The sequence below is a fragment of the Triticum aestivum genome, chromosome 7B, assembly GCF_018294505.1.
Source record: "Triticum aestivum cultivar Chinese Spring chromosome 7B, IWGSC CS RefSeq v2.1, whole genome shotgun sequence".
NCBI lineage: Eukaryota > Viridiplantae > Streptophyta > Magnoliopsida > Poales > Poaceae > Triticum > Triticum aestivum.
Genome location: NC_057813.1, coordinates 361,005,879 through 361,150,057, shown reverse-complemented (window position 1 = coordinate 361,150,057; position 144,179 = coordinate 361,005,879). Strand labels below are relative to the sequence as shown.

The 144,179-nt window shown below is 45.9% G+C and overlaps 1 pseudogene; it reads right to left on the bottom strand.

The window, feature by feature from the left end:
- Nucleotides 1–35,997: 35,997 nt before the first annotated feature.
- Nucleotides 35,998–136,788, bottom strand: LOC123157960 (uncharacterized; annotated as a pseudogene).
- Nucleotides 136,789–144,179: the final 7,391 nt, after the last annotated feature.

Below are 144,179 nucleotides of genomic sequence, written 5' to 3'. Positions count from 1 at the left end.
TAGTCAGAGTCTTCAAGAGATGGAGTTCTTCGTAGGACAGCATTCCGTGGAGGAGTGGAGTCAAACTTGAATCTTTCAGTGAAGCCATCATCTTGAAGATCAGCTTCAGCACTGAGTAGGGTCAAACTCTTCCATGAACGCCGACAAGTTTCGTGAGTGACAAATGCATTCTTGGTGGCAAGGTTTCGAATGCGATTTACATCCACCAAGAGGCTTTGCATCTGACGCTTCAGCCAAAAATGATGCTTATCTTGCTTCTGATGTAGGGCCACAAGAAGTTCTCGGTCATTGAGGACCCAAGAGCGCTTCCGAGGCCTTTGAGAAATTGTGCTCTCAGTAGCTTTAGTTGGTGCACGATGAGGCAAACGAGTATCCCCAGCCATCGGATAGACACGCATGACAGCTTGGACTCCTTCCATAGGCTGAGTGAAGCTTTGGTGTTCAACATTCTGAAGACAAAGAGGCTTCTTGGCAGGTTCAGGGTATATGGCTTCAACTGACATATCAACCTCTGGTAGGAAGATCACATGATTGCGAGCAGATGGTTGATAGTTGACAGGAGAGTGTTGCTTGATGAGGCACGTGACCCATGGAGCATAGAACTTCAGTCCGAAAAGGTCAGATCCAGATGCAGCCAGTTGCCTGATGAAGAAATCATGTGCATTGAAGCTGATGCCATTGAGGATGTAAAAGACCAATGTCTTCATGGCTCCTTCAAGTTTTGCAGCTGATGAATGTCCTTTGATCGGCCATAGAGTCCGCCTGATGATATGATATATAGTGCGCGGCAGATACTCAAGGTCATCAACAAAGAACTCCTTTGGATATTCAGCATCACGTGGCAAAGGCTTCATCATGCTCAACATCTGGCTCATATTGGGTTCAGGCTTATGGAAGATGCTTTCCAGTGCATTGCGGTGTTTTTGACAACTAGGTTCATATAGATCTCCGGGAGTGTATAGGCCTGTAAGCTCAATGATGTCAAGAGCTTTGGCTTCATGATGAACATTTCCTGTCATCCACTCGAGAACCCAGGTCTTGATATCTCTGTTGTAGCCGCGAATGTGGAGGGTAGCATAGAATTGAAGCAATAGCTCTTCATTCCAATGTTCTTTGTCTGTGAAAAAGCTAAGCAGACCAGCATCACGAAAACAATCAAGTGCTTCTTCTAAGCATGGCAGTCCAGCAATGGCTTCAGTGTCGAGGCGCATATGAGGGAAAATGCGCCCTTGATCATACAGAACACAGGAGTAATAGCTTCGCTGCTGATGACTTCAGAACCGATCTGATGATATTCTTGGCTTTGTGTAGGGGTTCTTTGAGCTGTCAAAGAATGTGTTGTGGCTTTTGAAGCCATTTGCATTGAAAGACCCGACAGATGTGGTAGTACCTGGAAATCTTGGCAGTCTTGGCTTTGGCTTCTGGACCTGAGGCCTATGCTCAACGTGATAGTCAAACTGAGGACCAGAGACAGTAGGCGGAGGGACCAGAACGGGCCATCTTACTGTGATTAGCTCGCCATGGTTGTATGCTTGCTCGATTGTATAGGGCCTTGGTGGCGGAACAGGAGCAGTGGCAGCAGCTGAGGCTTCAGGCTGCACAACAGGTGCTTCAGGAGCAGTTGCCTCATTGGTTTCAGGCACACTGTTTGGTTCAAGCTCCACATTAGCTTCAGTCATGACAACGTCATGAGCTTCACTTGCGTTGGTAGTGGCAGCTTCAGGATTTTCAACCTCCACTTGCTGAGCTGGAGGGTCAGGCACAGACACGTTCACTTCATGAACAGTTTCTTCAGGAATGGGGGGAGTATGGACATGTTCTTCTTGACGTTCTTCATCGGCTAATGCAGCCGGATTGTCTTCGGCAGCTGGGGCTTCAGACTCGGAGACATTCACAGCATGAGTGGCTTCTGAAAACACTTGACGTGCAATAGGTTGATGATGCACTTCTCCTTCTGGAACGCTCGGAAGAGGGACTTGAGGCCTTGGTCCTTTGCGAAGCCTTTGTAGTACAGGCGACGCCTTTGAAGATGGAGTGGGCAGGTCCTCATCCTCTTCAACTTGCACGGATGGTGTGGCTTGTTGTTGTTGGGGAGTACTGGGGGAGTCTTGGTGTTGCGGGCGATCAGCCCATGAAGCATCCTGAGCAATTGGCGTCAGAGGACGACCAATGCTGATGAGTTCGTTGTTCGTGAGAACAGGCAATGATACCACATTGTATTCAATTTGAGGAAGAACTTCATCATTTTCAACATTGTCATCTTGACCAATGTCTTCAGCAGCGGTGGGTTCAGCTGCTGGAACATCTTCAGCTTCCGGAGCCTCTGTGGAAGCAGGCTCATGAACAGTCATGCGAAGTTCTTGGGATGCAGATGCAGGACGAACCACTTAGATGGGTTCAACAACAAGGGGCTCTGTGGGAGCATCCCGACTCTTCTTGATCTTGCGCTTCTTCATGGAGGGAGCAGCTTCAGAGGCTTCAGTATTCTTTCTCTTTCTAGCTTCAGCCTCGGCAGCCCTCGTCCTCTTCTGTTCTGAAGCGGTAGTAGTGACCTTTGGCTTCGAGCCAGTCATGCTGCTTGGGAAGATAATGCGAGGTGCTTCTTGAATTGAAGGTGCAGGTTGGGCAGTGGAGAGCTTCTTCTTCTTTGCTGCCATCCTGGGGTCAATGCCAGGACGGCCAAGAGACTTGCGCTTCTCAGCCTCATTGTAGGCAAGCACACACTTGTCAGCCAGAATCTTCATACGCTCTCTGGAGCCTCGAGCTTCTTCACGCTTCTTGTGAAAGGCTTCTTTGAGCTCGTGCAGCATGATCTTGAAGTTCTTGACATCTTGCACGCTGAGCTTTGCCACATGCTTCTTGAACTGAGCCATTTCATAGTCAATTTTGTTTTTCAGCTCAACGATGCGCTGAGCAATAGCTAGCTCAGAAGCAATGGCGCCATTGAAGGCGACGCTGAGGCCAATTGGAAGTTGCAGATCATCAAAGCTGAGATTTGGTGTGTCAAACCACTCATCAATGAAGTTATGAATGACTGCCACGTCAAAGAGAGGCAAGTTGTTGAAGACCTCTGCTTCTTCCTTGCTCTTGATCAGTTGCTCAAGAGCATCATATGCAAGATCGTCATCGCTGGACAGATCAATGTGCTCTTCACGCAGAATAGCAGCTGGAGTCAAAGCCTGATCAGTACTCTTGACGATTTTCTTTTTCTTCTCCGTCTTCTTGGAGATGTGTGAAAGATCTTCAGATTGCACACTGGCTTCAGGAGGTGCAGTGGCCAGTGGCTTCACACGAGAAGCTTTTGGAGGTGCAGCTGATGTTGAAGCCTTAGTTTTCTTTGGCTTCTGTGGCCTTGGAGGAGGAGCTGGGGCTTCATCAGAATCTGCATCGTCATCAGAATGATCTACTTCAGCACCATGGACCATGATGTAAGTGATGAGGCCATCAAGGTTGGAGAAGGGGCCGATGACATTGGGTTCTGCATCACGTGAGCCATCAGCACGGGGAGCAGAGGGACCAGGATTGAAGTCCAATCCCAATGACTTCTTGTTTTCTTTGTCCGATGCCTTTGCGTGCTGGAAGTTGCGCTTGAAGAGATTGTCGTCACGACACCAGAGCAATGATGTTGGGTCGGCATTTGTAGGCTGAGGTCCACGGACCATGCAGGGATAGAAACCCTGAGCAATAGCTTCAGCTCTGTTCTTGGGTTGAAGGCCTCGATAGAGAATATCACCCCAAGGACTTTTGATGGCATTCTTCTCAGCATATTCCTGGGTCACGAACTTGTACTTGAACCATTGTTCAGCCCAATAGCGTCGAATCCATTGGATTCGGGTCTTGCGCTGATTATAATCTTCTTCAGGATTTGTTTTGTAGATTTCTGCAAGATCATCAGGAAAATCCCTTGATGTTCCTCCTCGACGCTGTCTGCCACCCTTCCTTACTGATTTCTCTGTAGCCATGAAGTTCAAACTGAATGACTTCAATATGTTCAAAGGCTTCAAAGGCTTTCGCTTGCTGGTCAGACAGGAATTGGCTTCGGGAGATTCAATGTGTTGCTGTAAGAACTCTACAAATGAATGCGGACTATGAGAACCTAGGGATTCTCCCACGGACATGTACCTGTGACAGCATTAGAGATGCGAGGGAAGGGGAAGAGGTCATATGCATTCTCAGAAGATTTTAAAGATAAATCAGTTTGAAGACATTGACCTCATGTTGCGAAGACATTCACTTATATGTCGAGAGTCGGTTCCAGATTTGTACGAATCCGTGAATAAGTACAAGTGAGGAATCTAGCTAGATGTGAATCTTAAGTGAATATACTAAGCAGTATGAGATGCAGACAGAATAGAGCTAACTTTGTATAGACAGAAACCAATTTTGGTAAATTGGATGAATCACTGAGGATCAAAAAGCTGGTAAAAATAGAGTTATATTTACCACACGAAGAACTGCTAGATGGGAAGAATTTGGAGACCGAGTAGTTCAGTCCACCGTGCCTTAACTTGGCGACGGAGGACACCTACGGCGGCGGCGGGGAGGACGATGCTCGCGGCCGGCGTGAGGACGGCGTCGGAGAAGTCGCGGCAGCTAAGCGCTTCGTCGCCGGCGTCGTCGAGAGCTAGCGGTGGTGCTAGGGTTTTGACGAGGTGGAGAGGTGGAAGAAGGTTTTCTTGACCGCAGGGGGCACGTATTTATAAGTAGGTGTGCAGCACAGCGCAATTACGCAGGTGCCCCTGTCTGTTCACATCCATGGGACACATGGCAAACATGCAACATATTTAGAGTTGTCCCACGTTCCCACGCCCGCCAAGTTTGTCGGATGGTTGTTCCGGCTTCTCCGGATATCGACAATAAAGATGAATCATTTAAAAAGGACTTGATGGTTGCCTCTGTGTCTTCTGCTGACAAGGATGCAGAGAAGACATTCGACAGTTTCAACAGAATGCATATGATTTGGACAGATAGAGTTTGAGATAGTAAGCATAGAGAGGTTAGGGTCCGATCACATCCACTTAGTTCAAAAGATTCAACAGTGAAGACATAGCCATAAGTGAATGCTGTAGAGGACAAAATACTAGTATATATATATGAGAAGGCAATCAACTCAACATAGTGAAGTAAATCATGAAGATAAGTTGAAAGTTGAAGACAAATCAATATGCGAAGATATTCAACAATAACGCCATGAGTGAAACACTTCAAACCAAGAAATTTTGGTGGTGGCGTTACCCACCGTATAGGAAGTATTAGACCCAGACATGGCGCACAATTATCGTGGCGCTCCGAAGTCAAATTCCATGTTAATGTATTCACACTCAGAATGTAAGTCTTCATTGATTGAAGATATACTTTACTTCGTGTGTTGCACATCTAAGTCATCAACATGCATAAGTGTTAGGATGTGTGCCTAATCACAAGACATTTGAGGATTCCAAGATATTTAGCTCACATCGTAACTTGCAAAACCTTTTCTCATCCAATGGATTTGTGAAGATATCTGCCAGTTGCTCTTCAGTGTTGACGTGAATAATGTCAATATCTTTCTTCATGACATGATCTCTGAGAAAATGATGACGAATTTCAATGTGCTTTGTCTTTGAGTGCTGGACTGGATTGTTGGCGATCTTGATGGCGCTTTCATTGTCGCGGAAGAGAGGGACTTGCTTCAGATTGATGCCATAGTCCTTGAGAGTTTGCTTCATCCACAGAAGCTAAGCACAACAAGATCCAGCTGCAATGTATTCAGATTCAGCAGTTGAGAGTGATACACAGTTTTGCTTCTTTGAAGACCAACAGACAAGTGATCGTCCCAGAAAGTGACATGTTCCTGATGTTGACTTGCGATCCAACTTGTCACCAGCATAATCAGCATCCGAGAATCCAACCAGATCAAACCTTGAGCCCTTTGGATACCATAATCCGAGTGTTGGGGTGTAAGCCAAATATCTAAGAATTCGCTTCATAGCTAAGTGATGCGATTCCTTTGGTGCCGCTTGGAATCGAGCACACATGCAAACACTAAGCATAATATCTGGCCTAGATGCACATAGGTAAAGTAAAGAACCAATCATGGAGCGGTATACCTTTTGATTGAACTCTTTACCATTGTCGTCGGGACCAAGATGATGTTTGGCTGGCATTGGCGTCGTGTAACCTTTGCAATCTTGCATGCCGAACTTCTTCAGGCAGTCTTTGAGATATTTTTCTTGAGATATGAACATGCCATTCCTTTGCTGACGAATTTGAAGACCAAGAAAGAACTTCAGCTCACCCATCATTGCTCTTGCATCATGTATCCAAACTCATCACTGTACTTCTGGTTGGTGCAGCCGAAGATTATGTCATCCACATATATTTGGCACACAAACAGTTCACCATCATATGTCTTCGTGAAGAGTGTGGGATCTAGGGATCCTGGTTTGAAGCCTTTGCTCTTCAGGAGGTCTTTGATTGTATCATACCAAGCGCGAGGAGCTTGTTTGAGGCCATACAGTGCTTTGTTTAGTTTGTACACCATATCAGGATATTTTGGATCTTCAAAGCCAGGTGGTTGAGCAACATACACTTCTTCTTAAATTTTGCCATTGAGGAAAGCTCTTTTCACATCCATTTGATATAGCAAGATGTTGTGGTGATCCACATAGGCTTGCAGTATGCGAATAGCTTCAAGCCTAGCCACAGGAGCAAATGTTTCATCAAAGTCAATTCCTTCAACTTGAGTATATCCTTGTGCCACTAGACATGCTTTGTTTCTAATGACTTGACCATGCTCATCTTGCTTGTTCCGATATATCCATTTATTTCCAATAATGTTATGCTTGCGAGGGTCAGGGCGCTTGACAAGTTCCCAAACATTATTCAGCTTGAACTGTTGAAGTTCTTCTTGCATAGCTTGAATCCATTCAGGTTCCATAAAGGCTTCAGCAACTTTCTTGGGTTCAGATATTGATACAAATGAAAAATGCCCACATAAATTTGCTAACGGTGTTGCTCTTGAGCGAGTAAGCGGACCAAGTGCGTTGATGCTATCAATTATCTTCTCAATTTGTACTTCATTTGCAACACGAGGATGAACTGGACGAAGCCCTTGCTCATGTTGATCATTGTCATCATTGGGAGGATTGTCTTCGGTCTGAGCATTGTCTTCAGGTTGGTTTGGTGCAGAAATGATAAGTTCCTCTTCAGGCTGTGCTTCAAAAGGCATGATTTCACCAGTTCCCATCAGCTTGATAGATTCACTGGAAGGAGCTTCATCTAGTGTGCTTGGCAGGAGCTCTCATTGTGAACCATTGGTTTCATCAAATCGCACATCCACTGTTTCAACGATTTTGTAGTGGAAGAGGTTGAAGACTCTGTAAGAGTGTGAATCCTTTCCATAGCCGAGCATGAAGCCTTCGTGAGCTTTGGGTTCAAATTTTGACTTGTGATGGGGATCCTTGATCCAGCACCTAGCACCAAAGACTCTGAAGTAGCTGACATTTGGCTTCTTGCTAGTAAGGAGCTCATAGGATGTTTTGCCCAGAAGCTTGTGGATGTAAACACGGTTGATGATGTGACATGCAGTATCAATAGCTTCAGGCCAGTATTTTCTTGGTGTCTTGTACTCGTCGAGCATTGTTCGAGCCATCTCAATGAGGGTTCTGTTCTTGCGCTCAACAATGCCATTTTGCTGAGGTGTGTATGGAGCAGAAAATTCATGAGTGATTCCCATTGTATCCAGATAAAGATCAAGCCCGGTGTTCTTGAATTCAGTGTCGTTATCACTTCTGATATGCTTGATCTTGACGCCATAATTGTTCATTGCTCGATTGGCGAATCGTCTGAAAACATCTTGTACTTCAGTCTTGTAGAGAATTATGTGCACCCATGTGTATCTTGAGTAGTCATCAACAATAACGAAGCCATAGAGACACGCCACTGTTGTGAGGGTGGAGTAGTGAGTAGGACCAAATAAGTCCATGTGCAACAGCTCGAAGGGTTGAGATGTTGTCATGATAGTCTTCGAGGGGTGCTTGGCCCTCGTCATCTTTCCAGCTTTGCAGGCACCACACAAATGATCTTTCTTGAACTTGACACCTTTGATGCCTATGACATGCTTCTTCTTGACGAGAGTGTTTAAGTTCCTCATGCCAGCATGCCCCAGCCTTCGATGCCAGAGCCAGCATTCTGAAGCTTTTGCAAGAAGACATACGGCAAGTTGTGGACCTGCTGAGAAATCTACCATGTATAGATCACCTTTCCTATACCCTTCAAAGACTAGAGACTTGTCAGATTCCATTAGTACAAGGCAACGATATTTTCCGAATATCACAATCATGTTTAAGTCACAAAGCATTGAGACAGACATTAAGTTGAATCCAAGGGATTCAACAAGCATAACTTTATCCATGTGTTGATCCTTTGAGATTGCAACTCTACCTAGAACCAATACCTTGCCTTTACCAGTGTCAGCAAATGTGATTTGACTCTTGTCGGATGGACGTAAGGTTGAGTCCATGAGAAGACTTCGATCACCAGTCATATGATTAGTGCATCCGCTGTCCATAATCCATTCTGAAGCACGAGGTGTCATACCCTACAGTGCAGTTAGGAGGATAGGCTTCACAAGGTATGTTGTGAAGCATAAGCATTTGATGCACACTTGGATTATCACAGCATAGATAAAAGTTAGCACAAAGTATGACAGGTAAGCGATTCATATGTGGAATACATAGTAAGTCATTTTATCATGCGTCCCTTTGTGTTTTAGGTCCCAGGCAATTATATCGGACGCCTTTGATTGCTGGCTGGAGACCATGTTCTGCAAAAGAGAGTTAGTTCTTCTTCACCACCCACATTTTCAGGGGTGGCTTAGAAGCAATGAGTCTAAGTGCAGCATCAGAGAATTTCGTCTTTGAAGCCCTAGCAAATAGCCTTGCAGGAGATGAATGATACTCATATGAATAAGCAGAAAAGTTCTTAGTCCTATGAACATGGCGGTTTGAGGACACACGTTCATATTCATAAGTTTGAGCACGATTTCCCTGCAAAACATTGGCGTTAGGGTGACTCAAGTGAGTCATGTATTCATATGAAGCCGTTGGACCATATGATGCCTTTGGTCTGGAGTTTGTCTTCTTCCCTGGTGGTGTCATGATGACATTCACAGGAAGATTTTCAAGACAGCTTTTGGGAACCCAGATCTTCTTCATTGGGGGTCCATTCTTACAGTTAGTGCCAATATACCTGGCAAACACTTCACCGTTCTGATTTTTGAACAGTTTATAGTTTGCATCAAAGGATTCATCAATGATAATAGGATTAGCACAGGTAAAACCAGATAAAGTGGATGGATCCACTAAAGGTTCCTTTGCAGCAACCCATGTGGTTTTGGGATACTGCTCAGGCTTCCAGTAGGAACCATCGGCATTCATTTTCCTCTCGAACCCAACACCCTCTTTCCTAGGGTTTCGGTTCAGAATCTGCTTTTTGAGGACATCGCAAAGTGTCTGATGCCCTTTCAGACTTTTGTACATCCCTATTTCAAGCAATGTCTTCAACCTAGCATTTTCATCAGCAGTGGTATCCTTAGCAGAGGGGTTAGTTACCACATCAGTAGTTGAAGACAGAGCAACATTAGCAGCAGTGGAACATTCAGCAACAGAGGCAGCGTTATCACGCTCAATGCATTTTAAACATGGTGGTTCAAATTCATCCTGAGCGGAACTGATCTATTGAGCGCGAAATGACTCATTCTCTTTTTGAAGATCTTCATGAGTCGCTTTCAATTTCTCAAGCTCTTGCTTCCTTTGAAGATAATCATAGGAGAGCTTTTCATAAGTGGTTGAGAGCGTCTCATGAAGACTTTCAAGTTCTTGATACTTAGCATGAAGATTTTTTATGTCTTCAACTAAGGACTGCGAACGTGTCATTTCCGCGTCCAACAGGTCATCGCTTTTGTCTAACAGTTTTTGAGTATGTTCCATAGCCCTTTGTTATTCAGTAGCAATTTTAGCAAGTGTTTTGTAGCTGGGTTTAGATTCACAATCAGAGTCATCTTCACTTGATGTTTGAAAGTAAGCATCGCGTGATTTTACCTTGGCACCTCGTGCCATGAAGCAGTAGGTGGGAGCAGGATCGTCCATGTCATCAGCTTCTGCGTTGGTGTAGAAGTTGGTGTCTTAAGTGTTGAAGATAGACTTAGCAACATAGGCCGTGGCTAGAGCCAGACTTGCAACGCCAGGGTCGGACTCTTCTCCAGACTCCACCTCCACCTCCTCAGAAGCAGACTCCTCCTCTGAATCCATTTCCTTGCCAACAAAAGCGCGTGCCTTGCCAGATGAGCTCTTCTTATGTGATGAAGACTTGGAAGAAGACTTCCAGGAAGATTTTGAGGATTTCTTCTTCTTCTTGTCATCAGAATCATATTCCTTGCTCTTCTTCTTCTTCTTCTTCTCATTCTCCCACTGTGGACACTCAGATATGTAGTGACTAGGTTTCTTGCACTTGTGGCAGGTTCTCTTCTTGTTGTCATGAGTGGAAGCTTCATCATTTCTTGAGCTGGATCGTGAAGACTTTCTGAAGCTCTTCTTCTTGGTGAACCTCTGGAACTTCTTCACAAGCATGGCAAGTTCTTTTCCAATGTCTTCATCATCAGAACTGCAGTCAGATTCTTCTTCAGATGAGGAAACCACTTTTGCCTTCAAAGCGCGAGTTCGGCCATAGTTGGGACCATATATATCTCTTTTCTCAGAAAGCTGGAACTCATGTGTGTTGAGCCTCTCAAGTATATCAGACAGATCGAGTGTCTTGAAGTCAGGACGTTCTTGTATCATGAGGGGAAGGGTGTCAAAGGAGCTGTCAAGTGATCTCAGTAGTGTCTTGACGACTTCATGCTTGGTGATCTTAGTGGCGCCAAGAGCCTGAAGCTCATTTGTGATGTCAGTGAGGCGATCAAACGTGAGCTGGAAATTTTCATTGTCGTTTCTCTTGAAGCGGTTGAAGATATTGCGAAGAACACTGATTCTCTGGTCTCTTTGGGTTGAGACGCCTTCATTGACCTTGGATAGCCAGTCCTAGACCAGCTTTGACGTTTCCAGAGCACTCACATGACCATATTGTCCTTTGGTCAGATGACCATAGATGATGTTCTTTGCAGTGGAGTCCAGTTGAATGAACTTCTTGACATCAGTAGGGGTGACACCTTCACCAGTTTTGGGAACGCCGTTCTTGACGACATACCAGAGGTCGACATCAATGGCTTCAAGATGCATGCGCATCTTATTCTTCCAGTAGGGATATTCAGTTCCATCGAACACAGGGCAAGCAGCGGAGACTTTGATTATCCCTGCAGTCGACATAGCTAAACTCCAGGTGGTTAAACCGAATCACACAGAACAAGGGAGTACCTTGCTCTGATACTAATTGAAAGTGCTAGTTATCGACTAGAGGGGGGGTGAATAGGCGATTTTTATCAAAGTCTTCAAAACGTGGAAGTTTCGAAGACAAACAATAGAAATGACCTAATTGATATGCAGCGGAAGATAAACTACAACGAGCAAGCCATAGTCAAGTATGCAATAGTGTTAACATACGAAGACTAATAGCAGCTAGGTAGTAAGGATCAGGATGGAAGATAGTATGAAGCCAATCAACAATAGTAGTCAAACATTGAAGTCAAATAGATAAGACAGATGAGCAATGACTTCACGAAGACAAACTCAAAGTAAAGGAGGGAAGGGATAGAACCAGTCACTTGTTGAAGACACAGGATTTGTTGGACCAGTTCCAGTTGCTGTGACAACTGTACATCTGGTTAGGGAGGCTGAGATTCAACTCAGAAGACCGTGTATTCACCTTATTCCCCTTGAGCTAAGGACACCTAGTCCTCGCCCAATCACTCTGGTAAGTCTTCAAGGTAGACTTCTGAACCTTCACAGACTTCGTTCACCCGGCAATCCACAATGACTCTTGGATGCTCACAACGCGACGCCTAACCGGCTGGAGGATACACAGTCCTCAAGTGTAATAAGTCTTCAGGTCACACAGACAGAAAGACTTCAGTGATGCCTAACACTCTTTGGCTCTGGGTGTTTGGGCTTTGTCCTCGCAAGGATTTCTCTCTCAAAGGCTTCGAGGTGGGTTGCTCTCAAAACGACAAAAGCCGTAAACTAACTCTGAGCAGCCACCAATTTATGGTGTAGGGGGTGGGCTATTTATAGCCACAAGGCAACCCGACCTGATATGTCCGAAATGACCCTGGGTCACTAAGGAACTAACACGTGTTCCAACGGTCAGATTTCAAACACACACGGTAACTTTACTTGGGCTACAAGCAAAGCTGACTCATCCAGCTCTGGATAAGATTTGCTCTCATTGTCTTCGCTCGAAGACATAGGATTTGGGTTGAGCATCACTTCAGTCACTCTGACTTAGTTCACTTGGACCCCACTTAACAGTACGGTGGTTCCTATGACTCAACACAGAAGAAAAGGAAACAACGAAACAACTCAGTCTTCGCGCTCCATAGTCTTCACTCAATGTCTTCTCATGTCATAGTCTTCAATGCGAACCTCTTCACACACCACCATTGTCTTCAATGTCTTCATACATTTTTAGGGGTCATCTCCGGTAGGTAAACCGAATCAATGAGGGACACTACCTGCATTATCCTGCAATTCTCACAAACGCATTAGTCCCTCAACCAACTTTGTCTTCAATACTCCAAAACCAACTAGGGGTGGCACTAGATGCACTTACAATTACCTTTTGTGCAGTTGTTTATCAAATTCTGAAAGTAGGCCAGTCGTCGGCTTCAGCTCCCGTGTAACTAGTACTGGGGTGTTCGTGGAAAACCCGGACACTCTTTATCCAAATGTTTGGTCCCTTAAGGAGGTGTCCCGCGCAGCGAACAAGGCAATCAGACTATATGGCTTTATAACCTTCACTTAGCCATAGAAGTCTACAATTTTAAATTTCAGCGAAGCCCCTAGAATCCGGAAGGCCGAATTGGGGCGCTAAACACGCCTATATCGGACAAAGCCGAATTATCGCCTAAAGCAGAAAAATCTTTAAGGATTTTAAGACCTCTCGAATAGCGACCAGCTCTTGCCTCGTCATGCCGGTCAGTTTTGTGCTTTCTCTACTAAGGTGCTCGTCCGGAAGAACCAGGGCACAATTGCAGTAGTTCTCCATGCACTACCTTAGCCGAATTAACGGAACGTAAGTCACCAAAACAAGGGAGCCGGGCTATCCCAACTGTAGACCCAAGACATGATTCGGAGCTGATGCATATAATGCTATAAGTTCGGGGTGCCGCACTAATGAAAGTGTTCGGACTTGTCTTGCCGTATTATGGGGCGTCATAAGAAGCCCCTGGCAAACTAAGCGTACCAAAGTGTACGGATGCAAAGTCAAATAGACATTTGTAAAAAAATGCTCAAATAAGAATAATAAGCTGACGCTATATATGGTCTCCCATTGAGGAATAATACATTTAAGCGTATGTTTACAGAGAATGCATTAAGCGGAGATAAATAGGATTATTTGACATATCCTATCCTGGGGCAGACTACGTACAGATAGATAAAGCAGAAACAACGATCGTAAATAGATTCCACCTGGGTGTTTCCTGCTGTGCCCAAAGCCTGTTGCCTCCTGGGTTTCCTCTCCTATGTAAGTCTGACAATCCGGCTCTTTTGGAGAAGCTGCACTAAAGCAATGTCCTTAAGGGTAAATGGAAAGGTTACAAAGCGATACCGTACTGTTGACTGAGCCACTGCTACGCCTCCGCCTGTGCCCATGGTATTTTGAGTGCGTAATTGTGTATGCGTGGCACGAATGCAGCTTTGATGGGATTTGAGCGGAGGCCGGACTGCTAGTCGTGCTCTTGGCGTGCCTGCTGATCCTGTTGCGGGGTGTTCCATCCTCGCTTGACGGAGCTTGAGGTTGTCGTCACCGGATTGGTGGTTTGCCGGAGGAGGCCGCATTGTACTTCTGCCGCAAGGGTTGCAGTGTGCTCTTCTGTACGGAGAGAGCGGTCCATATTTCCGTTGACTGTTATGACCCCGCGTGGGCCTGGCATCTTGAGCTTGAGGTATGCATAGTGTGGTACCGCATTGAATCTAGCGAATGCGGTTCGTCCGAGCAGTGCGTGGTAGCCACTGCGGAAAGGAACGATATCAAAGATTAGCTCTTCACTTCGGAAGTTATCCGGAGATCCGAAGACCACTTCCAATGTTATAGAGCCTGTACAGTGGGCCTCTACTCCAGGAATGACACCTTTAAAGGTGGTTTGGTGGGCTTAATCCTTGAAGGATCGATGCCCATTTTGCGCAATGTGTCCTGATAAAGCAGGTTCAGGCTGCTGCCTCCGTCCATAAGGACTCTTGTGAGGTGAAATCCGTCTATGATTGGGTCTAGAACTAATGCGGCTGAGCCGCCGTGACGGATGCTAGTAGGATGATCCCTACGATCAAAGGTGATCGGACAAGCTGACCATGGGTTGAATTTGGGGACGACTGGCTCCATTGCGTAGATGTCCTGTAGTGCTCGCTTCTGTTCCTGCTTTGGGATGTGGGTGGCGTAGATCACGTTGACGGTTTTCACCTCGGGGGGGGGGGGGGGGGTTCTTCTGTCCCCCCATGTTTGGACGCTGGGGCTCCTCGTCATCGTCGCTGTGCAGCCTCTTGTCCTTGTTTTTAGCGTTTATTTTGCCGGCCTGTTTAAATACCTACCAGTCTCTATTGGTGTGGTTGGCTGGCTTGTCCGGGGTGCCATGAATTTGGCACGAGCGCTCCAGTATACGGTCTAGACTGGACGGTCCCTGATTGTTGCGTTTGAATGGCTTCTTCCGCTGACCGGATTTGGATCCGCTGAATCCGGCATTGACCGTCGTGTCTTCGGTGTTGTCGCAGTTGTTCCGTCGCTTGTGTCTGTTGCACCGTAGCTTGCCATTGTTGTCATGGACGTCTGACATGCCAGAATGTGGCGTAGTGCTGCTGCGAGCCAACCAACTGTCCTCGCCCGCGCAAAAGCAGGTCATTAGTGTCGTGAGAGCTGCCATAGACTTGGGTTTCTCCTGGCCGAGGTGTCGGGCGAGCCACTCGTCACGGATATTATGCTTGAAGGATGCCAGGGCTTCAGCGTCCGGACAGTGGACTATTTGGTTCTTTTTAGTTAGGAACCGAGTCCAGAATTTCCTGGCTGATTCTCCGGGCTGTTGAGTAATGTGGCTCAAGTCATCGGCATCCGGAGGTCGCACATATGTGCCTTGGAAGTTGTCAAGAAATATGTCTTCCGGATTTTCCCAACTACCAATGGAATTTGCGGGCAGGCTGTTTAGCTAGTGTCGGGCGGGTCCTTTGAGCTTAAGGGGAAGATACTTGATGGCATGTAGATCGTCTCCGCGGGCCATGTGAATGTGGAGAAGGAAATCTTCGATCCATACCGCGGGGTCTATTGTGCCATCGTATGATTCGATGTTTACAGGTTTGAACCCTTCTGGGAATTCATGATCCATCACTTCATCGGTGAAGCAGAGGGGGTGTGTGGCACCTCTGTGCCGGGCTATGTCGCGACGCAGTCCGGCTGTGTCTGACTGGTTATATTCGGCCCGGCCAGGTTTGCTAGTAGTGTATCCGGTATGACGGTCATCATCATGTGCTGCGGTGCCCCCCCGTGATCCGTAGATCGATCTTGGTTGTCCTGCAGCGTTATCTAGTTTATCGCGCAGGTCCTGAGTATTGCCCCGTGCCGTGGTAAACCGGCACGGGGGTGGGGTTGGTATTCGGGCTGATATGCCGATTTATCCTGACCTCGAGGCGGCCGGTCAGCCGTGTGGCGCTCGAGTCCATATTCCTCGGCTGCCAGGACTTCTGTCCATCTATCTGTGAGCAGATCTTGATCAGCTTGAAGCTGCTGCTTCTTCTTCTTCAGGCTTCTCGCAGTGGCAATAAGCCGGCACTTGAAACGCTCCTGCTCTGCGGGGTCTTCGGGTACGCCGAACTCGTCGTCGCCGAGGCTAATCTCGTCTTCGGAGAGGGGCATGTAGTTGTCCTCCTCTAGATACCCGTCTGTCGCCTGTTCATCTAGGCTGTCATGCCCATCTTCCAGTTCGGCCTGCTCGAAGGCGGGCTGTTCGGGGTTGTATTCATCGTCAGCACCGTCCGGATTATTATCGTCTCTGGTGCTGGTATTTCCTTGGCGGGTCTTGGAGCGATGCTGGCGACGCCCATGCTTTGCTTTCTTCTTGGAGGGGTTATCCTCCGTTGCCTCATCGCCATTGGTTTCTTTCGGAGTGTCCACCATATATATATATATATCATATGAAAAGGTGGTTGTCCACCGCCCTGTGAGCGGTGGCTCCTGTATGTCTCCTACATCGTCGTCCATACCGTCGATGTCTTAGAAGTCGAAGTCGAGCATGTTGGTTAAATCATCGATCGTGGCGACAAAGTGGGTGGTGGGTGGGCAACTCAAGCCGGACATAGTTCGGCTCAGAGCCTCCTGACGGAGAGAGAGACTTTAATGAGTTCAGCATGTCACCAAAAAGCGAGTGCTGAAAGATGTCGCAGCGGTAAACTCTATTACCGGAGCCCAACCTGGCTCGGTTGGCTCGAGAGTGAGCGGACCAGGACCAACAGCCGGATATGAGTCTGGGGGCCCAGGGTTACATGCCTCCACGGAGGTGAGACCTGTGTTCGGCTCCACCGCCGATGAGTGTGTGACCAGTGGGGTGGGGTCCAGCCCTCCGTCCATAGGCAACGCAACCTGCCTTGGATTTAGATCCAGGGCTGCTACGGGGATGATGTCCCGAGCATTGTCTGACAGCAGGCCTAGACTGTGCTCGTCGCGACTGTCCGACGCTCCTGGCACAGGCTCGAATCCATCGAAGATCAAGTCTCCACGGATATCCGCCATGTAGTTCAAGTTTTCGAACCTGATCTGGTGGCCAGGGGCGTAGCTGTCGATCTGCTCCAAGTGGCCAAGCAAATTGGCCCGCAGTGTGAAGCCGCCGAACACGAAGATCTTTTCGGGGAGAAAAGTCTCACCCTGGATCGTGTTGTTAACATTGAAGACCCCATCAAGCCTCAAAGCGACGACACAGAGGAAGTCTCAATGAAAGCACCAATGTCGGTGTCAAAACCGGCGGATCTCGGGTAGGGGGTCCCGATCTATGCATCTTAGGCTGATGGTAACAGGAAGCAAGGGACACAATGTTTACCCAGGTTCGGGCCCTCTCGATGGAGGTAAAACCCTAGTTCCTACTTGATTAATATTGAAGATATGAGTAGTACAAGAGTAGATCTACCACGAGATCGTAAAGGCTAAACCCTAAGAGCTAGCCTATGATGGTATGATTGTAATTGTGATCGGCCTTCTAAGGACCATCCTCTCTGGTTTATATAGACACCGGAGAGCTAGGGTTTACATGGAGTCGGTTACAAGGAAGGAAATATAATATCCGGATCGCCAAGCTTGTCTTCCATGCAAAGGAGAGTCCCATCCGGACACGAGCCGAAGTCTTGAGTCTTGTATCTTGACGCTTCAATAGTCCGGACGATGTGTACTGTCCGGCTGTCCGGATACCCCCTTATCCAGGACTCCTTCACCTACTTCCTACTTGATTGATCTTGATGATATGAGTATTACTAGAGTTGATCTAGCACGAGATCGTAGAGGCTAAACACTAGAAGCTAGCCTATGATTATGATTGTTCTCCTCCTAGGGACTAAACCCTCCAGTTTATATAGACACCGGAGGAGGCTAGGGTTACACAGAGTCGGTTACAAAGAAGGAGATCTAACATCCGAATCGCCAAGCTTGTCTTCCACGCAAAGGAGAGTCCCATCCGGACACGGGACGAAGTCTTGAGTCTTGTATCTTCATAGTCCAACAGTCCGACCAATGTATATAGTCCGGTTGTCCGAATACCCCCTTATCCAGGACTCCCTCAAACGTCTTACCATGGGCTTCTCACCATGGGCTTCTTAACGTCTTGGGATTCTTAGCGTCTTGGGCTTCTTAACGTAAGTCGGTTTACAATCCGGCTTACAATCTGGCTTACAATCTGGATTAACTGTCTGGCTTAACTATCTGGCTTAACTGTCTGGTTTACATGATTGTGTCTGCCGGCTTACATGACTGTGTCTGCCCGCTTACATGACTGTGTCTGCCGGCTTACATGATTGTGTCCACCGGCTTAACCTGCTTAACTGTTCCCGCCGGCTTATAGTCTTCCAGGTCACCAATGAAACATCAAGTCCCAGTCGGGTCATATCTCCAGTCGGGTCACACCGCGGGGTATATCCCCGACATTAGCCCCCAGTTTAATTTGCATTCATCCATGTTAAGCTGATCCTATAAAACAAACACAAGAACAATTTTGACAGATTATGCTCTGGGTTAAGAACTTTTTTAAGCCGGCACCTGGTCATCCTTAAGCCCTTGTCATTTCCTTCTTGTGGGAAGTCCGGGTCAATATACTAGCTTCATAATCAATTTTCTGACATTGGTTTCTCACAGAAAAATATTGTGAAGAATATTGGCCTTGAAATACTCATCTGATTTTCAGCCGACTTGAAGATGTAGATCTCCATTATATTCATATCACTTGTAGCCCCCAGGGGCCGGGTCATTATGCAATAGTGAGCAGGGACTTTGTAAATATGATCCTGTAGACTTGAGCAGCAACGTGTAGCCCCCAAAGGCCGGCTCAGTAAGATAATACTAAGCTGGGACTTTGTATATAATTCATTGATAATAACATCATATGATGTAATCTCTACCATGGGGCTTGAACCCATGTCCATAAGGTTAAGAGCTTTGTACTCTACCAATTGAGTAGTGGATCTTTCAATATAATGGACTGGGGTTTGTGTACCTTGAATTTTTGACAGGAGCAATTGGTAGCCCCCAAGGGTCGGCTCATTGCAATGGGATGAGTCGGGTCTTCAATAAGTTGATCAAAAAATGACTTTACATTAGCCCCCAAGTGCCATGGTGCACGCTGGCAGTGACATGGGACTTGCGTATTTGATGTAATCTCAATTTGAATAATGTAGCCCCCAAGTGCCGGGTTGTAAGCCTACAGTGACTCGGGACTATTCCCTCCATTGTAAAAATAAATCATGTCCATTAATAAAATAATAACCATTGTGCTGTAGCGACTTTGAAGACCTCCATCATAATATTGGCTATTGATAACCATAATAAAAATCTAGCCATGTTGGCTATTAAAGATTTGAATAATATAATCTGGTTTGGAAAACCGGTTCCTGTGATATTGAATCATACTGCCGGTTTAGGATACCTGTGCAGTAAGGGTGATAACCCAATCTTTAGAAGCCAAAACTTCCAAATGTTTATGATTGTCATATGATGGCGACAAAGTCAAGCCGGGTTAATCGAAACCATATATATGCTTCAGATATGAACAAAAAGTCTCAAGACAAACCCAAAAGACTGTTTAAAAAAATTAAGTCAAACAGAGAGAAAAAAGCGAGGCTTCTGATTCGAATACGATCAGTAAGCCGGACCAAAAGGGGTTAAGCTAGGATTCGAATACGATCAGTAAGCCCCCTAGTGGTTTTGGCGTTGCGCCGATCAAGAGGGTACCGACAGCTATGTTCTCTTTGGTTCAAATACGACCTATGTTTGAACAGGAAGCCCCCAAATGACCTTGAGAGTTTTTTAACGACTCTGATTCGAACACGATCAAAGTCGAACCCAAAAGGGGTTAAGCTATGATTCGAATACGATCAAGAAGCCCCCTAGTGGGTTTGGCATTGTGCCGATCAAGAGGGTACTGACAACTATGTTCTCTTTGGTTCGAATATGACCTATGTTTGAACAGGAAGCCCCCAAGTGACCATTTGAAGCAGGGTACCTATGTTTGAGTTGTGCTTTGCAATAGACTCTCTTTGGTCCCTTTATTTTTCCTGAGAACTCAAACTTTGCGAGAGAGAAATTCTTCTTGAGCCGGAATTTTTCTGGACGGCCTTTAAACTGGCAACATTTATTGAGCTATGTCCATGTAGCCCTCGAGTCTTTAAGACGACTCAATGAGTTGGCTTGAGATTCCCCATAGTTGACCGTGATATAGACCGGTTTGAGTCCTGCATGGGACAACTTGCAAGCCAAAGTAATTGCTCTTTTAAAGAAAAACATATGTAATATAAAATATACTGGATGGATTTCACCTGATATTCAGGCCCATAATTATCCACCGCAGAGTTGATGATCACCATGGTGAAGCTGGAATCAATCACAGGTGAGCCAGTCGCGGCGTTGTAAGCCGGTGCGGACGGGTGAGTCAATTGCAGGTGCGGACAGATGATTTGGCCGCAGATGGGCGAGTCAGCCGCGATGCGAACAGGCGTGTTAACCCCATCATGTCAACGTAGATTGGGCCGCAGAGACGGCGGCTTGCGCACACCCATTCAATAGCAAGCGGGCGTAGACGCTAGTGCATGATGATGCTAATGCACACTCCATAGGCGCGGCATGGCACCATCCTTATAGTGAATAATTGTCCTGCACATAAAAATATACATACCAAATGAATTGTTCTTTAATTAAACAATATGTAGTAGAAGTAGATAGAGCAAATAGCACCTGGTAATATCGCAGCAGTTCTCAGCTCAACTAATACTATTGCTTCTGTAGCAACAGTAGTAGCACTAGGAACCAAAGTGTACAGTATCCTTGCTCTCACGTCGAGTAAGTAGCACCAGTGGTTGATGTGATTTCTCTTGATCAATGTGGAAGCGGCAGTGGCCACAACAAAAACCAGAGCAAAGAAGAAACGAAACAACGACTCTCCTTCCCTTACCTCATGCAAGTAGTTTTCCTTGTGCACACAATTAATCTGGGACTTGCTGGACACTTTCAAGTTCTTCCTTCAGAGATTTAGCTTCACCCATCACAGAGCTAAATTTTACTTCCTGCCATCATGTGAAATTTCTGCCAAGGGAGTACCCACATTACCGCGACCTGCTGGGTTACTGCAAGTTCAGTTCATCTGAAACGTCAGTCATATTCTCATCTCCAGACGGTGAGGCCGCAGAGGCGGGCTGAGGCGGCCAATGGCTCAACGAGGCTTGCAGCATGGCAGCCAACTCGAGATATAGTGGAGGCAGCAACAGATGGGGAGCAACGAGGCGGGCCACTGCAATGGCAAGCCACAGCGGTGATGAGTCCGTAGCAACAGAGGTTGGCTCAATTGAAGCAAAGACGGGTTGAGTCTATGGGGCGGCATGGCGCCTTAGGCGGCTCACGCTGCTGCTGGAAGCGAGGACCGTGAATGCGCGGAGGAACGACATACCTGGAGTGAGACGAGTCGGCCACGGCGGGGCCGGCTTATAACAGCGTGATGCAAGAGACGGCGCCGCGAAAGCGGAACGAGACTGGGCTGACGAGGCGGCGATTCAACACTTGTCTGTGATGGAAGACCATGGGGATGATTCAAAGCGGATGCAAGGGAGCGTCGGCGACTTGGCGCAATAGCGACTCGAGGCCGTGCCCGCGGTGGCGGCTTGACACACGGGCGCGGTGACCCGGCAAGTGGTTCACGGCAGCTTGGAAGAAACAGAGATGACGCAGCGGGGCGAGGCCGGCGGCTCAGAATCGCGGCAGATGCGGACAACCCGAACAAGCAATGGCGGGTCTCGGTGGCAGCGGCGACTCAGCCATGGCCGGCTTGATGAGGCGATGGCGGCTCACGAGGCCACGGCGACCCACCAGGCGACAACGGTGGCGGCTCTCCGGTGACAACTGATTCCAATTGCAGCCGAAATGGGTCGATGCCGCTCGAAGTGAAACCAGTGGGACAAACGAAACAGAGGCGAGCCTGTGGTGACCCGGAGCAACTTGAGGCTACAGAAGACTCGTTGGCGGCTTACGACAGCAGCAGTTCATGGCAGAGGGGCGCCGGTGGCTCAGCGGCAAGATCGCGGTGGCTCACGGGGCGACGGCGGAAGTGGCTCAACCGCGGTGGAAACCTTGCGACCCTCATGGCCGGTTTTGAGAGCAATTCAGCAGAGTCCAATCAAAGGCCGACTCAGCGCCGGCTTGGAGCTAAACAGTAGAGGTGGAGGGGCTCGAATCCAGCTTGTAATCGTAGATACAAAGAAAAAAAATCCAATGAGTGGGTCAACAAAATGCGTCCACGATAGCGGGGGGTTGGAGAGGCGAGACTTGGCTGGTTCAATGCAGTCACACGAAGGCAGGCCCGCGCGGTGAGGATGGTCAATCATGACGGCGGCTCAGGGAACCACTGTGGGTGAGACCCAGCCACAGCGAGACCCGGCGCGGAAGAGCGACAGGCGGGTCACAAGGAGGCGGCACGTCCTCGGCGAGTTCAAGCAGGCGAAGGAAGCAATGCGGTGTCAACGACAGTAGAGTCGCTGGGGTAGCAAGACGACTCAAGCACGGCTGCGGCCATACTGCGGCTCAGAGGTGAGATGAGACACAAGGGGTTGTGGCCTTGGCAAAGGCAGATGCAGAGTACCGGAAGCCCACTTCGCGTTGACTTGGTCTTGGCAGATTCGGAGTTGTGTTTGGTGTTACATGTTGATCTATGATGAAACCTCCTGTTGTCTTGAGACAGGAAAACAATCGGATGAATCGTCCATGACAGCACGCAATACAAACGCAACCCCAATTTTTCTCTGAAACTTGAATCGGTAGTGGTGATGACTTAATTCCCTGGCGGCTCAGCGAGACACCGTAGTAGCTGCTCGGGCGGCTCACAGCACAACCCGTGGCGGGCGGAGGAGTGGAGGCCAGTAGAGGCGGAGGCGCTTCAGTGGCGGCTCGTGATAAGGAGACTCCTGAGAAGACCACAACCGCCCGTCGCGGCGAATCCGAGTCATGGCTGTTGACTCCCAGCCATGGTTGGTTTCCTCTCTGGGTTGTTGAGGCATACTGATCCGAATGTGCCTTTGAAACAGTCACAATAATGAAGTTGGGCGGCGGCTGACTTGCCCATGGCAGCTTTGGTATAATCAATCTGGGTCAGCGAATCAAGTTGCAACCCTAATCTTTCTGAACCTCGGACAGGTATTAGATCTGATTTCTCGCCTTTGCGATGATGTAAATCCTTCCGCAATGATTCTTCTTCATCCGGAAAATTACAAACTCCTCGATCCCTGAAGAAAAAATCCCTCCAAGAACACAACACCATCATGCACAGGCCCCACGGTGGCCGCCAACTGTCGTGGAATTGTCACGGCAGATGTCCTAGTGTGAGGACTTAGTCGTGAGGCCAACGCATCCTTGTGGTAGCTTGGGAGGGGTTGATTGGAATTGAGAGACGCAACACACAAGACAAGGATTTAGACAGCTTCAGGCCCCGGGAAACATCATCCGGTAAAATCCCTACATGATGTTTGTGGCTAGGTCTCATTATGCTCATGAGGGAGACGCCGCATAAGCCGGCTCCCCTTTGTTGTGTCTAGCCTTAACGATTATTTTCTGTCCTCTCTCTTGGGGTGACCCGCCCCTCCTTATATAAGTTGAAGGGGCGGGTTACATGTAGAGTCAAACTCGGATTAGGACTTAACCTATTTTGACGTCTTACCATGGGCTTCTCACCATGGGCTTCTTAACGTCTTGGGCTTCTTAGCGTCTTGGGCTCCTTAACATCTTGGGCTTCTTAACGTAAGCCGGTTTACAATCCGTTTTACAATCTGGCTTAACTGTCTGGCTTACATGACTGTGTCTGCCGGCTTACATGACTGTGTGTGCCGGCTTACATGACTGTGTCTGCCTGCTTAACCTGCTTAACTATTCTTGCCGGCTTAACCTGCTTAACTGTTCCCGCCGGCTTATAGTCTGCCAGATCACCAATGAAACATCAAGTCCCAGCTGGGTCATATCTCCGGCCGGGTCACACCGCAGGGTATATCCCCGACACATATGGTATCTAGCTCATGATACGTCTCCATATTTTGGTGATGACACTAACGAACATTGTATTTGATGTGTGCTCTGTATTTTGTTGACGACACTTACGGTCATTGTATTTTAAGCGAAAGCATGATATGGTCACTGGACTTCAGAATAAGCTCATCACGGTCACCTTATACATTTTATGGTGCTAACCAACCTGTGGTTGGATGGTTAGGAGGACAGTGGTTTCCCTAGCCCACCAGAGTTAATGTCCTAGTGCTCGCATTTATCCTGGATTAATTTTAGTATTTTCTGGCGATGTGCGTTTAGTGGGAGGAGATGTTCCCCTCGACTACGAGGCACCTACGGTGACTTCATAAATTCTCAGATCATATGCTGGCTCACTCTCTCGAAGGTGCTAATAGGGGTAGGGTCTGTGTGTGTGCGCTTATCGCGGTGAGTGTGTTGCGCGTATATATGAGCGCTTGCGTCTGTACTGTGTTAAGAAAATACACGTCATGATTATACAATCACTGGCTCACCCGTACAACTCCGTATTTTGTTGATGGCATCATCAATTGACCAGTCAAACATTCCACATGGCGCAACTAGTGTTGCACCATCAGCGCGCGTAACCATGGGGCCCACCTATCAGCGAGTATATGAAAGAAAGAAATGGTAGTTTGAGTCTGTATTGTGTTAATAAAATACATTTTATGGTGATCATACGGTCACTGGCTCACCATACAGCTCTGTAATTTGTTGATGACACGATCAATTGACCAGTCAAACAGTCCACATTCAGCAGCGCACATTACCATAGGGCCCATCCTACAGTGCGTATATGAAAGACAGAAATGGTAATAAATTAGTGATCGGTGGGGATTCAAAGGCGCGAGACCTCTGTTTGGCAGCCCGCGCCCCCTAACCACAGCGGACAAGGATTGCCTTGTGATGATATGCTGAGCCGGCCGTTTTAATTGCATGCACGCATGAGCCATTGTGGTGAATACAAACTCATCACACATGCGCACGAACACGCCCGCAACGCCCGCATGCATGCATCCAATACTCACACGTACATACACATGCATGCATGCAACACTCGCACAAACACACGCACGCATGCAGGCGTGCAACACTAACACGTACACATGCACTCATGAACACACGCACGCACGCACACATGCATGCAAAACTGAAACGTAGACATGCACGCACGCAACACTCGCACGCCTGCATGCACACAACACACGATGCAAGACACATGCTTAACCTATATGTGTATGCACCCTTTGTTAAGGACATGGATTGTTATGGGTATTAATCATATCTGTGATAAGCAGAACATTGATGTTTGTGGCGGTCTCTATGAATCACAATGTATCGAACGGGCTGTCAACGTGTATATGAAAATTTCAAAATTCTCTTACATTATATAGTAGGCTTATCTACATGAAATAGATGACGTCACACTCAATGAGCAATCATTGGTTTATGAAATGCCCGCTTCTGACCGCCCTGGCCCACCAAAAGCTCCTCTGCCATGCACTGCCTACGTTGGGTCACTGACATGCAGGCCAGGAACCCAACGATCCCACACGTCAGTGGAACAACAATGCAGTGTCGAACGTTAGAGTCGAGGGTGCAGCTTGTTGCACGCCCGGCTGAACACGCCTCCTTGCCGCATTCAAACGCCTCCATGGAACCCGTGTGGAAGCTAAGAAACCCACTCTGGACACACGTCCGTTCATGACCGGGTCGGTATTAAAAGCAACGGCGACCAAGCTCATCCCGCCCGCCGTGCATTTAATCTCCTATTTAAACGAGGCCATACCCCGACCAAGAATTGCACACCTCCGCCACTCCCCTATCTCCTCCTTCACCATTTTATCCACTCTTATAATGGCTTACGAAGAGTAGTTATCCAGCATCCAAGCCGGCTGGGTGGCCCGCTGAGCCCGCCGGATACGAGATATGCAGCTCACTGATCCACCTCCCTCCCCTCGCCCGACGGAGCCAGTTGGCGCCCCAAGCCGGCAAGCAGTTCAACAACTCGCTACTCCAGGCCAGCTCGACGAGGAGCGGCGAGCTGCTGCACGCCAGCACGGAGGGGGCACGGGCGTCGTCGCTGCCGGCCACGCCGCTGCCTCATACTGCGCCTCCCATGTCTGCAACCGGGTCTCCCGTTTCTGTGGCCGAGACTCCCGTGCCTGCGGCTGCGCCATGCAAGCAGAGACAGAAGTTGGGTGCACAGAGAGCGACGAGTCAGTGGCCAGCGCCTCCGCGTCCACCGCCATCATTGAGGAGAAGTAGAGCACGGGAGGCCACCGCCGCTTGGGTCCCATGAAGGACACCGCGGAGGCGACGCCGGCGTACACAACCAATGTCTTGCAGGATCCTTTTGTTGCAAGGACCTTCGTCAAAGTGGAGAAGCCCCCTTCAGACTCCATTTTTTTGCATCATCTGATCAGCCAACAATGTCAGTTGAGCGATGGGGATGCGAGTCCTGAAGCATATACCTCTGGGGCTCCTCGCAGTCGTGTGATCGTGCTGCCGGACATGAGGAAGAGAAATGGTCAGCGACGACCATTTAGGCTAGGTATTATTATACCTATGCTGTTCAGGACTAGCACCGCTTAGTTGCTTTGAATGTAATAAAATCCGTCATGTTTGTATGAAATTCCGGTATTTTATATGAATTCCGTCATTGTTTATATGAAATATCGCCATGTTTGCATGAATTTTGTCTGGTTGGTTGAGTTGTTGTCAGAATGTGTGCAACTACGGTTGGATGGCGTAATTTGCGGGTCACCGGTCGGTCTGCGGCCGGCTCGGGCGGCGTGGTGGGACAAAAAAAAAGCACAACTCGTGCGAGCTCGTCTCCAACGCGCGTGCTGGAGGATGCATGAGCACTCGAGCTCTTCCTCATTCATCAGTGGCAAAGGCACTGGTGGAAAAAAGGGTCGCCTATATTTTGGCTACCCCGGGCAAGATCCAAATAGCCCCTCCCAGCCCCACCCTTCCCAGCACATCCAAATCTGTTGTTCGCTGTGAAATTTTGCCATGTGTTGTTTTCATGGATATTTTGCTAAAACAAATTTAAATATGAATGAATAATAGGTGTCCGCGGTCTTCTGCCGAGAGATAGTAGGATGGCCTCATAGTAGTAGTAGTGTACAGTACTACTAGTACTACTCCTACTAGATAGTGAGTGTTTACTACCTTATCTATGTACTAATTGCGACGCATGCATGTGTTATTAGTATAATGACCACGTACGGATTTGATGGTAAGATTTGTGTAAGTTGGATGTCATATTATTGCTCGAACATGTGGTCAAAGTTAGCCTCCAAAACACATTTTATACCCTGTATGGATTGAGGGAGTACATGCATTGCTAAGGTTTCTCTTAATCCTTGCATGCAACATTTTTATATAAGCTTGAAATGTGAACATGTGAATGGGAGGGACTACTACAATCCTTCCAAAAGAATTGTAGTACGAATGGTATCGTACTCCCTCCGTTCACCATTTCACATGCTCAGAACTTTTGCGAACTATGGAAGTAACAAACTTATTCCACCACTTAGCATCTATTATGGATGCATTGTGGATTTTAAATTGAGTCATATAGACCGGAAAGTAGGCATTTAGGGCATCCACAATGTATGCTTTTTTCTTTCCTCTAACCCCTCTCTGATCTTAGAGGTAGGCCTCTATACATTGCATGAACTGCCTCTAATAAAAAATTGTCTAGCATCGTGTCTAACCTTAGAGGATGCCTCTAACAATGTAACAATCCATATGGTTCCAATTGTCAGCCTTAGGAAGCATAAGAAAGTAGGAGTACAAGAGAAATAGTACTGATTGGACAAATGTGTTGCTAATCAATATTTTTTTTAATTTCTACTAGGGCCCACCTTAGAGACTGGTTAGAGTCTATATACATTGTGGTTTTTTCATTTCATAAGAGGTAAACCATGTGGGGCCTACCTTAGAGGCAAGGCTCTATACACTGGAGATGCCCTGTACGTATTACTTTTGATGTGTCCCGTCGACTCGCAGAATGAAGAAAAGCTTGCTTAGTATACCGTCTCCCCCGCCCACGGGCGCGGTGGCTCGCTGAGTCGCAGGACGAGGAGAAGCTTGCTTATGACGCCCGCGCCCGCTTCCTCGCCCACGCGCGCGGTGGCTCGCAGGACGAGGAGAAAATTTTACTACTTCCTCTGTTACTCCTCCTCCCTACCTTGGTTAGAGAGATTATCGTACTGTTTGAAATATATGTCTTTTAGTAGTAGGAGTAGTAGTACTACAACAATGTCCTTGGAGTTCGTGGTGCAGCAAGCTACCCTAGGCTATGTTACTACTCCCTCCTTTCCGGTTTATGGCTCAATTTCAAAATCTCTCCAACCAAGGTAGACGATGAATGGTGGAATTAATTTCGTAGTTTGCACAAGTAACTAGTACCCTCGTTTTTCTCAAGAAGTTATGTTTACCGATGCATTAATTACAACGAATGCATGCATGGAACTAAATTTTCATGAACTTCTACATGCATTGGTGAGTTTTCTCTTGATACTGCTTGCATCGGGTGATTTAATGCACCTCAAAATCCAAACGATTTTTTAGATGAGCCCTATAAACAGGAAAGGAGGGAGTAGTATGTAGTACTACCTCCATAGTGGGTACGTACTCCGTAAAATCAGATTTTCCCAAAACTAAGTCACTCAACCTTTATTTGCTTGTTTCCCTTCCTGCCTCGTTGCCTCGAACAGACTATTCCAAACTCCCGTGCCTGCCACGCGTGAGAAGACCCGCCCTCGCCTTTTTCAGTCCGGGTTTGTATCGATGGATCGTGCGAAGCAGCAAAAACCAAGCCGTGTCTTGTACTCCCGCGTCGTACTAAAAGAGTAGAGATGATCGCTTTCATGAATTATGTACTTCCTCTTGCCGACATGTGGGACATACAGCAACCGGGTCGACATGTCATGCACCCAATAACAGTGCAGAACAGCAAGGGGGACGCACCCCAGTCGTAGCGCCCCAGTAGTAGTAATGAGCAATGAGACGTCAAATCACAATGTCACACCTTCCTAGACGGACGAAGCAACCATTGTTTCACACTTCGCTGAATCCGCTTCGCCATCATCTCCATCCTTCAAGAAAACCACGTATTGCTTCTGCCATTGTTCTGTCTCAAGAGGGACGCGCATCGCCTTGGTACATCATGACATGTGGGACCGCATGACAGGCCATGCTCCCCCGCACAACGCTCGGTAAAATCACCTCATGTTTACTACTTCCTCCATCTCGGTTTACAGGGCATGCACGTCGTTCTAGGTTGAGAATTTAACTAGTTATATAGTACTATGTGATGAAAAATATATGTTTAGAAACTACATCGGCTTAAGAATCCAATGATGTACTTTTTGTGACATAGTAACTCATATTTACTTAGTCAAATGGATGACCTAGAACTACATGCACGCCCTATAAACCGAGATGGAGGGAGTAGTATCTTTTTAGATCAATATAGTCGGGATTCACCAAGGAGCAAAACCAAGTCGTAGGCTGCTCCTGTCGTGTTGGCGTAGCAACTCAAGTAGGGTCAGTCCACACACGAAATGGTGACACACTTAACAGGACCCCCTTTGGCCGTCATGTGGCTCATCCACCGTCTTGTTCCACGTGTGATGCACCAAATTACAGTTCGGAGCAGCGGTTGGACTTGGAGGCACCCCGATCGTAGCACCGCAGTAGTAGTAAATAAGCAATGAGGGGTCAAATCACAAAGCCCCTCCTTTCCCGCATTAAGCTGGACGGACGAAGCAACGATCATTTCACTCTAGGGCGCAAGAGCATAAAGAAAAGAGAAATCCAATGATGTGTGCGGCAGCTACCTAGGGCACCCTAGGGTAGGAGCCTCCACTACAAATCCGCTTCTCCCTCGTCCTCTTGAAGAAAACCGATGATGCGTGTGGCGGATAGGGTTGTAGGAGTACTACGGTGTTCGGGGCCACGACTTAGTAAACGGGAGAGGGATTGAGTTCGAGTCGACGCCTTAACACGGGTGGCCCGCTTGGTTTTACAGAAACGAGGCAGCATTTTGGGTTGGGGACCAGTGGAGATATACGTTGTACAAAATATTGTGGACGTAGGTTCGACCGAAAGGCAATGACGCATGGGCCCCGCATTTTGATATACCTGCAGCCACGTGAAATTTGCTACTCAAAATAATGCATAAAAGTTCCTCCAAAAACAACTATCTCTACTCCTAATGAACGAGTAGGTTGAATAGTACCCACCATTTTAACCGTTTTTTTCGTCTCCTCCCCACCCCACCTCGGACCGAGATCCAGTGCCTTGCTGTGGCCAAGGCACAGCGTATCTTGCCCCCTCTCATCCACCGTTGGAATTGATCCAGCGGCCAGCAGCAGTTCACAGCCAATCAACAAAAACAGGGGAAAATTCTCGAGCGGGACAGGGGAAACGGCGCGCGGGCTGGGAGAAAACTGCGCGGGCAGGCCGTCCCTGCCGCTCGCTAGCCCCGCCGCCGCCACATCTCGCCCACCCCCCGCCGCCGCATATCGCCCACCCCGCCGCCGCATCTCGTCAGCCACCACCGGATCTCGCCCCCCTTACCGCCGCTCGCCAGCGGCCGCTGCATCTCGCCCACCCCGCCGCCGCCGCTGTTCGCCCGCCCCGCTGCTGGAAAGGGAGTGGATCGAGCTCCGGCGGCTGCCGCTGAAGAAAACGGCGCCGACAGGTTCCTCCTTCGCCACTACGGGCTACTCCACCCCACCCCTCCGACGGCTCCCTCCGCCCCCTGCGACCCCTACTCGAGCAGTGTCCATTAAGCAAGCTCCAGGCCGACTCCAGCAGGTAGCCACTTTGCTATTTAGCATTTTTTTAATGTGCTCAGGCAAATTGAGTGACATATGTACTGTCCTATTTATAGAATTGTTGTTGATTGGGCTTGCGGTGCTATGCAATTTGGCAAGACTTGAGTGCTGTTAGTGTTGTGCATTTGCAAGTGTTGTGCAATGGGAGAAATTGGTAAGGGAATACCTCAAGTTGGTATGAGGTTCAGAAATGCAGATGAAGCTTGGGTGTTTTGGGTTGCATATGGGGGCCGTGCAGGGTTTGATGTGAGGAAGAGAAACAAAAATGTAAGCAAGTGTGACGGTGAAGTGACTTCATGCAGATTTGTTTGTTCAAACGAGGGTATTCGAAAGAAAGGGATGACATTGGATCATGTGCCAAAGCGTATTAGAGCTGAAACAAGAACGGTTTGCAAAGCTCGGATGACTATAACATTGGATCGAGTGGCAAAAAATTATGAAGTCACCGATATTGTGCTAGAACACAATCATTACCTTCAATTGCCACAAACTTGTCACTTGATGGCATCACAAAGGAAGATTACCGAAGTACAAGCTTTTGAAATAGAAGCCGCTGATGATTCTGGAATCATGCCAAAAGTTGCACATGAGCTTGCTTGTCGTCAAGTTGGTGGACCACTTAACCTCGGTTACACTTGTGTTGACCAAAAGAATCATTTGCGAAGCAAGCGGCAGAGAGAGTTGGCTTTTGGACAGGCCGGTAGTATGTTGAAGTACTTCCATGACAAAATCATTGAGAACCCATCTTTCCAATATGCTTTTGCAGTTGGACTGTGAGGAGCATATAAGCAACATATTCTGGGCTGATGCTAAAATGGTTCTTGACTATGCACACTTTGGCGATGTTGTCACATTCGATACTACTTTTGGCTCAAACAAAGAATATAGGCCATTTGGTGTTTTTCTTGGACTCAATCAGTTTAGAGAAACAACCATTTTGGGTGCTGCATTGCTATTTGATGAAACATGTGAATCATTTACATGGCTTTTTGAGACCTTTCTAGCTGCACATAATGGGAGGCAGCCTAGAACTATTTATACGGATCAAGTTGCATCAATGGGGAAAGCTATAGGGAAAGTCTTCATAGAATCCTACCATGGATTGTGCACTTTTCATATAATGCAAAATGCTGTCAAGCATTTATCTCCATTGAAGAGTGAAGGAAAAGATGAAGGGAAAGAGAAAGGTGAACGGGCAGAAAAAGATGATGGGAAAGATGAAGATGAAGATGAGGAGTCTCATATTCTCACTGATTTTAGTGAATGTATGTATGACTATGAGGACAAAACAGAATTTCAAGAAGCATTTGACAATTTGAGGCATAAAGTGCATAAGCAAACTTGGTTAGATAGTATCTACAAGTTGAAAGAAAAATGGGCTGAATGTTATATGAGAGATGTGTTTAGTTTGGGAGTGAGAAGTACACAACTTAGTGAGAGCTTCAACAATTCATTGAAAAACCATTTGAAATCAGATTTTCATATTGTTCGGTTCTTCATGCATTTTGAGAGGACAGTGGAAGTAAAACAAAGAAAGGAATTGCAATCTGAATTTGATGCAAGGAAGAAGTTGCCAAGAATCAAGATGCACACACCTATGTTGGTGCTAGCAAGCAAAGAGTACACTCCAATTATTTTTGAAGCTTTTCAAAGCGAATATGAAAGATCGATGGCTGCATGCACTAGAGCATTGGATGGACATAACAAGTTTGCAGTTGCTATTGGGAGTTTGCATGGTGATTTAAAATTCGAGGAGGAGCGCATAGTGATTGGTGATCCTCTAACCCAAACAGTTTCATGTAGTTGTGGAATGTTCAATAGGACGGGAATATTGTGTGGACATGGTCTCAAAGTGCTTGATTTGATGAATATAAAAGTATTGCTAGCATATTATATCTTAAAGAGATGGACTAGAGAAGCACGCAATGGAAGCATACAAGATAGACAAGGAAGGAACGTGATAGAAAACCCAAAGTTGGAAGCCCAACTTCGGTACAAGGATTTGTCTCACAAACTTCACACTTTGGCATACAAAATAGCCTACTCTCTAGAATGTTGTTTGATGTTAGAAAATGCACTTGATTGCATTGGTCCACAACTAGAGGATAAACTCAATGCAACTACCAATGCGCCGAATAAGCCATGCAATGACAAAGAAAATGTTGACCCAAATATGCAACAAACAAATGAGGTTTTTAGTGCTGCAAAGCTCAAGAAAAAAGAGGTTCAATCAAAAAGATTGAGGAGAAGACAAACTTGGCTTGATAAGTTACTCAAAAGGAAGCGCAAGGCAACTAAAGTTGCTCCATCCAAAAACCAAACAGAAAAGGTATGTACCAATATGTACATGATGAGTTGTTACCGTTCATTCCTAAACTTACTAGAAGTTTATTGCAGCAACACAAGAAACATGATGGTGCAGATCCTTAAGTAGGAGTGGAGAAGGATGGGCGTGATAAAGGTGCAAATATGGAGTTTCAAGAGTGGAACAAGATAATGAGTTACATGCAGCTCTTGACAACTACCCGTTATGATGAAAATCTGTTCTAGCATGTACGAGCTTGTTAGATAGTATTTTGGGCGGTGTTGACTGTATTTTGGACAGGGTTGACTATAGTATTTTGGACTTGTGGGCTAACTATAGTCTTTTGTGGCCTGCGTGTAAAAGGGCCAACTCTACGTACTTGAATGATTATGTAAGAACAAATTTCAATGTCAAGTGCTTTAAAAATTAGTTTGTTCAGACCTGCAAAAGAATCTGTATTGTGTTCAACTTTCTGCTGTTGTGTTGTGCTAAAACTTCTAGTAAGTTTAGGAAGTTGTATCTGTATTGAAGTGTTGGGACGTACTCCTTTTTTGTATTGAAGTGTTGAGACGTACTCCTTTTTTGTTGAAATTTGCTAAACTGAACTGTACTATATTATGTTAACTGAACCAATGCTTTGCTCTATTCTCTATCTCAAGAAACTGCACTCTGTTTTCTATTGTTTTGTCCACTCATTCAGTTTTTTTTGGCTGTGAACTGCTGCTGGACGCTGGATCAATTCCAACGGTGGATGAGAGGGGGCAAGGTACGCTGTGCCTTGGCCACAGCAAGGCACTGGATCTTGAGAGAATTCCTTATTTGACCCTTTCTTAAAATTTGGTTCCCTTTTTGGCCCTAGTAAAAAAATTCTTCCTATTTTGACAATCAAACTTTATTTTGTTCCCTCTATGACATTTCCGTCAGTTTTGACAACTGACACCGTTAAATACAACATGAAAGTCCATTTTACCCCTGACCTATTTAGTGACCAAAATTATGAACCAGAAGTCAAAAGTAATGGTGACAGTAGCGCGTGGACAGAATGCGTCAGCGCAGTGGAGTTGCAACAGTACAGAGAAACTCGTATTACTAAGAACCAGTGCACAAACATATATGAGCAGTACACAGGCACAACAATCTGGCGGTTACCCTCTTCACGCACAGCACACAAAAAAGATTCATCCAATTTCTCTCTTTGCACACAACGCCCACACCAAATCACGCACACACAGCAAGCACACTCAACCATGGAAAGCACACACCCACAGAAGAGATCCAACTCAATTTCTCTCTTTGCACACAACGCGCGTCATGTGGGAAGCTGGTCAAGCACCACTTGGGCAGGGCACCACGGCCGGGGGAAGCTGGTTCGGCAAGGCGGGCGCGCACGACGTGGTCGTCCAGCCGGCAGCGGGAGAAGGCCAGCAACAGCCGCTCCTGGTCACCGCTATGCTCCTGCCACCAACGGACCTTGGGCGCTGCGACTTGCCCTGCACAACGCCGCCTCGCCCGTCCTTCACTGCTTGGCGCCCTCCGCCTCCCCACCATGGCTGCCCTCCACCGCGCCATCCGTAGCAGCGTCCGCAGTGCCCTCCTCCATGCCTCGCGCCGCTGCTGTGTGCCTCGCGTCGTGCGGTAGGGTTAGAGCTCGGATAGAAGGAAGGAGAATCGGGAGCAGTGAATCGGCAGAGGATGTCTACGGTTCGATCAAAATATTTTTTTTCAGCGTGCTAAAGCAGGGGTAAATAAGACTTTTCAAGTTACATTTGACGGTGTTAACAGCAAAAAGTGACAGAAGTGTCATGGAAGGAATAAAATGAATTTGTGGTGACAAAAAGGGAAAAATAAATTTTCTAGGGCCAAATAAGGAACCAGATTTTAAGAAAGGGCCAAATAAGGAATTCTCTCCTGGATCTCGGTCCACCCCACCTCACCCCACCCCACCCTGCAAAAAAAAAAAGCCTCTCAGGTCCCATCCCCGATCTCCAGCCTCTCTAATCCCATCCACGGGCCTGCTTTCATTGGGGCCCTGGCCGTCACCACGATCCCACCCCGTGTGACCGCCGATCTGGTGCTGATGCCGCAGAAGAAGCGCCCCCGCCGTAGGAGGTCTCCTCACGAAGGCTCCTCCCGCCGGCGCTGTGGTGAAGATGGCGCATCGTTGTCTGGATCCCTTGTCGAATCGGATGGGAGCAGCAGCAGCAGCACGACTTCCGGCGCACCGTTATCGGAATCCCTCGACCAGCCATCGGACACCCGGTCGTCTAGCAAGTACGAGTCCAGGTACCATGAGATCCTCGCCTCGTCTCTTGCCATGCTGCCTCTACCAGCCGCCACGAACGAGGAAGGCCTAGATATCCATTCTGATGAAACTGTCGAAGCCCTCGTTCATCCTTCTTTCTATGATGACCAGCTGCGGGCTGCTCTCGTAGAATACCAAGTCCACAAGTTCATGGGCGGACGAGACGTCAAAGGATGAGGTGGAGATTCTCGAGAATTTGATTCGTCCTCCTCACTGATGGATGATATCCCCGAGGAGGAATTCCAGGCAGACGATGCACGGCTCAGGTCTCACATAGTACATGAAGTTGACACCGAGGATATTAATTGGATGAAGAGGAGGCGGACAGGCTCAGTCACAAGTACGCACGATATCGCCTCAAAGCTTGGTTAGTCTCTCTCATCTTCAATTCAATCCAATGCTCCTCCTGCATGCCTGTCAATGTCAACCTAATTAATCTATCTAATGTCATATATATACCTTACTCATCTCTGTCCTTTTGTCTGTGTACGTAGTTGCTGAAAGGAGTGCCTATTGACGATGTTGCATTCGACTCCGAGTACCCTCCAGAGCTTGCCTTGGACAGCCACCGTCTTTACCAGAGAGATGAAGCCGACTTGGAATTCTCTTCAGTGGATAGGTGCTCTTTCGTTGTCGCCGCTGCTGGCCGAGGGGAGATGCCACCGCCGCCCTTGGCGCCGTATTCCATTGACGCCTTCTTCCGGAACGCCGCAGAGAAGAAGGCCGCCGGGGCGCAGCAGCAGCAGCCCTCGGTGCCGGCCACCGCGACGGTTGCCGCCGCGGACTCCCTCCTCACCAATCTGTTCGGGCGTCTTGGCCGTCAAGGCGGCCTATGCGCAGCTGCAGCTCGCGCAGTTCCCCTATGATGCGGAGGCCATTTAGTCCGTGGACGCCGCCGTGATCGCGGAGCTCACCAGGCTGTCCGACACCAAGCGGAGGTTCCTCAAGGATCCCGCAGGTGCGACCAGGAACACCGCGGCTGCGGGCAACACCGCCCTCTCCAAGCATGCCGAGGAGCAGCGGCATCTGCTCAAGACGTACCAGATCACGGCGCGCAAGCTGGAGGCGGAGCTCCGTGCGAAGGATGCGGATCTCGACCGCGCCAAGGGCTCCCTCGATGCGGATAACATAAGCTCTTTTTTTTTTCTTTTGTGTTTGAATCAGATTTTGTGGTTGATCTTGGTCTTGTTCTATATGCAGGGTACACTCAATGTTTCACGTTTGGTGAAAGAAAAGAGTCTGCTTTGTTGATTTTGGGCAAGATTGTATGATCTGCCATGTATTAGTAGATCAGTTGCTTCTCTTTGTAGGGGGCGATTAGTGATCCAATCTAATTTATTTCATCTATGCCTAACTCGGTTCGATCAAATTTTGCCATATAGTAGGCTTATGAATGTATTTTAGTTTCTTTCAGCTGAATATATATTAATCCTGTTTTCCTGGCATTTTATCTTTCAAGATGAAGGAGTGGAGGCACTCATGCGGAGCTGTTCAAGGTTCAAGGAGATACACCCGATTGAACAAGGTTAGATTAAAGTTTTTAGTGGTTGGCTATCCATTGGTAATAGTGCAACCTTGATTTTTTGTGGTTCATTTTAGCTATCTATCAGTGACAGTACACCCTTGATTTTTACAGGGACAATGATGTTTAATGAACACTTTATTTTTTACTAACAGGTTGTAGCAGAAACTTTTAGAGGCCCTGAATTGTGACCACTGGTTTAATTTAGTTGCTATACCTGCTGATGTGGGTACCCATCTGTTAACCTTGTATGCAAGTTCTACCTACAGTTTTCCTATTAATCTTCATCATTAAAATTTGTTCTCTGCTTTCTCTACTAACAGGTTGCAGCAGAAACTCAAGTCCAACAATATTCTTAGAGGCTTGTGAGTTGTTGGGCGTGAAGCGTGAAGATATTGTGCTCAGTCTAAGATGACCAATCGGTTAGAGTATTCTCACTATTTGCATGCTCAGTTGTAAATCCCAGTATGAAATCTTGCACACAACTTCTTTGTGCTTCAAATGGTCCAGTGCTCACCTCCTCCTTTTATTGGTTTGAGTATTCAAGCTATGCATCTAGCTGATTGGTGATTCGGATTTTGTTTTAAACTTTGTATGTGTTACCTACAGTAGCAGTGCATAATTAGTGACAAATCAAATGTTGAATCAGGGTCCTTTGTTGATGACTTGGGATCATCATTTATTCCGAAATGAGCTGAATATGGTTGCCTCCCTCGTCCCATGAGGAAGTTAGTTCAATGCGTTAATCCCCGTTCTTACATGTGTGGTTAGCTTTGTTCTATACTTCTATTCTTACTTGGATTTTTTGTTGTATAATTTGGTGGCTGCTTACATTTGGATGAGAAGAAGCTCTCCTCGAGGGCAAGATCAGGAACATGATGGAGACAGTAAGTGCATTGAAGTGAGTCTTGCAGTCCATAGTGGATGGCCAGTGTAGCATGCCATCCAAAGCTGTCATCTGATGAAGGTAACTGAACCCATCCAAGCTCCATGTTCTCTCGGTTAGATGACGATGGGGGCACAATTTTCTCAAATGCAAGAAGATGAAAGCAGTCTGGCACGTACAGGGGCTTACTATCACATTCTCTTTGCAGTCGGTTTGGTTATGGGAAGCATCTTTGTCAACCGCTATTCATGTGCAGAATTAATTGATTTGTTCATCATGGAGATAGTTTTACTGGAAGGCTGTTGGCTTCCCCACAGGTGCTATACCTCACAATTGTTTATCGTATCATTCTCTGAGTTATTTATCTTTATTTGCATGCTCAGTTGTAAATCCCAGTATGCAATCTTGCACACAAATTCTTTGTGCTTTAAATGGTCCACTGCTCACCTCCTTCTTTTATTGGTTTGAGTATTCAAGCTATGCATCTAGCTGATGGGTGATTCTGATTTTGTTTTAAACTTTGTATGTGTTACTTATAGTAGCAGAGCATAATTAGTGACAAATCAAATGTTGAATCAGGGACCTTTGTTGATGACTTTGGATCATCATTTATTCCGAAATGAGCTGAATATGGTTGCCTCCCTCCATTCCATGAGAAAGTTAGTTCAATGCGTTAATCCCTATTCCTTGCATGTGTGGTTAGCTTTGTTCTATTCTTACATTGATGGAGACAGTAAGTACATAGATGTTATCACTACTGCAAATCTCAAACATGTTTTGGCTTATTCAAAGATCACACGTATTTCTTTCCCCAACATCTATTCCTATTGCTCCATTGATCTGATTTTGAGTATTTCCAGGTTAGAAAGTGATGTTTCCAAACAATTTAGGATCAATGGAAGAAAATATCCAATGTGCCAGGTTATGCGCAACTCAACATTTGACCTTTGTTATTTGTAGGAGCATCTCATCTTGAATACTGGTTCTTAGAGCATTGTTCTCTAGCCCTTATTTGCTTAACTTACTACAATATGCTCCTAAGACACAAATTATTCTTGTATGTGTGTACACTTACTTAGACACACTCCCCTACCTGAACCCTCAATTCATGTTGCATCTTCTGAATTCTTGTTTCTCTATTGGTATTTTTTGAGAAGTATTTTTTCGGCAAATGTTAACGACAGCTGATATCTAAGGTAAAAGTCTAGGAAGTTTTATGTAATATGACATATATATCGACAAAATGTATAGTAGTTGTTGACACCAGATTTTGGCACGGTCAAGAACATGTTTAATATGGCCTCAAATGGAGAAGTGATCTTCATGAAAGATTTTCGTATTGTTGATATGAACATCTTTGAAGTTTGGATCATCGCCGTCCGATTTCATCTCGAAGGCCGAAACTATGCTCAAAGTACTAAGATCTTATATTCAGAGTATAGTTTGGCCGATTAAGCCCTGAAGATGACCACAAATGGAAAAATGAGCTACATGGATTGTCTTCGTCTTGTCGAAACGATCGATTTTGATATAAAAATCGTCCAAATCCGAGTTCGTATGCAAAAGTTAGAGCAATTGGAGTGCAGCCCTGTTATGGCGAAATATGGCGCGCCCCATCAGACGCCATGTCTGATTGGTAGCGGAAGTAAACAAATTTTTTGCGTGAGCTATTTGACCCTCAAGATGACCTCTGATCAAAAAACGTTCAACATGAAAGTTGTTTGTATCGTCGAAACGGTTAAGATTGCTTTTGGACTCGTTTCCATCCGATGTCGTTTACCATCGCAAAAAAGACCCGCAAGGTGCAGTCAATTTAAATCGAACAGTTTTGGAAAGTTCGGATAAGACCAATCCGAATTTAACTAGGGAACAGTTTTGAAAAGTTCGGATAAGACCAATCCGAATTTGACTAGGGTTTTGGACGTGAATTCAAGCCTTTTCCTTCCACGGGAAGTCCAGCCGCCTCTTATATACCTAAGGGATGACGGCCGATTGAACAACACACAATCGATCAAATCATATACCACTTTTTATCTTTTATCTTTTCTCCTTAACCCTAGTTCTTCTTCTTCCTCGTTCTTCGTTCGTTTTTTTTATTGCAGGGCGGCGAACCTCGAGGCTCTACGGGCGGTCAGGCCGACCTAGGGCAGCCCATAGCCGCCGCGCGCCCTGACGGGGTCCCTCCCGGGCGTGTGGGGTTTCGGGTCTTCAAAAGCGCTCGCCTGATTGCCTGCGTACCGTGCTTCCGGACGGGTCTCCTTCGATGTGAGCTGCGGTGCATCACCCTCGGCGTTGGAGGTACACGGTGACGTGTTCGTGTGTGAACACACTTTTTAGCGACTCCGCTGGGGACGAAGAACGGTCTTCGGCCTATTCTTACTACGAAAGGATCGTCATCTAGGGTTTGCAATCTACAAAGGTAATATGAATACCTAATTCCCTACTGTAGATGCAAATAATTCATATGGTGTTACTAGATTGTTCATTGAGTATACTCTATCGGCCAACCCTAGTTTTTTCAATAATGCATCTAATTACGTGCAAGGGCCGATTCAAAGTAATTTGCATGCTTTAAGTTCTTATGATACTAGTAACCTACACCATATGTATCCTAACTCTCATGCATCGGCAACCCCGCAAATTGTTATGCCGATGAACAACATGGTGAGTTCAGTTAATAAATTTGAAACACCTCATGTTAGAATCTCCAATGCCATGCAAAAAAGTGTTTCACCCTTTTATTCATCGGCAAGTAATGTGCAATATACTAATCCAACCATGCCGATAAACGAGAGAATTGGCCATGCTGCTACTAGTTATTCGGCCAGTTACTCTCAAACGTCATGTGCTACACCTCATGTTAGTAATTCCTCGTCACCATACACATCTGTAGATGCTCATAATTCAACTTCACACCTTCCTGGTTATAGCCGAATGAATGTAAATTTTACAGGAGCGGTTGTGCCTAATATTGTACAAGATGAGGTAGTGGTGGCTGCATTGAAGAGTTTAGCCCAAAATAAGAGAATTAGTGCTCTTTGCCTTGAATAACATGAAAATGGGCTATTTCCTGATTACGCCGCAATAAAAGCTAGAGTTTTGCAAGAAGATGAATCTTTGCCAATTGATAAAATTGGCAAGCAAAAGGATGGTCTTACAACAATGCATATGCCTTCACCTAGCACTACATCATATTATACACCCCCTACACAATTACAAAATTTCGGCAACACCCGTGTGTCATTGCCGAAAGAATCTAAAAGCATTGGGGGCAATCATATCCGGAGTGGGCTGAAATTGAGAAAAAGCTTAAAGCTAATTTTGCCGCTCGCCGTCAGAAACAAATAGAAAAAGAATTGGCTCAGATAAAAGAAGCATTGCCAATTGGTAGTATCAATGAAAAGAAGGATGATTCGGAACATGAAAGTGCTTCGGTTGAAAAATCGGAATCAAGTAGTATATATTCTGAATCCATCAAATCCAACGAGGCAAGCATTATTGAGAAAGGGCATGGCAAGCATAGGAAAACAACAGTGCTTGATTTTTCTGAAGTTAATGGAACCTACTTTCTGTCCTATGAGTTCCGTGCCGTAGAAATTGACAAGCTTTAAGGACAAGAACAAGTAGCCGAACAAAGTTCGGCCGACAAAAATCTTCAAAGCAATGATGCACGGATTCAAGAAAAAGATGATGACAAGGTGTTGGGGAGCCATCCAAAGACGGAGCAAGATGTTCTTCAAATGGCACCACCATCATGTTCTCCCAACATATTTGAAGAGGTATGCGTAGCGAGTAATTTACCTATTTTCAGATTTGGTCGCAACTTCATTATTGATGCATCTATAAGAAATATTCTCATAAGTAATTTTGAAAGACCAATGAAGAAGGGTAATTTACTTGTTAGCAATAAAATTGTTATGGAACATATCGGTCAAACCATTGCGCCATTTATAAAGACCGATAATGACTTATTGTTACAGCCAAAGCTTTCCCCGTTGCTTTATCTAAAGTTCATATCTAGTTGGATAGCTTTGCTTATTTCGTACTTGGCTTGCACTTGGTCTCAACTGAGACATGTATGTTCTAAATATCTTCGTTTCAGAAATTTAAAGTCAAGGTTAAATTCTATTGAGAAAACCGATGCTAATACAATATCTTATCCAAAGACATCAGAGATAGAGTGGAAAACACAATGCATAGCTGAATGGGGAGATTCCAAATCTGAACCATTCGTTTGCTTATCTCCAAAGCCGTTGAAACAGCAAGATCGGCTAGAAAACAAGAAGTATACCTTCAATTCAAGCATGTGTGATCAAATATTTGATTTGTTGCTGAAAAATAATTACATTACAATTCTCGATCACCATGTTAAGCCATCAATCCAAGGACGAATGTATTGTAAGTTGCATGATTCGTCCAAACATAATTTTGAGGATTGCAACATGTTTTGGCAAATAGTTAAATCGGCCATTGAAAAAGGACGATTGAAGTTTGTTGAAACACTAAGAGATGACCAGTCTATTCCGATTGGTCCTGATGGTAAAAAGTTTTTGCATCGGCTACTTCAAGCCGATACATTTAAAGAGAAGGTAAAAACTACAGGTGATGGGATCAAGCTTTCAAGTAAAGAAGTTGTTGAAGAGCATAATGAACATAATCTTGAGGGTGACAATTCCATCGAAGCTACAATGGAGATACCAAGTACTGGGGGGCAGCAAGCAAATCCCAAGATCAGTGCAAGCACAACCAAAGAAAACAAAGGCCGGCGTAAGCACAAAGGTAAAAAGCCGAAAGTCACTTTCGCACAACTATTGGAAAAATATCAAAAGAAGAGTGAAGAGAAAAATGCTTATCGGTCAAATCATGCAAAGAAACCAAGATCACCCCCAAGGTGCAAATATGAGGATTGGTATTGGCAAAGTGATAATTTTAATGCAACATATTCATATCCTTATTTTGGGCCGTTAATGCCAATGCCGTGGATGCCTCCCGATGCTCATATAGATACATTTACATCATGGGACATGTATGATACAAGGGCACATTCTACATCTTATTCTAGACCATCTCACCAATACTATGCAGCTCAAAGAAGATCAACATTTGAACAATCACGCGTCAAAGACCGTTTCAATCATAAGGAATCGGTCTAGAGCTCAAGGAAGAAGAAAGAGGTGGTCAAGCAGGTTTACCGCATTAAAAGAGATGGTCGTAAGAGTGCAATTTCAGATTTGATCTCAAATGAAAAAGAGCCAATTAAAGTGTTGACATTGGCTACTAAAGGCAATGAGACAAAGCAACCAATTATTGAGAGTCGAAGTGCCAAATCTGAAGAAAAGAATTTGAGAGTGCACAAGGCCCAAAAAGAGTTCCCATTGGTTGAAACAAAATCACAGTCGAGGTGCTCACTCGGCTTATCGTATTGGCAAAAGAAGGAGTTACAAAAGCTTAGTGCACAAGAACTTGAAGAAAAGGAACATGGCATGAGTTCCCAAAGGGAGTACTCAAAATAAGAATTATGTGCAAGTTTCCATTACAAGGAGTGCGGCAAAGGTGAAGAAGGAAAATAGTGAAAACTATGAAGGACCAAGCCAAAGGTTTCAACATCTTCGGTCTACACATTATCCATATTCTTCAACTATGCCATTAACGCCTATGCCATGGAATTCGTCGTCAGGTATGATTGGTAATCCTCAATGGGCTTATTTTAATCCATGGATGCAATATAATTTCTTACATCATGAAAGGGTATTACCAAATCACTATACATTTGATTAGCTACAAGTTTGTTGCTGATCCAAATGGCCGAAATACTTGATTTGTCATTTCATTCCTTTATTTCGGCTATATGTACTTTGAATAAAGTTTACATGGTAATGGCTGATATTTATCTATCGTCCTAAGATTATGTTAATGCATGGCCGGTGTAGTATCCTAACATCGTCCTCAGTTCAATAGGAGACCAAAACAAGCCTCATACCACTTAAAATATTTTTACACAATAATAAAAGCCGAATATGAAAGTTTATTCGGTTTGGAGCTTTTGGTTGCCATAGGTGCTATACATATTGAGGCTTTCGGTGATTCGTTATGAGTAGTGCAACAAATATCCAAGGGTTATGAATGTTTTGACGAATCACTTGTAGTTTATCTTGAGATATGCCTAGATGCAAAATTTACCTTGGGTTGCTTTAAAATTGTTCATATATCTAGACATGACAATTTGAAAGAGTTGGCACAGCAAGCATCCGGCTACTATGTTAACCATGGTGTATTGTATTTCTATCAATAGCCGATGCTAGGTTTTGTCAACATAGGTAAGGCCGAACCGAAGCCCACCGCTTCGGCCACTAATGAAACTTTTATGCAGGCGAAGTAAGGGTTGGAGGAAGTTCATTCTTAATTATCTGCAAAATCCTAGCGAAAGGGTGAACAATATGGTTCGGAGGATGGTTTTGATCTATGGAACCTTATCACCGGATTGTTATTGAAGTTGGGAAAGTTTCATCCAAATTTGCATCGAAATATTCACACAAGCAATGGCCGATATAAATTTATTGTCCTAAGCATATGCAAAATGGCCGATGGAGTGTTGACATCGTCCTTAGAGCAAGCTATGTGCAAGTTATTTTTGGGCACACAAGCTTTGCCGAAAATCAGGGGGGCATGTGTTGACACCAGATTTTGGCATGGTCAAGAACATGTTTAAAATGGCCTCAAATGGAGAAGTGATCTTCATGAAAGATTTCCGTATTGTTGATATGAACATTTTTGAAGTTTGGATCATCGCCGTCCGATTTCATCTCGAAGACCGAAACTATGCTCAAAGTACTAAGATCTTATATTCAGAGTACAGTTTGGCTGATTAAGCCCTGAAGATGACCACAAATGGAAAAATGAGCTACACGGATTGTCTTCGTCTCGTCGAAACGATTGATTTTGATATAAAAATCGTCCAAATCCGAGTTCATATGCAAAAGTTAGAGTAATCGGAGTGCAACCCTGTCACGAGGCGAAATATGGTGCGCCCCACCAGACGCCATGTCTGATTGGTAGCGCGAGTAAACATATTTTTTGCGCGAGCTATTTGACACTCAAGATGACCTCTGATAAAAAAACGTTCAACATGAAAGTTGTTCGTATCGTCGAAACGGTTAAGATTGCTTTTGGACTCGTTTCCATCCGAGGTCGTTTACCATCACAAAAAAGACCCACAAGGTGCAGTCAGTTTAAACCGAACAATTTTGGAAAGTTCGGATAAGACCAATCCGAATTTGACTAGGGTTTTGGACGTGAATCCAAGCCTTTTCCTTGCACGGGAAGTCCAGCCGCCTCTTATATACCTAAGGGGTGACGGCCGATTGAACAACACACAATCGATCAAATCATATACCACTTTTTATCTTTTATCTTTTCTCCTTAACCCTAGTTCTTCTTCTTCCTCGTTCTTCGTTCGTTCTTCTTGTTGCAGGGCGGCGAACCTCGAGGCCCTAGGGGCGGTCGGGCCGACCTAGGGCAGCCCATAGCCGCCGCGCGCCCTGACGGGGTCCCTCCCGGGCGTGTGGGGTTTCGGGTCTTCAAAAGCGCTCGCCGGATTGCCTGCGTACCGCGCTTCCGGACGGGTCTCCTTCGACGTGAGCTGCGGTGCATCACCCTCGGCGTTGGAGGTACACGGTGACGTGTTCGTGTGCGAACAGTAGTGAAGTGAGAATAAAGGGTGCATTTTATATAAACTAAAAATAGTAGTACTAGGATTTTTTTGAAAGAATTGGTACATTTAACAGATAGGGGTTTGCGCCCGAGCTAGGGTACTATGTAGTGTAAGTACGACTTGTTTTGGTATGAGTGTACTCTCGAGAAGGTTTGCGCAAAAACCATCTTCCTGGTCCTAAGTCAATGGTATAAGGTTATCCAGTAGTACTTGTTCTAGGAAGGCTAAGCTTGGATACAGTGACTTTTTATAAGGTACTTATATTTACTATGTGTAACCCTTACTTTTGGTGTTGAACTCTGAAAGCTTTCACATGTAGTGGTTCCAAGAACTTTGATATCGCCCTTTACCGAGAATTTGCACAGTAAACATAAACCTTCTGCAACTTACTACTCGAGGACAAAGATTGTTAGCCATTTTTCATGACTCGGCTCTAAAGCTACTTTGTTCTTTGCAGCCTTATTTATATCTTTTTGACCTGGTTATAATTATTGGTTGGTATTATTTTATTCTTTTGGATTACACATCCTCTTCTTTTGCTAAACAACAACGATTCTAGATTGTGGAATCCTTGAAAGGTTCTTTTTTATTAACACAATCTTGTTTTAGTTTAACAAAATCATGGCTGGAATGACACTAGGGCCCAGTATCATGGCAACCATTAGATGATCAAGAAGTTCAAGCTATGCATGGTGGTTGTTGGAGGGCAGCTAGAGCAGCGGCTTGTGACGAGGCATCGCCAGCGGTGGCTGGAGGCGGAGCTAGTCGTGCGGTTTATGGACGACACGGGGCTTGTTGCAGCTGAGGCCGACCACGGCGTGACAAGGCGGCTGGGATAGGCGAGACGAGAGAGAGGGAGCCGGAGGGAGGAGAGGTCAGGCGGCGGCATGGCTTGCCTCACCGGTGGCTGCATGTGGTGTGTGTGTGTTGTCTGGGTGGGGGAGGGGGAAGATAGAGGGACTACGTGGTGTTTTTTAGTTGGACATGCAAAGGTCCGAACTGCCACACAGCTCCTTCAGATTTGTTCTGGTTTGCGGGAAAACGACAGTTTGGAATTCTCCACGGACCGATAGGGGGCCTCATTGGATGACAAAAGTCGACAATTATGATCTGGACACTACAATCTGGACATATTCTGGAGCTTTGAGTGTCTTCTTTGCAGATGCCCTTATCATCTAAATAATTAACATATCAAGCAACAGGGTTTTTGCACTAGAGCTTCTATATCGCCGCCCCATCTTCCGTTACAATGTGGTCAACTTGGACGACATTGTGTTGATTGCTCATTGACCATACACACAAAGATGGTTCCCCCACGACGACTACGCGTGAAGTCCAGCAACCCACACTGGCAGTCGTGCTAGGCCGCGTGACCGTGCTTATTATCCATCGACGAGCATGCTACATAACACAGTAGCATCCCCATCCATTGTTGACATGCGACAATGCCCAAGGACACTGGGTTGCTGTATCGACAAGCATCGAGGATCGCTAAAATCATAGCCAACCCATCATCTCGCCAAACTTATTCGGGTAGCAGCGGGTATACACCAAACCTCGTCACAACATAGTTGACACCACCATTGCCGATGACTATCAGTCACACGTCACCTCTCTTTACATATTTTTTCATCCCGTAGCAACGCACGGGGATTTAGCTAGTAACTAATGGGAAGTGAATGTATGCTTAAAATGAATATGTAATACAAAGAGAAAAATTGAATTGCAGTTAAAAGAATGACATTTCTAACAAAAATGTGAATGTGAACTACATATATGTGCACGTGACCAACAAATACATTGTCAATACAAAATCTAATGCAAGAAGTAACTTATGAGTAACATGCACGAATTGATGACGTGGTGCTTGCATGCATAGAGTACAAAAACAATGTGATTTATGACTTGCATGCATGTCCATGAAAAAAGCTACTAGTGGGTTGTACTAGCTATTTAGGAATAGAGAAGATGTATACATGGAAGTTGTAGGGAAAGAGATGACATGTCTCTCAATTCCTATGAGTAGGGATTGGAAAAAGATATGTCATTTGGTTCACATCATAGGAACTTTTCTAATGAATCTAGAGATGACATGTATCTCAATTCCTATGAGGAGGGATTAGAAAACAGATGTCATTTGGTTCACATCATAGAAACTTTTGTATTGAATATACGCTAATGTTTATTTTCCTTTGAAATTGTGTGAGTATAGGAATTCATTCATATGAACCAAGTGGCTCTAAAGCTATAAAAATGATATCATGTTTATTTTCCCTTGAATTGTGGCGTATATGAATCTATTCCTATGAACCAATTGGCTCTACAGGAAAAAATCCTATAAAAATCATATCATATAGAGTTTCTATGATATTCCTCCACACCAAAGCACTACAAAAAAATACACTTCCGTGATGATACATGTTTGTCACAGTAGGTCACGTTTTCTGTCATGCGTGTACATCCATGAGGATTTTATGACAGAATCAAGATAGTCATACATGTGCTGTCGTAGAAGTGTTCCATGACATTACAAATATTATCATCACGGAAGTGTCCACTTCCATGGTGATAAATCGCGCGTCATAGTGCTTTCGTCAAGGGTGACCGACACGTGGCATCCACCATAACGGGACGCTGTTAAGCTATCGGGTCCGGTTTTGGATCCGATAACCCGCTAACAGCCACGACCAATGGAGATTTTCCACGTGTAAAATTCTCATTGGCCGGAGGAAACACATGTTGCCTCACCGTTGGGGCAGATGTCATCCACTCATTGGACAGGAGCCGCCTATGATACGTCGACATGTGGCACGGCCCAACAGAGGCCCATTCCGGTGAAAAGGCCGAGCCTGTCAAAGTAAGCGGGCCGGCCCGTTAGCGGCCTACTTGAGTCAGGCCCATTTACAAGTACATCCCATACAAGTTACAAAGAATCGACCCATTCCAGATTCTACAATTTCCAACCCATCGTCATTTTAAGCCTGTTAACGGCCCGCTACATTTTTGGGCCCAATTGCGGCCTGAGCTTCTTTTGGCCTATTAGCAGCCCATTGTCAGTTCCAGCCCATTAACGGCCCGGAACGTCTTTTGGCCTTTTTCTTGGCCTGTTCTGCAGTTGGGCCAATTCTAGCCTGCTATGACTTTAGGCCTGTCCTCGGCCCATTCGATAAATGGGCCAACTCTTAGCCCATTTTTTCCCTCGGCCTATTGACGACCCGCGCAACAGTTGGGCCTTTGACATTAGGTCCATTAGGGCCCATGTTCCATAGGGCATCATTTTAGCCCAACGCGACTTTCGGCCTGTTAAAAGCCTAGTTTGCAAATTGGGCCTCCTCTCGCCCATAATACTTTCGGCCTCTTACTGGCCCGTAAAGTAAAAGGGCCGAGACAAAATTGACATTTATTTCAGCCTGCTAAAGGCCCGCGGGCCATTTCCATTTATACGACCCTATCGAGCTTTAGGCATGTTGACGGCCTGCTAAGAGCCGTTGTTACAGTGGGCCACATTATTTGGGATCCACTTAATATTATTTTGACCAGCCCAATTAAGGCCTGCTTTGACTACACATATTTGTTCGTTTGTATGGCGTCCAGGAAATATTTGGGCCTGTTGGCCCCCATTTCAACGATATAGCATATTCATGAAATATCCTACTCTATACTATCGTCTCTAAGAAACATACACTGTACAATCAAAAGACTAAGGCATAGAAACGTAGAATAACTCTAAACTATACAATAAAGAAATTACAGCCGAATATACCCACTAGGCATTATAGTTCGGCACAAGTGATAATAAAGCGTACACAAATAGCGAATTACATACACTGGACAAATAAAGCTCATACATCATGGGCACACATCAACAGAACTTACCATTTGAACTATAATCTCTTCAGAAAATAGGATTGGTCGGATTCAGATAGCACAAATTTTAGTCTGCAAAATCTCCAATTCCTTCGTGGTTATCTCAGTGTCTTGTTTCATTTTTTGACTCCTGCATCTAATACTTGCATGTCCAGTCTCAACTTGTTGATTGTACGTTGAGAATCATGTACACGTTGTCTTGCCACCTCTAGTTGATGCTCGAGAACATCAGCACATTCCAATTCCAATCCATAATCATTTGGTAACGACCATGCCGCACTGCTCGCAGATCTTTGTGTTGATGTCACTTCATCCTGAAATGTTTCTTTAAGTACACATGACTAGGGCAAAATATAGTTAAAATAGTGAAGCGAGCAAGACATACTATTTTGTACATGGCAAAACAGGACTAACAATAATGTTACACATCATGAAGCATAAGCAGGTGATATTTAAAAAATTATAAAAAAGGTAGTCTGTGCAGCCTGCATACAGAAATCTCTCTTAGCTCACCAGAGGAGCATGATGTTGGGGCCAATCCAAAACACAAACAAGTTACAAATTTAGACAACACGTTGCATATAAGTAAGCAAGCAGTTGGCCATTCTGTAGCTCAATTGAAGTCTTAGGGAGCATAATGAATAGTAGAGGGATTCATACAAACCTACTACAGCAAGCAAAACTATGCAATCATTAGTCTAGTACAAACTAGATTGTGAGCCTCATGCAATAATAGTTGGTTAATAGACTTCAAAGCTTCAGACACACTTTGGCAGAGTAATTAAATGGTAAGGCCTTTAATTATGTCAACTAATAGTTATACAAGTACCCAACATCAGCCATCATTGTTTGGGCATCTCATTAACTGAGGACAAATAAAGCAATTGAAAAGAGCAAATTAACTATGCCTGAAACAAACAAGGAATTGAACTGTTGAGTTGGATACAGTGACTTGCCTTAACTGGTTGAAGAGGCTCAGCACAGCTCCTACTTCTCTTGCAAGGCTCCTTCCTAACATCGTGTACTTGGAAATCCTTAATCTTATCTTCATTGCACCCCCTCAACAAGGTGACACAAACTAGTTACTCGTCTCCTTGGAAGATAAAATATGCATACTTTCCATTCTGTGAACACAAAAGGATGAGATAATAACAAAACAACACCACATAATGCAACATGCCGCATCCCTTGCACTTGCACACAATGAAATGAGCATCTACTATGTCTGCACTATGTAAAAACTTGGCATACCTTCGAACTGGATCTCCAGGTACTCTTGGAGAGCCTACTTTAGTGTACAACCAAACCTTTATGTCACCTATGTCTATGAGTTAGACAAGGCCCCACTACAGCAGCCCTTAGTGTTTAAATCATTGACAAGCTTTGTTAGAGTGTTAGGTCAAAAACAGCAAGTAATCAAAGCAAACAGTCCTAGTATGGTTGACTGATGCAAACAAGAAATTGAACAGATGTGTGAGCAAATCTTACATATCAAGAAAAGAAGCAAAGAAGGAGGCTTAAAGGCCATCACTTGACTAACCAGATTTAAGGGGCATTTAAACATCATGTGCAACGTATGAACTAACATAAACATTGCATATTCCAGATTCTACAATGGAATGCACATGTATTAGGTTATGCCATGTATGATGATGCCTAAATGTACACTATAGCAGGCAAGAGTGATTCATCATTGCACACACAATTGAATTGCAGGTTAAGGGCCAGTTCGATTCCGCCTTTTCAGGGCTTATTGTCAAAATAAGCCATAAAAGATGTAAAGAAGTCATTTTTGAGTTATGGGCTTGGGCTTAACTTATTTCGCTTTGGAGGGGGGTGTTTCCGGTAGAACCTCACTAAAATTTGAAGGGAAGGGGAATAGTGAAATGACTCTGTTGTCTGCCTATGCTACACTCAAAATGCAACTGCTCACGCCCGCGTCACACCCGACCCTCAAGTAAAAACAAACACGCAAGCGTTCATTGCCTTGTCCGCTTGCATCTCCTCTCCCCTTTCCCTCTACCTCGATCCCCTGCCTGCAACACTAGGGTTCCTTCAGCGAGCCGTTGCCACTGGTCCCATCTGTCCTGGTCCTCGATGATGCTCTGTCCAGCTAGGCTACATGGTCGGCGGGTAGGGGAAAATCTCCCCGGCTGCTCCTCCCTCTGGCGCCGCCCCTCATTATCATGGTCTCCAGCAGCTGCTTCACTGTGTTCCGTTCAACGCACTACTCCGGCGGGTACCGCACAACTAAGGCTGATGCCACACTGCGGCGGAAGGCACCTTATTCCCCCTCCCCTCCTCCCAGGCTGTGGTATTGAGGTGCTGTTGAAGGATGAGCTCATCTAACAAGGTGAGGATCTCCTCTGATTTTTTGCCAAATTTTCATTCAGATCCACTATACGATGAATTGCTATGAGCTGCTCCTGCTGCTGCTATATGATGCATTGCTATGAGCTGCTCCTGCTGCTGCTATATGATGAATTGCTATGAGCTGCTGCTATATGATGAATTGCTATGAGCTGTTGCTGCTGCTGTATGATGAGTTGCTATAAGTTGCTCCTGCTGCTGTATGATGAATTGCTATGAGCTGCTCCTGCTGCTGCTATATGATGAATTGCTATGAGCTGCTCCTGCTGCTGCTATATGATGAATTGCTACGAGCTGCTCCTGCTGCTGTCATATGATGATTGCTATGAGCTGCTGCTGGTATATGATGAATTGCACACTGCTACTGCTGCTGCTGTATGATGAGTTGCTATGAGCTGCTGTTGTTGCTATATGATGCTTTCAGGTGGTGCTGCTGTATGATAATAACCAGACACTTGGACCATCAAATTTTAACAAATAATTGTTCTTCATTTAAATGTGGGTCATGCATTCTTCGTTTAAATTAGGCAATGGGATCTCTATGGAAGACATTGACCAAAGTAGATTGTGCCAAGTAGATGGTATCTTTGTATTTGCATTTTGAACAAATAGTGATGGTCTATTTTCCTATCATATTAATTACTGCACTGGGTTCAATTTGTGATGTTTGCAAGTCAAATGAATTTTCATATGGACAGCAAAATGAAAAATATAATGCAATCTAGACTTCTCACTGATCATACCAAAGATAAGCTGAAAAGGAAGGCAATGAAAAGAACTGGTTGGCTTATTACATGGAGCTTATATTCATAGGTGCTTATCCCTAAGAAACTTGGCCAATAGAACTGACATACAAATAACATGTCATGATGATTGCAATGGAGGAGTGACCTACCATAGCACATTGTATAGGCTCACCGTTGCCTCTCCTTTTTTGCGATGTTCCATGAAATTGCCACATACATCTTGTACTTTTTAATTGTCTAACCCTATCTTCAAGTTGACACAACTAATTTCAGACATCTCTACATGATAATACATTGCATATCCCTTGCGCATATTTAAACCACCAATTAATGATTGTGTGCGTAGCATAAACTAGCCATGACTCTGTGTGCTGGACTAGCAGGCACTCTAAGGGAGCCTAATGTAGTGCACTGGAATTCCTACATGCCACCTACGATTTTGTGTAATGTACTGCCTCTGTTCCTAAATATATGTCTTTGTAGAGATTCCAGTATGGACCACATACAAATGTATATAGATGCATTTTCGAGTGTAGATTCAATCATTTTTCTCTGTATGTAGCCTATATTGTAATCTCTAGAAAGAGCATATTTAGGAACGGAGGTACGAGGTAGTATTGATAATCCCCAAGTGGAGGGAATCATCATAGCAATTCCCAAAGGTGGAAGTGATAAGTATGGAGTGTCAAACCCACAAGGAGCTAAAGGTAAGATCAATATTCTCTCAAGCCCTATCTGCCACTGATACGACTCTACGTGCACCTAACGTTTGCTTCCAACTAGAAACAAGGAATAAAAATGTGTTGTGGGTATAAAGAGGATAACTTTGCATGATATCGGAGAGCTAAAATATAAAAGTAGGTGCTATTATCATAAAGTTAGAATATATTACTAAATAATATAAATAGCGAGTGTGGAATAATGATGGATCGGTGTGCGGAATTGTCCTAGGCAATTGTTAACAAGATCGATAGTCGTCATTGCAATTTCATATGAGGGAGAGGCATAAGCTAACATACTTTTCCATACTTGGATCATATGCACTTATGATTGGAACTCTAGCAAGCATCCGCAAATACTAAAGATCATTAAGGTAAAAACCCAACCATAGCATTAAAGCATCAATTCCCCTTTTATCCCATACACAACAACCCCCTTACTCGGGTTTGTGTTTTAGTCACTCACGCAACCCACTATAAGTGAATCATGCACGTATTGCAACACCCTACAGCGGGAATCCCTCACGCTTGCGCGACACGGAGGGCACCATAGGACATCATGAAAATAAAACATACAACTCGTACCAATCTAGATCATCAATCAACCCAAGGACAAAAGATATCTACTCAAAACATCATAGGATGGCAACACATCATTGGATCATAATATGTAGCATAAAGCACCATGTTCAAGTAGGGATTACAGCGGGGTGTGGGAGAGTGAACCGCGTAAAAGAGATGAGGATGGTGATGATGATGGTGATGTTGATGAAGAGGATCACCACGACGATGATTCCCCTCCCGATGGCACTCCGGTGCCACCAAGAGAGGAGGAGAGGTTCTCCCCCTTGTGCTTACTCCTCCATGGCTTTCCCCCTCTGGTCCTTGGCCTTCATGGCGATGATGGCCCCTCTGAGATCGTCCTTCATGGCCTCCGGTGATGATGGCTCCCTCCAGCAGGGTGCTAGAGAGGGCCTAGATTGATTTCTCGTGGCTACAGAGGCTTGCGGCGGTGGAACTTCCGATCTCGGTTAATTCCCGAAGGTTTCTGTATTTATAGGAATTTTTGGCATTGGTTTCACGTCAGGGGGGTCTCCGGGCTGTCCACGAGATAGGGGGCGCGCCCTGGGGGGGGGGGGGCGCCCCCCTCTCTCGTGGGCAGCCCGGGACTCTTCTGGCCCAACTCTGATGCTCCGCGGTCTTCTTTTGGTCCATAAAAAATCCTCGAAAATTGGCACGTCAATTGGACTCGGTTTGGTATCCCTTTTCTGTAAAACACAAAAACAAGGAGAAAACAGAAACTGGCACTGGGCTCTAGGTTAATAGGTTAGTCCCAAAAATCATATAAAATGACATATAAATGCATATAAAACATCATAGATGCATAATATAATAGCATGAATACTTCATAAATTATCGATACGTTGGAGACGTAGCAGCATCCCCAAGCTTAATTCCTGCTCGTCCTCGAATAGGTAAATGATAAAAGAAATAATTTATGAAGTGTGAATGCTAGCAGGTGCACAAGTTTGATAAATGATAATTCCAATCATCTTTTCTAGCATCAATATGTGTCATAATAGTAGCTTATCTCATAAAACTTTTCATGATCAAGTAACAATCTAATCATAATGTCAAGTATGGTTCAGAAACTTCATCGAGAACTAACAAACTATAATCTCAGTCATTGAAGCAATTGCAATTTATCATAACATCAGAAAGAGTCAAGAATAGAGCTTTTCAGCAAGTCCACATACTCAACTATCATATAGTCTTCTACAATTGCTAACACTCACGCAATACTTGTGGTTATGGAGTTTCAGCCGGACACTGAGAAAGATAGGGGCTTATTGTGTTGCCTCCCAACATATTCACCTTTAGGTGATGTCAACAATAATAGCCCATGCTAACTTACATCCAATTGGATATATATATATATATCATGATCATTCAAACACGAGGAGCTTGCCAAAGGATAAAATGAAAAAGGGAAAGGTGAGGATCACCTTGACTCAAGCATAAAGTAAAAGATAGGCCCTTCGTAGAGGGAAGCAGAGGTTGTCATGCGCGTTTAGGGTTGATGCACAAAATCTTAATGCAAAAGCACATCACTTTATATTGCCCCTTGTATTGGACCTTTATTATGCAGTCAGTCGCTTTTATTACTTCCACAACAAGATCGTACAAAGCTTATTTTCTCTGCACTAACAAGTCATACATATTTAGAGAGCATTTTTTATTGCTTGCACCGATGACAACTTACTTGAAGGATCTTACTCAATCCATGGATAGGTATGGTGGACTCTCATGGCAAAACTGGGTTTACGGGTATTTGGAAGCACAAGTAGTATCTCTACTTAGTGCAAGGAATTTGGCTAGCATGAGGGAGAAAGGCAAGCTCAACATGTTTGGAAGGTCAATGACAATATACTTTAACTGAGATGTCGGAAAACATAAACCATTACGATGTCTTCCTTGTCCAACATCAACTCTTTTAGCATGTCATACTTAATGAGTGCTTCACAATCATAAAAGATGTCCAAGATAATATATTTGTATGTGAACCTCTCTTTCCTTATTACTTCATATTAATTGCAACGATGACCAAAACTACGTTTGCCAACTCTCAACAATTTTTATGCCTCATACTTTCTATGTGTGAAGTCATCACTAACCATGTTATAAGCATATGAAACATATAAACATTCAGATTTATGACATTCAATACATTCCCCCATTTACTCATAGGATATACATGAAGCACATGAGTAAATGACAAACTACTCCAAAAGATATGAGTGAAGGACACTGAGTAGTCAAATAATTAACTAGCCATGGGAGGGTTCCCTTTTTTATTCAATAATTCAGATCCAATGATTTTATTCAAACAACAAGTAAAATTGAGAATACGCTCCAAGCAAAACACATATCATGTGACGAATAAAAATATAGCTCCGAGTAAGATGTACCGATAGTTTTGAAGACGAAAGAGGGGATGCCTTCTGGAGCATCCCCAAGCTTAGGCGCTTGAGTATTCCTTGGATATTACCTTGGGGTGCCTTGGGCATCCCCAAGCTTAGGGTCTTTGCACTCCTTATTCTCCTCATATCGATATCTCACCCAAAACTTGAAAACTTCAATCACACAAAACTTAATGGAACTTCGCGAGATATGTTAGTATGATAAAGAGTAAACCATGCACTTTGGTACTGTAAAAGACAAGGTTCATAATTGTTTTCACATAATGCCTACTGTACCATATAATTTCTACAGTTTATATTGAGAAAAATAAGCCATAGAAACTAGAAAACAAGCAAACTATGCAATGAAAACAGAATCTGTCAGAAACAGAACAGTCTGTAATGATCTGAACAATAGCCATAGTTCTGCTACCCCAACAATTATGAAATAAATTGGTGGACGTGAGGAATTTGTCTATTAATCTTCTGCAAAAAGAATCAACTCAAAACCACTCTTCTGTAAAAAATGACAGCTAATCTCGTGAGCGCAAAGTTTCTGTTTTTTACAGCAAGATCACATTAACTTTCACCCAAGTTTTCCCAAAGGTCTTACTTGGCACTTTATTGAAACAAAAGCTATAAAACATGATTAATACAGTAGCTTAATCATGTAGACACACAAAAACAGTAAGGATAAACATTGGGTTGTCTCCCAACAAGCGCTTTTCTTTAATGCCTTTTAGCTAGGCATGATGATTTCAATGATGCTCGCAAAAAAGAAAAGAGTTGAAACACAGAGAGCATCATGGAGATTATGACTAGCACATTTAAATCTAACTCACTTCCTATGCCTAGGGATTTTGTGAGCACACAATTTATAGGAACAAAAGTCAACTAGCATAGGAAGGCGAAACAAGTATAACTTCAAAACGTTAAGCACATAAAGAGGAAACTTGATGTTACTGCAACTCCTACAAGCACATATTCCTCCCTCATAATAATTTTCAATAGAATCATGGATAGCAACTTTGTTCTCATACTCAATTGGAACCTCTTCTGAAATAATGGAATACTAACTAAAGTTGATACTCTTCCAAATCCACTTTCATAAATATCGTACATAGATTCAACAGCCTCCAAGATAGTGGGATCACTAATTCCTAAAGTTGACACTCTTCCAAACCCACTTTAAACTATAGTATTATTCATACTCCAAAAGATATAAGTGAAGTTCCTGGATCATTCTACAATTAATATAGACTAGCCAACATACAAGCTCAAAATATATAAGTGAAACGTACGAAGCATTCTATAAAACCATACTCAAACGATTTAAGTGAAGCACAAAGAGCAATTCTATAAGATCATACTTAAAAGATATAAGTGAAGCACATGAAGTATTCTATAAATCAATGAAGAGCTATCTCATACTAGCATGACTCTTAAAAAACACAAAGGACACAAATCATGTGAACAAAACAAAAACCGAGGTATACCGATATTTGTTGAAGAAGAAAGATGGGATGCCAACCGGGGCATCCCCAAGCTTAGATGCTTGAGTATCCTTTGAAATATTTACTTGGGGTGCATTGGGCATCCCCAAGCTTGAACTCTTGTCTCTCTTTATTCTTCTCACATCGGTAACTCCTCGTCCTTCAAACACTTCATTCACAAAAACTTAAACAAAAACTTGTGAGATCCGTTAGTGTAATAAAGCAAACTACCACCTTAAGGTACTGTAATTAACTCATTCTTTGTTTATATTGGTGTTAAACCTATTGTATTCCAACTTCTCTATGGTTCATACACTTACATACTAGCCATAGATGCATCAAAATAAGCAAACAACACACGAAAAACAGAATCTGTCAAGAACAGGACAGTCTGTAGTAATCTGGAAGTTTAGTAAACTTCTGTAACTCCAAAATTATGAAATAAATTGGAAAATTTGACCAATTTGTACAGAAGTAATGTGCAAAAAATTTCAGACCCATTTGACTTTCCAGTAAAAAACGTAAATTCATTCACTACAGCCAAAGTTTCTGTTTTTGTTTTGCACATAGTAAGCAAGCAATCTTATCATACTAAAACCAAAGCTTGGCACATTATTTTTATAATACAATGGATATATACAAGGGGATAATTATTTACAGAGAAACTTCCATGAAAAATTCTACATTGTTTCTGTGAGCATGAACACAAGTGCTCAAGGTCGACCCTCACTTCTTCAATGCATAACTTTTCAATCACTTCTCTTTTTGAAAAACTTTTTTTAGGCATGAGAGGCAAGTAAATATTTTTTGGTATTTTCATTATTTTTTTTAAAAAAATTGTATGTTTCACTCACAACTAAACAGAAAAAAAGGAAAAACAAAATATACTAAGTGAAGAAAGCAAACAAGCACACACGAGAATATCAACCCCACGCTATTCCTCCCCGGCAACGACGCCAGAAAAGAGCTTGATAATCCCCAAGTGCAGGGAATCATCGTAGCAATTCCCAAAGATGGAAGTGATAAGTATGGAGTGTCGAACCCACAAGGAGCTAAAGGTAAGATCAATATTCTCTCAAGCCCTATCTGCCACTGATACGAATCTACGTGCACCTAATGTTTGCTTCCAACTAGAAACAAGGAATAAAATTGTGTTGAGGGTATAAAGAGGATAAATTTGCATGATATCGGAGAGCTAAAATATAAAAGTAGGTGTTGTTATCATAAAGTTATAATATATTACTAAATAATATAAATAGCGAGTATGGAATAATGATGGATCGGTGTGCGGAATTGTCCTAGGCAATTGTTAACAAGATCGATAGTCGTCATTGCAATTTCATATGAGGGAGATGCATAAGCTAACATACTTTTCCATACTTGGATCATATGCACTTATGATTGGAACTCTAGCAAGCATCCACAAATACTAAAGATCATTAAGGTAAAAACCCAACCATAGCATTAAAGCATCAAGTCCCCTTTTATCCCATACGCAACAACCCCCTTACTCGGGTTTGTGTTTTAGTCACTCACGCAACCCATTATAAGTGAATCATGCACGTATTGCAACACCCTACAGCGGGAATCCCTCATGCTTGCGCGACACGGAGGGAACCATAGGACAGCACCAAAAATAAAACATACAACTCGTACCAATCTAGATCACCAATCAACCCAAGGACAAAAGATATCTACTCAAAACATCATAGGATGGCAACACATCATTGGATCATAATATGTAGCATAAAGCACCATGTTCAAGTAGAGATTACAGTGGGGTGTGGGAGAGTGGACCGCGTAAAAGAGATGAGGATGGTGATGATGATGGTGATGTTGATGAAGACGATCACCACGGCGATGATTCCCCGCCCGATGGCACTCCGGTCCCACCAAGGGAGAGGAGGAGAGGTTCTACCCCTTGTGCTTCCTCCTCCATGGCTTTCCCCCTCTGGTCCTTGGCCTTCATGGCGATGATGGCCCCTCCGAGATCCTCCTCCATGGCCTCCGGTGATGATGCCCCCCTCCGACAGGGTGCCAGAGAGGGCCTAGATTGATTTCTCGTGGCTACAGAGGCTTGCGGCGGCGGAACTTCCGATCTCGATTAATTCCCGAAGGTTTCTGTATTTATAGGAATTTTTGGCATTGGTTTCACGTCAGGGGGGTCTCCGGGCTGTCCATGAGATAGGGGGCGCGCCCTAGGGGGGGGGGCGCCCCCACTCTCGTGGGAAGCCCGAGACTCTTCTGGCCCAACTCTAATGCTCCGTGGTCTTCTTTTGGTCCATAAAAAATCCTCGAAAATTGGCATGTCAATTGGACTCCGTTTGGTATCCCTTTTCTGTAAAACACAAAAACAAGGAGAAAACAGAAACTGACACTGGGCTCTAGATTAATAGGTTAGTCCCAAAAATCATATAAAATGACATATAAATGCATATAAAACATCATAGATGGATAATATAATAGCATGAATACTTCATAAATTATAGATACGTTGGAGACGTATCAAGTATCATGTATGACATCTACATATCCAATTTAGCAGCCAGTAGTAGAAATCATTGTCTGCACAAAGGGATTACTGGTCGATAATCCTAGCAAAGCACGCTGGCAGGCACAGAACAATACAAGAGAGAGAGAGAGAGAGAGAGAGAGAGAGAGAGAGAGAGAGATGCACTTACAAGATCATAGAAATGCCTCAGTCCAGGATCTTGGTTGGCCAAGCTGTTAGATCCAGAAGAAACGTCGTCCTTGTAGTTTTTGCCAGCTACATAATAGGTAACAGTGACCTGCTAGTATATTTGAAGTACATCGGGCAGGTGATGTTGGACGGGTTTAAAGGTGACAAGTACCTAGGCCGTGGCGGGTGCTTGGCATCTTGCCAGACGGTGGGAATTAGGTTAGAAACATCAAGGGTGATGACATTGCGCTGGCTGTCGGGGTCCAGTAAGGAGATCTAGAACCGTCGAGTAGGGTGTTTGTGGAGCAGCTCCCGTAGGGTGGACTACGGTGTGGGCGAAGCGGATCTGTGGCCATGGACGAGGGCGTTGGTGAAGCTGCTCCAGTGGTTGGGTTAAGGATGGTGTCGATGATGCGGATCTGCGGTCGTGGATGGGGCGTCAGAAGATGCTCCGGTAGGTTGGATGAGGGTGCGAGGAAGCAAATCTGAGGCCGTGGACTTGTGATTTGGCAAAGCGGACCGGTAGGGTTGAGAATGGTATAGGCGAAGCTACTCCGGTAGGGTTGACGTTGGTGTCGGCGAAGCGGCTCCAGTAGGGTTGAGGAAGGTGTCGGCGAAGAGGATCAGAGGCCGTCGATGGGGGCATTGGTGGGGCGGCTCTGGGAGGGTATGGATGAAGCATCTTCGGTGGGGAGTACGAATGAGCCGCTGCAGATGCGCTGCGGTGGACGAGATTACCGGTGAAGCAGATTCAGCGCCGTGGACAAGCCGACACTGAATGGGCTGTGGTACAGTGGTGGATGAGCAGTCTACTTGTTTCTCGTGGAGGTGGGAGGGGTAGATGCGGCTGCAGAAGCAGATCCGGCGAGGTGGATGCCGCTGGCAGTGAATGGGCTCTGGTACGCCGGTGGATGAGCAGTCTAGGATTTTGAGAGGGAAGGGGTAGAAAGGCCGATGAAGTACGAACGGCGTGACGTAAGATGCTCTGGTGCTGTGGAGCTAGTCATTTTTGCAGGAGGGGAAGAGGAAATGGGGGTGCCGTGTGGTGGGGGGAACCGGAAGTTAACAAGAAGCCCCAACCTATCACTACAAAAAAAGACACATCCGTGACATTTTGGGTCGAACGAATTTTTTTCTGTCCTACATATGACACTTCTATGACGATAATTGTGACAAAACCCGGTATCATCATAGATGTGGTGGGATACTACTTCTATGAAAAAAAATCATGACAGAAAATGGGCTTTTTGTCCTGGGCGGGCCGGAGACGCAGCTGCATGACATTCTTTGGGCCGTCCATGACGAAAAAAATCATGGTAGAAGCGAGGGGGGGAATTTCGGGAGTCGCCGGTTACGGTGGGAGGTCGGGGGCCGAGCGATGCGGGTTTCTCTCGTACATGTATGCGCATATGTGCGAGGCGTTGGCTCTAACTGAACCCAATCGAGGCGTTGGGCTCTAACTGAACCCGAGCGATTGCACTATAGGCTACGCGTTACTGAACCTGAGCGATCGATCGATGGCTGTTAACTGAACCCAATCGAGCGATTCCTTCGCTACTGCTACTAACTAAAACCGGTCGATTGGATGAACAGTGAGCGTTGTGGGGGGGTTTGGATGAATAGTGAGCGGTGGCATTGCCTCTGGATGAACAGGACCCCGTGGTGTGGAGGGTTGGATGAATAGTAGACGGTGAAGGGGTGCCCATGGAGGGTGGTTGAATAGGACCCCGTGGTGTGGAGGGCTGGATGAACAATAAACGGTGGAGGGGTTCTCGTGGAGGGGTGGATGAACAGGACCCCGTGGTGTGGAGGGCTGGATGAACAGTAGATGGTGGAGGGGTGCCCGTGGAGGGGTGGATGAACAGGACCCCGTGGTGTGGAGGGCTGGATGAATAGTAGACGGTGGAGGGGTGCCCATGGAGGGGTGGTTGAACAGTAGCCGGTGGAGTAGTGCGCGGTGGAGGCTGGATGAACAGGAGCCCGTGGAGGCTGGAGGAGGTCGACGATAGCCCGTGGAGGCTGGAGGAGGTCGACGGTGGAGATGAACAGTATCTCGTGGAGTCCCGTTTTGCGGTACGCCACACCCCTCCCGATGAACAGGACCCCCATTTCGACCGTAGGAGGTCCGTTTCGTCCGTTTTGCGGTACGCCACACCCCTCCCGATCAACAGGACCCCCATTTCGACCGTAGGAGGTCCGTTTTGTCCGTTTTGTGGTACGCCACACCCCTCCCGATCAACAGGACCGCCATTTCGACCGTAGGAGGTCCGTTTCCTCCATTTTGCCGTACGCCACACCCCTCCCGATCAACAGGACCCCTGTTTCGACCGTAGGAGGTCCGTTTCCTCCGTTTTGCGGTACGCCAGGCCTCGTTGCCATCGCCTGTTCCGTCCAAGCCCTCCCGATGAACACGACCACGCATTCCATTTCGACCCAGCCGGTTGGCTCCCACGCGTTCCGTTGCCTCCCGATGAACACGACGCATTTTGTTGCCTCCCCATGAACACAACGCATTCCGTTGCCTCCCCGTGAACACAAGCCCTCGCCGTACGTATGCGCGAGAAGGCGTTCGAGACCCGCCCATATGTACACATACGTGGCCGTATTTTCTTTCTTGCACCCTGTCCGTTGTACGTATGTGTACATGCTACGTGCGCGCCTCTACTACGACACGTGCGCGCCTCTACATCAACCAGTATGTACATACATGTTCGCGACTAGGATGACAACGCTACGTATGCTTCGACCAGGTGGGTCCCGACTGTCAGGCACTTCCTTGCCTGCGAAGATGTAGCTGGTGGGTCCCAGTAGTCAGGGGGGCGAATCATTCTAGTTTTTTTTGCCTGGACGCACTTCCTTGCGTGTGAAGGTGTAGCTGTTGGGTCCCAGCAGTCAGGGGGGGCGAATCATTTTTTTTTTGCCCGGGCGCACTTCCTTGCGTGCGAAGGTGTAACTGGTGGGTCCCAACAGTCGGGGGGCGAATCGTTTTTTTTTGGACACACTTCCTTGCGTGCGAAGATGTAGCTGGTGGGTCCCAGCAGTCAGGGGGCGAATCGTTTTTTTATTCCCGAACGCACTTCCTTGCGTGCGAAGATGTAGCTCGTGGGTCCCAGCAGTCAGGGGGCGAATCATTTTTTCACGAAATACGGTGGCCCGTCCGGTGGGTCCCCCTGTCAGGTGGAGGAATAATTATTTTGCCTGTAATAAGGAGGCACTTGCTTACGGCTGCCGTGGACCTAGCTGTTAGCCTCTCCACGTACAGTCCACGTACCATGGAAGTCGTTCCTTGACCACGTTGACCATGCCGCACCGAGAGCACCACGGCGGTGGATGACGGTGAGGCCTAGGAAGGGGACGACATGGAGCCGGGGAAGACGCGGCAGTGGATGCACACGCGGAGAGGAGTACGAGGGTTCACTGGTTTGACTGCGCTGCCGTTGCCGCAGAATAACAGGAGGTGTGGGTGAGTGGAGGGATGGCCTGGCCAGCAGTGGGAGTAGTAGGGGCGGTGAGGCCTCCGCGGCAGCACAGCCGGTCACGGGAGGCAGGAGCAGGCGGCACGACCGGTGCTGCTTTGGGCGGCTGGAGCAAGAAGACCAGAGGTTGAAGAAGCAGGACGGTCGTTGGATGGACACCGTACAGTCACTGCAGCTAGAATCGTTTATATTGACTAAGTTGACAAAGCCCTTGGTACGTCAACTTAGTAGGCCCACAGGTCAGCTTCCGAAATGGTGCGCCCCAAATGTCAGGGGGAGGAATCATTTTTTGGGCGGGTGAAGCTAGAATATCCGAGATTGAACACGAAGCATGGCATCCGTTGGATGGACATCCAATGGCCACTGCTGCAGGAACCGTGTGTTGACTATAAGAAAGCTTCAAAATATCGGATATCAGGTTCGTATCGGTTTGGCTGCGACATATCGGATGTCAGATATCGGGTGATATATCGGACGATATATAGATATTCCAAAGAAAATACATGTAGTTTTTTTCATTATTCTTGTTAAAAACATTTGTTAATAGTAACACAGAATGTACGATGTCAATAGTTTAACTTAACAATTCCAGATTCCTAGTTTATTAAATTATTATTAAGAAACTATTGAAGAAATATTCACAAAATATGTACTCTATGAATTAAAAAAATACGATCTATATGCCTTTGTACGAAACATTGTGCATGACTTTGATAATATATCATGAAGTTATAAATTCGTAATCTTATTTCACTACTTTCTAATAAAGAATTGTTGTCATGTACATATCGGTGGGCATATCGTCCATATTAGGCTAGATATCGTCCATATCGGGCTAGATATCGGTCCATATCAGATGATATGTTTGAAAATGATATTTATAAAATAATATGTTATATTTATATCGGCAAAGGCCCAAAAGTGATATATCAGCCTAGATATCGGTCGTATCGGCCTATATTTAAAAGCTTGACTATAAGTTGACAAAGCCTTGCATACGCGTCAACTCTTTTTTTGGGGGACGCGTCAACTTATGCGTCAACTTAGTAAGGCCAGAAGTGTGTGGTAGAGAACTTATAGCCCATTTGAGATTTGTAAGAATGTGTAGCCCATTTTTGAATTCTAATGAAATTTACTAAAGCCAATTTACAGTTTGTTAAAAGTACAGCCCATTTCAACCAACCGTTCAAAACAGAATTCAATAAAATTTCCGACATTCTGATGGGATCCGAATATTTTTACCCGAAATTTCTAGTCAGATTAAATACAATTTCAATATAAATTTATATTATGTAAAAATCCAACAAAACATTGCGCTCGCAACAATAAATGAAATTAAAATTTTCAATATCCAAATATAATATTTTATAAAGTAATCACTGTTTGGTGCATTTTTTTATAGTTACTACCCAGTTTTTATAATTGAATCCCATTTATTATTTCTTAAAGCCCATTTTCTTGTTGAGCCTAATGTATCCCTCCTAGAAAAGATTTGCAGCCCAACAGGGCGGAGAATAACAACTTGACCTTTCCTGGGTATTCCTAAAAAAAGTATAGCTGGGGTAGCCATTTTCAGCTTGAAAAAAATTAATATCTGGGCTGGATATCTGGCCTGGGCTAGACGGGCCACAGCCCGCCCAGTTAATACCTGCAGCAATGTTTTCGTTGTTGTTCAGAGGAGAAAAATTAATATCTGGGATAAACATCGAAAAACTCTACAGTGCTCACACCTCAAAAACACAGATGCTGCTCGAGCTGCTTGGTCCCAGCTGTCAGCCGCTTCTTGTGCAATTCTCTCCTTTATTGACTACTCCCTCCTTTCCGGTTTATAATGCTCAATTCAAAAATCTCACCAATCAAGGTAGATGGTGAGTGGTGGAATACTTTTTGTAGTTTTGCAAAAGCACCTAATTAATGCTCTTGTTATCCTCAAAAAATTATGTTTATCAATGCATTAATTGCAATGCATGCATGCATAAAGTACATGCATTGGTCAATTTTCTCTTAATACTTGCATGCGATGATTTAATGCACATTGGAATCTGAACATGTGATGGAAAACAACCAAATTGAGCATTATAAAATGGAAAAACTAAAATTTTGAGATAAGCCCTATAAACCGGAAAGGAGGGAGTATATAGGTTGACAATGGTGTGGGACCGTGATGTCAGAAAACTAGGAGGAAGCAAAATAAATTATAGTTATATATATAATAAGGAGGCACTTGCATACGTGAGGCTATGGACCTGGTGGGTCCCCATTGTCATCCTCTCCAAGTAAAGTCATCTCCTCGCCCGCGCGCGCTTTCCGCACGAAACAGTCAGAGCCGGCCGCCTCGCTTCCCGGTGCAGGCAATTGCTCCGCCTTCAAACGACACAAGTGTCGTCCGCCCGTCCATCTGTCGCACACATTAATGATACGTGGTTGCCGAGGCGGCTACTCCGGCGCCACACGTCCGTCCCTCCGCCCGCCCACCATTGCTATATAAAATGTTGCGCTGGCCATAGCCGCAGTCATCCGCATCCGTTCCCTTTCTCCTGTCCACACCACTACTGCCCACCATGGCTTCCTCGCGCTCTAGCGCTCTTTGAGACGGGCGGACGACGGACCACAAGGAGATGGCAGCCATTGCTACCGACCGGCTGGCCGGCAGGCAGCCAGAGGACGACGACGTCCCAATGGAGAACATGGTAGTCGATGATCCGGCGCCCACCCCCTCCTCCATGCCATCCTCGCTGGTGCATTGCACCATGACCATCGGCGAGGCCTATGCCCAATATATGGACAGGGTGAGGCAGATGCGTGAGAAGCAGTTCCGGGAGGCGCGGGCCACCGCCACCTACAACCACCATCTCCTCCAAGAGCACCTGCGGGCGGAGGAGCAGATCGCCGAGGAGCGGGCGGAGCAGGAGGCGCTGCTCGACTCGTACCGCTCCGCCCACAAGGGCCGCCTCGAGCGCTGGCGGTACCACATGCGGGTGGCGGAGGCTGCGGCCGCCTACAAAGAGGCTAGCAAAGAGGACGATGAAGCGGGCGAGGCACTGTTTCGCGAGACCGAGGATGAGGCAGAGGACAATGCCAGCTCCGACGAGTCCCCGCTCCGCTGGCATCGACGAGGCCCTGCTCCGCCGAGGCCCCATGGCGCCAACAACGAGGCAGAGAACACCGCCGGCTCCGTCGAGGCCCCGCGGCGCCAACAACGAGGAAGAGGACACTGCCGGCTCCGCCGAGCCCCCGCCCTGCCAACAATGAGGCATAGGACATCGCCGGCTCAGCCAAGGCCCCACCCTGCCGGCAACGTGGGGGAGGATTTCCACCGCTCCACTGAGGCGCTGCCCACCGACAACGAGACGGAGGACATCGCCGGCTCCGTCGAGGCCCCGCCCCGCTGCCAACGAGGCCGCGCCACACAGAAAACGAGGAAGAGTAGAACACGGTAGGTCGCCGCCGCTTGGGTCCAAGTAAGGCCACCGCTGCTACCCTCCGGTTGAAGCCAATCTAGGCGGGTTGACCATTGATGGCCGGTTAGCTTCTTGGCGGCGACATGGAGTCGTAGAGCTGCGCTGGATAAGAACGCTGCTTCTACTTAACTGCTGGTGCAGTTGGCTGACTGACACGTGGGCCCAAGAGGCCACATGTCAGTTACGCAACTGCACCTGCAGTTAAGTCACTGAAGCTTCTGTTCGGCTCAGCGGGACACAGGTGGGTAGCTTCGGTTAATTAATTATACCTCCAGGGCACCCCTTTTAGTTGAAGAATGTATGAAATGTAATGAAATCCGGCATGTTTATATGAAATCCGACCGTGTATGAATGAATTTATTTTGATTAGTTCGTATTCCTATATCACTGACATTTGATGAACATGCAAAACAATACGTACTAGCATTATTCCCAGGGTGATCACCTCGTTTGCAGCAGTTTCACATGTACTCCCTCCGGTCCTTTCTAGTCTGCATACAAGTTTTGTCTGCAGTCAAAGTATCTCTACTTTGACCAATCTTATACAAAAAAGTATGCACTTTCAGAATGTGCAAAGTAAAAAGGAACAGAAGGAGTACAAAGAGTTTGAGCAGCTTTTTAGCGTTTCTGTACATTGCAATCAAACACACAGGCCTGGCAATTCATAGAGAACATTCAAAACAATCGATGATTATGCATCTCAGCGACTCACATGTCAGAGGCAATATTTACTTCACAACTAAAGAATAAAGAAAAAATTGATCGACGCTGCTGACAGCAAAGGGCGTCCCATTCAAAAATATCAAATGCATATCTTGCTAAAATCAATGAGCAAAATTTGACAAGGTTGTCCCATTCCAAAATATCAAATGCCTAGGATTGTGGAATGGGCAGGGTTTGCCATCAGTTTGGACATTGATATGGCACCTCGTGCTAAATAAACCAACTGTTCTTTTTGTGCAGTTCCACCAAAATCAACCAAATTCGCGTGTAGCTTGTATGATTTCGCCCTTATATGTTGCAACGCCTTGAACTTATGGGCACCTCCTTTCTTGTGGTGGAAATGAATGATTCGATGTATTCATGAACATTTTGTGCAGTTCCCATTGAAATCAAGCTGAGCACCCCTGTTTGCACAAATACAAAAAAGTGATTAGTATAAAGCAAACTGTACTATGAATTGACAGTTTCAACAGGCACATACATGGTCCATGTAGAGCACACTTTTAGAAAAATGGAACTCACCAGAAAGAATCCTAGAACAACATTGTACTCGCGCATCACAGCAAAAAATGGAGATTTGTCAGTCCTTCTGAGCTGAAGTTAGTTTGGTCTTGTGGGGAGTAATGTAACCATCCTTCAACTGCTCCTTCTGATGAGAAGATAGACAGGGCTTCTTCATCCTGGCATAATCGGAACTAGTCACTTCACGTACTCCATATTCTTCTTCAGAGGAAGATGATCCTGTTGTGCAAAGACAAGAGGACTACTAAATGCTAGCATCCCTGTTTGCTCGAAAAAAAGGAAAGGAAATATTTAAAATAGCACAGATGAAGCACTTCTCAAGGACAATACCACTTTTTCATGACAGTATCTAAACAGTAGCACAACACCAATAGAGATGACAAAGCTCAATCATATGGATGAAATCAGTGGGCGAGTACCAACCTTTGTCAGGAGGCTGATTGTGTAGAGCATACAGATGAAGCACTTCTCCGGAACCATCTGTTGCTATCTACGGGGGTGGCCATGCTTACTATATACTCCTCGATTAGTTTAATGTTTCCAACATCTTCTTGTGCAGCTCCACTAAAACATATGGTATCTTCAAAGAAGATCCCTGTTTGCACATGTAGAGATAATTACGTATGGGATCAAATCAGTGGCAAAACAATTGCTCATTCCAGCCATAGCAATAAATTAAGATGCAAAACTATATCATTACTTGTGTCATCACAGTTCCAGTGCTTCATTACAGCACCGGGAGTTGATTTTTGTTTTTCTTCCGCTTGTTCTTCCCCTTCATCACTTGGTTCAATAAGAAGACCTCTCATGATGCGGAATTCAAACAACTCACAAGAAGAAGATCTGAACCAAATTCGCCTTAACGGATAGGAAGTAAGATCTCCTCTTGTGCAGTTCCACTAAGATCAAGCAATCAAGCAACGTTGTCGGTGTGACATTTTGGTTGAACTGCACAAAACACTCTTAAAACAAAAGTGTTTTGTGCAGTGCAACAAAAGGTCACAATGGCAACGAGGTGAAGTAGATAACCCTGTTTACACAGAGGTGCAAAGGAAACAATTAGTGGTCAATAACGGTGGATGACACAGAAGCCAACAAAAAGAAGCATCTACCTTATCTAAATGGGAAAGAAAGCAAGACAGTAGCATTTCTCAAACGGTGGCATTGATTAATATTAACATAGAGATTATATTAACAATAAAATTTGTTAAACATGTAAGTTGCTTTTAACTGTGGCATTGCATCAATTTTCCAGCGGCATTATTAGAGGGTGTTTGTTTACAGGGACATTTTGGTGTAGGGACTAAAAAAACTCCGTGTCAGTCCCATCTAAACCAAACAGGAGGGACTTTTAGGGACTAAAAGTGGGCATTTGGGACTAAAGAAAGAAGACCCCGAGGGAGTCTTTTTGGGACTTTTTCCAACAGTTGCCCCTGCCACGCATCGCACCTTGTTTCTATTAGTTCATTACTAGGGGTAACATGGTCTTTTAGCATGTCATTTAATAACCTCTAGTCCATGTTTAGTCCCTGGAACCAAGCAGGTAGGGACTAGGGAGTTTTTAACCAAACAGGGCCTTAGATTTAACAACAGCTAATGAGTTGCACGGGACAGTGGACGCACCAGCACCATGTGCATCTACCGATGTACTGTGGTCATGCACAGTCTGTTGCAACAAAGAACAAACAACCAAGGAGCATATTTGTGTTGGTCCCAGTTTTGTTATCTTTAGACACCTTTCCTTATGTGAGCGCAGCAAATCTAGTCCTGCTCAAACTCTACAGCCTTGTCCCTTCCTTTCCTTTTTGAACTAGTACTTTCGCCCCTTCCTTTCCTCTTTGAACCACGTCCTAGATTTATGCGATACAACTTTCCCCACTACTTTCCCCCATTCCTTTCCTCTTTGAACCACGTCCTAGATTCATGCTATACAACTTTCCCCCTTCATTTCCTCTTTGAACCACGTCCTAGATTCATGCTATATACAACTTTCCCACTACTTTCCCCCACTCCTTTCCTCTTTGAACCACGTCCTAGATTCATCATATACATGCAGCTAGAGCAATGCATGTGGAGTAAGTAAAATATACCTTAAGGTTCTTGGGGCGTGGTTCGGTGGGCGACGGGACGAGGCGAAGAAGAAGGGGTCGGAGGCCCTCCCGCGCCGCCGCTGGGTGGAAAGTGAACAGTTGCACCCGGTAGTGGATTCCCTCCCTCGCCGACGGCGAATAGCATTAAGCCTCCTTCCCTTCCCGACGGACGGATCCTGCCGGCTCTTTGAGCAGCAGTGAGGGGAGAGAGAGGCCAACGATGTCTTGTTTAGATCTGGAGAGGGCGAGAGAGTGTGAAGAGAGCAACTACAAGCATTGAGGCTCCAGCGGGAGAGGGCGAGAGAGTGTGAAGAGAGCAACTACAAGCACTGAGGCTCCAGCGTGTATATATATACTGGAGAGAGAGTGTGAAGCGTGCAAACCCTAGAAAACATTTTTACCAGTCAAAGAATCCTCCTGGCAAAAATTATGCTCAAGCATAGTTATCGAACCCGAGACCTCAAGTTTGATGAGCGAACAGGCTAACCAGCTACACAACCCTCCCGTTATGTTCAACGAGAGGAAAATAACCTTTTATACATTCCTGCATTTGTGTGACAAGCATGTCGTGTGTTTTGTGTGTGTGTGTGTGGGAGTCATTGGGATTTCAATCATAATCGTGTCATGTGGCTTTGGTGGTAAGACTATCCACAGTGGTGCAGAAATAATGCAGCCTTAGTCACCTTACCTCTCTCCATGTAGTACGTTGGGTCCCATCAGTCAGAGGGTGAAACAAACAAATTAATAAGAAAAATTAAAAGCGCCAGCGGTGTATCTTACCTCACACATCTCGCTACTGCTCGGGAACACTGTCCAATTGATCCCTCTGTTCGCTCACGTACTATTTTAAGTGAATCCTTATTATGACATGCACACAAATTTTGGGCACTTGTATTCGACTTAAGTCAGTGTGCCACCGTATCTCGTATACTTACTACTCCCTCCGTCTAGGTGTAATAAGTCACGTTAGAAGGTGCAACGGGACCAAGGTGCGTGCGTGTGCGTGTGTGTGTTTAACAGCATGTGTGTGTTAGAGAGTGCGACAGATCGACCTACTCCTACAGAGAGATGGTGTGTAGTGTACGATTTTAGCCGCGAGAGTCGGTGCATCCTCTCGTTTCCGGGCGTGTCCGGTAGGGACATGCGGACAGCTGCCACGCCCGCTCCTGACCAGCCTGGCCCACCCAAAGCCCCTCCATCGCTCGCGCGCGCTTCCCGCCCAAAACGGTCAGCGCCGCTCCAAAGAATCGATGCCGCATTCATGCCCGGGCAGAGCGGACGCGACCTCTCACTGGCGCAAGAGTGATGGTTGCTTCGTCCGTCCAACTTACTGCTGGGTCTATGTGATTTGATGACTCATTGGTCTTTATTACTGAGGTGGTAGGACTGCTGGATGTCCCACGCTTTCGGCGAAAGGAGGTACTACTACTACTAGATTACAATTTTCTCCATTCTTACAGCGGAGGAGTGCAAGAGCAGTGAAAACACGCAGGCTCAGTGATTACATGGCCCACCTCACACTATCACCGTGCGACACCTAACTCTTTACATAGTACTCCCTCCGTTCCTAAATATTACTAGATGAGTCCCCGCGCGTTGCCGCGGAACAGCGGTATATCTCTCTGCGCAAAATTATCGATTTCATAGAACTAAAAAAACTCTATAACCGCATGACAAATGTGGTAGCCAAACTAAATAAACTCCCATCATCATTTAGATCATCCCACGTAAGGAAAAAAGATCAGCCAACTCCTACTGCATAATGGGATTATATTTTTCTTTTTGACATGTTAATGGGACTTAAAAGCTCACTTACATGCATGCTACCGGTGCATGCTTGCATGCAGACATGTTGATGTGATTTAAAACCCACTCACATGCATGTGCCACGGTATTTCTGCATGCTTGCATGTGGCTTAGTGCGGAGCCTCTCAACGTCTAGATCAGACGGCTATTATGGACTGATTTACTTCATCTAAAAGCTACATCAATTTTGATGATGTGGCTCAAGGAGAGGATAGAGAATTCCTAGTAGTGGGGGCTAGCTATTACTAGTAGATAAGTCTTTGTAGAGATTCCACTAGGTGAACTACATACGGAACAAAATGAATGAATCTACACTTAAAATGCATCTATATACATCCGCATGTGGTTCATGGTGAAATCTCTACAAAGACTTATATTTAGGAACGGAGGAAGTACTAGTATAGTACTACGTACTGTAATTTATCAGCGAGATAAATTTGTACAATGCTATGAAGCTTCCAGCTCCTGTTACATGTATCTTGCGTCCAAGGTTGCCCATTGCAACATTTCATCAAATACAAAGGAGACTAACATGCATGCTATTGCATCTCAATGATTGACACATCATAGCAAATATGTACTCCCTCCGTTCCAAAATAAGTGTCTCAACTTTGTGCAAACTTTAGTACAAAGTTGTACTACTACTAAAGTTGACACTTATTTTGGAACAGAGGCAGCTAAAGAAAAAAATGATCCATGCAGTCCCTAGCCCTTGAACCGTGAACCCTGACCAGGCTTCAATTTGCTGGCAACGTTCGAGCTTCCTAATAAATGAAGTTTGCAACCTTTTGACCATCGGATCATTTTGTGCAGTTTCACCAAAATCGAGATGAGCATCCATGTGGCAAAGAAATTGAAGAAGCGTGATTAGAATAAGATTACTAGGACTAGTTGATGAGACGTAAACTCATCACAAATACAGTACGTAGAAGCCAGTAGAGGTTTCCCTAAAAAAAGCCAGTAGAGGTATCAGGTATGTGCGGGGCAAAGAAGTAGAGAAATATCCATAGGGAGTGATGTGGGCAGCTGGAGCAGTGGTGCAAGCCGGCTGTAAAGGGAGTTGTACCTGAGGGACGTAGCTCAACCTTGAGGAGGGCGGCGGGAGGCGGCAACTGCCCACATCGCGGTAGTGAGCAAGGGACGAAGGCAACCTCACCGGCTTTGTGAGAGAGAACGGCGGGGACCCCTGATCGGGACGTGCCGACAGTGGGTTTTCGCCGTCGGCGACGGCCACCGCATCTACACTAAGCATCCACCCCTTCCCCAAGCGGACGTGATCCGCCGGGATGTTAGAGATGTGGCCACAGTCGTTTTGTGCGAGAGAGTGTGAAGAGAGCAACCCCAGCAAGCAACCATGTAGGCTGGCCCGTCCTGACTATGTATATAGTGGAGCGCTCGCGCGTGTAGGAGTAAACTCCTCTCCAAAATATTAACCTTGCGATTGGCTCTTCGCCTCTTCGGGAAGTCGAGCAATAATGGTAGTGCAGTATATATCGTTCTGGCTATATGAGACCGAATGAATTGCTGCACGTCCACCACGTGGGCGAGGGTTGAGGTGCGAGGGAGAGTGCTACTACCTCCGTCCTGGTTTATAGGTCCCTTTTATAGTTTGTGCCAAATTTTGACTAAAGATTTAACTAACAAAATGTTAATGCATGTCAAGAAAAATTATCTCATTGGATTCGTATTTGAACATAGTTTTCAAAAATATAATGTTTGGTGACATGCGTGAACATTTTCTTAGTTTAATCTATGGTCAAAATTTGGCACGAAATACAATGGGGACCAATAAACCCGGACAGAGGTAGTAGTACATACGGAGCAAAATGAGTGAATCTACACTCTAAAATACGTCTATATACATCAGTGTTTGGAGTATGTACTAGTAGTTCATATTGAAATCTACTAAAGGACATATATATTCCAAACAATATGATATAATCTCTATAACCAAGGTAGTAGGGACGAGGAGTAAACGGAGGGAGTAGTAAATTTTTCTCCTCGTCCTGCGAGCCACCGCGCGCATGGGCGAGGGAGCGGGCGTAAAGGCGGAGCAAGCTTCACCTCATCCTGCGAGCCACCGCGCCCGTGGGCGGGGGAGACGGCGTACTAAGCAAGCTTCTCCTCGTTCTGCGAGTTGACGGGACACATCAAAAGTACTCCAGTGTATAGAGCCTTGCCTCTAAGGTAGGCCCCACATGGTTTGCCTCTTTTTTTAATTTAACATAACGCGTCAAGTCGCAATTTGTTTGTTCACCCGTGGTAGACGATCCTCCCTCCACCAAGTGGACAACCAGTACACGTGCCAAATTACCACGTGGGCTGCCTTTTTCATACAGAAATGAGCTCCACCGTGTACCCGCGCGGGTGTGGTTGGGAAAGAGACGGGAGTACGTGCACCGTGCATGCACCTCTTCTCTTCGTGCACGTCCCCCACCTACGTGGGTGTGTGTGAGAGATACAAACCGCGTTCGTGAGTGTTTTTTGTTTTGGGGTGGGGGTGGGGGTGGGGTGGGGGTTGATTTCGTGAATTATTTGTGGGAATATGTGTCGATGACATCTCAAACAAAATTTTGCATGCAATGTGTGTGAAATGGAGGCCTATCCATATCATACATAGAGGGTCGGGCAATCCACGAGAAGAGAGGGAGGGGTCATAGCTATCGATAGAGTCGAAGAGAGGATCAAGTGGGTGGGTGCGAGATCGATGAAGAGAGCCATCGAAATTGTGTGTGTGTGCAAGTCAAAGATATAGCGCGACTGGCCTACCGGAACGTTAGAGGGCACATGTCAAGTTTGTGTGTGGCAGGGAGACATGACTAGAGCGCTCGATGTATCGGTGTGTGTGGGGGGAGGGGGTGGGGGGAGGGGTAGGCAGAGGCCTAACTATAGAGGTAGAACGACTCGTATATGTGTTGAGAAGGAGAGACCCAGCTATGTCTTGAGGGAGATCGGTCGACATCCATACATAACTGAAGGACGGGAAATATGATGGGACAGAGAGAGAGAGAGGAGAGAGAGAGGGAGGGAGAGGGAGGGAGAGGGGTAGAGTGCTGGATGGGTGATGGAGTTGCTTCTCGGAGATGTTGGGAGAGGCCTACTAGACAAACTGAGGGTGGAACTGCAATGTTATCGATAAGAGTGGGGATGTGTTTCTGTGTGTGCCTGTGCGTGATAGATCTGTCGGGACGCATCCATGGATGATGAAGGGGAACCATGTGTTTGGTAAGCAAACCTAACTAGATCGGTAGATCAATTGTTGTTTGTCGGAGGAAGGGAGAGACACAACTAATGAGGTAGATCGATCGACGTGTGGGTAAAAACGAGTTATAAGGACCTAGCTAGCTATATGTATAGCGAGAGATCGGTCGGTGTACGTCCATTTGTTAGAGGCAAATAAGGCCCAGCGAGACGGATAGACAGAGAGAATGGAGCTAGGAGGTGGTGCGAGAGGCCCAACTACTAGCTAGATAGGGGGAGGAGTGTGCGGTTGTGAGATCGATGAAAAGAGGGGCGAGAGTTTACACGTGTGTCTGACCGTATGAGAGACACGAGGCAAGGACACATAAAGGAGGAGATTGAAGGTGTGTGTGTATGTTGTAGGCAGGCATCGCTGGAGAGGTTTATCGATCGGTGTGTGTCGGAAAGGAGTTGTGGAGACTCTGGGAGAACGACCTAAAGAAAAAATGAATGTGCCCGGTGGATAGAATGCCGAGGGAGGGGGAGGGCGAGGAGGGCGTGTGCATGCACGAGAGAAAGTTAGTGGTAGCTACAAAGGTTAGAGGATTGTGTGGGTGTAAGAGACTAACAAAGATCATAATTTGATATGAAAGCGGATTCATATATTTGAATAGGAGATCATAGTGTTTTAAACATTGCATGCATGAATATAGCGGTGATACACGTGTTGTGCACATGTTATACCATAATGTGATAATGCATGGCGTTTGCAACTCACAGCTAAATGCCGAACAATCTAAACCATACTATACATCAAACAATCTCACATTTTATTTGAATTTGTGATAATGTGTGGCGTTTGCAGCTTACAACTAAATATCGAGCAATCTAAACAATACTATATATCGAACATTCTCACATTTTATTTGAATTTGTGGTAATGTGTGGTGTTTGCAACTCACATCTAAATACTTGTAGGCGTAGGGGGCGGGGCACCATACATAATGTGATAAACACATTATACATATGAGACATGGTTTAGATTATGAAGATCTAGCTAGAGCTAGAAATGTAATGTGATTTGAAATCAAAATAAAGTGGATTCAAAAAATCTAGTTCGAGTTCATATAGTACACATAGTTCATATGTAACTCGAGACTAATCATGTGGTGTGCTGTGAAGATAATACACAAACGATGGTTTAACTTGACAATAATGATGATTGTAGATCTTATTAAAACAGAGAAACGAATTCAAATGCTTTGACTTCACAACAATCATTACTGTAGATCTTATTCAAATTTAGTTCATATTGAAGCGGTAGTATATACGTTTGGAATGCACTAAAACGTTCATTTGAGTAGTAGGTTGCATGCATTATACACGTAGCGAAATATTTTAATTGAACATAACATGAATTCAAAGTTTTGAATGACATTTGTAGTGCGCATTGATTTGGTACAGTACACGTTAGGCTTGTCCGGAAATTTCAACCCGCGCCTTGTTAGCCCGAAATATTTAAGATATATCTTTGTCTCGTTGTGCTCCGACAACTCCCTCCATCTCAACCCGCGCCTTGCTATTCCGAAATTACAACGCGCGCGAAAACTCCCACCTCCTGTGAAATCCCGACACGCGAAATGCGCGTGGCACCCCTGAACCGAAAGAACCGCCTCAAATCGGTGGGGGGGGGGGGGTACTTTCGTAACTTACCCCACATTTCGGACAAGCGCGTCTCTAGGCCATGGTTCCCCACTGCCATCCCATCCGCCCACCCATTCGTACACCGAGGCCGCGAAAACCCGCGACGAAACCCCACACCCTGCTCCGTCCGCCACCCAGCCGGAGCCTCTTCCCCGACGACGTCGTCCACAGCAACACCTCGACGTCCCTCATCCACCGTACCGGATGAGGATCCGTCGTCGATCTCATCGTCCCGCTAGTTCAGCCACCCCGTCCTCCACCTCCAAGGGGCTGCCCCGATGTTCCCCTCGTCTTTCGCGCCACCTCCATTCCCACACCGTCGTCTTCACCTGCACCACCGGAAGAGCATCATCATCACCGTTTCCTCGGATGAAGCTGCGGCCTAATCGGCGCCACCAAAGAGGTTGTACACTAATCGCCGCATTTTCTTATTGATTCGATCTCACGATGTTGCCGGCGCTCGGTCCCGAGCCGACACGGTGCGGCTCCATCCACGGCGGCGTCGCCGGCCACTTCCTCCACGGCGTCGCTCCCTCGGTGGCGACGTCCACATCAGTAGGAGCTGCTGCTGCTCTAGCTCTCGCTCGCGCTGCTACTCTGCCCTTGCTCTCGGTCCCCTGCCTGGTCTGCTCTTGCTATTGCTCTTGCTCGCGATGCTGCTCTCGCTCTTGCTCTTGCTTGCGATGTTGCTCCGATTTGGCTACACTTCAATCGACTGAATCAACTTTTGGATCAGTCAATTTTCAAGGGGTGGGCTCATCGGGGTGAAGGAAGAACCAGCCACAGTGGGGAGGGGGGCTCGCCGGAGAGGTACCCCACTATCTATCTTAGGGTTCAGGATGTGGGCGGTGGTCGCCGACGGTGGCGGGGCGTTGGCAGGGCGGTGGCGTGGGGATCGCCGGAGAAAAATCTCGGCACGGGGGGGGGGGGGGCTAGAGGGATGGCCGGGGCGGCGGCGGACCGGCGGTGGGGAGTGTTTTCGGGGCGGGCGGGGCGGCGCACCGCCGGCCGCGAGCGGCGGGGGGCTGCTGTTTGGCCGGTGGTGGCTGGCGGCTCAGGGGGTGGAGGTTGAAGATGAACCGCAGGCCCTTGATTTCGTATCCAACGGCTGCAAAATCGACTGACCAGAGATGAAAAAGTCAGTCGACCGACGTGTAGCCTCACCTTGCTAGTGCGTTCAGTTTCGACAGCAAAATTCAGTTTCGACAGCAAAATTCAGTTTCGACAGTTAAGTTCAGTTTCGACAGTTAAGTTAGTTTCGACAGTTAAGTTCAGTTTCGACAGTTAAGTTCAGAGATGAGCGGCAGATGTATTTTACATCTAGCACTTTGTGGTTATGTATTTTACGTCATGTATTGGAGATGCTATTAGAATTCCACTCAGGTTAACGTTGTTCGTTGTCTCTCTTGTCCTGCTTCAGCCTCGGCGTCGTACAACTCACCGGAGCTGCTCCAACGACGAAACCCTCCATCACAGCGGAGCAGTACCTCGGGCTCCATCTCCAGACGCCTAAGATCTTCTTCCCCTCCTCCGACAGCAAAGTCAGCCGGAGCATCCTCACCGGCCAACCCAATCACGCTGAGATCGACATGGCTTCGCCAAAGAGGTTGTACACTTGTTGCATCTCTTTTTTACTCTACATGTTATATATATTGTCCACTGAGCACACGGATTTGTTCCTTTAGTGTCTCCTTGAAAGAAAAAACGTAGGAATTTTAATTTTCACTTGTCCTCCTTTTCAAATTCCTATTCATGAAGCACAAGACTAAGAGATAGTAGCATAATAGCATTATAACCGTACATTTTCTTGTGGTTTGACTTAATCTCACCATGCTTCTTTGCATCCTGTGATCTTCCAATTGTTGTGAATCAAACACCCAGATTGGCAGAAATCCTGTGTTTTTAAATTCTCTGTTTTGCACGTGCATTCCTATCCTATTCCTGTCTATTTCCTATCCCTGCATTGTTGGAATCCTCCAATTCAAACGAGCCCTTACAGAATTACTTCTCTTACAGATAGTTGTCAAAGAAAACCTTGCGTGGTTTGTCCCGCTCCTGCTGCGCCGTCGTCCACCCCAGCTCAGCTGCTCCAACGACAGAAGGGTCCAGCACAGCAGGGATCCGGCCTCCAGACTGTCTTTCGCCGCCTCAGATCTTCTTCCCCGCCGCTGGCAGCCATGAAAACTGCATTACCATCATCAACCGAGCAGATGACCTCGAGGACTACACGGGTCCGCAAGAGAGGTCGCACTCTTTCGTGTCTGCTTACGTTATGCATCGCTTAATATTACATGCTACTTTATCGTCCTGTTCACCGATTAGACTCTGAGTCAGCTCCAAACTAATGGTCAAACTTGAGTTTTTAAATGGTTGTGGGGTACATATCGGGGCCGCTATCAATAGTATCTATCTACTATCTGGTTAATCTCCGGTGTCTACTATGAGTTTCATGTTGGGTGGGAAACAAACAGTAAAGAAGCCATTATCTGTATTTTTTAACTGAAGCCATTATCTGCCTGCTATTATTGGTTTTGGGTCTATCCACAGGTTGCTACCATCACTCTGGATTTCTGCATGCACTCCTTACATAATCTCACTATGTTTTATTCCTATGCATGACAGTTATTGTAAACAATGGAACTGAACATGTAGAGCAAAAGAGACGAGCCTTGCGTGGCAATAAAATTTCATGCAGACGTCGCTCCATGGTAGGCGCAAAGGCAGCCCCCCTCCACGCATTTCGGATTGTAATCGAGAGGAAGATATCTGTTCTGAGGGGGATTCAGAAGGAGAAGACAACTCCTATTTACCCCCTGAGGTCTTCGCTCTAACTTGGCATGCTGATGTTGGTTATATCATGCATATGGTGTCTTGCATTGCTTACTTTATACATCAAATATGTCATCTGCTTAGTTTAGACATCCTTTGTGCGAATGCCATCTGTTTAGTTTATTCATCGTTTATGTGAATTATGCAACGCCATCTTGTTTAGCCAGGCATCATATATGTGAATTTTGCAATGCCATCCTGCTTAGCCAGTCATCTTATATGTAAATTATATCAGGCCATCCTTTTTTTCCGTTACATATTACATTTGTCAACAATGTTAGTACATTCAACTGCTCTTCGTGTGCATCAGCCATTTGACACGGTGATGGCAAATTCTGGAGTGAAAACAAGGTCTTCAGAGCAGACTATGCTATCTGACGAAGCGCATATCTCGCTGGTTACGGATAGCTCCTCAGAGGAGGATTCAGAGACAGATGACCAGTCCTATCCCCCCCCCGAGGTGTATGCTCTAACTTGGCAGGGTTATGTTGCTCATATCGTGCGTATGGTGTCTCGCATTGCTATGTCATTTGATTAGTTTAGACATGCTTTGTGTGAATGCCACCTGTTCAGTGTCTAATTACCATATATGTGAATTATGCATTGCCATCTTGTTGCAAGACATTATATATGTGAATTATACAATGCTATCTTGTTGCAAAGGCATTATATATGTGAATTATGCAATGCCATGCTGTTTAGCCAATCATCATGTATGTGAATTATATCATGCTATCATTTTTTGTATTACGTGTTCCATTTGTCGACAACGTTTGTATATTCAACTACTCTTCCTGTGCATCAGCCATTTGAAGCGGTGATGGAAGTATCTGGAGTGAAAACAAGGTATTCAGAGCAGACAATGCTACCTGCTGAAGCAGACATCTTGCTGGTTACAGAGAGCTCCTCAGAGGAGGATTCAGAGACTGATGACCAGTCCTATTTCCCCCCTGAGGTCTATGCTCAAACTTGGCAGGGTTATATTACCCATGTCATGCATGTTGTCTTGCATTGCTTAGTTTTTACATCATATATGGATTGCCATCTGCTTACTTGCTTACTATATAAATCATATATTTGAATTATATCATGCCATCATGTTTACATAGTACATACACATCATCTATCTGAATTATGGCATGGCAACCCATTTAATAAAGACATCATATAGTTATATCATCTCATCCTGTTTAGTGTTTACAGTCATCATATTTTGAATTATGGCATTCTATCCGTGAATGTATGTGAATTATGGCATGCCAACCTATTTAATAAACACATTATATAGTTATGTCATGTCATCCTGTTTACATAGTCTCATATTTTGAACTATGTCTTTCCATCTTTTTTAGTTAGCCATCATAATGTGAAATTGTGTCATGCTATCCTGTTTAGTTAGCCATCATATATGTGAAATTGTGTCATGCTATCCTGTTTGGTTAGAAAACCATAAATATGAATTATTTCATGCCCTCTTTTATTCCCCACTATCCATTGCACCTGTCTATCATACAATGTCTATACTTTCAATTACTTTTCTTGTTTATCAGCCATTTGAATTGGAGAGCGTGATGGCAGTATCTAAGGGAGTAACAACACGGTCTTCAGAAAAGATAGTGCTACCAGTTGATGCAGATAGAACCACGGTTGTACTTGCCCAAGGACCAGATCCACCACACATAACCCAGACTCTTGCAGATTGTACCCCTACCCAGTTGGACAGAGAACCAGCTACACCCCTTTTGACCCCAACCCCGGCAGATAGTAACCCAGTTCCAGTTGACACAGCACCGTCTCCACCACAGAGCACCCAAACACGAGCAGTTAGTAAGGGAACTGCAGTGCCCAAAGCACGAGGACCACCACTCCGAATCCCAACTCAACGCTTAAAGGAGAAGAAGATTTGTTCTCAGGTCAGGTTCTGTAGCTATGGTTCATACTCCTTTGCTCTTGCATTACTGTATTTACTCATACCAACTATTTTCAAATTTGAAGGATGGAATTGAAACTCCAATGGCGCAACAGGTATGTTTTAAACCTGTTTCTTTAACTGGTTTGCTGTTGTAACCTGCTCTATGTTGATTTCAGTTTCAATTGAATAAACAGTTATGTTCTCATGTCATGCACATTACAAGTGTTGTTATTGCTCTATAGTTACCCACACTTATATTCTGTCTATTCTGCTTTGTCTTGAACAAATATTATTTGAACTGTGTCTCTATCTTGATTTGGCAACAAAAACTAGAATGATATAGACCATAAAGTGACCATGGTACATAGATATATGTTTGTTTCATGTTGTTATCCTGTCCACTTTACTACTGAACTCATTTACCAAAATGAGTTTCATATACAACATGGTAAACATGTGATGTGTCTGCTTGTTTCTCTTTTAGAATGCGGACAAAATATTGGAGAACAGTACCGCGTTATCCAATGGTAAAGGAAGTAATGCAGATAAGGTTCAAGATAGTGAGACATCCCTGTTGGTCTCCAAGAAAGCTGATAAAAACTATCTTGACGACAGTGAGGGAACCCAAAAGTCCTGTCTTGATGTAGTGTTCGAGTTACTGGCCACTACTGCTGGCACAAGCTCTTCGAACTCGCTGCCTGAATCAGTTCGTCTTCTTGAGTCTCAACTTCAAGTTGAAAGACATCGATCAGATGTGCTGCGACAGGAAGCTGAAGGACTGAGGAAGTCCCTGCAGAATTCAGATGCATATTTTCTGGTGCAACAGCAAGCGCTGGAGGATTTAAGCGCCAAACAAGAGAAAGTTAATAAGCTTGCTAAGCATCTTGCCAGCATTATGGGTACCCAGGATATTGTTTCTTGAGATCTTCTGAAGTGGTTTCAGTTCTGGATTTGTTTTGCTGCGGCGTTTATTTGCGCTGGTCGCCAACTTTGACAACCAGTGTATATGATATGCTGCTTTGTTCCCTATATTTGCACTGGTGGCGAACTTTGATGCCCAGTGGATGTAATATGTGTAATAGCCGTGATAGCCTAGCGTTAGTTGCTTGCTTATTTATTTCCTTGTTGTCTTGTTTATTTGTTTGCTTGTAGTCATTGCAGTTCTTTTTCCGCGGTTTGCTAGTGGCTGCAATAACCTATTTTTTAAAAGTAGGCCACAATAACCATGGGCTAATATTTACTGTAGTGACACTGGGCCTCCTACTGGCCGTAGAAACAGTGGGCCTTCTACGGGCCGTAGAAACAATGGGCCTCCTACGGGCCGTAGAAACAATGGGCCTTCTGCGGGCCGTATCATCAATGGGCCTTATACGGGTCGTATGATCGATTGGCCAAACATGGGCCAAACAGACCGCATTATGGCCGTAAATGGGCTAGAGTTGGAATCGTCCGTTCATGGGCCGACCATAACGGGCCATCTTTAATAGACCGTATTTGATGACGCTATGAAAAAGGCCCAACGTATTAATGGACCACAAATGGGCCGACTGTAACCACGGGCTGAATTTGGCCCACAAGCAGAAAATGACAGTAACGGACCGTAAGTAAACGAATGCTGGAAATGAGCCCAAGAATAAATGGGCTCTGAGAAGGCCGAAAGATAACATGGGCTGGAAACGGCCCAACGGAATAACGGGCCGTTAATGGGTATAAAGTGATACACTGTTCATTACGGGCCAGTTTCACCACGGGCCGTTAATGGGTGTAAAGTGATACACTGTTCATTACGGGCCAGTTTCACCACGGGCCGTTAATAGGCCAAGAGTTACATAGGGCCTCATATGGGCCGAAAGACGTCATGGGCCATACATGCGCCAGAAGTGAAAACGGGCTGGAATCATATTGGATGGCCCAGATGACGCTACTGGGCCTAATTCGGATAGGGCGTAACGGGCCTTGGGTTAGCGGGCTGTAAATGGGCTATATGCGAACAGGCCGTTAACAGGCTTTCCATGGGCCGGCCCACCAGCTTTTGACCAAGTCAAACGGGCCGGCCTTTTCACAGGAATGGGCCTCTGTTGGGCCGTGCCACGTGTCGACGTATCATAGGCGCCTTCCGTCCAATGAGTGGTTGACATCTGTCCCAACGATGAGCCGACACGTGTTTCCTCCAGCCAATGATGATTTTACACGTGGAAAATCCCCATTGGTCGGGGCTGTTAACGGGTTATCGGATCCAAAACCCGACCCGATAGCTTAACGGTGTTCCGTTACGGTGGATGCCACGTGTCGGTCACCCTTGACGAAAGCACTTCTGTGACACGCGATTTATCGTCATGGAAGTGGACACTTCCGTGATGATAATTTTGGTAATGTCATGGAACACTTCTACGACAGCACAGGTATGACTATCTTGATTTTGTCATAGATTTGTCATGGATGTACATGCATGACAGAAAACGCGACCTACTGTGACAAACACGTATCATCATGGAAGTGTATTTTTTTGTAGTGTATTATGTAGATGAGGGTGGTATTGTAACTGTTGGTCTTCGTGCACCAAGGACAAAAGGGGAATTCCGCATGCTAAAGACTAGGTGGCGGAAATTTTAGAAGGAGGCGGGAGATTTTGCCGCTCGCGGGAACGTTCGTATCCAGTTTCAACTAATTTTGGACCGTGCTGGCGGGAAGGTCATGCGAGACTGTGTACACGGGGCATGCGTCAGCAGTTAATAACTGGTGTGAAGTCCACCACAGAAAAAAAGACAATAACTCGGGATGATGCGCCGATAACTTGGACGTTCACACCGGCGCGGCCAATCGTACATGTGTAGAGGCGCGTTCACAAAAAAGGGATCAAATGCTCAGCCTATGTATTTCTCGTGTAAATAGATGCATTGACGTGTTAGTGTAGAGGCGCACAAAAAGAAATGGATATTGTAGTCTGCTACTTAAAAGTGTTACCTCATATGATTACATAGCCTCCACTTCATAAATTGCGTACCTGTTGAATTCATATATGAATATTACATACATTACTTCATAATAGAACCTCAAATTATCCAAGACTAATGAATTTGAATGCAAGAGTAACAATGGTGCATGTACATGATAGCTACATTGGTTGTTTGAAGAAACATCACTGTAACTTTGGCATGCACAACTGAAAAGGTTTATTTAGATAGAAAAAAATGTGATATGTGAGTGTCCAACCTTTATAGCGTTGAATCGATATTGTACCTTTGGCCACGATACGAAGTAGACATTGATTTATGTTCAAGCGATGCACATCCACGATCGCTAGGTAGTGATATGTGAATGAATTGTGCAATCTCTCTCACACGCATACATATCTCATTTCCCTGTGGGCATCACAATCACACACGCGCACTTCATGTATTTCTCTCCCTCCGTCAAGGTTATAATTCGTCTTTCTAACCTGTCCTACAAGTCTCTAACATAGAAACACACACGCTCTCTCTGTCGAGCACGCCGACCCCTTTAATTCCGCCCACCCACAGCCACTAATGTCTCAAAGTATAATTATGTCTCTCACACATATGCCTAAGGTTAACTCGAGTTCCGGAACCATATGAATACATACAGTGGGATTCCAGCAGAGCACCTTTTGTTTTGAGATTTCGCGCTCTCTCTCTCTCTCACACACACACACACACGCACACACACACACACACATGCACACACACGCGCGCGCACACGTACACATTGTTTCTCGGTTCATTTTTTCCGGCACTTGTATGCACACGGTTTGTTTATCTTCGTGATGCTTTAAGTATGCCTCGCACACATGCTATCTACGTATCCCTTAATATAGCTAGATATGTGTCACACAAACTCCTTCTCCCTACTAGCAAGATGCCCATGCGTTGCATGGAACATCAAGATGCATTTGTATGAGTAGTTTATCTTGTGGGAGAAAAAGATGAACGAGGGAAAGCCTTATTTGCAAATGTGGAGAGGGGTGTGGGTATATCTTTGCAAAATTGCCATAGTTTCCTTCCTATCCGTCGGATATAAATCGGATGGCCTATATTGCAGGATGGCAGGAACACCATCATCACCAACTTTGTTTTTTGTAAGAGTAGAGATATGTAAGTGTCACTGCCCCCACCCCCACCCACACACCCACACACACATACTTCCTGACACCGAAGGCGTAGGGTGACACCTCGATCTTGATACTAATCTATCGACTCGCTTCTCTCTCTCTCCCTCTCTCTCTCCCTCTCTCTCTCTCTCTCTCACACACACACACACACACACTACCCGACACCGAAGGAGTAGGGTGGCACCTCGATCTTGATAGTAATCTATCTACTCCTCTTACAAACACACACACTCGCTAGTTGTGCCTCTGTGCCTACCGAGCACACTCTCGATACGTCTTTCTCTCCCTCCCCCTCCCCCCACCCCAACAATGACAGCAAAAGGGTGAGAACTCAATCTGATCGTAATTTGTCACTTGGTTTCTCTCTCAAACATTGTGTCTCTGTGCCTCGCTCAGTAGACCCCTCGATATATAGACTTCTCGCGAGCGCACAGCTGTAGTGACGATGACGCTGAACCCAGTGTGCCTTGTTTTTACCGGCCTCATGTGATAGTTTTCACCCTATTTTCTGTTAATTAACAAGGCAACCTTTTCTTTGTTACTACTAGTGAATCTGAAATCATTCGGGGCGGACTTAAAATATATCACTTCAACCCAATTATCGCAGTAACTATTTTAAAAGAAACTAGCTAGATACCCGTGCATTGCACGAAACATCAAGATGCATTTGTATGAGTAGTTTATCTTGTGAGAGAAAAGGATGAACGAGGGAAGGCCTTATTTGCGAACGTGGAGAGGGGTGTGGTATATTTTTGCAAAATTGCCACAGTTTCCTTCCTATCCGTTAGATATAAATCCGATGGCCTATATTGCAGGATGGCACGCATACCATCATCACCAACTCTGTTTTCTACTCCCTTTGTTCCTAAATATTTGTCTTTTTAGAGATCTCAACAAGTGACTATATACGGAGAAAAATGAGTGAATCTACACTCTAAAATATGTCTACATACACATCCGTATGTGGTAGTCCATTTGAAATCTAAAAAAGAAAAATATTTAGGAACAGATGGAGTATAAGAGTAGACATGGAGATATATCTCCAGCATGGTCTACAACAAAAATGTGCTGGACTGGTTAGCGCCTGATGCTCGCAACGCGATGACCTGAGTTCGACTTCTGTCTTTAACTTTAGATTTTTATATTATATATTACTTATTTAATATATACTTCTTTCGCTACTGTACTAACAGTGGAACCCACAGAGTACTTAGAATACAAGAATAATGATGGACTTGTTTTTTTACTTTTTGTATGAAACTGTAGCCACCCTGCAAGTCACGTGTACACTGTACATGCAATTAACTTTTTATAGAGGGACAATCATACATTAAATGAACTCAAATGGATTGGATGTCACTCTATTATTTCCAGCATAAGAGCATCTCCAACGGTAGCCAGCAAATTTCCTACCGCTTCCTTCCGCGGAGGACGACATCAAACGCCGGCGGCATACATTTTGACAACTCTAACCAACCAAATGAAATTCATGCAAACACAGACTGATTTCATATAAGCATGAAGGATTTCGTATAAAAAAGCCGGATCTTCATATAAACATGATGGATTTCATTACATTTACATGAACTAAGCGGTGCTAATCCAGCTCTCTTGGTATAATTAATACTCCCTCTGTCCGGAAATACTTGTCCTAGAAATGGATGTATCTAGACTTATTTTAGTTACAAATACATACAATTTATCCATTCTTAGAACAAATATTTCCCGCCAGCTGGAGAGGGAGTACCTAATCTAAATGGCCGCCCGCGGATCCCTTTGTCTTCCTCATGTCCGGCACACACTTGCGGGGTCGACAAAGGTCCTCGGTAGAGACGAAGCAGCAAAGAAACCACCTAAATGTGCAGTTGTTGCCTCGGCAGTGGCCTTCATGGGACCCAAGTGGCAGCGGCCCCTCGTGTTCTACTTCTCCTCGATGATGGCGGCAAACATGGAGAAGCTGGCCACCGACTCATCGCTCTCCACGCACCCGGCTTCTGTGTCTGCCTGCATGGCACTGCCGCAGGCAAGGGAGGTGCGATCGCAGGCACGGGAGGCGCGCCCACAGACACGGGAGGCATGGCCACCGCAGACACCGGTGGCGCGGTACGACGCGATAGGGACGACGCCCGTACCGACGTGCTCGCTGCCGTGCCGGCATGGAGCAACTCGCCACTACTCATCGAGCTGAGCTGGAGCGGCGAGTTGCTGAACCACGCGCCTGCTTGGCGCAGCAACTGGCTCCGTCGGGCCAAGAAAGGTTGGTGAAGAACCGAGCGGCCTCGCCCGTATCCGTGGGGCTCGGTGGGCCACCCAGCCGGGTAGTATGCCGGAGAACGGCTCCTCAGAAGCCATCGAAAGAGTGGAGAAAATGGTGAAGGAGGAGATGGGGGAGTGGCGGAGGTGTGAGATTCTTGCCCGCTGTCTGCTGGCGTCTGGCCTCGTTTAAACTGTGGGCGGACGGGAGGAGCTCGGTCGGTGTTGCGTTTAATTCCGGCCCGCTCATGAACGAACGTGTGGCCGGAGTAGGTTTCTCGGTTTGCATGCGGGTTTAACGGAGGGGTTTGATGGAGGCGAGGAGGCGTGTTTAGTCGGGCGTGTAGCGGGCGGCGTAGTACAATTCGATTTGACAACGGGCGGCGCAGTTCCCGATACGACTTTAATGCAGACGAGGGAGGGGTAGCGGTTCCCGAAATGTTGAACATCCAATGCATCCTCCTTCAATTAATGCATGAGGGAAGTAATGGGAGGAGGACCGGGAAAAGAGGATGCACGATGTGAATGCAATGCAGTTTGCCCTCATATAAAGGCGCCCCTCCATTCCAATGAATCTACCACATTGTACACACCTAAGCATTTGCCTAAGCACCTACACTAAGCACAAAAGTGCTCACTGCAGACCCATGGCGGCGATGCGCGCGAGCGTCTAGCGGTTGTGCTAGATTGTCAACGACGCCGGCCTATGGCATGGCGCCGCGGATCGTCTCCAGACGGTGTTGGATACCGGCTGGTGGATGGCCGCTGTCGGTGCCAACTCTCAATTGGACCAAATGATCGTTGCCACCATCAACAAGTTCACTGTCCTTAAGAAGCTCGCGGACGACATCGCCGTACTCCTCCAGCCCGCGCGTCCGGGCTCCTCATTGCCTGCCACCCTAATCGGCCTCCATGGCCGGAACCTCTTTCAAGCATTGGTGGCCCTGCGACTGCCCACCGACGCCATGAAGAATGTCCACCTGTAGGTCGCACTCGCCGCGAGGTGCCTTGCCCTGTAAGAATTCGTCGACCTACACATCCACGTGTACGAGCAAATCGTGTACATAGGTATCTACAAGGCCAGTGAGTTTGCTACGACATTAGCCTTCCTCAACCGGCTGGAAACCTTGGATGCCTTTGCTGAGAAGCACCTTAACCTCGCCACAAAAGCCGCTGCTCCTTAGCCGCCGGTCGGTGGCCCAGCGCACTAAGTTGAGGAGGAGGAGGAGGTCGTACGTTGATGGATGCATCTTTCTTCTTGCCTCCTGTAACCACCACTGCGATCGCATCATTGTGGCCTTAATTCTTATTGTGCTATTGCATTCTCGTTCCAGTCAATACCGACATGTGCGATCCCTTTGCTTAATTATATGCATCACTGTAACTAGTACTCCATCCATCAATTTATAAGTTGTGCTTAACTTTTCCATCAACTTCGTGCAACACGCGGGCATCTTGCTAGAAACACTAGAACATGTCGGACCGCATGTGACCAAACCGATGATGCGCCAACTTAGCTACTATGTACCCTACTTATCTGGCGGAAATAACCCCGCCCTAGCGTTTCCAATCGTTATTTCTAACCATCGATCGTGCCAAGGAGTAGAACCAAATGTTACAATTTATACATGTTTCTCTATCCTACTCCTATAAAAGACTCAATTGGTGATGGTGGTGTGTCTGCCATCCATCGTTTCTAACCATTAGATCTGCATCTAATGGCTGTGAGGTAAGTTGTGGCATTTTTGCAACAATAGCCCACTTCTCTGCTCCAATTTGCAGAAAACACCTTATTATCTCAAAAGCCACCACATCCCTCCCTCACCTCATCAAAATAGCATGAGAAATATATTTTGAGTGAAAAGTAATATATTAGGAGTATATCAAAACAAGAGTGATTTCTTTCAAGTTTGTGAACAATTACTACTATTCTACTACTTTGGATTCGTCGCAACACACGGGCATATTGCTAGTAAAAGGACAAGGCCTGCCGCGTTCGCGTCGCACCCCCACATGCCCGGGAATCGGGAGTACTCCATGGCCTGTCCGGTACGACATATAGCATAGGGAAGGCGTGTTGCCTAGCATTTTCACTTTCATGTGGGACCGCCGTTGAGCAAACCGACTATTGGCAAACCGCACCCCGCCCGCCGCCGGGTTGGAAAACAGAAACGAGGGGAAGATCTAGCTGTAGCACGGAAGCCAAGAAATTTGGGGTCAGATGGGGCTCGTTGATAGATTAGGAGCATTCCGTACTACTACTCCTACTAGTACCAAGTTTGTACTATACAACTAGTACTACCACTATACAACTAGGTACGTGCACGACACAGCATCGTAGGAACAAAAAAAGGGAAGATCTTGTTTTGGGTGATTTATCTTTTTTCCAGTCAACGTAGTATGCATAATATGATGTGGGGGGCACCCATGAAGCTTATGTGGCTTGGTTGGATGGCTACGAAAGGTTAGCAAAAAATAAATATATAATGTGTTTAGAGTGCACTCCACTAAATAGATATACTTTGGATCCATTGCAACGCACGGGCCGGCACATCTATATCTATACCCCTATATAGTTTGTGAATAACTTTGAAAGTTGGTCGCTGGATGAAGTCAATCTAACAAAGATGGCGAATCCGAGCACTACTGGCCGTTGGATATCATCAACATTCCACCAGATTCTGCCACATGTAGAATCTAGAAGACTCCATGGTTGAACTTGGGTCTGTTTGGTTCACGACTAACTTTTCCACAACTAAGCTTAGGCAAAGTGTGGCTGCCACAAAAAGTGTGTCTAACAAAATGGCCACCACAAGTGTGGCAAGATTTGGCAAGAAGTTGAGTCTATGACATGTGGACCATGTAGCTAGAAAAGTGTGGCAAGCCACAAGTGTGGCAATGAACCAAACACATGCCTAAGATATTGTGGCACGCGTAAGCTTAGGCGTGGCAACCTTAGGTTGCAAACCAAACATCTATACCCCTATATAGTGTGTGAATAACTTTTAAAGTTGGTCGTTGGATGAAGCCAATCCGACGGTACAAAGATGGCAAATCCGAGAACTACTGGTCGCTGGATATCATCTACATTCCACCAGATTCTACCACATGTAGAATCTAGAAGACTCCATGGTTGAACTTAGGGTCTGTTTGGTTCATGACTAACTTTACCACAACTAAGATTAGGCAAAGTGTGTCTGCCACAAAAAGTGTGGCTAACAAAATGGCCACCACAAGTGTGGCAAGATTTGGCAAGAAGTTGAGTCTATGACATGTGGACCATGTAGCTAGAAAAGTGTGGCAAGCCACAAGTGTGGCAATGAACCAAACACATGCCTAAGATATTATGGCATGCCTAAGCTTAGGCGTGGCAACCTTAGGCTGCAAACCAAACATCTATATCCCTATATAGTGTGTGAATAACTATGAAAGTTGGTCATTGGATGAAGCCAATCCGACGGTACAAAGATGGCAAATCCGAGCACTACTAGCCGTTGGATATCATCTACATTCCACCAGATTCTACCACATGTAGAATCTAGAAGACTCCATGGTTGAACTTAGGGTATGTTTGGTTCATGACTAACTTTGCCAGAACTAAGCTTAGGGAAAGTGTGTCTGCCACAAAAAGCGTGGCTAACAAAATGGCCACCACAAGTGTGGCAAGATTTGGCAAGAAGTTGAGTCTATGACATGTGGACCATGTAGCTAGAAAAGTGTGGCAAGACACAAGTGTGGCAATGAACCAAACACATGCCTAAGATATTGTGGCACACCTAAGCTTAGGTGTGGCAACCTTAGGCCGCAAACCAAACATCTATACCCTGTATAGTGTGTGAATAACTTTGAAAGTTGGTCGTTGGATGAAGCCAATCCGACGATACAAAGATGGTAAATCCAAGCACTACTGGCCGTTGGATATCATCTACATTCCACCAGATTCTGCCACATGTAGAATCTAGAAGACTCCATGGTTGAACTTAAGCATAATGCACAAACCACTAGAATCTCATGCGTGCAATGCATGTGTACCTTACTAGTTGGTAGTAATAAGAAACAAATTCTGGGTTTGGCATGAGCTCGTACTGTGGGAGCACCACAAGGCCTGCCGCAGGAGTTACATTTCCCTCTTGGGGCCCACGTGACTGAGCTTCAATGGCTTAGTGCACCAGCCTATGAGTTAATGACATGCAGACCTTAAATGTGGCTGGCACACATGTCATTCTCATGGTGGTGGCGTGGTTCGCGACTCACTCGTTCATGATGAACCGGCCGGTGGTGGCGTGGTTGTGGTGAGTGTGCCACATCTGGGCGTCGGGGCATTACGAGGCGTAGATGGCCACACCGGCGGGTACTACCTGTAGTACAGAAGTACTCTAGCTGATGATTGATGCCCAGGACGAAATGTGTCACAACCGCTGGATGAAAATTTGATGGTGCAGGAGTATGGATCGGAGCACAGCAGCGGAGCAGGAAAACCGCATCCAATCAGGTGTGGCTGTGGTAGAAAGTTGATGGTCGTCGCAGTTCAGCTGGCCCGCATGTCATGCACACAAAGGCAGAGGAGTGGTGGGGCCGAGAGGGATGAGGCGCACGCTGGGGGGATGAGGATCCCCTGACGTGAACAATCCTACCATTGGGTCACTGACATGTGGGTCCCCCCAAGCGTGGGTCCCACTTGTCAGCGAAGGAAAGGCAGGGTAAGGCAGTGATAGTCACGTCAGAGGATCCATGTCCACGCCCCGGACGTCGTGTCGTGGGTTGGAGCGGCGTCGTGGGAATCACATGTTGGTGTGGCAGTGGTAGAAACAAGATATGTGATGGTCGCCGTGGTTCAACTTCCATGGACAAGCTGTCATGTCTGCTGACACATGTATATCAAAACTAGAGTGTTTATATTTCAAGCCCGTGATCAAGTATTATTCTACTACTTTGGTTCCATTGCAACGCACGGACCAACACATTGGTAGTAGTAGTCTCTATCTCTATCTCTAGAGGCCTTCCCTCGTTCATCCTTTTCTCTCACAAGATAAACTACTCATACAAATGCATCTTGATGCTTCATGGAATGCACGAGGATGTTTCCTTGGGGGTCTCTCCAGCACGGCGTGGCCGTAGTTGCAAGTTGACGCCCCTTGAGATGCCGACGTTGAGGGGCACTTGGATTGGCTTGCATATATACAGGAGGGTACCAACATCAATTTGCACAACATTTGCAGGGGTGACCCCGTTCCGTAGAACCTTTGTCCAACATTGGGATCAGCCATGCGACGGGCCACCGTATGAATTGGTACAATGGAACCATGGTGAGATTGAAGAAGATAGCACGAACCTTGCACATGGCGGTCAAATGTGGACCATGCTGTCTGCGGCCGATTTGTTGTCGTACGAGTACGAAGAAATTGTGCTCCTTTCTAACCGCATCTTCACGGTGACAAACCAGGGGACTTGTTTCATACGGGACACATCCTATGGTATACTCCCTCTCTCCCAGTTTATTTGTTATGAAACTTTTTGTTTTATAAGTTTGAAATTCTAATTTAGAGCTCCCCATCACATGTTGAGATTACAATGTCCATTAAATCGGTGCATGCAGGTATAGTAAAGAAACAAATCTCGAGTTTGGCACGAGTTCGTGCAGCGGTAGCACCACAAGGCCTGGCGCAGGAGTTACATTTCCCTCTCAGAGCCCTCGGGACTGAGATTCAGCGCCTTACTACACCTGCCTTTGAGTCAATAACATGTGGACCCGATAGGTGGCTGGTCCACATGTAATGCTCTCGAAGGCAGAGGGGCAGTGGGGCCGAGAGGGGTGAGCCGCAGGTCGGGGGACGTGTGGTGTCATGGGTTCGAGCGGTGTCATGGGAATCACGTTTGGCTGTGGTAGCAACTTAATGCTCGCCGCATTTAAGGTGGCCCACATGTCATGCACACAAAGGCAGAGGGGCGGGGCGGCCGAGAGGGGTGAGGCGCACGTTGGGGGACGTGGTGCCGTGGGTTGGAGCAGCGTCGTGCGAATCGCGAGTGGCAGTGGATGGAACGTGATGGTCGCAGTAGTTGAACTTCCATGCACAAGTTGTCATGTGTATGGACACATGCATTGCATATCGATCACTAGAAGGAGTAGTAGAGAAAACTAGGCGGATAAATAGTTCCTTATAGTCAAGCGGACCCACGCTACTACTTGTTCCAAAGACATGCACACCATTGAAATAGTCCATCTATATCAACATACACCGAGAGGGAATAATTTTTTTTACAAAATAGGAAATAGTGCATCCATCGATAATGCGCTGCTGCTGGTGCAGCCTCTTCTTCTTCTTTTTCTATGGGAGACGGCTTCGCAAAAAGCTCTTTGGACCTTGCAGCTATCTCAAAACTCACACGGGCATCGAGGGCAGCATATTTTATCCGCTCGTACGTCAAGGGATAATTCTCCCATCCAGACGATCTTAATGCCAGTGTCTCGTCACCCTTCTGAAGATCCAAGCACAAAATTTGCTACATCAAATAGGGATGGTGTCTGTTTATCACAATCTTCTACAGGAATTTTGATTCTGGTTTGTAGGTCAACGATGCTTTTCAAATCAAGGTTGTATGATGCCAGCTTCTGTTTGTCCCCTTCGATGGCTGCCCCACAGAAGTATATGTCCTCCCGAGACAAGAAATCGTGAAGCTCACCTGGTATGGAGGGCGCGTGTATGATGTGGTACACCAAAACATCATCTTCGAGGCACTGCTGAAGGACGGCGGCGCGTTGGATCTTCCCAGTGGCACGCTCCATGTACTCTGCGTCGAGACCGATGACCTTCATCTCTACCTTTTAGAGGGAGTTGGATACATTGTTGATCCACTCCCGAACAACCCTTGGGTGGACGGTGACGGTGGCAACTATGCTCAACGAGCCTTCAACGAGGATATGTTGGATGCTAAAAACCTGCATCTCGATCTCTTTCGCCATTTCAAGCCGCTGGAACGGAGGGCTATGGTTTGGAGAATTAGGATTAGATGGCTAGTCTAATTGAAGTAGATGATTATTTAAAGGGGCTTTGGAATTACTCCAGGAGTATTAAAGAGGTTAAAACAATGTGAATGTAGTGGGGTTTGGACGCAAATGAAGACGAAGGAGAGGTGAAGAAGCTGAGGAAAATCGGTTCCGATGGAGAAGTAAATGGGAGAAGTGGTGTGCAGGCAGTAGATTCGACGACTAGGTAGACTAAACGAAAAGGCTATTCGTGTACATTCCCATCCTTCTAGCACTACATGTGCCACTGGCTAGTTGAGGTCACTCTTTCGAATCACCGTGGAGAGACATTTTATGATTCCTTTTTATTTCTGAACCTTTCCTGATACATGGGACCTATGCAAACAGATAAAAAATGTGTCGTAGCTGGTTCAGATGGATATTGGCGCGTGCGTGGGAGACACAACATTCTCTGGTTAAGGAATACACGGTTATCCTCAAAAAATAAAAGGCCCATCTTCACGCTTCGCATGCACGGGAATTTGGTTCTACTCGCAATATGAGTGATACCTGGAGGATGAAGTGAACAGGCATGCTAGCACGGGAGACCTATTTCCGCTATACAGTGAAGTGACAACACCCTGCGCCTGACTCTAGTCCAGGCGGCGTGTTCGGGTTACCAAAGTCAGCCTCACCCTATGCACGGTGCAGTCTGTAACCGCTGTTGTATAGCACATTAGCATGCCTCACCTCGTCTCCCTCTCCCCTCCCATAGCACCACTCCATCTCCATCTTCGTCTCCATCTCACTGTGCCCCCATGTACCGTCGCCTCGCTCGCCTCCCCCAGTACCACTATTCCCTCGCTAGCCGCTCCAGCACTGACAACCTTCTCCCCTGTAAATCAAGACCCCAACCCCCCCCCCCACCTTCGAAACTCCACCATGGCCGAACGAGAACCGCGCAACATCCATATTAGCCGCGATTGGAGCAATCTCCCCAGTGACATCCTCGACCTCTGTTGTTCGTGTATGGATATGTTGAGCGCCATGCGGCTGGCTGCATGCTCGAGGGACATGCACACGACCATCGTCGAAGCGAGGCCTAAGCTTTTCAAGACACCCTGCTTGCTGCTATCTGGTCTTGCGAGATTTTCTCACCATGATACACAGGCGTACATGATGCCCCTCGACTTCAATCCGATCTCCATTAGCTGAAAATTCTTTGCAGGTACATAGTGGATCGCCGTACATCATTTCCCTCGACTTCGATCCGATCACCATCGCCCAAAACTTCTTGGCAGTTATGTACTGGGTCGGCATGAACTCCCACTGGATGGCTGCCTTTAGAGAAGACAGTAAAAAGTTGGTGCTCGTGAACTTCCAGACCTCCCATGAGATTATCCTTCCTCGGTTGGATTATATAGAGTTTTACCATCGCGGTCCAAGTCATCTAGATTACCATGTCAGTTGGACGGAGCTTGTTTTACAGAAGATTATAATCTGCCAAGAGCCCACACGACATGCGAATTACGCAGACTTCAAGCTAATTGCCTTGTTCGACCACAGACTCGCCTATCTTTACACCGGTGCCTTCTTTAGTTGGAGACAACTCAGCTCGCAGTGGATCATCGTCAAAGCTGATACACACTTATGTGATGCTATTGAACATGATGGCATCATCTACGCGCTCGGCAAAGCAGATGGCACCATGTATTGCTGGGACGGCGCGTGTAAGTTGTTTCCATCTCATGTTAATGATGACACCATGACATTGTTTGAACTTTTTGTGAGCGGCTAGCCACATATCCCTGTTTGAGCAGAATTTGAGTAGAACTATGGCAATGTATTAGAGACGTCGTAAATCAACTATATTTGGAATGAGTTAACTCATGCAATTGTGACCATGTCATTACAGCCAATTTGTACCCCTGAATAATCAAACGGTTAGGAATATATGGATATTCTCCTTATTTTATAGTAATCTATATACTACTACTAAATATGAGTGTGTATCAATGGCCATGTTAGTTTCCTCTTTTTCATGATGTAGAAACATGCACCACACTGTTGGTTTCATCTAACCATACATTAGGGAAGTAAATGTGCATATGGAGAACTCTATATTTGGAAGTAGTGAAATCCTGTAATGCTTACCATGTGTACATACCTATATTCGCCCTTCAGCAAGCAATGGCTAGAATAATATCCTCACAAAAAAATTGCCCACAGAACACAAGTATATAACAATGCATGGCATGTTAGTTACCTTGAAGAATTTTTTGTGAGGACACAGCATGATTACATAACATGCATGACATGGTAGTTTCCTGTGAAGAATGGATTGCGAGATAACATGAGTATAACCATGCATGGCACTTCTATATTTTCGAACCCAGTATACATTTCCCTGTATTTTCCTCCCAGTTCCAACAGGGACATCAATGTTGTTTCTTGCATTATCCTACTCATACTCTGAACAATGCTGATCTTACATTAACAATGCTTATCCTTTTTGATATGATGCAGTGTCCCTACAGTTACTGCCCTTTGTAATCACACCACCTTTGCCAAAAACAGGGACGCGCAACTGCTTCCTCGCTCGATCAGATGACGACAAAAGCCTGATGATCATTCGGATACATGAGCCGGAAAAGTTATATTGCAAAAACCCCACTGTATACAAGCACCATGAAATATGTGAGTATCCGGACAGTGGCTGTTACCTCTATGTGCAGGATACCAGCTTGTTGGGGCCTTCAGGATTTTTGAGTTGGATGCGGACAAACAGCCTTGGTTCACACTCTCTGTTTCTCAGACTCAATTATCCAATTAACCAAGAGATCACCGTTGGCAAGCACCTTGATGGCAGAGAGGCTCTGTTTGCTATGGAAAACTGTGTCTACACGGCGAGCCCTAGGAGTTTGAGCAAATTCCCCTGATTGTCAATGATACAGCCTGCAGCCAAAAGAAGGTGAGAATGACAAAGGCATCCGGATTAACTTTGATCCTTGGATGTCTCAATTACGACAGTCAGTGATGTGGTTCAAGCCTTCAGGTTGATAGGTAATTGTGTTGTTGCGTCGAAAAGGTGGAGTACTGGTGTCTCCGGATCACTGGTCGCTGAAGTGGGGCTGCAAAATTATGATGTTGTTGGATCATCCCTCTTCGAATGACTTGTTGTCTTTGCTGCTTGTTCTGGATGGGTAGTTCTCTCTTTTGTTATGCATATTCCTTGTCATTTGGTCATCCTTGTCTATGTCACTCTTACTATGTAATATTTTCCTCTATTTAGAATGTCATTCTCGTCTGGATCACGAGAGTTTGAGCACTGCAGATGGGTGCATTTTGGTGGTGTAGCAAGACTTCTGATGAACTATCATGTCTTGTTGTTTATGTCAGTAGTAGTGACTAGTCAGTGTTTGAATGTTGTATATATCGTTGTTTCGAACTGTTTATTGTCTCGAAATACTGGTGGGCTAAATGAGGGCATCACCATTCTCCAGTGTTCAGAGTATATCTCCTTTTTTCAAGTTATAATTTGACCTCAGTGTCTTTTCGATGATGTACACTTGTTTGGGCTAGTGATGTGTCAATGAATATGGGCCGAGTAGTAACGCAATGCCAAACAGGTCAATTATGACTCTTAGGCTAGGCTCTCAAAAGATCCTAAAAAAAGGTCGGGCTCTCCAAAAAAGAAAGAATAAGGACTCTTAGGAGGATATGTGGGCGCTACCTGTGTTTTCGTGCGCTTGCGCGCCAAGAGCATATTGGTGCGTGCTTGAAATTCATGCTACCTTTTCATCCCCAACCTCCCGCCCCTCCCCCACCTTTGGAATCTCGATTCCTACTCCAGTTCCCCCAAATCCCCCTCCTGTACTCCCTGTACTCAAGCGCACTATCATGTCTCCGATCAACGCGGATCTTCGAGCCAGAGATCCTGAGGTCCACCCTGCCTTCGGTCGTTGCGTGCTGTCGCTCAACAGTGGCATGGCGGCGCTTGACGACTAGTTTGCTGGCAAAGTGCAGATGGTAACCATCAATGGCGACTGGCCTCCCGTCTCACCGGACGACCTTGTCAAATCTCTTGGCATTGCGCACGGCATCCAAATAAGTGACTTGCTCGTCGAAGTCTGCCCGCCACCGGCTGATTTCTTGGTCAGGTTCCGGACAACTTTCGACTGCAGTCATGTGTTTGAATATTCCCGGCGTTTGTTCTATGATGGCGCGTTAGTGAGCTTTGATCGGTGGCACCCAGGATGGGGCTCGGTGCCCTCTAAGCTTGAGGTTTTAATAAAGCTTACCTTCCACGGCATGCCTCGACGTGCTTGGAATAGCGAGTCCATGAATGAGCTTATCAACGACCTTGGAGGTGAGCTTGTAAGTATGTTTGTTCCACCACACAGCTGGGCTCCGACGGTTATGGCATTGACGAAGAAGCCGTCCACCATACCGAAGGTGATTGGTGTTGAGATACCGGTGCAGGAACCGGGGTTATACTATTTGTCGCAACCAAGGCCGCCGCAGACCACGTTAGGGATGTACCTGTATCGAGTGTTCGTGCATGTGGAAGAAGTAGTGAATCCATCAGTTGAAGTCCTGCCGCCGCCGCTGGTGCCAGTGTCCGTCGATGACGTCCATTACAGGAGTTAACGTCAGACTTTCCCCGTGTTGCTCAGAATGATGGATGGCACAGGGCCTACTCCATCGTGCGACGGAGGCCACTGCTTCTTTGGGAGAAGAGGCATGGTTGGCTGCCTAGATGTGCTCTAATTTGAGGTAACAACTGAATCTTGTCAGATACTAGTTAAATCCGAGCTATGGGTGTGAAGCATAGATGTGCCAGTACATTTAATTGTGACATGTTCTAATTTTGTACCTGAACTTATTTTAGAAAGGGTTGTACGTCAACTTAATGTGCTAGTAGAACTTATTGTGTTGTCTATCTGTTTACTTTGCACAACATTCAAGATATTTCCCCGTCATTGATAAAGACGATGAACCATTATGTGCGAGTTCGTTGGTTTCAACATAGCCCTACCCGTAGCGATCCACTGCTTCCATCCTAATTGTGCCGCCTGTGTGGAATTTTTGTATGCAAGTTCAGTGTGCTATGATGTTCTATATGATTGTGTCAACTATATAAGTTTTTACTGAGCATCAGCAATGCATATGGCTGAAAGATGTATTTACGAGCATCGACAGATGGGTCTCTCTCTCTCTCTCTCTCTCTCTCACACACACACACACACGCACAAGTGGGACCCGTTGAATTATTTCTTTGCTCGTGACAACTTTTAATTAGGTTCCAGTGTACTCTAATTTTTTTATTAAGTTATTAATTGAGCTCAGTGGTTTCAAAAAGTTGTACAGAAGCCTTGTTTGGGCCTTTTCGGCGTCGCTGAATGTGGGCTGAGTAGCCATGTTAGGTTGTACTGTACTACATAGGCCTTTTTTTCAACATCAGCAATGCAACTAGGCCGGCAGTTGTACACAATATCAGAGTCAACTTGTTATTCTCCGCCCTGCTGGGCTGCAAACTTTCCTAGGAGGTATGCATTAGGCTTAACAAGAAAATGGACTTTAAGAAATAATAAATGGGATGTAATAATAATAACTGGGCCGTAACTACAAAAAATGCACCAAACGCGTAATTAGTTTAAAAAATATATTATTTTTGGAATTTGAAAATTTTAATTTCATTACTTGTTGCGCGCGCAATATTTCATTGGATTTTTATGTAATACAACTTTATTTTGCAATTATATTTAATCTGACAAGAAATTTCGGATAAAAATATTTCGGATCCCATCGATATGTGGGATATATTTTTGAATTCTGTTTTGAGCGGTTGGTTGAAATTATTAATCATTGTCCTAGCTAGAAAATGGGTTGTGCTTTTAACAAGCTGTAAATGGGTTGTAGTAAATTCCATTAGAATTCAAAAATGGGTTGTACATTCCTACAAATCGTAAATGGACTATATGTTCTCTGCCACACACTTGTGGGCCTTCTAAGTTGACGAGTCCCCTAAAAAAATTAAGTTGACGCGTATGCAAGGCTTTGTCAACTTATAGTAACACACGGTTCTAGCAGCAGTGGCCGTTGGATGTCCATCCAACGGATGTCGTGCTTCTTCTTCAATCTTGGATATTCTTGCTTCAGCTGCCCAAAAAATGATTCCTCCCCCTGACATCTGGGACGCACCGTTTCGGAGGCTGACCTGTGGGCCTACTAAGTTGACGCCTACCAAGGCTTTGTCAACTTAGTAAATATAAACATTCTATCTGAAGTGATCGTACAATGTTCATCCAACGGCCATAGTGCTTCTTCAACCTTTGGTCTTCTTCCTCCAGCCGCCCAAAGCAGCGCTGGTCGTGCCGCGTGCTCCTTCCTCTCGTGGCCGGCTGTGATGCCGCAGAGGCCTCACCGCCCTCTACTACTCCCACCGCTGGCCAGGCCATCCCTCTACTCACCCACACCCCCTGTTATTGTGCGGTGATAGCAGCCTCACACCACAGCCGAACCAGTGAACCCTCGTACTCCTCTCTGTGCGGGCTTCCACTGCCGTGTCTTCCCCGGCTCCACATCATCCCCTTCCTAGGCCTCACCGTCGTCCATCGCCTTGGTGCTCTCGGTGCGGTGTGGTCAACGTGGTCAAGGAACGACTTCCATCGAAAGAGTACTATACATGGAGAGGCTGACAGCTGGGTCCACGGCAGCCGCCAGGAAGTGCCTCCTTATTATGTGCAAAATAATTATTCCTCCACCTGACAGCAGGGACCCATCGGATGGGCCACCGTATTTCACGAAAAAATGTTTCCCCCCTGACTGCTGGGACCCACCAGCTACATCTTCGCATGCAAGGAAGTGCCTGATAGTCGGGACCCACCTGGTCGAAGCGTACGTAGCGTTGTCATTCTGGTCGCGAACGTGTACATACATACTGCTTGATGTAGAGGCGCGCACATGTTGTAGTAGAGGCGCGCACGTTTCGTAGTAGAGGCGCGCACATAGAATGTACACGTACGTACAGCGGCTAGGGTACAAGAAAGAAAATACTTCCACGTATGTACATACGGGCGAGGTCTCGAACACTTTACTCGCGCATACGTACGGCCAGGGCTCGTATACATGGTTGGGTCAGAACGGAGAAACTGCGTCGTCGTCGTGTTCATGGGGAGCCAACCAGCTGGGTCGGAACGGAATGCGTCATCGTGTTCATCGGGAGGGCTTGGACGGAACAGCCGATGGAAACGGGGCCTGGGATACCGCAGAACAGAGGAAATAGCCTTGTGTTCGACCGGCCACGGCCGAAATGGGATCTTGTTCATCGGGAGGGGTCTAGTGTACAACAAAATGGAGGGAACGGACTTCTGTTGGACCTCCTATGGTTGAAACGGGGTCCTGTTGATCGGGAGGGGTGTGGCGTACCGTAAAACAGAGGAAACGGACTTGTGTTGGAGTGCTATGGTCGAAACAGTGGTCCTGTTCATTGGGAGGGGTGTGGGGTACCGCAAAATGGGACTCGAGGGATACTGTTCATCTCCACCTTCGACCTCCTCCAGCCTCCACGGGCTACTGTTCATCCACCGTCGATGTCCTCCAGCCTCCACCTGCGACTGTTTATCCACGGGCTCCTGTTCATCTAGCCTCCACCGCGCGCTCCTCCACCGCCTACTGTTCAACGAGCCCTCTCCACGGGGTCCTGTTCAACTATCCTCCATGGGCTACTGTTCATCGAGCCCTCCGCCGGCTACTGTTCAACCAGCCCTCCACCATCTACTATTCAACCTTCCCTCCACGGGGTCCTGTTCATCCACGCCCAACCGACTCGATCGATCGGGGTCCTGTTCATCCAGCGGTAACACCACGAGGTCCTGTTCATCCAACCCCCCAAAAACACTCACTATTCATCAAGGGAAGGAGGCAACAGGTTCGACCGGCTTCAGTTAGCAGCAGTAGCGAACGAAGAAATCACTTGATCGGGTTCAGTAACGCGTAGCCTGTAGTGCAATCGCCCGGGTTCAGTAGGTGAACGCCTCGCTCGGGTTCAGTCAGAGGCCAATGCCTCGCACCCATGTGCGTACGTGTACGAGAGAAACACGCATCACTCAGCACCCGACCACCCACCGTAACTAGGAGCTCCCCGATATTTTCCTCGCCCTTGCTTCTACCACGGTTTTTTCCATCATGCACGGCCCAAAGAATGTTATGCAGCTGCGTCTCCGGCCCGCCCAGGAAGAAAAGCCCATTTTCTGTCATGATTTTTTGTCATAGAAGTAGGAGCCCACCACATCTATGATGATACCGGGTTTTGTCACAATTATCGTCATAGAAGTGTCATATGTATGACAGAAAAAAATTCATTCGGCCCAAAATGTCATGGATGTGCCTTTTTTTGTACTGAAGGATGGTTGAAATTGCTGCAGGTCATATGACGGTCTTTCTTTGTACACCCCCACCACCACCATCATCATCTTTATAGTTACCTCTCAAAGATGAATGAAATGATATATATTGGGTATTCTACATGTGCATTTTGGTATACGAAAACTCGGTAAGAGTTTGCGAGGTTCAAATTTTCAATAAAGCTACATGCACTACATTTTGGAATGGAGGGAGGAGCATACAACAGCTGCTAACACTCACGTGGAAGATTTGTGTGTCGGAGGAGTGGTTGTTCTGTTAAATGACAACGCAAAACTGACACTATCGGATGCCGATCTAACAGTTCTTATGGTGTTCGTTAGGAAACAGCTTTTGGCGAACGTTTGTCAGATATGATTTACGGACACATGCATTGCATTGATACGTGCCCCCTCTCTCTCTCACACACACGCATCCTCATGAGTCACGACTCTCCCGAGTCCTCTCGCACCCACCGTCTATAGGTAGACATCACACACATATGTTCTATTCACACCCTACCCTTAGAACTTCTAAAAAATAAAATACGTCGCACACCTTTTATTTTAACTCACACGTCACACACTTATACTATTACTCTTGTGGTGAACGTTCTTTGGGCATAGTATATTGTACTCTCACGAAGAGAAGTGGTGCACGCACGCACTAGTTCTCTAACACCCACTTGCGGGTACACATAGGAGCGCACTCTTTTGAAGCTAGGAGCGCATTTGTTTACAAAGAGGCATCCCAATTGACATTTCGACTAGTCTAGTTTTCAACTTGATGGAGGGTCGGGGACCGCACGTGAATGATACAGTATTGTGCGTCCTGGACCTGGTGGCATGTTATTGATCAAGTTTTATTTTTACTTGAACTTCAAATGAAAATAGTAGTTCATGCTCATTCAATTTAATAACGGCTGGTACAACAAAATCACTCCACTATATATATATATATATATATATATATATATATATATATATATATATACAGACGGTCTATTCTGCTAATATTAGCAGAATAACTATTCTGCACACCACTTCGGCACTGCACGCTCAACAGAAGCGCACTGCATCATTTTGACGACGAGCACTGCAATAGAGACTAGTGAACTTCGTGTCGAAAAAATTGCATGCAGTGTTTTTCTAGTACTGTTTTCGCTCTAGTTTTTTAACTGTTTATCAGAACGAGGCGTATAATATACCGTTGGAAAGCTATGGATTAGGCGCAACTTCTCCATGTTGAACACTTTTCGAGATTCGTTGCGGTTTAAGAGCAGTTTCAAAAACGGCGCGGTGGACGACGAGTGACAGCGAGCGTATTTTCGTGATTTCTTCTAAACCACTCGTCGGAACGAAGCAAATGATATGCCGTTGGATAGATATCGTCGAGGCGCATCTTTTTCATATATAAATCGTTCTCTAATTCGTTATGGTTGAAGAGCAGCTTCAAATTTACTAAATCGCGGAACTCTGTTTTTCAATTTTTTTGAAATTTTTGGTACTGTTTTCGTTCCAGTTTTCTAACAGTTTGTCGAAACGAGACGTATGATACGCCGTTGGAAAGCTATGGACAAGACGCAACTGTCGTATGTTGAAATATTTTTGAGATTCCTTACAGTTTTTAGTTAATTTTGAAAATCGTGTGGCTGACGTCGAGGGGCAACGGCTGTTTTTTCGCGAAATTTTTCCGAACGGCTGGTCAGAATGATTCAAATCATACGCCGTTGGAAATATATCGACGAGACGGAACTTTTTCATGTAGAACACTCTCTCTAATTCCTTACGGTTTAAGAGCAGTTTCGATTTTATCGAAAAGCGGACACTCGGTTCTTCGTAAGACCAAAATCGTCGTATGTACTACATCGGACAGAAGAACGCATTGCTTCAGACAAAATACCGCACTGCATCAGATGGGCAAGTGCACTGCATGGTTTCTTTTTGTTTAGACGTATTTTTTCTCGGACGGGAAAAGAAGAACGCACTGCTTCAGACGAAATACCGCACTTCATCGGACAAACAAGTGCACTGCATGATTTATTTTTTTGTGGGACGTAAATTTTCCCAAACAAGGTGGAGTGCACTTCATGTCAAGCGTTGGTGAACCGCAATACTACGAAAAGTGAACCTCAAGACTACCGTAAATGAGCCGCGACACTACCGAAAGTAAACCGCTTGAGTTTTTTTCAAACTTAATATTTTCTACGAGCGTAGACCGAAAAGTGGACCGCATGGACTGAGTGAGTGAACTACTTCTAATAAGAAGTGTTTACCAAGTGAACCACGAAGGAGTTTAATGGCGAACTACGTGAGAGAACAAAGTGAGCTTCAAAATCCATTCATTATTTTTACACAGCCACACTCACATTAGTCAACCGCATTAGAATTTATTTATTTTTCAAAATGTGCATTGTTGTTGCACTCTGTTTGAACCTCTTTTTTCCACATCCCTTTGAAAAATACCAAAAGGAAAAGTGATCCATTAAATACGACGAGATCAACAGCATATTGTTTTTTCTTCATTGTCTTTGTTGTTGTCCTTTTACTACGTGCGAGATAAAAACGTCAAACAAGTGAACCATTATGGTAGGAATAAGCGACCCGTCTGTATGAGTCCGTGAGTCCAAAAACAAAAAGCAAAAGGCAATGTCTGCATTTAAAGAAAACTGAAAAATATTGTAGTGCACTTCAGTTTCTTATCTGCACAGCAAACTTAACGGCAGTTAAACATCCACGGGGGCTGAGCCATGCCCCGGCGGCGCGCTAGCATTACAGAAATGAACTACACCAACATATACACCCGATCATTTTTAGTACTGCACATACGCACTCACTGCAAAACTGAACGCCAGAAAAAAAATTTAACCACGTCGGTTTCTGAACCGAATTGTTGTTTCCTCCGGCGAAATGCAATGCGACAGCTGCAGAACCTCCTGCCCACACCAAGTGAAATACATGCCCACACGCATCCACACTGCAGCGTAGCATGACTTAAACCGAACCCCCACACGCCGGGGAACTGCACCAACGACCACAACTAACCTGCAACGACATTTTATCTGCACTCCTAGCTGTCGTGCTCGTGAACTGCAAGAATCAAGCGAGGGAGGTGAGGAGTGGCGGTGCTCGCCCTGCTCATCGGCACCAGTGTTGTCCCGTGGTGGTTGTTTGTAGAACCAGCCACCAACGAACCTGGAAACTGCACAAGCACGCTAGGTGAGCTGCATGAATCAAGTCATCGGATCGCAATGGAGATGATAAAAACGGTCGACTTGCCCGAGTTGATTGCTCGATCCCCTCATGGGAGAAAGGTTGGGGAGCTTAGCGCGCCTCACAGTGTGGCCGTCCTCGCTCTAGCCGGAGACAGCAGACCCTAGCGTCTCGTCGGGTGGCCATCGTCCTCCTCTCTAGCCGCTGGAGGAGGTGCAGTGGAGGGAGGGTACACAGGGGGGAGGCACACTGGTGCGTGGTGAACCTCACTCGCGACCCAGTGGGATTGCGTCGGGGAGCCGAGGCGCCACCACATAGATGGGCAACACAGAGGTTAGGGATGCGGAGGGAGGCGGAGCCCATGGCTGGCGCTTGTCGCGTGGCGCTCCCTCGCTGCTTGTGTTACTCGTCACCGGCGTGCCTCGGAGGCATGGATCCCTTTCCGTCAGGCCTGAATCCGCCTCAATTTCCAGGCCACCCACCGCAAGATCCAGCGGGATTCACGTAGGACGACAAGGCAAGGTAGGGCCACGGCCGATCCGAAGGTTGGAAGTGTGGATCCGGCCGCGGCGACCAGCAGGAGGTCGTCGGAGGTCAGGGGGCTGAGTATTGGCGCGATGCGGTGATGATGGGGATTTCGGTCGCCCGCCACAAAGGGCATCTCCCCTGCGCGCTAGCAATAGTCGATGCCGCCAGCCGTCGTCGCCTCGCACGGGTGCGGGAGGAGCCCAGGCCGGGATGGGTCCGGTGGCAGGGAGATGCGGCGTGGGTGGGTGTGTGCGCGGGTGGGAGCGGAGGGTGGGGATGGGTCACGGGGAGGGAGGCCGAGGCATGGCCCTGACCCCGTTCAGCGGCGGCGGTTCTGAGGTGGCAGTGATGGTGGTGCAGTGGCGCGGGGGAAGGTGGTGGTGCGGTGGTGGTGCGGCGGTGGAGCGGGGGGAAGCAGGGGAGGTGTTGGTGGCGGCAATGGCGGGGGAAGCAGGGGAGGTGGGGAGGAGCGCTGCCGACGTCACGCAGGGAGTTGGAGAGGATCGCCGGCATCATACAGGGAGGCTCATGGGTGGCAGCGCTCTCGCCGCGTGGGGGCACAAGGTCGCCGGAGTAGCATGGATCTGGGCATGGGGTGTTGACCAGGAGGAAGGTGGAGGGGATCGGGGGAGGAAGGTGGAGAAGAGAGAGTGGTGGGTGGGGTGGGCCGGTGGGGTTTGTTTTTTGTCTATGTTTTGGAGGTGCGCCGGGTGTTAGCAGAATAAGCGATTCGGTGTGCAGAATAAGACTCTTAAGGTGTTATCATAATAGACCCACCCTATATATATATATGCAGGAGCCTCAGCGCTTGCTTTACTAGGGTTCCTCTCTTTCACTCTCTCATGCTCTCCAGATCTAAGCAAGACATAGGTGGCCACACTCTCTCTGCTCACGACTGGTCACAAATCTTGTCGGACCACCACGACTGGGGCAGGGGTGTAGGTGCATCGTTCACGCGGTCGTCGGTGGTGACAGAGGAGACCAACAAGTGCCCGCGCGTCCCGATTGGCGGCCATGTCATTCTCTCCGAGACAGCGCCGGCTCGGGAGGGCCTCCGACCCCTTCTTCCTTGTGGCCAAGATGCAGACTCCGGCGCGGTCTTTGCCACATGCTGATGACCCTCAGGTATATATTCCTTTGAAACCTGGCTTGCTCTAGTGCCCCAGCTCCCGACGTGGCTGCATGTGGATCTTTTCCTACTTCCTTTGACTGTTCCGAAGACAGTAGACTTTCACTATTATTAGAGGTAAAGCTAGTTCATACACGAGAATCTAAGAGTTGGTTCAAACAGGGAAGAAAGTGGGAAAGTTGTAGCATGAATCTAGGACTTGGTTCTAAGAGGAAACAGGGAAAAGTAATAGATACTGGCTACCCAACCAGTCTCTTGGCTGAAAAGGCGAAGAAAGCATGGTGGATGGCGAAGGGTGGGGGGAAGTGGACCTGTCTCTTGGTTGAAAATGGAAAGAAAGTGAGGGGTGTTGGGGGACAAGCAAATGAGAATGAGCAATTCTAGATTTCCTGTGCTCACATAAGAAAATGTCGCCGAGGAGATAAAAAATGGGACAAATGTAGACATGCTGACTGAGTGTTTCTCTCGGCAACCACATCTGCCTCACCACTTTATGCCCCTACTGTCCCTACGCGCATATTGCTACCGTTAATGTAAAACCACATGAAGCATTAAGTGATGCCACTTAATGTCACTATTAAGTAATGGTCTAGTGTCGTTGATAAATTGAAGCAATGCCATCACCATTTTATGAAGTGCATCTATCTTGATTTATTTCCCATGAATTGTGTTTTCGCAGTTGCACTTAAATCTCACACCACTAACATTGCTTCATCCCAGTGGAATTGCACAAATTTGATCGCACATTTACTTACCATGTGCTACTCTCATGACAATAATACTAATGCTATTGTTCACATGTTAATCTAGTGGCAGTATTGATGTGATGTGATGCTACTTAAGGGCACTTTCATACTATCAATGTAGTGCCAACTATAATGCAATAGATGCTGCTGTTAATCATATGCCACTGCAAATAACTGTCACAGATTAAGTAACCGTATTTCATATTTGCACAAACAGGGATCTCTATCTCCATATCGTTTCTATGTGCGCAATCAAAAGTACACACCTCAATTTTAGTAGAACTCCGCAAAATGAGATGGCTATTCCTCGCTTCCGTCGTCTAACCACCTGTCTTCTAGGTATTCATGCATTGGTAGTAACTAGGTAGAATGACCAACGCAATATAAAAGAAGCTGATTCGTATGTTCTATTTCCTGGTTATAGTGTAGGGACGAGCGAAAACAACTGCATCCTAGTAGGGAATGCACTTTCTCCCAGTTCATCCATGGATGAGGACTAGCTGGCACGGCTGCACGGAGGTTTTTGGGACAGGTGCGTGGACAAGAGGCATTATGGTCTACTTATTTTTGCAAATAGTGATGCTTAAATTTAGTGGAACTACACAAGAAGTTCAGATGGTCAGTACACTACATGGTTCAGTTCAATATTCCAACTAAGAACACAATTATAACTAGTTATTGTGGAATGATAGAACCTAGCCCTGGATGGTGGCAACAAGAAAAACCAGAGTGAACTCCGGGAAATTAAAGCCTGCCTAGGGAGGCCCTTGGCTCAAAGAAGCCTTGCTTGATTTTTCTTGAATTGTAAACCTTCTCACAACCTTATCTTTTGTTGTGAACTAGTATATGTTTTTCTGTTCTATGAATCATTGAGATGTATAAAATTTCTTAACTTATGCTTTTCATGTATTTTATGAAGCTGAGTTTAATGTGAATGTTCCACATGAACGTTGGACTAGCGTGTGAATGTTTGGAATTTACATTGTTGCCTCAGTTAACTGAATGAACCACTGTAACAAGATACATAGTTTCTTATATATCAAACAGCGGATTACTAATTGTTAGTTGGTCGATACCCGACTTTTCTAGTGTTGAAGCAAGCTAAGCCAATGTGCCGTGTTTTGCACAATTGCTTACAAGTGGGGTAGCACCAACAGTGTTTACAAGTACTTAACCAGCCTTATGTACCCTATGTATACGTCAGGCATAGTTCTCCAATGAGTACTCTATTTCATCAAGCACACACTGCTAGTATGATAAACCGTGACAACTTATGTCTATGATGCCATATTCATGAAAAAACTAGTGAGGACGCATCTTTTTCGGCAACAATTAGGATGGTTCTCACATGAGTCGCGGACACACAAAAGTAGCAGTAGTTCCCATAGACGGATTCGAACAGTGTACTAGCCCCAGAGGGCTCGATAATATGCAAGGTTCAGATAATTAGACACAATCCAAACTACTATTAAACACTAGCTGGGGCAACTATTTCATGCCCCGATCTAATTTGGGATGGATAGAAGACGGACCTTGCCATGAACATCATCGAGGACGTCCAGCAGCATCTCAGTCCTATGAACCTTCCTAAAGATAACCTTGTGACCTTGCCACTCATAAACTTGTTTGTGGAGGCATTCCACGTTATCTTCCTGCATAAGCTTGACAAGAATAGTATGCCTCACAAACGAAAGAGTAGCTTGGAACTTCCTGTGCTTCAGTACACGTGGACAACGCGCCTGACAACAATGAGGCTGGAATACATCTCGACATTTGTATAAGTGCAAATGGCTTCTAGGATCCAACACCTTAAGAACTTTGTTTTCCCAGTGCGTATATTCAGGTCATCCGCCTCATAGCGAGTGACATGTACAACCACACAATCCTTGTCTGCATCAAGGCTCTAATTGAAACAGAAACAAATTTTGAATTACTTTCCAATATAAGAAACACAAGTTATTTAAACCACTATGTAGAGTCAAAAGTATGCATGACAGGGAGGGTATCATGGCATCGAAGCTAATAAATTTTTGCATTATTTATCACCACATACTTAGATGAAAAACCACAATCAAGATCGGCAAGGAAGAAAATCACCTTGGGCAGCTCAGCGGGGGGGGGGGGAGGGGGGAGGGGGACACATCCTCGAAGGGGGGAAACTGCTCCCAGGGCCAGGGGGATGTAACCGCAAACGGGGCGTTGACCATCTCAGTAGTGGCCATGAGTGTATCTGGGGTCGGCTCGGTGGCTGCCTCCATCTTCTTGGAGATCTCTGTCTTGTGGGGATCAGCCTCCCGCATCTGGTCCAACATCGGCAGATCTTTTCCTGGTTCTCCTTGGTCCATCATGAAACTAATGAATACTAGGAGACCACTGAAAGGAAAACACAATCACAATGACAGTGAGACAAAAAAGAGAGTGAGAATAGGTTATTGCTTTGCAGAAGTTCCTTTTTTCAGAACGAAAATATACCAACATCACGGATCCGCTTACCTTCCCTTCATTGGGAGAGAAGAACAGTGGTAGATGCGAGTGCTGGCTTTCTTGAAGACGGTGAGGGAGAAGGGGATTCAGCAAAGAGTGAAATGATGGTTGCTTCGTCCGTCAAACTTAGACTGCGGGGAGGTGGGTTTTTGTGATACGACGACTCGTTACTGCCGCACTACGACTGGGGTAACTCGGCGCCTGCATACTGCCTTCTAATTTGGTGGAAAGCATTTGGGCCTGCGCGTTGCATGGCCTGCATGTCGGTGAACAAAAGTAAAACGGCATTCAGTGGAGGGACACGTTTCGATGACCTCGGAGGAGCCAGAAGCAGTAGTGTATCCATTGTACTAGTAGTAATTTTTTTGGGTAGCTGTAGAGTGTCTCCACTGTACTAGTAGTAATTGTTTATCTGGGCCCAAGACAAAACAACCCATCCATCCTAGTAAATAATAAAATCAATTCAAAAGCCCATATATTTACTTAATGAGAGGTGCTACCTAGCACACCGCCCCCCAAAAAACTAGGTGCTCTTCTTCCTCCTCACTCCCACCCACCTCACGTCAAGCTTTCTCCACTCGTACCCCCAAATTCCTCCTACACAAAACCCCAGATCCCCTTCTTCCTCACTACTACAAAAAAACCAGCTCCCTTCCTTCTTCACTCGCACTACAACTAGGCTCGTCATTCGTTACTCTCCTCAAATCTGTGAGCTCGACGTGACGCCCTCGAGGAAAATGGAGTAGGCTGACCCTAGCGCCAAGAAGATGAGACTCCCGCCAGCGGCAACGCCTGTTGTAGATCCTGCACCCGGCAGCACAGGGAGAAGCGGCGAGCCCGCCCCCATGGGATCCCAGGAACCCGTAGAATCTCGGGTGGACCGCATCAACGATCTCCCGGACGCCATCCTTGGGGAGATCATCTCACTTCTCCCCACCAAGGATTGCTGCCGCACCCAAGTCCTCTCAATTCGGTGGCGCCCTCTATGGCGCGCCACGCACCTTAATCTCGACTGTCGTCAGCTATCTGCCTTTAATGATTTTGAACTCCCTAGATCCAGCATCTCCTCCAACCAAGATTCATTCAAATCCTCTGCATCCCGTCATGCTACCTGAGCAAGCATACCATGCCCTGCACGATGGACGCCTGGTTGAAATCCCCTGAATTCATAAAACTACAACTTCTCGAGTTCTATTATTCCCCAGGAAATCACCTACCAGATACTAAACGCCATGTACTTGTGCCCTCAGCATAAATGTCCATCTCGCAGTTTACCTCCTATCTCCACACCACCACCTTTGCGCTGTGCTACCTACCAGACAATCTGGTAATAAACCTTAGACTCCCATTTCTCAAAAAACTTTCACTTGTGCGGGTTCGTATATGGGAGGCCTCATTGCACAGCATCATCCACTCCAGTTGCCCTGCCCTAGAGTACTTGGTGCTTGTTTTCATAGTTACAATTGGTTGTCTCCAAATAAAGTCACCTAACCTTGTAAGAATTGGAATTTCTTTTGACGGAAGGCAACTCATCATCCAATATGCCCCTTCACTTTAAAGGTTGATCCTTGATTCTAGTTATTCACCGTCGCAAATAACAATTGTCTCTACGCCTAAACTGGAGACCTTGGGTGTAATACATGATCTATGTGCTTATTTCAAGATGGTGTTTGGCTCCACAGTTATTCAGGTACTATATGTTATCATCTACACTTGTAACCATAAGCTGCATTTTAAATTTCTGGGCATAAGTTTTATATCATCTTGGAGTAATACATTTTGTACAAATATTATGTTCTAGCTCGACGAAGAGTTTCTCCATGGATAGCCTATCAATGGTGCTGGATTCTGTCAAGATCTTATATATCCAAATGAATAGTTTTAATCTGGAAAAGATTATTGGCTTGCTGCAATGCTTTCCATGTCTGGAGAAGTTGTATATAAAGTTGATAATTTCACGCACATTGCAAGCCCACATATAGTGTACTACAATTAACCGTTCAGGTGTTGCTCTTTCGACACTTGACCTTAATTGTTTTTAATCTTCATGTCTATTTAGCCAGTAGGGTGGGGTGAGAAAGTTATAACCAATTGGTGGATTCGTAAGAACTGGGATTTTCTCACTTCTCATGACATTCGATTGAAGACAATAACGCTGGAATGATATGTAGCCAACCATGCAAACACTAGATTTGTCACATTCTTCCCGCTGAATGTGAGGTTACTATTGTCCATCAGGCTTAAGTTCATCAGTAGCATGGTTTTGACGGATGGGTATGTCGAAGAGCAAAAAAAGGAGTTTCAGGTGGACAAAAGAGCTTCTGAATGTCTAGGCTTCTATTTACAATATCTTGTGGTCATAATCCAGTAAATATTACGACCCAGGATGTTCATTCTATGGACCTGACCGATCCATTTGACTGTGACTGCCGAAAACAGTGCTGGAGTTAGATGTTGTTTCCCTTTTCAATCTGGGTTTTGTATAAACCTGATGAACAATTAACCCTCATGCTTTTGTACAGTTTGTAAGCTAGAGTTAGATGTTGTTGCCCTTTTCAACTTGGCTGTGACTGTCATATTTTCTTTGAAACAAGGCAAACGGCTTGCAATTTGTTTAATTAAGAGTGAAATATAGTAACAAATCCCAACTAAGGGAAATAACATCACTCTCGCTAGTTGCTTGAGCTCAGTGTGCATTACAGAACCCAAGTGATTATCCCCCACCAGCACCCACAAACTTATTTTGAACTAGCACACCAAATGGGTTGTAAATTTTCATAAGAAAGGTTGCATGACCGTGATAGATTTGGATTCTGACATTTGGGACCCATGAGGAAAAAGCCTATCCAAGGTGGTGTCTACTTACTAGCTAGTCAACAAATGATTATGCCTACCAGCCGCCCAAACCAAACCACCCCGCCGGTTCCGCCTGCTCCCGCCTCCCACGGCTGGCTGCGCCTCCGCCACCCTACCGTACCCTCCAACGTTGGCCAGTCCATCCCTCTATTCCCCCACAAGTCCTGTTACTCTCCGGCGATGCCAGCTCCAACATGCACTCGCACCCGAACCAGTCAACCCTCGTACTCACCTCCGCCTGCGACTGGACCGACACATCGTCCAGGGCTCCTGTTAATTCCGTCCGAGGCCTCACCGTCGTCCTCTGCCTTGGTTAGCATGCGTGCGCAGTTGTGTTGTCAATGTCATCAACAACCGAGAGGAACAAGGATATGACTGTATGTGGAGAGGATGACAATAGGGACCCACCAGGGTCATGGCAGTACGCAAGCAAGTGCCTCGTTATTACAAACCCAAAAAAGGTTCCTCCTCCCACGTCATTGTCAACATAGTCAATAAATGAGAGAATTACATAAGGAGCGGCTGACACTAGGGACCCAGCAGGTCGCAGAGTTGTTATTTTTTTTAGGAAAAAGCAGTTGTTATTTCATACTAGTTTTAGAGATGGACCAGGGTAAAAACTGGGTTGTGCGGGGGCTGTGGCCCGTCTAGCCAGGGTTTTATTTATGTTTACCACATCATGAGGCCAGTTGTGTTTTTTTCTTGCTGAAAATGGCTAGCCCAGTTCTACATTTTTAAAGAAATACCCAACCAAGGCCTCCTTGCTTTGTCAGCCCTGCTAGGCTGGAAATCTTTCAAGACGAGGAGAGTTTCATTCGGCTTGCCTAAAAAGTGGGCTATCAGTAATGAGAAATGGGTTGTACATTTTTAAAACACATCAAACCGGGAATTAGTTTCATTTTTTCATTTCAAGATTTTAAATTCCATTGATTTTAATTCGTGGACAATTATTTGGATTTTATATTTATATAAATTTATTTTTCAAATTAGTTTGAATGTGATTCGAAATTTCGGGATTAAAAATAGTTGACGACACCAAAATATGCAAAATATCATATAATTTTTAACCGTGGCGACAATATGGGCTATAATGCTAACAAAAACAAGATGGGCGCCAAAAAAATCCTTAAGAATTAGCAAATGGGTTGTAAATTATTAGAAATAATGGCAGATGGGTTGTACCCTTTTTTCGACACATTTGAGGCTGACTTGTGCGCCTACTATAGGATGACGCGTACGCTTTCCTAAAAAAAGGTTGATGCATACACAACGTCGTGTCAAGTTAGTCAACACACAAGAGTAGTGAATGTTGGATGTCCATCCAATGGCCACCGTGCTTCTTCAATCTCTGCTATTCCTGCTCCAGCCACTTAAACAAGCGCTGCTCCCTCCTCCCACGGCCGGCTGTGCTGCCGCGATGGCCTCACCGACCCACAGTACTCCCATTGCTGGCCTAGCCATCCCTCTACTCACGTACACCTGCTGTTATTCTCCGGTGATGGCAGACGAACCAGTAAACCCTCGTACTCACCTTCGCGTGGGAAACAACTGCCGAGTCTTCCCTGGCTACGTGTCGTTCCCTTCCTAGGCCTTGTTGTCGTCCACCACCCTAGTGCTCTCGTTGCGTCATGGTCAACATGGTCAACGAACAACATCCAACGGAAGTGGACTGTACATGGAGTGGCTGACAGCTGGGTCCACGGCTGCACGCAAGGAAATGCCTCCTTATTACGCACAAAATAATGATTCCTCTACCTGACTGCTGGGACCCACCGAAAGTGCCTCTGTATTTCGCAAAAAAATGTTCCCCTCGCTGACAGCTCGGACCCACCAGCTGTATCTTCGCATGCAAGGAAGTGCCTCCTTATTACGCACAACAAATGAATACCCCCTGCTAGCTAGGACCCACAATAGTGGGAGGCTGACTTGTGGGGCTACTAAGTTGATGCGGATGGAGGACTTTGTCAACTTAGTCAATATGAACGATTCTAGCTCCAGTGACCGTACGATGTCCATCCAATGGCAGTAGTGCTTCTTCAACCTCTAGTCTTCTTGCTCTAGCCGCCCCAGCGTCGGTCGTGCCGCATGCTCCTGCCTCTAGTGATTGGCTCTGCTGCCGCGTAGGCCTGACCGCCCCACCCTACTCCAACCTCTGGCCAGGCCATCCCTCTACTCACCCACAACCCCTGTTATTCTGCGGTGACAACAGCCTCACACTGCAGCTGAACTCGTCAACCCTCGTACTCCTCTCCACGTGGGCATCCACTGTCACGTCTTCCCTGGCTCCACGTCGTCCCCTTCCTAGGCCTCACCGTCGTCCATCGCCTTGGTGCTCTCGGCGCAGCGTGGTCAATGTGGTCAAGGAATGACTTCCATCGGAAGAGTACTTTACATGGAGAGGCTGATAGCTGGGTCCACGACCGCAGCAAGGAAGTGCAACCTTATCACGCGTAAAACAATTATTCGTCCACCTGACAGCGGGGACCCACCGGACAGGCCACCGTATTTCATGAAAAAAAAACGTTTCCCCTTGACTGCTGGGACCCACCAGCTACATCTTCGCACGCAAGGAAGTGCGGCCATATTATGGGCAAAAAATGATTCTCCCCCTAACAGCTGGGACCCACCAGTAATAACTTCGCACACAAGGATGTGCCTTCTTATCCTCCCTGGTAGTCGGGACCCACCTGGTCGAAGCGTATGTAGCATTGTCATTCTGGTCGTGAACGTGTACGTACATACTAGTTGATCGGTGTGTCTACAGGCTTCAGCGATGAACCGTGGCCGAGTAAGGAAGGGCACGTGTCGTAGTAGACGCACGGACGTAGCATGTCACGCAATCCCATCAATATCGTGTATACATATATATAGCCAGGGTGCAAGCAAGTAAATACAGACACGTTCGTACATACAGGCAGGGTCTTGAACGCCTACTCGCGCATACGTACGGCCAGGGCTCGTGTACATGGAGAGGCAGCAGAGAGCAGCGATGGCATCCTGTTCATCGGCAGCCAACCGGTTGGGTCGGAATGGAGAAACTGTGTCGTCATGTTCACCGGGAGGCAACAGAATGCATCATGTTCATCGGGAGCCAACCGACTTGGATGGAACAACCGAAGCAAGGCATTCCATACCACAGAACGGAGGAACCAACCTTCTTTTTAACCGCCTACAGTCAAAACGGGGTCCTGTTCATCAGGAGGGGTCAGGCATACCACAATATGGAGGAAACGTACTTGTGTTCGAGCTCCTACGGTCGAAACAGGGTGCTATTGATCGGGAGGGTTATGGAGTACCACAAAACGGAGGAAACAGACTTATCTTCAACCTTCTATGGTTGAAATGGGGGTCCTGTTGATCGGGAGGGGTGTGGCGTACCGCAAAACGGGACTCCACGGGCTACTATTCATCCATCGTCTACTGCCTCGCTCCAGCCTCCACGGGCTACTGTTTATCCACCGTCGACCTCCTCCAGCCTCCACCTATGACTGTTCATCCATGGCGTCTCCCTCCTGCCTCCACCATCTACTGTTCATCCACGGGCTACTGTTCATCCAGCCTCCATGGCTACTATTCAACCACCCCTCCACGGGCTACTATTCATCCAGCCCTCCACCGGCTACTATTCAACCAGCCCTCCACGGGGTCCTGTTCATCCACCCCAACCGGCTTGATCGGGGTCCTGTTCACCCAGCGACAACGACCTCTACACACCCACCGGGAACTGTTCATCCAACCCCCAACAATGCTCACTATTCATCAAGAGGCAGCAGGTTCTATCGGCTTCAGTTAATAGCCAGGGATCGACCGATTGCTCGAGTTCAGTAACACGTGCCAGTGCAATCGCTCGGGTTCAGTAGGAGAATGCCTCGTTCGGGTTTAGTTAGAGCCCAACCCTCGAACCCACACGCGTACGTGTATGAGAGAAACACGCAATTCCTCCGTGCATCGATCGGCCCGACCACCCACCGTAACCGGGAACTCCCCGATATTTTTCTCGCCCTCGCTTCTACCATGGTTTTTTCCGTCATGGATGGCCCAAATAATGTCATGCAGCTATGTCTCCGGCCCGCCCAGGACGAAAAGCCCATTTTCTGTCATGATTTTTTGTCATAGAAGTAGGTATCGGTGTCAAAACCGGCGTCTCAGGTAGGGGGTCCCGAACTGTGCGTGTAAGGCTAATGGTAACAGGAGGAGGGGGACACAATGTTTACCCAGGTTCAGGCCCTCTCTATGGAGGTAACACCCTACTTCCTGCTTGATTGATCTTGATGATATGAGTATTACAAGAGTTGATCTACCACGAGATCGTAGAGGCTAAACCCTAGAAGCTAGCTTATGATTCTGATTGTTGTTGTCCTACGGACTAAACCCTCTGGTTTATATAGACACTGGAGGGGGCTAGGGTTACACAGAGTCGGTTACAGAGAAGGAAATCTACATATCCGAATTGCCAAGCTTGCCTTCCACGCAAAGGAGAGTCCCACCCGGACATGGGACGAAGTCTTCAATCTTGTATTTTCATAGTCCAACAGTCCGACATAAGCATATAGTCCGGCTGTCCGAGGACCCCCTAATCCAGGACTCCCTCAGTAGCCCCTGAACCAGGCTTCAATGACGATGAGTCCGGCGCGCAGATTGTCTTCGGCATTGCAAGGCGAGTTCCTTCTCCGAATACTCCAAAGAAGATCTTGAACACAAGAATCATGTCCGGCTTTGCAAAACAAATTCCATATACCACCGTATAGAGAACAATATTCCACAAGTCTAATATGCTGACAACTCTTTCATAGCATGACATCACGCTGCAACCCGGTTATTATGCAAACTGTTTTCCCAACCTGGCACTACACGTCTTGCGAGGCGGTTTTATTGGCACGTCTTGTCTAAGCAGAGATCATGTCCCCCTTATCATGGTATTCTCATCAATACAGGCGTGGGTAACCCAACCGCCACATTAGTACGACTCCTTGGCTTAGGCAAGTTCCAAACGGCCACGCGGAGGACGCTTGACATTCTTACTCTATATAAAGAGGTCAAGACATGTCCTTTTCTTTCCACACCTGATCCTTCCCTTCCCTCACCTCGAGTTCCAACACCCTAGGTTCAGTCCAAGCGCTCCGGACCTTCAATCATATCTGGATCCAACCTTCAAGGCCGGTGGATGGCCTCTTCTGTCACAGAGGAGGACATCAAGAAGCTTAGGGAGGCTAGGTATCTGACCGCCGAAATTCTTCACAGGCTTCCTGCTCAAGGGAAAGTTACTCCTACTCCCAAACCCAACGTGAGCGTCGTATTCATTTCCCACTTCCTCCAAGGGCTAGGCTTCAGTCTTCATACCTTTGTTAGAGGGCTCATGTTCTATTATGGGCTAGATTTTCATGATCTAGCTCCAGATTCCTTCCTTCACATCTTAGCATTCATCGTTGTGTGTGAGGCCTTCCTCCGCATTACCCCACACTTCGGCTTATGGCTCAAGACCTTCAATGTGAAGCCGAAGATGATCGACGGGCGACACGCGGAGTGCGAAGGTGCTATAATAAGCAAGGGCGTCGATGCTTTATGGCCAAAGGGTTCTTTCCCGAAAGTTTCTGACCTATGGCAATGGGTGTGGTTTTATATGACAGCACCTCGAGGGAGGAAGTGGGCGGCTTCCCCAGCCTTTTGCTCTGCCCCTCCGCCACAACTTGCATCATGGTTCAACAAGGGGCTAGACTGGGGATCGGTTGATGACGTGCGAACATTGCAAAGCCGCATTCGGGATCTCCTCAAGAAGGATATCAATCTTGTCAAAGTAATTCAAGTAATGCTAGTTTGTCGGGTCTTACCGTGTCAACGTCGACCTCTCCATATGTGGGAGTTCAACCCAGAGGGACCGTGAACTGTTTAGCACTTCTTCCGTAGGATGCCTGAAGGAATGTATCAATTATTCTATGGATCATGAATAAAGTCTCCGGTCACCATAGAGGACGCGGGCCTCGACTGCAACCGTCCAGATACCTAGGAAAGTAATTCTGCGACCGAACATGATGTCATTATACTAGTCACAACATTACTCTGAAAAACCACCCTTGGCCAGGACTGGATAAGGAAGGCGGAGAGGATCAGGTGTTCGGCCCCTCTTCCTAAAGATTCGCTGGATCTTGTACTAACCAGGATGCTGGCTCGCGCACCTTATCAAGTGCCATCAGGGGAGGACAAGGAGAGGAATGGCGAAGCCAAAGGTGTACTTCATGCTGGAGGTACGTCACGCATCCTAACCGGGGAAATTAATACCCCTGTGTCGGAGAATGAACGGGGAGGAGAATCTAGCGTCCCCTCTCCCCACGGGAAGAAAAGGAGCGCCCCTGAAGACTTGGAAGCAGAGGTCTCCAAACGAGGGAAGAAACCTTCATCATGGGGCCCTGACCGGAGGGCAACATTGCTGCACAATGCCCTAGGGGGGCCAGCCGTTAATCGAGCCATAAGTGAACGAAGGTACTGAGTAAGCATACCCCGTTCTTTTCCTGAGAATAATGACCGAAACATATGTTTTGCAGTTCGGCTCATAGCCTCCCTCCACAATGTTCGTCCTTGGGGGATCTTCTTCCGGAGATGATGGAGAGCGAAATGCCTCCTCATACTTCTCCACCTCATGAGGCGGACGATCATGAGGTGTCGTCCCAGAGGATCTCTCCCGATCCGGAAAGACTGGAAGGTAAGTCTTCGGTCGCCCGAAGTCCAGGGTTTTCGGCTCCTAGAGAGACCAAAAGAAAAAGCCCCGAACTGTCCGATATACAACCGGACACCTTGACGGGTCTTCTGCAGCAAGCGGCTATCTCAGAGGCACATTGTACCTTAATGGGTACGGTGGTTGAGAAGATATCATCTGCAAAAAGCGGGTTGAATGAGGCTTTTACGAGCCTGCTAAGAGGCTGTGAGGTGCGCAAAGTGATATTCTTTGATTGTACCATAAACGCAAGGTGCACTTTGTATAGATAGTAGCCCCTGAGACTCTGGTTGCTGTCCGGACGAGGCGAGCAGAGGATCATAGTCTCTGGTAATGATGGTGCCAATTTTGTATGCAAGCGGCTGCAGCTCTGGCAGCTGACCGGACTGCTGATTTTGCTGAACTGAGGAGGCAACTTGACGTGGCGGATGCAGACATCACACTTGTGAACAAGCGGCTTGACGAGGCACAGGGGACGTATATTTGGGTGGTCAGCAAATATTAAGAGGAGTGTGATGCTAGGATTTATAATATGCTTTGACTGCAGATGGTGCTGCAGCCATGGAGACCCTTCGGGCAGAGCTTGCCCGGGCCAAGGAGCAAGCCAGGAGAAGTAATGCGACCGCCATGAAGGCAACTGAAGAATTAAAAGCCGAACAGGCTGCTCATCGCCAAAGTGAGGATAAAATAGCCAGCATGGGTCTTGAGCTAGAAAACGCCGCCAGCCGATATGAGCTTCTCGAAAGGGAAAACCAAACAAAAATGGCTGACTTGAAGAAGGCCTTACAAGCAGCAAAGGAAACTCGCTCTGAGATCAGAGCGGCCCGGGAGGAGCTTCGGCAAGCCGGTGATATCGCGGCTAGGAAGCCCTTTTTATTGCGAACGAAATTCGGCGATCCGAAGTATGCCCCTCTTGATCAATTGTGGAGTTCTTCAGACGCATACTTGGATTTGGCAAAGAGTGTTGCTGATGCAACACAGTATTTCAAAGATCGAGAAGATCATGAGGTGGAAAGATTGTTCTGGTCACAGTTCAGTACTCCAAGGCGTCCGCTGCTATTGAAGGAGCAAATGGCCAAATGGGCCGAGCTCCACAAGTTATCTGGGCTTGCCATGGAGGCCGTCGTGGATCACCTGTGGCCGAAGGAACCAAGTCCGGATAGTTATTTTGGCTTGGTGCAACGATTTATTCGTGTTGTGCCGCATATCGACGCTGTTAATAGGTCGGCGTGCATAGAGGGTGCGCGGATGGCCCCTGCCCGTGTTAAGACATATTGGGCGAAGATGGAGGCCACCGATATTGCAACCAGGGGTCCGCCCGGGGGCCAGAACTTGCCCGAGCACTATTTTGAAGAAGTCTTAGAAGGTGCCCGTTAGTAGAGGCCCAGTGCTCAAAGAATACCATGTTCGAGTGACATGTATCTCGATTGTAAAAACAATGCTTTTGATAATAAAGGCTGTATTTATACTTTTGCCCGTAAAGTATTGTAGTGCCTCTTGTGCGGCCGCTTATGTATATATGTATATAACCTGAAAGTTTGCAGTCGTCGGCTTCAGCCCCCTCGCATATAATGAGGGGGTGTTCAGCAAAGCACGTAATCACACTTGATCCAAGGTCTTGGTCCGTTAAGGAGGTGGTAGCATGCCGAACGAGGCAATCCGACTATATAGCTTTAACACTTTCACTTAGCCATAGGTGTTTGATGGCGGGACTACTATACAACCCCTGGTATGTCTGCGTTTATCTGAATATGGTGCGTTTACATATGTGACCGGGAAACCGGTCCTTCATTAATGCGGAGGAATCGCGAAGATTCCGCAGAGTCATTGAGTGGTTGACCAGTCTCTCGCTTTATCATGACAGTCTATTTTCGTATTTCTCTACTGAGGTGCTCCTCCGGATGAACGAGGGCACAATCGCAGTAGTTCTCCCAGTGCCACCTTAGCCGATAGAGCGGAACGTAAGGTAGCAAAACATGGGAGCCGGGCAAACCCAACTATTGACCAAAGACATGATTCAGAGTTCATGCATATAAGGCCAAACTCGCGATGGCAAACACTCCTGAAGGTATTTGGACTTTACAACATATACTGGGCTGAGTAACACCCTCGATGATGAACCCAGAATTTCAAGGTACGTGCATCAATCCGGCGTGACAAAAGAACGCCTGCGGTGAGAGCATAGATCTCAAAAACACACTGGTTGATGTTTCTGCACGTCTATTTTAGAACGACGAATCATAAGGTCGCTGGTAACGCCGGTATTCCTCTTTGGTCATTTTAAGTGCCAAGAGGGTGTGAGACAACAAGAGACAATAAAAAAGGTTTACACAGGGTTTTAATCTAAAAAGAAACCTTTGAACGGGGCCCTGCTGCACGTATGCGCCTTTGTCTCCGTTGTGTCGTATCTTTGAAGGGTGTAGCACGCTGGTCACATGTTAAAAAAAAGAAAAACCCAGGTGAAAGACTTTGGTGTGACCGTGCGTAAAGTCAGTTAAACTTAATGAACCGTGAAAATTTAATTTCTTGAGTGTAAATAGAGTCAAGACGAACTATGGACCCTTTACATGCGGGCAACCCCCCAGCACCACATATGGGGGCATAGTCGTTAATCAAGCTCAGGTTTATCTGGGATGCTACAACTAGTGGAGCGCCGAACACGTCTAGCCGTGTCCGTGGTCTCGACGACCGATCAGTTACTCGGGTTGGAGAGGTCGTTCAGTGGTTCGGCTGCTAGAGCCTCCACGTAGTCTTCCGCGCGAAGAGAACGCTCTGTGTTTCCGCTGATAGTGATGACGCCGCGTGGACCGGGCATCTTAAGTTTGAGTTAAGTGTAATGCGGTACTGCATTTAGATAAGCCTCTGTTGCATCCTTTTGATCCTTGCCATTGTTTTCTTTGGGTGTGTCCACCATATATATGTCATATGATGAGGTGGCTGTCCAGCGCCCTGTGGGCGGTGGTTCCTGTTCTTCTCCGGCATCGCGGTTCATACCGTCGATGTCTTTGGAGTCAAAATCAAGCATGTCGGTTAAGTCGTCGATAGTGGCTATTAAGTGGGTGGTGGGTGGGTAGCGCATTCCTTCGTCGTCCGCTTCCCACTCAAGCCGGACATAGTTCGGCCAAGAGTTTCCTGACAAGGAGAGAGATTTTAACGAGTTTTGCACGTCGCCCAAGGGTGAGTGCTGGAAGATATCCGCGGAGCTGAACTCCATGATCGGTGCCCAGTTAGATCCAATGGGCACGGATGCACGTGGGTCGGAGCCCATGGCCGGAGACGAGTCCGAGGATCCGATGACACATACCTCCTTAAAAGTGAAATCTGTGTTCGGCTCTATCGCCGCTGAGTGTGCGGCCTCCGTGGCGGGGTCCACCCCCCGTCCTTGGATGGCATGATCTGCACTGGATTTAAAGCCAGGGCAACTATAGGTGTGATCTCCTGAACACCGTCTGAAGGCATATCTAAATCATGCTCGTCGCGACTGTGGGGTATACCTTTCATGGGCTCAAATCCATCGAAGATCAAGTCTCCGCGGATATCGGTAGTCTAATTCAGGCTTCCAAACCTGACCTGATGGCCAGGGGCGTAGCTATTGATCTGCCCCAGATGGCAAAGCGAGTTGGCCCATAGTGCAAAGCCGCCGAATATGAATATCTGTTCGGGGAGGAAAACCTCACCCTGGACCGCATCGTTGTAGATGATCGGAGGGGCCATCAAGCCTTATGGTGACGACACAGTGGAACTCTCAATGAAAGCACCAATGTCGGTGTCAAGACTGGCGGATCTCGGGTAGGGGGTCCCGAACTGTGCGTATAAGGATAATGGTAATAGGAGGCGGGGGACACAATGTTTACCCATGTTCGGGCCCTCTCTATGGAGGTAACACCCTACTTCCTGCTTGATTGATCTTGATGATATGAGTATTACAAGAGTTGATCTACCACGAGATCGTAGAGGCTAAACCCTAGAAGGTAGCCTATGATTTTGATTGTTGTTGCCCTATGGACTAAACCCTCCAGTTTATATAGACACCGGAGGGGGCTAGGGTTACACAGAGTCAGTTACAGAGAAGGAAATCTACATATCTGAATTTCCAAGCTTGCCTTCCACGCAAAGGAGAGTCCCACCCGGACACGGGACAAAGTCTTAAATCTTGTATTTTCATAGTCCAACAGTCCGGCATAAGCATATAGTCTGGCTGTCCGAGGACCCCCAAATCCAGGACTCCCTCAGTAGGAGCCCACCACGTCTATGATGATACCGGGTTTTGTCACAATTATCATCATAGAAGTGTCATAAGCATGATAGAAAAAAAATTGTTCGGCCCAAAATGTCACGGATGTGTCTTTTTTTTGTAGTGATTGCTCTATCTGCATGTGGATTTTTTTTGCTTCTGCAATCAAATCTTGGTGTTGGATCAAACAGGAAAGTAGTGGGGAAAGTTGTATAGCATGAATCTAGGACGTAGTTCAAAGATGAAAGGAAGGGGGGAAAGTAGTACAAACTAGCTATCCAACACCTATGTTGGTCGAAAAGGGAAAACAATGACAAACAAAGTACACACATCTATAAGGAACTGATCTTTCTCTGGGTGGGGGACAAGGCTGTATAGTTTGAGCAGGACTAGATTTGCTACCCTCACATAGGGAAAGGTGTCTAAAGATAATAAAAATGGGACCAACACAAATATGTTCCTTGCTTGTTTGTTGCAACAGACTGTGCATCACCCCTTTATATATCGGTACATGCACATGGTGCTTGTGCGTCCACTGTCCCATACAACTCTTTAGCTGTTGTTAATCTAATAATGCCGCTAGAAAATTGAAGCAATGCCACAGTTAAAAGAAAATTACATGTTTAACGAATTTTATTTTTAATATAATATATCTGTTAATATGAATCAATGCCACTATTTGAGAAATGCTACTGTCTTGCTTTCTTTCCCATTTAGATAAGTTAGATGCTTCTTTTTGTGGGCTTCTATGTCATCCACCATTATTGACCAGTAACTGTTTCCTTTGCACCTCTGTGTAAATAGAGTTATGTACTTCACCTTGTTGCTATTGTGACATTTTGGTGCACTGCACAAAACACTTTTGTTTTAAAAGTGTTTTGTGCAGTTCAACCAAAATGTCACACCGACAATGTTGCTTGCTTGCTTGATCTTAGTGGAACTGCACAAGAGGAGATCTGACTTCCTATGCATTTGAAAAAATTGTTTCAGATCTTATTCTTGTGAGTTGTTTGAATTCTGCGTCATGACAGGTCAATACTGGCCTTCTTTCACATGATTGTGCAGTGTGCTTTCATATGTTGTGCTACTTATACGGTAATGTTGCTTGCTTTTAGTGAACTGCACAAACGGAGACCAGACTTCCAATTTGTATGTGCACCGTAATATCCCATTGAGGTAAGATAATGATATTTCACAATTGTTGGCCTGTATTTTGCTACTATCATCAGATATTAATGTCATTGTTTAATGTTATACTTATGCGCCCTAATTGACATGCCAAATCTTACATTAAAGGCGAAGCTTGTCTGTTATTGAACCAAGTGATGAAGGGGAAGAAGAAGCGGAATAAAAACAAAAATCAACTCCCGGTGCTGTAACGAAGCACTGGAACTGTGATGACACAAGTAATGATATAGTTTTGCATCTTAATTTATTGCTATGGCTGGAACAAGCAATTGTTTTGCCACTGATTTGATGCCACTCTTAATGTAATATGTAATTATCTCTACTTGTGCAAACAGGGATCTTGTTTGAAGATAACATATATTTTAGTGGAACTGCACAAGAAGATGTTGGAAACATTACACTAATCGAGGAATATATAGTAAGCATGGCAACCACGGTAAATAGTAATGGATGGTTCTCGAGAAGTGCTTCATCTGTATGCTCTACACAATAAACCTCCTGACAAAGGTTGGTACTGGACCATGGATTTCATCCATATGGTTGAGCTTTGTCGTCTCTATTGGTGTTGTGCTACTGTTTAGATATTGTCATGAGAAAGTGGTATTGTCCTCGAGAAGTGCTTCATCTGTGTTATTTTAATCATTTCCTTTACTTTTTTGAGCAAACAGGGATGCACCATTTAGTTGTTCTCTTGTCTTTGCACAATAGGATCATCCTCTTAATATTAGAAGGAAGCAGTTGAAGGATGGTTACATTACTGCCCACAAGAATAAACTAACTTCAGCTCAGAAGGACTCACGGATCTCCATCTTTGTTACCGTCATGGACAATGCAATGTTGTTTTAGGATTCTTTCCGGTGAGTTCCATTTTTAAAAATGTGTGTGATACGTCTCCAACGTATCTATAATTTTTGATTATTCCATGCTATTATATTACCCGTTTTAGATGTTTATGGGCTTTACTTTACACTTTTATATCATTTTTGGGACTAACCTACTAACCGAAGGCCCAGCCCGAATTGCTATTTTTTTGCCTATTTCAGTGTTTCGAAGAATAGGAATATCAAATGGAGTCCAAACAGAATGAAACCTTCGGGAGCGATCATTTTGGAACAAATGCAAACCTGGATACTTGGAGTGGACGTCAAGCAACAAACGAGGTGGCCACGAGGGTGCTCGGCGCACCGCCTGGGGGTGGGCGCGCCCCCCACCCTCATGGGCCCCTCGAGTGTCAACCGACCTACTTCTTCCTCCTATATATACTCCCGTACCCTAAAAACATCACGGAACACCACGAAAACCTAATTCCACCGCCGCAACCATCTGTATCTGCAAGATCCCATCTTGGAGCCTTCGACGGCGCTCCGCCGGAGGGGGAATCGACCATGGAGGGCCTCTACATCATCTCCAAAGCTTCTCCGATGAGTTGTGAGTAGTTTACCACAAACCTTCAGGTCCATGGTTATTAGCTAGATGGCTTCTTCTCTCTCTTTGAATTTCAATACAAAGTTCTCCTCGATCTTCTTGGAGATCTATTCGATGTAACTCTTTTTGTGGTGTGTTTGTCGAGATCCGATGAATTGTGGGTTTATGATCAAGTTTATCTATGAGAAGTATTTGAATCTCCTCTGAATTCCTTTATGTATGATTTGTTATCTTTGCGAGTCTCTTGTAATTATCAGTTTGGTTTGGCCTACTAGATTGATCTTTCTTGCAATGGGAGAAGTGCTTAGCTTTGGGTTCAATCTTGCAGTGTCCTTTACCAATGACAGCAGGGGCAGCAAGGCACGTATTGTATTGTTGCCATCGAGGATAAAAAGATGGGGTTTATATCATATTGCATGAGGTTATCCCTCTACATCATGTCATCTTTCTTAATGTGTTACTCTGTTCTTCATGAACTTAATACTCTAGATGCAGGCAGGAGTCGGTCGACGTGTGGAGTAATAGTAGTAGATGCAGAATCGTTTCGGTCTACTTGACACGGACGTGATACCTATATACATGATCATGCCTAGATATTCTCATAACTATGCACATTTCTATCAATTGCTCGATAGTAATTTGTTCACCCACCGTAATACTTATGCTATCTTGAGAGAAGCCACTAGTGAAACCTATGCCCCCCGGGTCTATCTTTTATCATATAAGTTTTACATCTACTTTTATTTGCATCTTTTACTTTCCAATCTATATCATAGAAATACCAAAAATATTTATCTTATCTTATTATCTCTATTAGATCTCACTTTTGCAAGTTACCGTGAAGGGATTGACAACCCTTCTATTGTGTTGGTTGCGAGGTTCTTGTTTGTTTGTGTAGGTGCGTGGAACTTTTGAGGAGCCTCCTACTGGATTGATACCTTGGTTCTCAAAAACTGAGGGAAATACTTACGCTACTTTGCTGCATCACCCTTTCCTCTTCAAGGAAAACCAACGCAGTGCTCAAGAGGTAGTAAGAAGGATTTCTGGCACCGTTGCCGGGGAGGTTTTCGCTCAAGTCAAGACATACCAAGTACCCATCACAAACTCATCTCCCTCGCATTACATTATTTTCCATTTGCCTCTCATTTTCCTCTCCCCCACTTCACCCTTGCCGTTTTATTCGCCCTCTCTCTCTTGCCTTTTTGTTTGCTTGTGTGTTGGATTGCTTGTCGCGATGGTGCAAGATAATACCAAATTGTGTGACTTTTCCAATACCAATAATAATGATTTCCTTAGCACTCCGACTGCTCCACTTAACGATGTTGAATCTTGTGAAATCAATGTTGCTTTGCTGAATCTTGTTATGAAAGATCAATTCTCTAGCCTTCCTAGTGAAGATGCCTCTACTCATCTAAACAACTTTGTTGATTTGTGTGATATGCAAAAGAAGAAAGATACGGATAATGATATTGTTAAATTGAAGTTATTTCCATTTTCACTTAGAGATCGTGCTAAAACTTGGTTTTCGTCTTTGCCTTAGAATAGTATTGATTCGTGGAATAAGTGTAAAGATGCTTTTATCTCTAAGTATTTTCTTCCCGCTAGGATCATCTCTCTTAGGAACAATATTATGAATTTTAAACAACTTGATCATGAGCATGTTTCCCAATCTTGGGAAAGAATGAAATTAATGATTCGCAATTGCCCTACTCATGGTTTGAACTTATGGATGATCATACAAAAATTTTATGTCGGATTGAATTTTACTTCTAGAAGTCTTTTAGATTCGGCCGCAGGAGGCACTTTTATGGAAATCACCTTAGGAGAAGCTACTAAACTCCTTGATAACATTATGGATAATTATTCTCAATGGCACACCGAAAGATCTACTAGTAAAAAAGTGCATGCTATAGAAGAAATTGATGTTTTGAGTGGAAAGATGGGTGAACTTATGAAATTGTTTGCTACTAAGAGTGCTCCTATTGATCCTAATGATCTGCCTTTGTCTACTTTGATTGAGAATAATAATGAATCTATGGATGTGAATTTTGTTGGTAGGAATAATTTTGGTAATAATGCTTATAGAGGAAACTTTAATCCTAGACCATTTCATTGTAACTCCTCTAATAATTATGGTAATTCCTACAACAACTCTTATGGAAATTTTAATAATATGTCCTCTGATTTTGAGAATAGCGTTAAATAATTTATGATCTCTCAAAAGAATTTTAATGCTTTGCTTGAAGAAAAATTGCTTAAAGTTGATGAATTGGCTAGGAACGTTGATAGACTTTCGCTTGATGTTGATTCTTTGAAACTTAGATCTATTCCACCTAAGCATGATATTAATGAGTATGTCAAAGCCACGAGAATTTCCATTGATGAGTGCAAAGAAAGAACCGCTAGGTTGCGTGCTAAGAAAGATTGCTTTGTAAAAGCGTGTTCTTCTAGTTTCCATGAAAATAATGATGAAGATCTAGAAGTTATTGATGTATCCCCTATTAAATCCTTGTTTTGCAATATGAATCTTGATAATGATGGGACTAGAGATGAGTCAACTTTAGTTAAAAGGCATCCCAATAATTCCGAGTTGTTAGATCTTGATGCTAAATTTGGTAAAAGTGGCATTGGAGAGGTCAAGACTTTACATAGCATTGAACCCACTATTATGGATTTCAAGGAATTTAATTATGATAATTGTTCTTTAATAGATTGTATTTCCTTGTTGCAATCCGTGTTGAATTCTCCTCATGCTTATAGTCAAAATAAAGCTTTTATCAAACATATTGTTGATGCCTTGATGCAATCTTATGAGGAGAAACTTAATTTGGAAGTTTCTATACCTAGAAAACTTTATGATGAGTGGGAACCTACTATAAAGATTAAAATAAAAGATCATGAGTGCTATGCTTTGTGTGATTTGGGTGCTAGTGTTTCCATGATTCCGAAAACTTTATGTGATGTGCTAGGTTTCCATGATTTTGATGATTGCTCTTTAAATTTGCACCTTGCGGATTCCACCATTAAGAAACCTATGGCAAGGATCAATGATGTTCTTACTGTTGCAAATAGGAATTATGTGCCCGTAGATTTTATCGTTCTTGATATAGATTGCAATCTTTCATGTCCTATTATTCTTGGTAGACCTTTCCTTAGAATGATTGGTGCAATTATTGATATGAAGGAAGGGAATATTAGATTCCAATTCCCATCAAGGAAAGGCATGGAACACTTTCCAAGAAAGCAAGTTAAATTACCCTATGAATCTATCATGTGAGCTACTTATGAATTGAATGCCAAAGATGGCACTACTTAGATCTATCCTTGCTTTTTTGCCTAGCTAGGGGCGTTAAACGATAGCACTAGTTGGGAGGCAACCCAATTTTTTGTTCCTTGATTTTTGCTTCTGTTTAGTAATAAATATTACATCTAGCTTCTGTTTAGATGTTTTTTCATGTTTTAATTAGTGTTTGTGCCAAGTAGAACCTATAGGATAACCTACGGTGATAGTTAATTTGATTCTGCTGAAAAACAGAAACTTTTGCACGCACGGAAATAGTTTTAGTAAATCATATAACCGTGATGTTGCTTTTATTATTTTTTATGTATATCAATAGACAAATTTCCCAGGACTTCCTATTTTTGTAGGAGTTTTAGAGTTCCAGAAGTATTCAAAAGTTACAGATTGCTACAGACTGTTCTGTTTTTGACAGATTCTGTTTTTCGTGTGTTGTTTGCTTATTTTGATGCATCTATGGCTAGTATCGGGGGGTATGAACCATAGAGAAGTTGTAATACAGTAGGTTTAATACCAATATAAATAAAGAATGAGTTCATTACAGTACCTTATGTGGTGATTTTTCTTTTTTGCACTAACGGAGCTTATGAGATTTCCTGTTGAGTTTTGTGTTGTGAAGTTTTCAAGTTTTGGGTAAAGATTTTATGGACTATGGAATAAGGAGTGGCAAGATGCTAAGCTTGGGGATGCCCATGGCACCCCAAGATATTCAAGGATAACCAAAAGCCTAAGCTTGGGGATGCCCCGGAAGGCATCCCCTCTTTCGTCTTCGTTTATTGGTAACTTGACTTGGAGCTATATTTTTATTCGCCACATGATATGTGTTTTGCTTGGAGCGTCTTGTATGATATTAGTCTTTGCCTTTTAGATTTCCACAATCATCCTTGTTGTACACACCTTTTGGGAGAAACCCACATAATTTGGAATTTTTTTAGAATACTCTATGTGCTTCACTTATATCTTTTGAGCTAGATAGTTTTGCTCTAGTACTTCACTTATATCTTTTAGAGCACGGCGGTGGCTTTATTTTGTAGAAATTATTGATCTCTCATGCTTAACTTATATTATTTTGAGAGTATTTTAGAACATCAAGGTGTTTTCTATGGTTATAAAATTGGTCCTAGAATGATGGGCATCCAAGTTGGGTATAATAAAAACTATCATAGGAAGTGAATTGGATGCTATGATAAATTTGATGCTTGATAATTGTTTTGAGATATGGAGGTGGTGATATTAGAGTCATGCTAGTTGGGTAATTGTGAATTTAAATAATACTTGTGTTGAAGTTGGCAAGTCTCATAGCATGCACGTATGGTAACCGTTGTGTAACAAATTTGAAACATGAGTTGTTCTTAGATTGTCATCATTATGAGTGGCGGTTGGAGACGAGCGATGGTCTTTTCGTACCAATCTATCCCCCTAGGATCATGCACGTAGTGCCTGGTTTTTGATGACTTGTAGATTTTTGCAATAAGTGTATGAGTTCTTAATGACTAATGTTGAGTCCATGGGTTATACACACTTTTACCTTTCCATCATTGCTAGCCTCTTCGGTACCGTGCATTGCCCTTTCTCACCTTGAGAGTTGGTGCAAACTTCGCTGGGGCATCCAAACCCCGTGATACGATACGCTCTATCACACATAAACCTCCTTATATCTTCCTCAAAACAGCTACCATACCTACCTATTATGGCATGTCCATAGCCATTCCGAGATATATTGCCATGCAACTTTCCATCGTTCCGTCTTTCATGACACGCATCAACATTGTCATATTTCCTTGCATGATCATGTAGTTGACATCTTATTGTGGCAAAGCCACCTTCATAATTTTTCATATATGTCACTCTTGATTCATTGCTCATCCCGGTACACCACCGGAGGCATTCATATAGAGTCATATCTTGTTCTAGTTTTGAGTTGTAATTCATGAGTTGTAAATAAATAGAAGTATGATGATCATCATTATTAGAGCATTGTCCCTTATAAAAAAGGCCAAAAAGAAAAAAAGAAAGGCCAAAGAAAAAAAAGGGAAAGGCCAAATAAAAGAAAGGCCCAAAAAAGGAAAAAAAATTAAAAAATAAAATAAAAAAAGAAAATAAAATAAAAAGGGGGACAATGTTACTATCTTTTTCCACACTTGTGTTTCAAAGTAGCACCATGTTCTTCATATAGAGAGTCTCATTTCTTGTCACTTTCATATACTAGTGAGAATTTTTCATTATAGAACTTGGCTTGTATATTCCAATGATGGGCTTCATCAAAATGCCCTAGGTCTTCGTGAGCAAGCAAGTTGGATGCACACTGTGACGCCCCCGATTCAATCGTACACTAATCATGCACGCAAATGTGTACGATCAAGATCAGGGACTCACGGGAAGATATCACAACACAACTCTACAAATAAAATAAGTCATACAAGCATCATAATACAAGCCAGGGGCCTCGAGGGCTCGAATACAAGTGCTCGATCATAGACGAGTCAGCGGAAGCAACAATATCTGAGTACAGACATAAGTTAAACAAGTTTGCCTTAAGAAGGCTAGCACAAACTGGGATACAGATCGAAAGAGGCGCAGGCCTCCTGCCTGGGATCCTCCTAAACTACTCCAGGTCATCGTCAGCGGGCAGCACGTAGTAGTAGGCGCCTCCAATGAAGTAGGGGTCGTCGTCGACGGTGGCATCTGGCTCCTGGACTCCAGCATCTGGTTGCGACAACCAGAAAGGAAGGAAAAGGGGAAAAAAGGGGGGAGAAAGCAACCGTGAGTACTCATCCAAAGTACTCGCAAGCAAGGAACTACACTACATATGCATGGGTATAAGTGTAAGGAGGCCATATCAGTGGACTGAACTGCAGAATGCCAGAATAAGAGGGGGATAGCTAGTCTTATCGAAGACTACGCTTCTGGTCACCTTCGTCTTGCAATAGGCAGAAGAGGGTAGGTCGAAGTCCTCCAAGTAGCATCTCCAAGTAACATCTCATAGCATAATCCTACCCGGCGATCCCCTCCTCATATCCCTGAGGTAGAGCGACCACCGGTTGTATCTGGCACTTGGAAGGGTGTGTTTTATTAAGTATCCGGTTCTAGTTGTCATAAGGTCAAGGTACAACTCCAAGTCGTCCTGTTACCGAAGATCACGGCTATTCGAATAGATTAAACTTCCCTGCAGGGGTGCACCACATAACCCAACACGCTCGATCCCATTTGGCCGGACACACTTTCCTGGGTCATGCCCGGCCGCGGAAGATCAACACGTCGCAGCCCCACCTAGGCACAACAGAGAGGCCAGCACGCCGGTCTAAACCTAAGCGCGCAGGGGTCTGGGCCCATCGCCCTGAGCACACCTGCACGTTGCGAGGGCGGCCGGAAGCAGACCTAGCCTAGTAGGCGTTCCAGTCCAATCCGGCGCGCGCCGCTCCGTCGCTGACGTCTGAAGTGCTTCGGCTGATACCACGACGTCGGGATACCCATAACTACTCCCGCGTAGATGGTTAGTGCGTATAGGCTCGTAGCCAACTCAGATCAAATACCAAGATCTCGTTAAGCGTGTTAAGTGTCCGCGAACGCTGAACAGGGCCAGGCCCACCTCTCTCCTAGGCGGTCACAACCTGCCCTGTCGCTCCGCCACAAAGATCCACACAGAGGGCCGTCGGGACAAAGGTCCTTTCAGCCCCCAATCCGTGAATCACTCGCGGGTACTCTTCGAGCTGACCCGACTTTAGTCACCATCTGTATAGTATGTATGTATGTATAGTATATACCCGTGATCACCTCCCGAGTGATCACGGCCCAATAGTATAGCCAGGCAGACTGACAAGAATGTAGGGACAATGATGATAAACTAGCATCCTATACTAAGCATTTAGGATTGCAGGTAAGGTATCAACAGGTGTAGCAACAATGTCAGGCTATGCATCAGAATAGGATCAACGGAAAGCAGTAACATGCTACACTACTCTAATGCAAACAGTATAGAGAAGAATAGGCGATATCTGGTGATCAAGGGGGGGGGCTTGCCTGGTTGCTCTGGCAAGAGAGAGGGGTCGTCAACTCCGTAGTCGAACTGGGCAGCAGCAGCGTCGGTCTCGTAGTCTACCGGAGATAAGAGGGGGAAGAAACAATGAATACCAAGTAAACAGATGCATATCGATGCATGACATGTCAAGAAGCGATGCTAGGCGTGCCCTAACGTGGTATGAGATGGTACTGGTTAAGGGGGAATCATCCGGGAAAGTATTCCCGGTGTTTCGTGTTTTTGGGCAGAGGAGCCGGAGGGGGAAAGTTGCGGGTTCGATAGGTTAGGGGGGTGTGGCGGACGAACGGACTACATATCCGAATTCGTCCCGTCGTTCTGAGCAACTTTCATGTTGAAAATATTTTAATCCGAGTTACGGATTAAAAGATATGATTTTTAAAAGATTTTAACAATTTTGGAATTTAATTATTTATTTAATTAATTCGGAAAAAAAGGTATTTATGACGTCAGCATGATGTCATGCTGACGTCAGCAGTCAACAGGGGTTGACTGAGTCAACCCTGACATGTGGGTCCAGTGGGACCCACCTGTCATTCTCTATTTGGTTAATTAGGGTTTAGGTTAATCTAATTACAGTTTAATTAATCTTAACTAGTTAATTAATTTAATTAAACCGGATTAATTAACTTAATTAATTAATTAACTAATTAATAATTTTATTTAATCATTTTAATTTTATTAATTATATTTATTGTTTTTATTTATTTTATTATTATTATTTTTTAACGTTCTGGGGCGGGGCCCCCTAGTCAGTGGCCCGGGGGCCTTAGCGGGCACAGGGCGGTGCGGGTGCGGGTGCGAGCCCGACTGGGCACTGGGCACCCGTGCCCGAGGGCACCGCAGCGAGGGCGCGAGGCCCAGCTGCGTCGGCGGCCTCGCCCGACAGCGGCAGGGGGCGGGGAGCAGGGAAGGCCCCGGACGGCGACGGCCCTGGCGGGCGCGGCCAGGAGCCGCGGGAAGGAGGCGGTGGTGGCCGGGCGGTGCGTCGGGGCGGACGAAGCGAGGTCGGGGCGAGGTGGTGGGGGTTCAGGGGAGGAGGAGGAGCGAGGGAGGCCGGTGGCCACGGCGAGGGACACGGCGCCGGCCAAGAATGGGCGCAGGGCGCTGGGCGCCGCCGGGGCGGAACCGAGCGACGGCGGCATCGATGCCGGAGAGCGGGGCCGGGTGGCACGAGGCCAGAGGGCGAGCGGGCGACGGTGGTGGCGATAAGGGGCGCTCGGGAGGGAGACGAGGGGAGCGAGGGGATCGATCCCCAGGGGGATCGGGGGAAGCGAAGGGGGGGGGAGAGCTCACGGGGGGGGGGACGCGTAGGGTCTAGGAGGCGGGCGCGGTGGAGCTTGGAGGCGACCGGCGAGGAGGGAGTCGGGGAGGCGGCCGCCGCCGTCGGGGAGGGGGTCCGGTGAGGCGGGGGAGGTCGGGGACGATCCCGCGGCGGCGGGTGCCCCGCGCGTGGGGCGACGGTGTGGAGGGGGGGTCCGGACGGCGGCGAGGGGCGCAGGGGGGCGGAGGTGACCGGTGTCGGGGCGGCGGGGGCCGCCGGCGATGAGGGGAGGACGAGGGGGACCGGGATCGGGCGGGGGTCGATCCGGATCGGCGCGAGGGGGAGAAAGGGGATCGGGGGGGAGGAGTGGTTGCGGCTAGGGTTGCGGGGGGGGGGGGATAAGGAGAGGAGTGGGGTTGGCCGGTTGGGCCGGCCTGTTCGGACGGCGGAGGCCAGCTGGGCCACTTGGCCCAGCGGGGGGGGGGGGGGTGTCTGTTTTTTTTTTAATTTATTTTCCTTTCTGTTTTATCCAATTTAAAATATTTATGCATTTTATAAAAATGTGTTTACTTCACCATAATTATCTTTGTAATATTTGACAACCCCCGAACATTTTAGATTTAATTTTTAAAAACTTTTATTGTTTGCCTATGTTTTCAATTGAATTTGAACCGGGTTCGAATCAACGTGAGTTTAATCACGGTAACCGAGGTGACGTGGCATCATTAGCAGGGATTACTGTAGCTTAATTATCCGGGCGTTACACACACCCACTAGGTTGTTTTGTTGAGCTTTCATACATTTATAGCTCTAGTGCATCCGTTGCATGGCAATCCCTACTCCTCATGTTGACATCAATTGATGGGCATCTCCATAGCCTGTTGATTATCCTCGTCAATATGAGACTTTCTCCTTTTTTGTCTTCTTCACACAACCTCCATCATCATATTCTATTCCACCCATAGTGTTATATCCATGGCTCATGCTCATGTATTGCGTGAAAGTTGAAAAAAGTTTGAGATGGCTAAAGTATGAAACAATTGCTTGGCTTGTCATCGGGGGTGTGCAAGATGAGAGCATTTTGTGTGACGAAAATGGAGCATGACCAAACTATATGATTTTGTAGGGATGAACTTTCTTTAGCCATGTTATTTTGAGAAGACGTGATTGCTTTGTTAGTATGCTTGAAGTATTACTATTACTCATGTCAATATGAACTTTTATTTTGAATCATTTGGATCTGAACATTCATGCCACAATAAAGAAAATTACATTAAGGATTATGCTAGGTAGCATTCCACATCAAAAATTCTATTTTTATCATTTACCTACTCGAGCACGAGCAGGAATTAAGCTTGGGGATGCTTGATACGTCTCGAACGTATCTATAATTTTTGATTGTTCCATGCTATTATATTACCTGTTTTGGATGTTTATGGGCTTTACTTTACACTTTTATATCATTTTTGGGACTAACCTACTAACCGGAGGCCCAGCCCGAATTGCTGTTTTTTGCCTATTTCAGTGCTTCGAAGAAAAGGAATATCAAATGGAGTCCAAACAGAATGAAACCTTCGGGGGTGATCTTTTCGGAACAAATGCAAACCTGGAGACTTCGAGTGGACGTCAAGCAACAAACTAGGCGGCCACGAGGGTGCCCGGCGGGCCCCCTGGGGGTGGGCGCACCCCCCACCCTTGTGGGCCCCTCCTGTACCCTGAAAACATCGGGGAGCACCACGAAAACCTAATTCCACCGCACCAACCTTCTGTATCCGCAAGATCCCATCCTGGAGCCTTCGTCGGTGCTCCACCGGAAGGGGAATCGACCATGGAGGGTGATGTAGGGCGGAACCCTATGGGGCCGATCTTTCACGTTTGGAGTGGATCCTACGGAGAAACACGAAGAACGCGCGGAAGAACACAAGGGAAAACACGGGGAGAAATGAGAGAATCACTCAACCGACAAGTAATTGATCACACAAGGGCTAGATCACCAAACACATAAGGTAGCACAAGATTCAAAATCAACAAAGGACGATACAAGAGTAACCGTTCTTCTCCGTGAGGAGGTCTTGATTGTCTTCTCCGGATGGAGGCCTTGAATCCGAGTGGATCTTCTCCGAGGAGGCATGGTCCCTCACGTGGAGTAGATCCGGTATGGATGAGCTATGCTCTATCTCAACATGAGCTATCACAACGCTAACCCTAGCTAGGAGGTGGGAGAGACCTATTTATAGTCATAGTACAAATTGGAGTCAAAGTGAAGGGGTACAAGGGCTTCAGCCCGTGGCTGTGGTCACTCAGGATCTGGTCGTCCGGAAGACGTTGGACATTCAGAGGCTCGTGAGGGCCCGGACATCCGGAAGGGCTCGAACATCCGTAGATTCGGCTCTATCGGGGACGCGTCGGTCGTCCGGAGGGAGCCGGTCGTCCGGAGCTTCGAGAGGGTCCGGACGTCCGATGACCTTCGGTATTCCGTAGATTCAGCTCGGTCGCTTGTCGCCCGGTCGTCTGGTCCTCCTCGGACATCCGTAGATTTGGCTCGGATGGTGAGGTACCAGACGTCCGGAGAGCTCGGTCGTCCGTGTCCTGGGAATCGTCGAATGTTCGGACTAGGTCGGCCGTCCGACGCTTGTAGCTTCCAAATCAGCTCTTCTTCTTGTCCATCACGCTTGGGGTCCTCGTCATCTTGGCCCTTTCATGTAGCTGTTCTGTGGCCCTTCTCCAAGCACCTGATCACACACAAAGTTTCTGAATGAGGTAGTAGCCATGTCTCGTGAGTAGGAAGAGGGAGTTCGGAGATGAGCGAGTTCACCTTATCTTCAATAGCCTTAGCTCGAGATCTTGTCATGGGTCCAAGTGGTGTTGAGGGAGATGTAGGTACGTCCAAGGGGATGAGCGAGGGATGCTCCGCATCATCTCCCCCTCCCCCTTGGTGAAGATCCGACCTCAGATCAAAAGGTTTATCTCCATGGTATGGCGCGAGGTCTTTGATGTTGAAGATGTCGCTCACATTGTACTTCGTGGGAGGTCGATCTTGTAGGAGTTTTTGTTGTAGCGTGCTAGCACCTTGAAATGTCCATGGGCTCTATGGATAAGCTTGGACTTGCGTTTGTTGGGGAAGCGGTCCTTGCAAAGGTGTAGCCACACGAGATCACCAATGTTGAAGATCATGGGTTGCTTGTTGACGTTGAGCTTGGTCGCTAGTCGTTTTACTTGGCGCTTCATGGTGTGCCTTGTATCCTCATTCATCTTCTTGATGTAGCTTTCCCGTGCACTCGCATCCATGTTGGTGCGCTCTTGTAGAGGGAGAGGTAGAATGTCCAATGGTGACAACAGGTTGAATCCGTAGACGACCTCGAAGGGGGACTTGCCGGTAGTCGAATGTCTTGCACGGTTGTAGGCATACTCGGTGATGGGTAGACATGCCTCCCACTCCTTGATGTTCTTCTTGATCAACACGCGAAGTAGAGTGGAGAGAGTCACGTTCGTCACCTCCGTTTGGCGGTCGGTTTGAGGATGGTATGCGGATGAGAACAAGAGCTTGATTCCGAGCTTGGCGCATAGGGTCTTCCAAAAGTAACTCAAGAATTTGACGTCACGATCGCAGACGATTGTCTTTGGTACTCCATGGAGTCGCAAGATTTCCCTACAAAAGAGATTTGCAATGTGTGAAGCATCGTCTATCTTGTTGCAAGGAATGAAATGTGCCATCTTAGAAAATCTATCCACAACAACAAACACAGAATCCTTTCCATTTTGAGTTCTAGGCAAATCAAGTACAAAATCCATGCTAATGTCTTCCCAAGGTTGAAAAGGAATATGAAGAGGCATGTAAAGACCGTGGGATTGACCTTTAGACTTAGCTTTGCGACATGTTGAGCATCGGTTGGTGAAACGTGATACGTCGCAGAACATCTTGGGCCAAAAGTAATTCTTGGAGAGCATGGCGAATGTCTTGTCGCATCCAAAATGTCCCATGAGTCCGCCTCCATGAGCCTCTTGCAAAAGGAGCAAACGAATAGAAGACTCGGGAATGCATAGTTTGTTAGCTCTCATAAGATAAGCATCTTTGATATAATATTGTTCCCAAGAAGTATGCATCAAACACTTAGCATAAGGAATAGAAAAAGATGGGTCATTAGCATACAAGTCTTTTATGTGCTCAAAGCCAATAACATTCAACTAAAGTTTAGTGACAAGCGTGCATATGTGTGAAAGTGCATACGCAACTACATTTTCCTTACCCTTAATGTACTTGATCACATATGGGAAAGATTCAATAAATTCACTCCATTTGGCATGGCGCTTGTTCAACTTAGTTTGACCTTTTAAGTACTTAAGCGTTCCATGATCGGTATGGATGACAAACTCACGAGGTCTAAGGTAATGTTCCCAAACATGTGGCACACGCACTAAAGCATACAATTCTTTGTCATAGATGGGATAGTTAAGTTGAGCACCAGAGAGTTTTTCACTAAAATAAGCAATGGCTCGTTTTTCTTGCATCAAAACTCCGCCAATTCCGGTACCACTTGCATCACAACCTCAAAAGTTTTCTCAAAGTTGGGCAAAGCAAGAATCGGAGCATGAGTAAGCAAAGAATTGAGCTCATCAAAAGTGGTGTATTGTAAAGATCCCCAAACGAAAGGAGCATTCTTCTTACTCAAAGCATGCAGAGGAGCGGCAATACTACTAAAGTCTTTCACAAAGCGACGATAAAATCCTGCGAGACCAAGAAAACTACGCACTTGTTGCAAATTGGTGGGTTGGGGCCAAGTTTTAATTGCCTCAATCTTGGATTCATCAACATGGACACCCTTGGAAGAGACAACAAAACCCAAGAAAACCACTTTGTCAACACCAAACGTGCATTTTTCAAGTTTGCATAAAGACGTTCCTTGCGAAGGGTTTGCAAAACAGCCCTAACATGATTAATATGCTCTTTCATAGATTTGCTAAAAATAAGAATGTCATCAAAGTAAACCACAACAAAGACTCCAATGTAAGGTCGAAGCACATAATGCATAAGACACACGAAAGTACCGGGAGCCTCTGATAAACCCTTAGGCATAACTAACCACTCATATAAGCCAAATTTGGTTTTGAAAGCAGTTTTCCATTCATCACCCTCTTGTATGCAGATTTGATAATAGCCACTTTTAAGATCAATTTTTGAGAAAAAGTTGGCTCCGCTAAGTTCATCAAGCATATCATCTAAACGAGGAATGGGATGCCTATAGCGAACGATAATAGCATTTATAGGTATACAATCGGAACACAAGCGGTAACTTCCATCTTGTTTGGGCACAAGTATAACGTGAATGGCACAAGGACTTAGACTTTCACGTACATGACCGTTATCGATGAGTTGTTGTACTTGTCATTGAATCTCCTTGGTTTCTTCTGGGTTGACGCAATATGGAGCTTTGTTTGGGAGAGGCGCTCTAGGGATGAGGTTGAATCGATGCTCAATTCCTCGAAGAGGAGGTAGACCCGGAGGTAGCTCATTGGGGAAAACATCTTGGAATTCCTGCAAAAGAGATTGAAACACTAAAGGTAGTTCATGAGAGGTGTCAGTTTTTGGTTTCCCATCCTTGCACACAAGGACAAAGTGTATCACACTCAATGGGTTCTCACACACTTCTCTCATCTCACTTTTTGTGGCAAATAATATGAGGTTTTTCTCTCTAGGCAAAGAGGCGCTCAAGTTTGGCTTGTGGCTCTCACTCACTTTTGGGTGGATCACTTTCTCACTCTTCTCTCCATGATGGGTGGCTTGCTTTTCGGCTATCACTTGACTAGGAGACATAGGTCGTAGCACATTTCCTTCCCTTTCATCTTGAAGCTATAGTGATTGGTGCGCCCGTTGTGGATGACACCACGGTCGAATTGCCATGGTCGACCAAGAAGGAGGTGGCAAACGGTCATTGGGACCACATCACACTCCAAAGTGTCCTCACATGCACCAATTTTGAAGGAGACTTGGACCATATGCTCGACTCGTATAGTGCCGGAGTCACTTAGCCATTGAACCTTGTAGGGGTGCGGGTGCTTCCTCTTGACCAATTGAAGCTTGGAGCATAGTTCTTCACTTGCCAAGTTATGACAACTACCTCCATCGATGATGACCTTGACGGACCTTCCATTGATGCCGGCCTTAGTGTGGAAGATGTGGCATCGTTGGTCTTCATCTTGTTGATGTTGAAGAGTCAAGACCTTGGAGACAATGAGAGCAGGGGTCGAATCCTCATCGCAAAAGACTTGATCATCTTCATCCTCGTTCACGCGCCGGTGCATGGTCACTTTCTCAAGAGCTTCCATCTCCTCATCACTCATAGAGTCGTATGTGCCATCATCATTTAGGATCATGGTGCGCTTGTTTGTGCATTGATAAGACTTGTGGCCTCAGCCGCCGCAAGTGAAACACTTGAAGGAGCTTGTCTTGATGGTCTCATCGGTCGGAGTAGATGATGGAGCACGCGGATTGAAGTTGCTTGTAGTAGGAGGAAGACGACTTGAGCTTGTCAAAGTTTTCTTGTAACTTGACTTGTCGTCGTTGCTTGTAGCAGGCTTGGTTGATGTAGGTGTTGGAGGAGTCGTTGTAGAATGGTTGTTGGAGAAGCCGTAGGTCTTGGATGAGTACTTGGCATACTTGAAGTCATCTTGCACTTGACGTTCCGCCTTTTTAGCTTGATGCACGAGCTCAATGAGGTTGGAGTAGGGTTGGAAGTCGGCGATCTTCTTGATGGGATGATTGAGTCCATTCAAGAATCGTGCCATTGTTTGCTCATCATTTTCCGTGACATTGGCTCGAATCAAGGCTATCTCCATTTCCTTGTAGTATTCTTCAACACTCTTTGTTCCTTGCTTGAGGAGTTATAGCTTCTTGAAGAGATCGCGGTTGTAGTAGGTTGGCACAAAACGTGCTCGCATGACATCCTTCATTTGAGCCCAAGTGGATAGGTGGTTCACCTCTTGCTTCATGGCGCTCAAGGACTTGTTCCCACCATATGAGCACATAGTCTTGGAACTCAAGTGATGCCATAGTGATCTTCTTCTCTTCCTCATAGTTGTGCAAACGAAAGATTTTGTCGACCTTCAATGCCCATGAGAGGTATTCTTCGGGATAATTGCTTCCATTGAACTTGGGCATTGTGAATTTGAGCTTTCCATAGCGTTGCTCTTCATTATGTTGTTGGCGATGGTGACGATGACGCCCTTGACGTGAAGGGTAATCATCCTCATGTTGCTCTTGGCGTGGATGAAGTC